This window comes from Tribolium madens, unplaced genomic scaffold (assembly GCF_015345945.1).
Source record: "Tribolium madens isolate multiple individuals breed KSU strain unplaced genomic scaffold, Tmad_KSU_1.1 Scaffold_3;HRSCAF=73;Tcas5.2_LG2, whole genome shotgun sequence".
NCBI classification, from domain to species: Eukaryota; Metazoa; Arthropoda; class Insecta; order Coleoptera; family Tenebrionidae; genus Tribolium; species Tribolium madens.
In genome coordinates, this window is record NW_025401006.1 from 8,531,310 (window position 1) to 8,675,488 (window position 144,179).

Sequence of the window (144,179 nt, forward strand, 5' to 3'; positions counted from 1 at the left end):
GTTTTTCTCCCCGAATGTAAAAGGCAGTTGAACAAGCCAACGAATCCGCAATAGATGTAATTGACAATTGATAAACCATCCACTAAACTAATTAATTAATTAATTGCATTTACAAGCACTCTGAGAGAATGTGATCAGTTTCTCATTATTGCACGAAAAGGCCACGTTCTCTTTCCATCAAATAGAATCCTTTGATTTATCTGCGCTATTAGCGAACGTTATAAATCTTTCAGCGAGTGTTTGCTTTGGTCTTTTGCGGATTGACGGATTTCCCGCCCGGATAGACCACCGCTACCAAGGGTTGCCTCCGTCGAGATAAGCAAACGCTGGTCGTTGAGGAATTTGCGGTACAAGACTTGCACTAGCCTGTGGCTTCGTCTTATACTTCGGACTTTAGGGCCTTTGAGACCGACAACTTGCCGGAATTTGTTACAAACCTTAGTCATAATTAGTTTACAACCCTTCCAGATCGACCGCCCTGTAATAACTAATTATCTTAACAAATTTGCTTGGGCCAATTAGTCTTCAAACTAGCAATTTTATGCTTCGCCTGTTCCCGGACAAACACATGTTCTAATGGCGATACACAAATTAAATAGATCTCTGGGCGATGACGCCACTTAGTGGTATTCACTCACAAATTATTGCTCTAAAACCGTATTTCTCAAAAAATCCATTTTTTATTTCGATCAATAAACTTCTATTTCGCCGAAGCTTAAGCATTTACTCTGTGCAAGTAAAGTGTTAATTACTAGCGATTTATCAGTGGCATCTTCTTGTTTCAGGTGTGCGGCAAGAGCAGGATATCTACGTGAGACTCATCGACTCCGTCACCAAACAAGTGAGTAAAAACTTTGCTTCCTCGGTGTTAAAACTTACTTTAACGTCTGCAACAACTGCACTCGCTTTCCGTCTGGTTGCAAAAAACAAGCGTTCGTCCTTCTTACCGTAAACACTTGCAGTGTTAAACGACAAAGCAGAGCGTAATGAAATTAAGGCTGAAAAGGTCGGACAAACGAGGTCTAAATGAAATTAGCAGCCAATGTGTTGTTCTACCACTTTGAACTGGCTAGAGGGTAAGATGAACCGGTGTATCAGCAAAACATTCCCAGTTTCGAATTCGCACGGCGTAATAATTAAATGAATTATGCAGGAAGAAACAAACTGGAGGAGGATCTTTCGTCACACTCCGATATGTCTCTCTCGTTGTAGATTCGACGAGCGCGAAATTAAATTTTACCTCAAACCATCTTGAAGTTAGATGATTGACTAAAATTAAATTTAAGAACTTAAACGCGTTAAGCTTTCCCCTTTTCACTCCATCAACTTGACTTGTGTAAAAATTGTTCTACGAGATTTTATTAGAAGATTTTTTTAAAACTTCAGTTTGACGTTAGATTGCTTTAGACGGAAATTTCTACAACAGTGAGGAGCTTCAGAAATTAGTTAATATGCCACAAGAAAGACGCCAATTTTAAGCCAATCACGTGGTACACGATGGGGCAACAATTAAAAGCGTTTTGTTAATTTATACAGAAAAGCGATTTCTTTGGTGCTTAAAGATTAATATTCAATGAAATAATTATTTTTACTTGCTGTACCGGTTTTATTAAAATATTTTTTTTATTTATTATTAAAGATAAACTTTGCAGTAGACCAAAGTATGCAGAGTAGAAAAAATTTTAATGTTTATTACCAAGAAGAAAGAAACTTCTTCAGAACAAGGGGAAAAAATGACTATGGCACGGTAACTCAGCATCTGAACGACACGAGAGGTAAAACCATAACTGCTTTTGCTAACCAGTTATGGTTAGTTTCAAATACTGAGTTACCGTGCCATAGCCCTTTTCTCCCTTTGTGTTGAAGATGTTTCCTACAAGAGCGGGCAAAATGTCGATCTTTCCTTATAAATTAATAGGTACATTTATTTTTTCTAAAATATTGTATTTATAAACGGTTCACTTTACAATCACAAAATATTGATAATCTATTTACTGGGAATTTTTTTTGAAACTTTCTACTAGAATATGAAAAAAAGTATGTACACCTAATTAAAAAACAAAATAAAAAACAGCAAGTAGTTTCTTTCTGTTTTGCTCGTTTGTGTTTGATTAGTGGCCTCCCTTTCACGAAAGCTCCTCTTTATGAATATGCATTGTGTAAGTTTTAAATCGTGTGGGTTGGGGGCGTTTCGACGCTAATCTCTTGTCGGTGATGATATCGGACAGGCGCGATCAGGTCCACGTGTCGGCCACGCGACTTCGAAGCCCCCATTGCGGATAACACAGGAAATACTGAACTCTCATTACTTCCTTATCGAAAGTCGTTTAGCCGATCTATAAACACATGAGCCGTCCACTTAACTTGCAAATCTTGAATTATCGTTCACATATGCAAAAACTTTTAATCTAACTAAGTAATTTTAAGGGGGTGAAAATGCAGATTGAATCTCTATCACTAACCACTCAGGTAAATGGTTCGTCTTATCCTCAACATGCCAAGTTTAACAACGACTCATTAGTTGATTGCTTGCACCCTCCTTGTAATTAAATTGAGGCAGAATAGAAAAAGTTCGGTGAGATTAAGTTGGGTGTGATTTAAAATGTTTTGAGTAGAATATGGGCCGTTCTAACCGTATTGTAGTTTGCGTATAAATATTAACGATAGTGTGGAATAGAGAGGAATTACCTACGTAAATTCTAGATTAATCCAGGCACCTGCTTCTACCTTGTCCTAAATTAGTCCTGCCGTAATAAATCCTTGATAATTGGCTACATTGCCACTACATAAACCATAAGCTTCAGATTTCTATTAGAATTTATAAATCTTATTTATTAGATTTGGCCAGGTTTTGTTCTCCGCGGCAACTTTAGCTTCGCTGCTGAAATATTTGCTATCAAATAAAGACAAAATACAAGATTCTGTTGATGTATAGCTATTTCAAATTTTTCAGTAGTCAAAAACCGAGTGAATGTTATTAGTAAGTCGGTCGTTAACGTCGGTTTTAAATTAATTGCCGTCAAAGTTTCAGAAATATGCACTTGTGGCATCGTTAAAATTACATTAAAACGCCAGGTTTGATATCGAAGTTATCCAGCGAGAGCAAACCGCGTGGTAATGGAGCCCTAGAGATGAAGCTCTTCCGATTGACGCGATCCATTACCGTAATTTTTAACATGGTTTATCAATTTCTACATTTCAATTCAATTTCCTGTCAACGTGTTTCGGTGAAGATTTCATAATCGTGAACAACCCGTCTATCTATCACAGTGTTAATAATTTAATATAAAATGGAAAAATATCCGGCAACGAAACTTCACCATATAAATTTTATGAGGCACTCTATTTGGACCGACACACACATACAAAAAATACTAATGCGTTATTAAAATGCATTTGTATGAACATCGATATATACTTTTGAATTTCGGTGTTAATCCAAATGCGTACAGGACAGCTCGCGATCTCCTATTAAAATTTTATCGCACATTACACGATTACCGACTGAACCGGCACTATGTTAATCTCGTTTATTATAAATTCAGGCGCATGTAAATTTTATTGTACGGATATCATGTACTACAACAGCGAATAAAATATTTTTATGGAGCGACGTTATTGTAATGGCGCGCTTATTTAATAACGACAATTTATTTTATCAAATTAACTGACTGATTACCACACCTACGCTCTTAATTACCTGCGCGCATTTATCAAAACTAAATTGTTTTTTACATACCGAAACACGCCAAAAATGCATTACGCTCAAAATTATTCAATTTCGAAACAGATCAATGCAATTAAATGTCAACGTCATTATTCAATTCAAAATAACATTAATTAGCCTTAAAGAACCATGAAACCTAATTTTACTAATTGACAACACTTAAAATATTTTATGGGGATTGAGAACAGCGTTTGAACTAAAAGACATTTTATGTAGAGATTCTTCCTCCTTTGTGTATTCTTCAATTACTTATTTTCCTTTGTTTGAGATCATTTGGGAGTTGTTTACTTTCCATGCCATGTGTGTCACTTAATCAGTTGCTAAAACGCATTTACAATCTCCGAAAGGCCATAAATAATACACTAAAAATAATGTAGATTTACTCAAAATTTACGAAAAAACGGACGTGGTGAAATTCAAGACGCATTTTTTACATTTCTTACTATAAATATGGACATTGTTTTGTGATGTATCAGTTTTAATTGCTTAGCTGGCGGTAGAAATAATTTTCAGTGTATCTATTATTGAATTAAATTTAAACAGACCTTATCAATGAATTACGAGTGTGGTTTATAATTGTAAGAGTTAAAGTCGCGTGTGGCACCCTTTTATATTGTATTCAGTAATTCCCCAGGGAGCATTGATATACTTTTATGAATATGCAAGTAAAACAATTAATTATAATATAAGAGATAACGTACATGTCCACATTTGCTCCTCCGATAAGAAAGGTAATTCCCTCGGGAATATTTAAACAAGTCTTTAGGGTCTTTGCGTAAAACTCTCCAGAGATATGCGACTCTTCAAGATAGTCCCGGGAGTATGAGACATATCATACTCATAGGAATTAAAATAATATTTATAAAGTTTCCACTGGTACTTTTCTTTTATGGGTCCGCATACGACGAGGACACTCTGAGAAACTTCTATATACACGAACCATTAAATAAAATTTATTTGATAAGTGATGCATGTACCACTAACAACAGGATTTAGAAAGAAAATCGTGTAAAAAGTATATATTTCTTATAATCAGTTCTCGTGTAAGTAATGTAACAAAGCCTATTTAATGTCATTTTTTCAAGATCAAATAGTCATTTAATGTTTAAGAAAAGAGTCAAAAACAGGTGTGTTATTTATGACGTGCTAACAATTAAAAAAAAATAATTTTTTGTGGCTAAGAAACCTGTGAGTTTGTTTTGGAAGAATTAGTGTTTCTTTATCCGGACACATGTTGCTCGATGTCCAGTAATCTTAGTTGAGCCTTGCACAAAGCAAAACCGAGGGTTGCGCGTTACATATTCAATTAAACAAAAATCTATCAACTGCTCTAACCTAAAGCACCTTAATCCTGGGCTGGGGAGGCAAAGCCTCGCGCAGATAGATGTGTGTTGCTATCACCCCGTCCTGCTGCAAGGGGCACGAAATAGCCGGATTACTCGGGTCTGGACGAGGGTAAGTCTGGTAATTATACTAGCTTCGAGGGTTATTCTATGCTCATTGATGACTAGCAATAGTACGTCACCGGTGTGGAGGGACTCGACTGCATAATCCGATCTTATCTCCTGTTGCCATTATAAAACAACTACCAAACTCACGCACAGGACCCTCATATGACTCTTATTATCCTATTTAAACCGGACAAACATTGCATGCAAAAAAATTATTTCACAAAACACTTTCATTTGCACAAATTTGAATTTAGTTACATGCGAGTTTTTTTTCACACCATGAAGTGTCATCGTATGGCACGCACCAATTTTAGGTGAAATTTGAAGGGTTAATTAGATTTTTTCAACCAAATGGAAAGCGAGATTTCCGACGGTCATAAAAGGTTTATGGCGACTTACCGATTGATAAACTGTGATTAGGTTTTATTGGATTAGGAGAGTAGTTGAATTTAATCTGTGTTTGTTTACAGGCCATAGTATACGAGGGACAAGACAAAAATCCCGAAATGTGTCGAGTGCTTTTGACACACGAAATAATGTGCAGGTGAGTGTTGTAGGAAAAGTCATATTTATCATCAAGCAATATTACGACCAAAAGTTATCATTTAAATAAATGATTCGTCATTCAAAAATTGGCAAAAATTGACAAAAAAAAATGAAAGCTTTATCAGTTTTACAGTGTTTTATTCATTTTCATACACATCTTGTCAAAAATATTTGTATTCAAGATAAAAAAAATAAACAGAAATTTACTTTCAATTTTTTTTAGTTTTAGCTCTTTTGAAATATACATACATAAAATGTATAAAGAATAAACAAACATAACATTAACTTTTTTTTAAATAAATTAGTAAGTTTGTAGGTATACATAATACATTTTTAGTTTTTATAACTACTGCACTTTTCTGTTTACTTCTCCTTTTGCAATAATAATAATGAATTACTTGATCTCAAACATATTGTACAAAAACTAACTAAATACGTTTATTTACATACACTAGAACTTAAAAGAATCGTTGTGTTACTGTCCAGCTTTATAATTACATATTAGTATTTCAAAGTTATCAATAATAATCAGAGCATGGATTAAAATAGGGAACAAAACTTAACAACAAACTACTAACTCACGTATTCAAGTATCGGTTAGAGGTTTTTGCTCCCTACTATAGTCAATTGCTACGTTTGAAACGGTTTAATGTTTCATCTGATTTTGTTGCAAAAAAATTGTTAAACACATTTTATTCACAATCATAAAGTAATAATCAAATTACCTTACATATGAAAAGTTTAAAAGTATAACATTACAACAATTGATATAAAATATGATAGTTCAGGTTGGAAAGTGATCACTTCTTTATTTATTTTCGGGTTGGGAAGTAGCCATTTCCCAGCTTATGGTTTTTTAAATTTTATGATGCATCTTCAGCAACTTCCCTGAGTTCAGAAGGAGTACATTCTATTTTACTATCACGATTAATATCGTGAAACAAGAAACAAACATGTGATGTTACTTTTAAGCATTTAACAAATATTATGTTATTTATTGTCTACTTAATAAAAACGTAAAATGTCAAAATTTGATAATTTTATTATTGGCTTTCTGTTTTTTTTTAAAGAATAATTGTAAATAAAATAATATACAAACTTTGGTGTTTGTTGCTTAAGGTGCTTCGCGCCTTGGTCATCAAATTTCGTCTTGTTAATGAAGCACCTCCCACCTCAATACATAATCTACTATTTTGTCTTTTATTTTTTGTATTATTTTATATTACAATTAAATCAAAAATTTGAACTGTGCAAATTGTTGAAAAAGGAAACTGTGATTCTAATCAAATTTTTCTTCTGTTTACGTTATTGTGTTAAATTGTCAGAGTAGTATACTCCTCAGGTAGATTATGCCAGATCACATACAGAATGTTTAAATAAAATAAAGTTGAAGATGTTGCAGCTGCATGTAGTGGGTGTATGAATATTGGATGCATTTGTATTTTTCTTTGTCAATATCTGAGGTGTCTCGAATATTGGAAGCTTTTGTATTGCGTGTTAGTATGTAAAATTCTGTTCTTCTGTAAAGAAGTTGACGTGGTTGGTTCGATGATGTAGTCACGAGAATCCCTAAATATCTTTCCCCTATAGTCTTGTATAATGCTGGCGGGTAGCGGGCGGGTGAGACGGGCCGATCCCTCGGGAGTCTGTCTTTTCCCTATTCCCTTGTCTTGCCATAACAAACATCGCTCTCATTCGCCAATCTCGGCACACACCATTGTGCATTTTCATCTTCCTTACATATTTGACGTTGAAGTCACATCAAAATATGTTAGCACTTCATCTGATGTAAACAATCTTCTTCAACAGTTTTACTGCAGATGACAAACGACTTTACCGAAATTTATATATTTAGAGAAATGTATCTCGAAACAAAACTTCCGCTCGAGCTTCCCGATTAATTCTCTCCGATTTTTTGTTTCAGTCGTTGCTGCGACAAGAAGAGTTGCGGGAACAGGAACGAAACACCTTCAGACCCTGTGATAATAGACAGGTAAGTTTTTTTTTATTGGCGTTGTTGTTGAAAGAGAAAAACTCGATCACGTCAAAAGTCCATCGCAATTTTCTCAGCCGGAATTGTACACTGCTGATAGGAAGGGGATAGCTACAAAATGGTGTCCCTAGGGAGACGAGATAGACAAGGGGAAGACGACATCTTGTGGGCAGACGGATATCGCGGTGTTGCAAATGGGCGAGTCAAGCTCCCTTAAGATCCTGCAATTCGTTGACTAGACCATAGCATGCGGTCATGCAATATTCCGGTCGACCAGGAACGACCTGTCACTTTCGTTATCACCAACAATTAGTCCAATTGCCTATTAACGAACATCTCCGCTAACGTACGGTCACTCTAATCGAATACGTTTTAAACTAACTACGTTTGCGGCATGTTTCATGATCGTAGAAGACATTGGCGGCGAGGTCTCAAAGGATTCTCTAAGCAATGCATTACAATACGTGAACGTCACACAACTGAACGTCATTTACGGAAAGACATTGCCGGAGAATTTGTTACTGTTTCCTAAACTTTAAACTATCGTTAACTTCCATAAAATCGGGAAAAAAATATTAAGTCTGTGATACCAAATTTAGCGCAAGTAAGCTCTTACAACATAATAAGACGTGCATGTTACCTTCAAATTTTATATGCAACAAAAGTGTATTACCATGAAAGTCTGATGTCTACAAATTTATAGGTCATGAATTTTGCATAATATAGTTCATAAACGATTCGACGTTATGTCATATAATATAAAGCAGATCAAATCAATCTACATTAGGTCTTATATAACGCCTAAAACACGAAAAAAATCAGAGCACAAAATTAAATTATAGTTTGTTTATTACCTCGTCAGTGGCTATACATAAAACTAAATTACCTAAATCAAAACCTTGATAGGCAATATTTTCTATTGATAAAAATATTGTCATGCCGATCTCAGGGCTGGATAACTAGACCCTTTAAGAAAATCAGTTGAAATAGGCCCAGCAAGCCCAATCTTTAATTCTGTTTTACTTCGTCGTGACAATGTATTGACACAAATATTCAAAAAATAAACATGAAAAGGCATGTTCAGCAAAATAAAATCTTCACTGAATACAGTATATGTCTCCGCATTGAGTTTACAAAAGAAAAAAAAATCTTTGATTTTACGCCAAAAGTGCAAAAGAAACACATTTTTTGCTTCACCTGAAACCAGCAAATCTGTAATTAAAATCATCTTCAATAATTGATATGTTTCTTTTATCAATTTAGACTGACGATGCCCGATTTTGCAAATAATATGTCTTAGCTTAGTAACGCTCAACCAAAATTTAAAAACAAAAACAAAAAGATTTCATATCATTTTTAAACAAAATGAATATATAGTAAAATATGTACCTATACAGGGTGCGCCAGAACTCGCGCCCCAGAGAAAATTTTCAAGTAAGGTAAGATACCAGGAACATGAAAAAAATGTTTAAAAAATTTTATCTGTCAAAAAATTTTGACATTTACTTTTTGACATTTGACATTTTTTTTATATCTATTTAATGATTCTGATGATCTTGTATATGTTTTTTTACAATTATTTAGTAAAGGGACAAAAATTTTGCCAATAAAAGCCACAAATAACATTGAACAAAGTTACAATTTAGGACACAGCTTCCTTGTTTCCTCTTTTAATAGCATATAGCAAAAAAACTTGGAAAATTATTTTTCCAACAGAAATAAATAGAGTCAAAGTGCAAACTTTAAACCCTCATAACTTCGAAATTTTTATAGATAAAATTTTTTTAACATTTTTTCCATGTTCCTGGTATCTTAACTTATATGGCATTTTTCTCTGGGGCGCGAGTTGTGGCGTGTATAGGTTGTCGTTTGAAAAAAAAGTATCTTACTTTTTTTAGAATAATTGTAACTAGTGCAGTCTTGACAAATATGTAATATAGCAAAAAATTTACATGTTTGTTTAATGTTAGTTAAAGTATTCTTGGACGCGACACTATTCTAAACACGCTGTAGGTATATTATCAACATTTTTAGGAAATGTAATTTTTCTCGAATTTTTGTCATCTCTTGTATAAGTCAACTTTTTCGGTTTTGTTTATCCATCGGCTTTTATTTCCCGTTTTGTGTCGTTTGAGGTTTTGGGGGTCGCCAACCTAAGACCACTTTCCAACCCAATGATTTCTGTCAATCTAACTAGCCGATTACGTCAGTCACCGAACGGGCTAATCGCAGCAGCAAAACAAGGCGAGCTTTGTCACCGGCCACAGATTAGACGAGAGAAAAAAGTTTGCACTGACTCCCACTGAGCAGGAACAAAATTGGCCCAACGGGATTGCGTTTGATGGTGACACCGCTCCATTGTCCCAAGCACTCGACTCCGGAATTAGCCTTCATTGTGTTACACGCATTAAATTGAATCAAAATTCAATATAAATACATACGTGGGGTGGATGAATTTCATACGAAATGAAATTTTCGCCAATTGCTTGACACAGTCTTGCGCATTGCACGACGAGAAATTAGAGACGAGATGGCTAGTCTCCATTACTGTGATGAGTTTGAATTAGACATTAGGAGCGAAGCGAGGGATGCATGCGAATACAAGTGACAGACGGGTGCACACATGTAACAAAACATATGCACGCGACCGAATTATGCCGCCACGTGCCCACCGCAGACCATTTTGCTTAACACAAATTGCCTCCGGTTATATGATATCGTGAGCGATCAATCCAGAAATTGCCATTATAAGATTTTAATTCGATTGGAACTGAATTGGAAACATAAAGTTGCAATCAGGAATTAAGAGATGCTCCAACCCACTTTCTTTCAAAAATCCTTGTACCTACCTAATAGGGTGGGTCAAAAAAACTCATTTTTTTTTATTTCGAAGTTGTAATAGCGCAGAAAAGTTGCGAATTATATATACAAAAAAAAAGAAATAAAAACATCAAAATCGGTTGACATCTTCCGGTCGCGATAGGCCCTAAAGTTTGACAAAATATGAAAAAAACCTATTGTTTTTTAATTTTTTTTAATTAGATGTTTTCGCAATGTAATAGTTTGTAACATCTTCAAATAGAGCTTAAAAACACTGTATTTTAATTTGGTTTAGATCAATTAATATCTGCCGGTCGCGCATAAGCCCCAAAAATTTGCCAAAATATTGAAGATTTCACATTTTTACGAGTTCTTTAATATACTTTTTTTTAACGTACTAGTTACAGTATTTTTATTCTTGGACATAAGAACATTGTGTTTTAGAAAACATCTAATTACAAATTTAAAAAAATAATAAGTTTTTTTTTTCATATTTTGTCAAACTTTAGGGCCTATGCGCGACCGGAAGACGTCAACCGATATTTTAATAATTTTTTTTTCTTTTTTTTGTCACTTACACGAGAGCTTTTTTTTTCGAAGTAAACTTGGCATTTTAATGAGAATTTTGTTTTCGTCCTACGGACTCGTACTTTTTTCAGAAGCAGTTTTTTTGTTACATTGCCTAAAGAAAACAAAACTCGAATTAAAAATGTCAAGTTTTCCTCGTAAAAAAAAGCTTGAGTGTAATTCGGTAAGACACTTTAATGAATACGTAAATCACTAAATTAACAATTAAGGTGTAAATTAGTTTACTTAAGTTAATGAAAAGTACTACTAGATTCAAACGCTTTGAAAAGTTAGGTTCCGTTTTGTCGCTGTAATAGTTACAGCAAACTTTTGTCGCTGTCATAGTGACCAAAACACCGCGGCTTATAGGATTTTTAGTGTATGAAAAAAATTGTCTATATAATACGCAACTTTTCCGCGCTATTACAACTTCGAAATAAAAAAAATGGGTTTTTTTGGCCCACCCTAGTACCTAATAAGTACATCAAAAACAAAAAATGACACAGTACTTTTAAAAATATTTATTCATTCGGGTTACAAAATATGTACCTATGTTTAGCACATAATTATATAAACTTTACTTGAATTTATTTTGTATTAAATAGCGTAATATCACAATTATATGTATATTATATTGTCGTATTTATTTTAGTGTAAAAATGGCGACAAATATTTATTTTGTTGACAGAGTTTATTATTTGCTTTCAAGTTCCAATAGGAAAAAAATTGGTGTAAATTTGGGATAGGCCTGTGCGATTATCCAATCATCTCGTCTCAATTGTAAATATCCGCTTATGTATCCGGAACGCAAGTATCTGATAAAACTGATTTCCGGTGAGTATCAGGATGCAAGTCTCGCCCAGACGCTTGAAAGCGAGTAATGGATCCGGGCAAGATGATGAATTCGATTGGAAGGCACATGGGGAAACTAACACGGGACAATTGTAACGCATCTTGCTCACAATAAGAGTGGTACCAAATAGGATCTGACAAAGTTTCCATCAAGATTTATTCTTCTTACTCAAAAAAATGAAACATGAGAATGTTTTTAAAACAGCCTATAGTGGTCGCTCAAACTGAATATATATTTCAAAAGTTGTCGACATGTCAACACAGTGATTTCACACTTGACTGTGTCCACATGTGCGGCAGTGTGAAGTGCATTCGGAAATGGCCATCTGAACGAGAGAAACGGCTACGAACGGCCGATTTACGTTCTCAAGTGGGTAACCATGACAACCGGACAAGGACCTTTAGAAATCCCAACAATATTTCCTGCAGGACGTTCTCGGATCTTTCCCTCGAAACGTGCCGGAAATACACGTATCATTCACGACACATGTACATATTACAAAAATTATTTCACTCCCTTTTATTTATATAAGCCCATTACCAAAATTTGCACTTGCTCATTCTGCACTTCGTCTAAAGAAAATATTCTACAATTCTATTAACACGGAAAGAACAAAATTTTTATTTTTTAAATAAACTTTTTTGACATCCTCAGATTTCATGTTTTTATTTTTCGATTTCAATGTTGGCTAAATGAAAGAAAAATTCTGAAGAAGGGGTGAAATCGCGATCTAAACACGCCTTTAGTTCGCTATTGGAAATATGTAGCAGGATCGATAGAGTCGCGGTCATCGCAGATATGATGGATGAGAATGCGCTTTGTTGAGAGAATGTTGATGTGAATGAGTTATTCAGCTCTTGATTGCACACAAATGTCACACCGTTGGCTTTCAGCCTGAATTATGTGGGTCCATTGTCATCGGCGATATGACACCGCACTTGTTATGACGAGTTTATATGCAGATATGCTGTCGAATGAAATTTGCAAATTATTACAAAAATTCCGACGTGCATTCGACCGTGTCCATTAATTCGAAAACTCGTCCAAATTGCACGCTTCCAAATAACTATTCAATTAATTAAAACGGTATTATCGTGCGACATTTTCAAAATACGGACAGTTCATCAAAAGTTTTTTTACACATCAAACGCGAACGAACTTTTAGTCAATTAGTGCATTTCCACTCTTTAACCAAAATAAAAAAAGAATATGGTTTAACAAACCAGCGCTATTGAATTTTATATTGTGCGGCGTTGTCCCCACTAAAACACTTTTTTCCACATGCATGCATGTTTTAAATGCTAAAAAAAAATTTAAAAAGTATTTTTAACTACCACCACATTTATAAAATTGGTATCGGTGTCAATGACAATAAAAAAACTGAACTAAATGTTACCTGACAAAGTTCTTTAAATGAATTCAAATTACAATCGTGCAACCAGTTTTTCAAAACAAATCTTAGTGAACCAAAGAAAGTAACATTTATGTGGTTTTTGCAAGTGCTTGAAAGCACTTGAGAACGTTGTTTTTTTTAAATATAATTCAAGATGTGAGATTATTGAAATCATTACGACGGCCTGGTGGTCATATTTTTTCTGAGAAAAGTGGTTGTTCAATGATTAATCCTTGTTATCGTGGAAGTATCGCCATGTTCCATAATTACTTTTCCATGTAATTAGTATCACTTTACATTATAGAACGTGTCTGGACACATGCAACATCGACCATCTGCACTTGAAAAACTATCCTCACGCAACAAACTACCAAATTTATTATTATTATTTACACAGTTAGATTCGTGCGACTGATGCATAAATTAGCACCAAATTAAAAATGGAACGAGTACATAGTAAACAAACATGACACGAAGCTGGCAGTATATATTCCAGTAATTATCCATATCGGCGTAATAAAACCATACCCGGGAGAAGAGACCGATTCCTGCGCCCTCTGCGTGTAAAGGACCAAGATAAGGACGCGGAATGAGTGTCTATTGTTTGTTTAAGAGGGCCGGAAATTTAGCGTCTATGAGCTTAAAGCACGCAATCTCCTTATTTTAATTCACACTGTTGAGACTGTGTACACAAATTTATTATAATAATCACACAAATCGAAGGGTCGAATGAGCTATAAAGGACCTAGTTTGAAATCCTTTGGGAAGGAGTGATTAGGACCCGAGAGTTGGCAACATGGATATTCCGGAAGAACCGGACTTACGTGCACGGCCACTTGGGACTTGCTTCTGTTTTGATGGAAGAGATTTTTGTGTTTATCTTGTCTTTGGATGGTCTTTTAGGACGTTAGTTAACGTATTTGTGAAAACATGTGTTGAATTTAATACGATCACGAGAATCAATTTGCAAATTACTCCGTTACAAATCGGCCGATCCCCTCGGATCTATTACGTCTCATTTCATCTCGTTCTTCTTGTAGTGCAATCAACTGGTCACAGGATTGAGGATTCGAGGAGAGGGTGCTAACGCGACCGCCTCCATCTGTTTGCTGCCCCAAACGACGAGTGTTTTACTTAGATTAGATTGATGTGTCAATGGACCATTAGACTTGATCAGCGTACATAATTCGCGTTAGGATCCAACGATTTCATTCAAATGAAAAATGCACTAATGTCATATTGATCCAAATAAACCATTTCACTGCCCGAATAAAATAAAGATATTACAAACACTTGCATCAGCTATAGATGTTTTATTTAGATTACATTACCAAGATACGAATCATACGTCGTAACTTTTCACTTTTTTATTGCCTCGTAACACCGAATGTCCCCTTATAAACTGATTAGATAGGGCATAATATCTTCTAAATTCATACGTCAACCCAAATTTCTTCAACTTACTAAAGTATTCATAAAATTCAAAATTGTTTAATGTTTATGCTGTACGTACTTAAATAATTACGAATCCGCTAAAATAAGTGCTTCCCAAAGTTGTTTTTTATTAAAATATAGAAGAATGAACTGAAAAGGTTGTCATTTCTCAAATTAAGATAATTCAGATTAAGTTGTCATCTACTCGCATTTCCAAATATCGATTATTAAAATTAAATGTTCTGTAAACTCACAGTCAGCTACAAGAAAAACAAGATTCTTGGAAATTAAAAAAGCGTTACTGACCAATATTTTTAGAATTCAACTAAATTTTCCCAAAAATATTTTTTTTCTTGCAACATTAAAATACACTCTACATGTTACAACTTTACGCGAAATTTAATGTTTTCTCCAACGTCGTGTGTGAGTCGTAAAGCCAAATAAAATATCATTCCATGTCTCGTTATTTGTGCCATGAGTCAAAATAGTCGAAATCTTTAATGAATAGGATGATAGCGTACCAAAATTGAGTGCTAAATATTTTGTGTGAATAAAAGCTTGGCCCGAAAGCCGCACCTGTTAAGGACTGGTTTAAGAGAGAACTCGTGTCGTGCTTTAACGATGGCAATAAATAAGCTCATTTGTATCAATAACTGAGTACAAATGAGTTTTCCTTGTCGAAATTCGTCTGTTTTAATATGACATAACGGTCCCCATCCGGCTAGAGAATTAAGCTCTAGCTTAGGAAATAGACATTTAATTCTGCGTAGTACATGCAGTTAGTTTGAGGGCAGGTCTTGCATTTAGATGCGTGTGTTGTGGGTGCGAATAGTGTTGAAGGGCCTTTGGCGGTCTGGAAAGCGCTGATTTTGCACTGTATAAGGTTGGCTAGGATGTCCCGAGGCTCACATCTGTTGCGACTCTCGACAATATTCCTTATTCGTCGAGTACGTTGTTAAAGTGACAATGACAATGACCGGCCGACCTTCTGCTGCCGTTTAGGGGAATCTTGTTAATGAGGGATAATTTAATCGGCTGATTACAAATCGGAGCACCGATTTTATTTATAAGACACGATTTGTAAAAAGCAAGAGATTTCCTTAGAAGAAGCGTGCTTTTATGGCACTTTAGCACCTTATATGTGTGTTACTGCTGATTTATATAAATCATACATCAGTTTCACATGGACAACCTATTATAAAATCAAATCGAGTCGATTGTAATTTTAAATGGAGGAGTAGAATGCAGTTCTCCTTCTTGGAAAATGGTGCTCCTGACTGATCGGTGTTGTGTTAAATTTAACCATAAGTGTCAAGTGGACATTAGCGCCTCTTAATATGGCATTAGGAACTGTGATTCAGGAGTGACGTGTGTGGCTGAAAGTTGAGTGCACCGTAAATCATGGAAATAATTTAAATAAATAATCTAAATGGCCAGAGTAACAATCTAGAGCTTGCTCCATCAAATAGTGATGATGTGTAAATGTTGCCAGATGGCCGTATTAATGTGAAGATAATATTTAATAGAGTACAGTGTTAACGCCGGTGTCAAATAACAAACAGTGATTTGCAGAGCCTGCACTGTTGATTACCGACTACAATTACAAACGACCATGATGCTGAACATAAATACTCTCAACTAATTGTGGTCTGTTATGAAGAGGTGGTCCTTTTTGCTCGTCGATTCTCTCGTCCATCAAATTTTAATGACATGTGTGGACAGCAAGCCGGAAACAGACTTCATGTCACACTCTGACCGCAATCACACTACTCTAACTCAGTCGACACCAACAACACACCCTAGGGTACCGTGACACTCGAATTACCGCTTTCTGTCAATCGACGATGGTTCTTTGATTGCTAAGCCGTTCTGAAATCAATTTAAATTTTTATTTTGATTACTCTACAATCAATAAGTTAAAACCTACTACTTAATTTAGTAATTCATTAGGTACTACCATGCTATAACCTACGTCGCATTTTCACCACATGTTGGTCAACAACACATGTCCCCATGTTTTTCATTATTCCTATTTGGTTTTTATTTTTTAAGAGTTCACTTTTGATAACAATTTTATTCTTACATGTTTGGAGCAGTGAGATTCTGTAAAAATTCTTTTTTTATTTTATTCTGAAAACAGTGAAAATATATCTTTGAGACCAATGTTGAGGCAGCGGTTTTCCAAGTTTTTTATACTGCAACTTGTCATTTTAAATGCACTTCTATAATTTTTTTTTTTCATATTTCTTCGACCAACACAATCGATTTAATTGAAAATCCGCAATCTGTGATTGCCAATGCGGTTGTTACTGCTGCACCAGTCAAGGCCCAAAAGCGCCCATTTCGATGGAGTCACTGACTACACAAACATTAATTTTCAGGGATGAACGCGTTCACAGGAACTGACAAGTTTCTTATCCCAGGCAATCTGTTTCATTCTTTTATTTCTGTCTTCGTAGTCGAACGGATCCGCAACTTTCTTCATGTGCTCGATTTTCCTGCCTCTTTCTCGTCTTATATCAACCTATTGGCATTGAGTAATGTTACAGAAGGCCGAGCTCCACAAGAAGCACGTAGTTGTATGACGGGCATAACATCCATCACACACATTATATCTCTAGACAAATACATCGATTAATGATCGGATTTTCAACAAATGGCCATCGAGGAAAACACGAGAAAGCCGGAGTCATTATCAATAATCGAAATTGTTATAGAATTCTCGGACAATAAATCAGACAACTTGAAGAATGCGGTAATCCAGTTTTTGAGCTTTAGCCGCAAAAAGTTTGTAGTATGTATTTAAAGCTCTCTTTATTTTGTCTCCAGTGACAGATTTATAAAGTGGTAGTCTAAAGCTGTGGCGATGTAGCAAAAGATACCAATCATTTTTCATTTCTTTGACGATCGTTTTTTACTTTATCGATTTTGCTAACGACAGTTTTGTTTTAAGCAAACGAAGTAGAAGGATCCCCTTTCCGTCTAACTTAATTTGTCTGATCGAATTTAGAGTAATATCAATTTGTTGTAGGCCATGATGGTCGGTTTGTTAGACACGCAATACCATACTAACTGCCGTCACGGACAGACAAATGCTTGCATTACGTACTTGTTGCTGTTGTTAACATAAGTAGCCAAAGTCAGGCGATCATCCTACAGGACATCACATATTTGAGTCCTATACGGCAAAGCGTTACCATCAGGCTCACATGTACAGCTGAGCTCTTCAAAAATTCAACAAGACATAATATCGCAGACTGCACAATAGTAAATCTAATTTATTTACATCGCTGCTTGAAGCAAGAATGTTTATAGCGATAATAATCCTTGTTGTAACTAAAAGGTTAAAGTGAATCCGAATTTACCTAAGAAATTTTCAAAGTTTTATAAGACAGTGCTTGAAAAATTTTCAAGTAAGGTAAGATACCAGGAACATGAAAAAATTGTTTAAAAAATTCTATCTGTCAAAAAAATTTTGACATTTATTTTTTGATATTTGACATTTTTTTTATATCTATTTAATGGTACTGATGATCTTGTATGTTTTTTTACAATTATTTAGTAAAAAGACAAAAATTTTGCCAATAAAAGCCACAAATAACATTGAAGAGAGTTACAATTTAGGATAGAGCTTCCTTGTTTCCTCTTTTAATAGCTTATAGCAAAAAAACTTGGAAAATTATTTTTACAACAAAAATAAATAGAAACTTTAAACCCTCATAACTTCGAAATTTTTATAGATAAAATTTTTTTAACACTTTTTCCATGTTCCTGATATCTTATCTTATATCGCATTTTTCTCTGGGGCGCGAATTCTGGCGCAGCCTGTATAACAATATCAATAATGTTATAATTTCTGTTGTTTTTTTTTAAATCTTATTATATACATTAAGTATGGAACCAAAAAATAATAATTAATATAAATTAAAGTTAAATAAAAAATGTGATTGTATTTTGAAAACAAAATTTTGTTTTGTATTTAAATTATGCGATTTTTTTGTCAAAATTGTAATTTATGTATTTTTTTTTGTAATTAAATAAAAAGGAGATAGTTGTAATCCTTAAATCATAACCTTCATGAGAAAAATTCTTTTATAGTGGGTTGCTATTTAAAAAAATTTTGTACAACTCAAAAGCAAAAAAAAATTGAACAATTGTGTACTTGATAAAACATCACATTTTTATAGTACAACAATTAGTTTTCATAAAAAATAAATAGTTTAAGAAAAAACATTTGGTTCCATACTTTTTATTCACCTGGTATATTTCATGCAGTTGTATAAATTAGACATTAAATTAAGTCCGAAATTTTTAAAAACAAATTTATTTTTTCGTTAAAACATAATTTTTCAAACAGACATATAAAAGTTGCTATAAGATAAAACCCAATACTGTTATTACTGCCTCAAAAACATCCTGACTCTAAAACAGAAAAACGAGAAACAAAAACAGAATATAAAAAATAATGAAAAAATTATTACAAGATTTGATATTATCGAAAAACAATAAACACAAATGTTTCATTGTGTATCAAATTATCTGTAACAGATTACATATAAACATGCATAGCTAACAAATGTAAATAAAATGAAACTGTTTGCTCTGTTTGAAAAACACTCTTCGAATTTAAATAAATTGCTAAATAAACATTGGGATTATAAATTGCCGAATTAATATTGTATAAATAATCAACTGTTAAAAACTTTTATTAATACAGTGTTGACAACAATAATCGTCCGTGTTTAACTAAACAAAACCTAATTTGCACTTGAGCCGCCACTGATATTTCCTGCTACATCCATTCGGTAAAAATCCATCTCAACCCGCGAATTTCATCCGACATGTCTCCTAAAACAAACAGTTGTTTCTGGTAATTTCAGCAAACAGAAAGGTAATTTGTTTTGATTAATTCTGAAAAATCTGCGGACCTTGTCCCAAATATCAGGCACGGTACATAAAGAGCGCCTAATTAAGTGGCTTGGCTGTAAATATGTAGGCAGACCGAGTAACAGAGAAGTTTTGCGGGTAGACAAACGCAAGGGGCTCGGCTAGAGTCGGCACGGTACGGTTGGCTCCCTGCGGTATTGACGACCAGCTCAGGGGAGAGAGAAGAGTCAATACCGACCCGAGGGAGCCCTTCCCTAGGGAACCTGGAGCAAGAGAGAGGGAAGAGAGACAAAACGAAAAACGTGCTCATGTAGACGAACACACAGAGTTTCTGTCCAAATTTTCTATAGATAGTGAGGCAGAAATATCGGGAAGCTACTCGATTCGAAGTCACCGCGAAATTAGCAAATGGGGGAAATACGGACGAGAAAAAAAGCACTTACTTTATTAACATGGCGCCACGACGGAAGATTTAATTCAATTTTGGGCCAGTTTAACAAAAATTCTTGCTTAATCGCGTTCTGAATAGCACGAGTTTTTGTGAAATGTGAAACGAGTTGCAACTTTAAATACAATTTATTATTTAGCAGCTCTTTCAAACGCAGAATCGACATTACTTATTAAGAAATCTTATACAAAAATATCGAAGCTGTAAATTCAATCCAAAATTATCTTAGACGAATCTAAAATAATTTAGAATATTTTTTGAGTAAATGCTTCTGGGATTGTGAAAGCCAAGCAGGTGAAATCGTTATTCATCCTTAAGAGTGCTTGAGTGACGTAAAATAATAAAGTTTACACAGTTGTAAATTTCATTCGTTGTGTATTCGTGATGACTCAAACTTTCACTCAATTTCATCTCGACACTTTTCGCATTATGAATCGCTTATAAATTAAGTTGCTAACGAGACTGGGAACTGTTAAAGCAAAGCGAACTCTTGCTTAACTCAAAGTACAAGCATAACAAACTTAACTCGAAACAACTTTAGAGACAGAATTGGTCGGTCGGTTGCGCAGCGGTTTCCGAACTTTTCTGCAAAAGTGCCAAGATAAAAAATTATCCGTTGAGCTCCAGCGAGAACCGTAAATAACACCATGAACATTGTGATGCTAGACTTTAAAATTATCAGGTAAATTTTAAAAGCATACAAACAGTAAGATAAGTGAGAGTAAACGGTAAAACACGAGAAAAGTCTCCCGGGAGGCAGGGTTCATATTCATGTCCTGCTATAATGATATTATACGTCGCGTAAATAACCTGAGGTTGTACTAAATAACGTAATAATATGACTAACGCGCTGGCTCGAGTGAGATTTATTAGACTTTGAAAACAGAGAGTTTAAAGGTGTTAGCGTTTCATACGGCAAGGAATTCATTTGAATAACTTCACACAACGAAAACACTCCAACAAGAATCCCCACTAACCAAACAACATCTACCAGTTAATTTAAAAAAAGATGAGACAAAAAGGTCTCATTTAAGGTTAAACGTAAATTTGAAGAGCGCCGCAGGGATCTGCTTTGTGACCCCTGCTTTACCACATTACGAAAATAAACTCGACATCCTCTTGCCTCAAGCGAACTTGACTATGCCAAATGAGGTCAAATAAAATAATAAAAAAAATCTACAACTGTCTCTACCCCAATATCTGCATAATAAAATTACAAATAATTTTAAGAAAACTTTTTATCATTGACTTTGCATAAATATTATTGTACACTGGCGAACAATAAAATCGCGTACACCATTGTTTTCCTGCATTAAGTGAACATTAACATGACATAAACCATATCAGTGTCAAATAGTATAAATACCAAAACTTACTCAAGGCAAAAAATCTTACTGTCTAAACTGGAGGAGGGCTGTAAGCATAAAAGTAGTAGCAAACTAATAGAATTTAAACAAAAGCTTAATTTTAAGAGTGAAAAAGAGATGGAAACAAAAAAAAGTATAATCTTTTTTCTAAAAAATACTTTGAAACTTCAAAAAATACTAATTTACACATTGAAAAAGTTAGAAAAAAAGTGTTCTTGATTTTAACAATGTACGCGATTATATTTTCCGCCACTGTACATACTTGTATATATAATCGGTAATAATCAATAAGTGCAATTAATTTTTTTAAGTTTTGTAAATCTTTCTTGTAAAATTTGTCAAAAACCTCTTTTGAAAAATCCTTCATTTACCTGGAAATATGTATTAACATTTTCTTTTGTAAAGAAGACAAAAACGTGTGAAACACGTCTATTTTCTAGTTCCACTAGCCATTAATCTTTTTTTTTTTAATTACATATTAGTACTTTTCTTATATTTTTCTATAGCAACATACACTGAACAGCATAATTATCGCATCACTTAAATTTTAAGATTTAAAATGGCTAAATGGTTATGAAAATAGTACTAAAATTGCTGGTATAGGATACTAGTATTATCAAGTAACTCAGTCGAATATAGATTTTTCAAAAACAATTGGCGTAGATTCATTGTTTACTGAATAAATGTCAAATTATCAAAATCACCTCTAATTTCCGGGAGACAACAATAAAAAATTGAGCTTCTTTCCAGGTTCGAGGAAGCAATACTAGGTATTAATGGTTTCCTCCGAATGTAAGAAAAGCTTATCTAAGTTAAAGAACTGATCCACGCAAAATTCGTTTTTTGTTTCTTTTGACAATCATTAAATTGTAGTTTAATTGTTGAAGTTTAAGTCGCAATTTTAGTTTAACTTAAACGTTAATTAGTTCATTAAGTAATTTTTGATGCATTTATTTTTGTGTATATTCTTCTTTAATTTCTATTTTGTTTTTGTATTCAATTGAATAAGGATATGAGACATGAAGTTGGTACATTTTTCTCGTCACTTTTTAATGATTTTTCTGGAATGTTAAGATACGCGTCCATCGTTTTAGTCCCTCCGGTGTAGTTATCTTTGGCGTCGCGACTTAGGGCCGACCTTCAACAAGACCATGCATTATGCAGATCGGCTGCTTCTCGGCTGTCATCAATTAATAAAACCCATATCACGAGATGTTAATATTTGATGGGGTTTCCATTACAGGCGGACCGTCTAAGACGGAAGCGCGTACTAAAGTCGCCGAAGCGAACAGCAAATTCCCGATCAAGCTCCAAGATGCGATTACACAGCTCACTAGCCCGACATGCCAGTCCTGTTTACGTGACTATGCACAATTGGCATAATTCTGCGGTCGAATATCGCACTGTGTAATCTGGTTACAAGAAGGCGAATGCGAAGGGTCCTTTATATCGTGTTAGTCTCCTTTCCTCGGGCTACTGCCGGTCTATTTATCTTGGCAAGTCCGCTGCTACCCCAGTATCCAGCATACATTAGTTAGCGCACAGTGGCAACATAAGGCACCCGACGAGCCCTAAGGCCATATGGGCCGTGGTAATAAGATAATACTCCGCTACCGTTCTGTGTCTCTATTACCAACACGGAGCGAATACTGCATGTCAAACTTGATTATGACAACGACACCCGCTCTGGACCCATTTAAAGCTCGTTCTTTTTAGAAAAGAAATCACAAAAAATCTATTTTTAAACAATTTTTTTTAACAAAATTAAGTTACAACCGTCTCTGTAAATTATAAAGATTTTATTGCAAAGAAAAAGACCCAGAGCGTTCCAGCTATAAGACCTTCTGTAGATAACTATTAACTAACCAAAAACAAACAAAAATATCACAAATAAGTGACACAACATATAATTTTTAATCATAGGTAAAGATAGGTTTTTTTATTATTGTGAAAGATAGAAAAAGCAATAAAAATCTCTTTCTGGTACGTGAATTTTTAAATAAACAATCTCTGTAGAAAAATGATTAGAAAAATAAATTCGTAAAAGATAATTTTGCAACATCTTAGTTGATCTAGTTTTTCAATTTGTCAAGTCCTAAGCTCGTCGTCGCGCCGTTGCACGTGCTGAAGCTTGCATTAGTCGTTTTTTTTCCGGTAATGTGCTGATCCGGTCCGATTCCGGAAACGCCCTCTTCTAATTCTCGCAGCCTCTTCAAGATAAATTACTCGCTTTAGCTGGCGATAACGATCGCACAGAATATAAAGAAGTGCCAGATATCTTCGTTACAAATTAACGTGGGTGGGGAAGTCCCTTTCCTTGGTTATTTATTAACTATCTTTTCACTCGTTCGTTTAATTCGTGAAAAACAATCGCAAACTTGTTCGAGCATATAATTAAGGTTTATCCACATTTGTGCGATGCGATTTAATGGTCCTGCGGGAAACTTTCGTACGCACAAAAGGAATTGTTCACTGACAATATTTGATCAGGCCTGAATGATGTATGTGACCGCGACTTATCCTCAATGGACTTGCCGGAACGAAGTGAGTCGTCAAAGTTGACTGAAAGAACACCGGAATCCTGCACGCACTCGAGCGTGAAAATACGTCGGGTCCACGTGTGCAACGCCACTGTTTGCATTCCACATTCCCAATCAGCGACCCGAAAAATTATGATAGTCGCAATAAAACAAATCTAACAATTAATTTTAATTTGTTATTAATTCCAAAAAAGTTTTTTTTCGAATGAAATGTCGGCGGAGCCTCTCATTAAGTCTTGCTATGTTCGTGACATCTTTATGAAAGAGAAGGCTCCGAAAGTAAATTGGCCCTGAAATGAGCTCGGCAAGTTCTCTCTGGAAACTATTTCGTAGCTAACATTGATACATAAGCCTTTCTTATTCATTTTGTAAATACATATACCCTCACTTCCTTTTGTGGAAGCGAAGTGTAAATAATGGAGGTCCTCCTTCCCATTGTCAGGCGAGAATTGGATTTTACAAAGCACACCCTCACTAAGATAAATAATTCTTGGCGTCCATGTTTCATTAAAAAAATTCACTTCGTTACGCGCAAATCAAAATTCGTTATTTTTTCAAATTAAAAGCGTCGCAAACCGACTGGCAATAACCCACGGATGGCATCGAAATAAAAACGCAATTGATACAGTTATCGGGTATTGGCAATCAATTCCCCTTTTCGGTCGCGCTTCAGTTAACGCATATGAAATGTCGAAAAACATTTTCCGGCTAATATGTTTATGACCGGTTCTAAATACGAGTGAATATTTGCGTTTGTTGTTTAATTGATTTTGAGATTTTTTCTTTTATTACTAATGTCTGATGTTTCTATTTTCAGATTCTTTCTCAAATTCTTCTTAAAGTGCAATCAAAACTGTCTGAAAAATGCCGGCAATCCCAGAGACATGAGACGGTTTCAAGTAAGTATACTTTTTTATTAGCCTGTTTCCGGTATTTGAATAATAATAAGCTAGCGTCGACTTAATAGAAAACGAACAAGTCTAGTTAAACAGAATAAAATTAAGGACGAGTTACCGTAAAAATAAATGTCTTCTGAGAGAACACCGTGTTGCTGTTAATGGAATCTCAGGGGCGTACCAATTAGCTACTTCGGCGGGATCACGGATTTGGCATTGCAGACGACTAAATTAAAACCGGCACAAAAAAGCGACGCGTTATTGAATATACCTAATTTATTTAAACTCGAATTACATCTTAGTAAACTGCAAATTTACTAATTTCGTATTAAAAAATTTGAAGTAACATTTTGATGCCTATATGGGAGTTTTTAAGTTAGGATTTGTTAGATAGTTCTTTTAAAATACAGTAATAGTAAGAGTAATCACAAATTATTATAATTAAGATCAGGGGCGGACTGGCAAATTTTTATATGGAGTGCTAAGTTGAAATGAGGGCCCAATATACAATACGACAAAAATATGTATAAAAACTATAAGTAGTTTAAGTTTTGTTTAAGTTTAAGTGATAAGTCACTTAATGTAGTAAATTTTTTTGAAGGAGTTTGTTTTCTCTATTGAGATTGTGACGTCAGTTGAAATCATGATGGTTTAATAAACGAAAATAAAGTTTTTAGATGAACGTCTTCAGAGGCTGCTTGTAATTTTAATTTTTGTTTTTCTTTTCGTTTCTGTGCACCAAATTTATACTAGATTTTTCCATTATTTATGCCCACTAATAATTAAAAAAAAATTAAAATTAAATTAAATTAAGTAAAAACGATATTTTATATCGGTTGATTACAAAATGTGTGCCATAATTTTAATTACGAATACCCCTCTACAATTGAGAATAGATAGTTCAGTATTTATTGACCCACCTCAAAAAAATTACAACTTTCCAAAAATCTTTATGAAAAAATTATTTTCTGCAAATATTTTTGTTTCCGTTTATCCGATTATTATTAAATTTTGCATGTTAAAGGACAAAAAGACACTCTTTGATTTGGTGTAAACGAAAGTCTTGTAGAAGCTATACATTTCCGGTAGCAATGGGTCCTCCCAGTTTTGGGATCATAACTTTTTTTCGGCTTATTAATTTCTGTTTTTGATGCAGCCCAACCATTTTTTTTTATAAAAAAGGTAGTTTCATGTCACCAAAATGTACCGTTCTAGAGTTATTTGAGTTTAAACTAAATTCTACACCGCGCTGCAAAATCAGAATTTATAAATTTTGAGCGTACCTTGGAAACAATCCACTACGAATGACATCGCTGTCAATATTTAATGTAAATTTCATTAAATCTAAAGGAACATTTGTTTATTTCTTGATGATTATAAAAGCTGTAATTTTTCTATTGCTGGATGAGTTGGATTAATAAATACTGTGCTATCTATGCTCATTTGTAGAGGAGTATTCGTGATTAAAATTATGACACAAATTCCTGAATCACTTGTATAAATCCACGCGGAATTTTTCTTACATGCGTGTAAGACCTTATAAACAAAATTGAGCTAAAAATCATTGAAATTATAGAAATTATAGTTTTATTTGTTATGATGGAAATTTTTTAATTCCTTTAAACTAAACACACTTAGCTTCTGTGAAAAACGCGTTAGCTCTATGCAATATCAAATTATAACCTTTTAGTGCATTGTGGAAAGTTTATTTGCAAATTTAAAATTATTGATATTATTTCAATGAGCTCTTGACATAATAAGTCTACCATAATTGGGGGCCCGTAAGACTCGAGGGCCCGGGGTGCTGTGGCACCCCGGCACCCCTGGCCAGTCCGCCCCTGATTAAGATTAATAATAAACAACATGGAGTTATTAAAACAACTCAATATTATTAATGCCCGTTGTACTCGTACATTAGAGTTTATAATAAATAAATTGAAATTCTTTTGGATTCTGTGTAGACAGATTAATAATATATTTTTGTGCTTAATGCTAAAAAAATGATCCTAAATAATGTTTGTTAATTTAAATTTTTTATCATAAAAAGCTTTTGCAAAAACAGTATTTCCTGTTTAAGAAATAATACCTCCTTTAATTTCTAAATAAACAATGTGTAACTTGTTGAAAAACATTTATTCTTACTTGATTTCTGATCTAACTGTAAGAACTCCACTGATGTAGTCTGTAGTAGAGTAACATTTCATTGATTTTACAAAAGCAACAATATTGAAATATATTTTATAAAATGACGAAGTCGGTATTTTCCTTATATAGTTTTACCATACCTATACATTATGTATCCCTACCTATTTCTGTACTATAATATGTGCATATTGCCACGTAGTTCTCTCATTCAAATAGTTCAGAATTCTAGAACTAAAACTTTATTTACAAAATTACTTACACAATATTTCATCCGTAATAAATTTTCTTCGTACTTTTTGCACCTGATTTGTTCAAAACGTAATTCCCTAATGAGTGATAAAAAATTACAGTTTATTAAATGTTTAAAGATTTCACGATTTATGTATTTATGATTCCAAACATGTTCAGATTTTTACAAGATTTAGTTTAGTTTATAGAGCAAGTTTAACATTTGAATAAAACACTTGCATTGATTCAATGCTCAAAAGTTTATTCAACAATTTTTTTCTTGATATGTATAAATTATGAGCAAGTAGCTTATCCGTGTAAAGAAAATAAAAATTCAAATAAGCAGTGACAAAAAATAAGCAAGACGTCATATGTATATTATATATTTTCTTTATTTTTATCATGTTTTAAATTAGACATATTGAATATGGCGCAGTTATTGATGAGAGATTTCTTGTAATCTGTCGCTGATTAAGAAGAGTGAGATCATTAATCAGTCGATAGAGAGATATCGAGTGCCGCGCGCCCTTTACACGGAGCAGTTCATGACGGGGTGTACCTGCAGGAGCAAAGCAGGAGCACGGCGTGAGCTAATAGCTGCCATTAATTTGATTACGTTTTCGTTGTAGACGCGCTTGTTTTTCCACGCATTTTAATCGTAATGATTAAAGGACTAGCACCCGTGGGAGGCCCGACAATTCACTTGACGGCTTCTTGTAGTAATCGTCGAGCAAGATATCCGCACGATCTCCGTAATTTAGCACATAACGAGCTAGTATTGTGTAAATTGATCGTTTGTATGTAGCGACCGCGTGCAACACGACTTTACGATATTCTGGCTCAGGACAGAGGAAGGAGTCGAAGGCCCAGGACGAAATTACACGGCTATAGAGAGCGGCACACTGCCATTTATTTCAATTTCCATACACGTTACAGCGAGCTGTGCGCGGGATTTACCGTGGGGCGCCTGAAATAGAAAAGATTTTTATTTTCTCTTGTGTCGGGAGCGGAGGAGTTGAACAACTAGAAGGAATACCGTGGCTTGCGAGCCTCATTTATTTCCCCTGATCTCATCGGCGACTCGGTTTCTCTTCCTGCATGCGTCCCCGCGCCTCTTTATATCCAATTTCGCCGGTAGCTGAAAACTACCTCGCCAAGTGCCCATTCATATTGAAGTTTCAGACGCGTTAAATATTGAATTTATGAAGCCATTATTCGCCGATAGACGCGCTTCTTACGAATATAAGACGGAAAACCGGACTGAATTGCTGACGAGGTCCGGCTCAACCTACCTCACAACACATACGAGGCGCCTCCAAAAGTCCACAGCTGAAAGCTCTACCCGCATTGGGAACTTTCAAACTAGAGTATTGAATTATTCAAAGCGTTCCACTACACTCAGAAATACTTCCAAAAAATGTTAGATATTTTTTTACTGGGTTAAATAGCTCTCCTCTTTTGTATAAGTACGAGTACATACTAACAAAAATTAAAAAACAGTTATTTATTCAATCCTCTATCTTAAAATTAAATTTTAACTACTTTTTTCTTCATGTTAAAATGAAATTTTATCGTCTAGAATCTAGACTCTAGATGATAAAAAATACATCCATTGTTGTATATCTGCGGTTGTTAGTTACTAACGATTTTTGACATTATTGAATTTTACTTTGACAAAATTAATGAGGATTGAATAAAATTTTATATTGTACACGACGATAAAATTTTTATTATCTTTTCGAGCATATTAATTGCTCGAAATAATTTAGTATTAAAACTAAATTGCTCTCAAAGATAAAATTCAATTTTATCGTTTTGTTAACTATTATTATACTTACAAGACGATAAAGAGATTGTTTATCTACGAGTAAAAAGGTTAAGTTCACGAGTGGACTTATTTCACAAGTAGATAAACAATCTTTAACGTCGTGTATAAAAAATTTTTTATAGCAGGACTTACAGTTTAAGAGAAAAAATAAAATTTCAAAAAAATACAATTTTTGCCATTTCTCAATACGAAAGGTCAGATTATTTTTAACAGACTTAAAGCAAGTCTAATTCGAAGAATAAAATGTTGTATTCAACTCGTTTGAGTGTAAATCAGACGCTTTATTCCACCTCATGGATGATAAAATTTGTAAATTTGAATGAATAAAATAAGTTAAAACATTTTATCTATCCTTGCTGATAAAGTGTTACTTTATCTAGCCTTACGGTTAAAATGTTACTTTATCTACTCAAAAAAGCTGATAAAAAAATAGTTTAACATCTGCTATAAAAAAAAATATATTTTTTGTGTTTCAGTGATCCAAGTTTTATTTGAGCCAAACTTTTAAAATAAATTCAGAAAATACTATAAAATAACAGTATTTTTTTATATAAACATAAAATAATCTAATGAGGCTTAACAATAGTAAATAAATTTTATAGACAAAAATTTAAGAATTTATTCAGTTCAACGACATTTTCTGTCATTAAGAGCAAACTAAAACGTGTAACTTAAATTGCAAATACACTTTACTCACACATTATGTTTTTTTTATTTTTTTTTCTTCTAATTTAATATACAGGTTGTAACTAAAAGATAGGAACAAGGAGTAACCTGAGATCCTCCAGATCAAAATAAAGCGATTTAACCAAACTTACATCTATACCAAGTTGCACCTTTTAAAAGTTAGAGGGCGCCAAAATTTAAAAATTATTTTGTTTTTTCTTTAATATTTTTTAATGGATTAATTCATAATTCATTTTATGCAATTCGCTGCAAGCGATTTGATATCAAAACCACATGTTTTAGTGCTATTTTATTATTCTATTGACTTAACCATTTTAAGCCATGTTTTTGTAATCCGAGAGGCGTAATTGTTTTTTTTTTTCGTAAGGTACATTATTTATAAACAATTTTTGTATCTTTTATAATTGTTGTATCCGCCGTGGTTTTGGAGTAAAAAATAATTTAAATAAATATATTAAAATTTGAAAGTTGCCCATTTGTTATTATTGTTTTTAAAATTGTATTAAATATTTTTTAGGTTTTAGTGTCTTTATGTATGTTCGTATTAGTTAACAATAATGTAATTAATTGTTAATTTAAACAAAAAATCAAAAAAATTTCATTGACTCTGTAACTCTTAAACGGTGGAACTTGCAAGTTACAAGTTGGGTTAAATCAGTTTATTTTGACCTGGGAAACCCCAGGTTACTCTTTGCCCCCATCTTTTCGTTTCTCCCTGTAGAACTTAAAAATAACCTAAGCAGAATATTTTTCTAAAAAATCATTAATTTTGTTTTTAATTTTTTATTGTTTTTATGTATACTTGCATAGATTTTGTTGCGAAATTGCAACAGGTCCGCTGACCTCATTTTGCAGTGAAATCAATTGCTCATTTTCTTGGTCCAGAAATGTTTAGTCTTTCGACTTAGTGTCCGGTCCAGGTACGTGGCGATGGTCGATGGCCGTATTTCAAGCAGCGTATCGAACGCCGCCTACTGGCCGCTCCGCCGTCATCATCCTGTGGTTCCCATGGGAACGCGTGTGTATCGCAGGGGTGCGGGGTCCCTTGGGAGAGCGCGAGCGTTCCCGAGGGAGGAGTCTGTCTTGCGATGCACTGTGCCGCCACCTTGGCCGCAAAATGGCTGCACCTGCATCGGCGGCGTCTCATCTTGTATTAATGATGTTCTCGATTACAGGTCGTCATAGCGACGCAGGTGTCCGTCGATGGACCTCTGCTCGCCATCTCCGACAACATGTTCGTACACAACAACTCCAAGCACGGCAGAAGGGCGAAAAGGCTCGATCCTACCGAAGGTGAGTCGGATTCTATCCTGTTTCTACTACGCTCGAGATGCGGCGGCGAACGCGGCTTTATTAATGACGTTAGCGAGGTAAAGCTCGGGAGCTTTTGCGTTACTAGAGGTGTAGCTACGCCGCAACGTAACCGTGTAACGGTGCTGATGTACGAGCTGGTGCAAAAAATCATCCAAATTAAACACTAAATAACTAATAAAATAAAATTTGTACCAATAATACGGTAATCAAATCTTTTTCAAATATTACGATTATTAGCCTTAATTTTTAAAAACCAGTAATTACCAATATTTAAGTTTTTTACTATTTCAAAATTAAAAGTAGGTAACTAAAATGAATTTTATTATCTACACAATCAAATACATAATGCATTTTTTATTCAGTTAAGAGAGTTCCTAATAGAGTATTGGAAATAAAAAGTTCTATCTTAAAATTGCAAAAAACTAAAATTTAAATAACCAATAATTGTTCTAAATGTAGGTAACTAAAATGAATTTTATTATCTATACAATCAAACAGGTTCACCATGCATTTCTTATTCAGTTAAGAGAGTTCCTAATAAATTACTGCAAATAAAAAGTTGTATCATAAAATTGCAAAAAATTAAATTTAAATAACCAATAATTGTTCAAAAACAAAAGCATCCATATGAAAAAAAAAACATAATTAACATAAGTACATATAGTCGATTAAATCGACTCTTAGGACTTAAAGATTGCCCAGGGGTGGTACCGAAAGCACCACCACTCATATAGTAGTTGAGATCATTTCTTATTAAAGCAGCATAACTGCTGTACAGGGCCGTAACCAGGATTTTATTTCAGGGGGGGTTTCTTGTTGATCCATGAAAATGAAATGAAAGAAGACGGATTAAAAAGCAAAAATCTCTAAGTACACGTTTTTATTTTAAATTGAAATAAGAGATCCTAATTAAACATAAAAAAATACAAATTAACTCACAAAAGTAACAAAAAATAAAATAAATTTTTAATACTTTTTATTGTTACAAATTTAAACAGGAGATAAATATTCATTTTTAAAACAAAAATTTTCTATGAACATATATCGAAAAATGCTACGCAAGGAGGTTTTTTTTCAATATTTCCGAAATCATTTTAGAAAAAAATTTCAAAATTTGCTACAGATGATAACTTTTATACACCTAAACAAGTACAAAAATAAAATGTTGAAATTTTTAATTAGGTGCTTCCTAAACTAGATGGGATTAGGGTAAAAATTTACTCTTTTGCCTGTGGTTTCTTGCCACTTTCAGCAACAAAATTTCATAGTTTTTCATAAAAAAAGGTCTTTTGTGTTTTTCCGATACAATTTACGGATTTTTAGTAAAAATCGGTTTAAAAATTTATGTTACAGACCATAAACAGCATAAAAAGTAAAAATTAAATTTGTTTTACCGTTTAGGACGCCCCTAATTAAAAATTTTGTTATTTGGCATTTGTTTGGGTAAAGGTACCAAACTTTGTAATTTTATATATTCTAAAATATTAGGAAAAACCCTTTAAAAAACGTACCTTTTCATAGCATTTATCTTAACACTTTTATCTTAAAATTAAATATTCTATTAACTATTTAAATTTGTACCTAACAATAAAAATGAAACACTGTATAATTAACACATGAAAAATTAATTCACAAAAATTTAAAATTAACTCATTAAAATAACAAAAAAACTAAATTTTTAACACTTATAACACTATATAACAAAGTGCTCAGCATTTCGGGAGGACCTTGAACCCCCTAAACCCCCCCCCCCCCTTGGGTACGGCCCTGCTGCTGTATGTCACGATTTCGCTACAGAATGAATAGAACTTCGTGTGCCGCTCAACAGCTCATTGCAAAGAGCATAGCATAAAGAGTATGAAGCAGAAATGACTCTAAATCGAGCTTATTATGCTTCTAGGTACAATCACAACATAATTTTAAATCTCTTTAAACTTAAAGTTTTTTCAACTACTTATTTGAATTTTTTTTAGAAAAATCAAAAAAAATTGGAGTAACGTAAAAAAGCTCTTTTGCTTTTTTATGCACATTTTTTACTATTTTTCTTTTTTATGCTTTGTTTCCTTATTTGCTCTTATGCATTAATAAGCTCTCTCTCTTATTTGCTGTTATGCTCTTCCTCTTATTATACTTAGGGAACAAATTAAGTGCACAGTATATTATTTAAACGTCAAGTATTTTTGATCAGTAAAAATAATAAATGTATAGTAAAAATAATAAGTGAACAGTAAACTAATAAATGCACAGTAAAAATAATAATAAATGCACAGTAAAGACAATGAATGAATGTCCATTAAAACAAAGCATTCAAACTGATTACCATTTGCGCACAGTGTCTATCCCTTGCTAAAATCATTCTTGCGCAGGGGCCCTTGCTAATACATATACCACCCTCCAATACAAAAATAAGTTTCAATAATAAATATCATTCTTGCGCAGGGGACATATATACATTGTTATCTAACGTAGACGCAAAATTCCTTAAATTTTATGTTATTCTACTAATTTTGATAAAAGTTACAGAACGTTTATTATTTTTACTGAGCAATTTAAAATTCTTTACTGAACAAATTACAATAAAATACTGAGTGTGCTTTATACTTGACATTTATTATTTTTACTGTGCAAAATATTACATTATTCTGATCATTTTTTTTATTTTTTACTGTGCAAAAATTAATTAAATACTGATTGATCATTTATATATTGATCAAAATTGAATTACTTACTGATCGCTTTATTACTACCCTTATACTTATTAGAACATGTGCACATCTTTAGATTTTGCGCTCTTATGCATCCACCATCTTCTGACATTTATTTAAATTCTGTTTGAATTTGAATAAGAGAAAATTTTCTGACTTTACCGAGGTTCGAACCCCGAAACTACCTGCCGGAAAGCGGGACCTTATGCCGCTACACCACCACGCCGCCGACAGTTTCTCACACTTTTGCACTCCTATGAGTGTTTTTAATTTTTCGATTTTCAGCACTCTTAATTTTCTATCTTATCGTACCTGCCCGAACTTTTTTATTTATAGGTACATTTTTTGAGTGTAAATTTTTATAAAAAAATCTCTATTTTGACAAACGCATATTGTTTTACAGTTTATAGCACCTTTATGGGTTGTATGGTATATGATTTATGGGTTTAAAAAGTGGACTCCAGGACTCTTTTTTTTCATTCTGACACATAAATTTAATTATTATTCAATTTAACAAAAACTTAATTGTTGCTATTACTAAACGAGAAAACTGTATCTAAGAATAAAATTAATTAACAATAAATTTAATTGGTTTTTTTTGTCACACACTTAGGTAAATAAAAGATATTTCAAATCGTTATTTAGTTACGAGAATTTCGAATGTCAAGTCGTGTGTATAGAAATGTACATTTCCATAATTATCGCCGGCGATTATCCGGCGTCACGCTCAGTAGAAGTGGTATGATGGAATGGTGACGCGCAGGTGAGATGTAAGCCACAAATCATCGCCGACGCTCATTGGTATGCGCCGTGACGGCGTCTAGATCCCGATCCTCCGGTATATACGGCAGTGTTCTGCAGCGCGCTTCACGGAAACATCTCGTTTGTATGCGGACCCGTCCCGGATCCAAAACTTTGTGAAATTGGCTCCCGATTCAGTTCACTGGAGGAAGGAAGCGGAAACGCCGTACATACAGCGCCTGCACTTTCTTACGAGTCCTTTAATCTTCTTTCTTATTCACTTTCTCCTTCTATCTTTATTACACGTTCGTTCTCGAGATTTGGGGGACGCGAGCTGATATCTCACCCTCGCGCGCGGTTCTATATTATCCGCTCGTCGCAGAACAAGCCATGCTTCACTTTGTTAATATCTCACTTTGTTCTACTTTATCCCTTTTATCTTAATCTTTTCCACGAAAAAGTTAACAAAGAATTTCGCCCATTACCCACGACAAATCTGATTTACAAGCATCAGCCAAAAAATGAAAATCACTACACATTTTCGGTTAAATCCGGTTCTATTTTTACTAACTGTGTGGGTAAATAATTTAGTCACCGAAAATATAGGAGAGATACATCATATGCAAAGGTCAATTTCCAGGCCTCTACCCACCGCTGCCCGTGGCCACCCCCTGCATAAAGGCCATAAGTCCGAGCGAGGGATGGACGTCAGGCGGATCGACTGTTATCATAGTCGGAGATAATTTCTTCGATGGTCTTCAAGTGGTTTTTGGAACGATGTTAGTTTGGAGCGAAGTGAGTTGACGTAAAACTGAAATGTTCTTTATACGCTGACACACTTTCCTACAGTTGATAACACCCCACGCTATTCGAGTTCAAACACCCCCAAGACATATTCCAGGAGTGGTCGAGGTCACATTATCATATAAATCAAAACAATTCTGTAAAGGAGCACCAGGCAGATTCGTCTATGTTTGTGAGTATATCATTTTATTCAAAATTCAGCTTCGCCAATACGTAAATTCGCTTTATAGCCTTAAACGAACCAACGATAGACTACGGATTTCAGAGGCTACAAAAGCTCATACCGAGGCATCCGGGAGATCCAGAAAAGTTACCAAAGGTACAAACATTTCACTACTATCCTCTGAACTGGTGAATAAATTGTGTTTTTGTTTAGGAAATTATTCTAAAAAGAGCAGCGGACTTAGCTGAAGCACTCTACACAATGCCAAGAAATAATCAATTGTCATTATCAGCGCCAAGGTCACCGACGATGGCAAATAACGGAATGACGTCCACTTTCAATACGTATACGGGGCAACTGGCTGTCAGCGTTCAGGACAACGGAAACGGTCAGTGGACAGAAGGTGCTTGTCCTTCCTTGCTTTTCATAGTGTAGAAGTTTTCGATTCTAACTCAAAAATAATCCAAATAATATCTTTTAAATTACATTTGCCACTGTACCTAAAAAATACATTTCTCTACAATCATGTGTGAAGTTGAACTTCACACATCGAAATTAATACTCCAACTTCAGTCTCTACAAAAAACGACATTATCTCTCTTTAAAAAAACAGTCGTTTCGCACACTTAAAATAAAAATTACTCTTTTCTACAATTAGTAAAGTTGAACTTCACACATCAAAATCAATACGCGAAGCTAACCATTTTTTGTAAAGGGCGCGAAATTCACAGCAGTGAATGAAGTGCTTATTTCACACACTGACGGCATTTCAGGCACTGCATTTCAAGCACTGACAGACATATGACAAATTTTGATGTACCTATATATTTAATAATAATTTTTTATTCGACGAGTTTGAGTGTAAATCAGACGCTTTATTTAACGGAGTGTATTTTTAAACCACGAGTGTTTATCATTCACGAGGTGTTATAAAGCGTCCGATTTATACGACCACGAGTTGAATACAACATTTTATTCTTCGAATTAGACTCAACCAGGCTTAAAATTGCTTTAAACTTCCTTACACCGGAGAAAAACCGTAAATTTTGACAGTGTCCAAGAATAAGAAAAATTAATTAAATATTGTAGAAAAAACGTTGCTTATATGTATTATGTGCGCAAAACTGTTTTTACCGCTCGAATGTCTTTTTGTCTTTTGACAAAAAAAGGGATATTCTCACCATGGAAAACAGTCGTTTTGCACACTTAATATAAAGATAATTATTTACCGCATTGAATGTTTTTCTACTTCAATACAATTTAGATTATAGGTTAAAGAAAATAATAAATATAAAAACACTTTTTTCTCACTTATTTAAAGCCAAAATCAATATGAGTTGATTTTTTATTTTCTTTTAGTTTTGCTGCTTCTAAATATTTAGAATTTACAGATAAAAATTAACATCACGTTTGTAGACCTTTCATAGTTCATTTTATTAGCAATGCTAAATTATTTAGTCGTAGTTACTTTTAGATAAAAGTATTTGATAAAACTTTTCTTAATCCAATGTTTGATTAAGTAATGAATTCGCAAAATTAAATTGTTTCTTTTTTTGTAAATTGGCACAACTGATGCGCTTAATTCTCGAATTTAAGAACACCTAAAAACGAAGGTAGTTTATTTGCAATTTCTAGAATACCGTTGTTGTGTTTTGTGTGCATGTGATCTATCTGTTGGCAAAGAGTAATTTTTGTACTGACGCCACGTTTTTATCGGTAGGGTTTTTCTTTTAGAGGAGTACGGGAGGGCGCAAAGTAGCAGCGTCTCGCCGCGTGGTGGAGGCTACTGTTCGAGCGCGTCAACCCCCCATTCGTCCAACGGAGGCTCTTATGGAGGCAACATGAACGGATACGGGGGCGCGACCCCCACAAGTAGCGCGCAACTGTCCAACATGCTGCCCAGTTCGCCTTCGGCCGGAATTTTCAATTCCACCCCAAGTGAGTTGAAAGAAAAATCAAAGAAAGCAATTTCGAACAGTTTTTTGTTGAATCACCATTCATTTACTTTATTTCGAATATTGTTATTTTAGTTGCAACCGAGGCGGGTCATTATCATTTTGGCGCACACAACAGTAAAGCGGCGGCAGCGTCGGATAAAGAGAAAAGCGCGTTTGCCCCTGTGATACGGGGGAGTGTGACTCCCCCAACTCACCCCCCGGCACCCGCGCTTTTCCACCACCAGCCCGTCACTGGCTGGCACCACTTGGCTGTGCAGTGTTAGTATATTATTTTATTATCGTTTCATTTTGCTTATTCTACACTAATTGCGTTACATTTGTTTTCATAAACGTTATGCTTTTAAAACTAAGTAGATTTTGTTCGTTTAAGTAGAGATCTAACAAACCTCTCTTGTATCCCGTTTAACTCGAATTTGTCCTTTTATTGTGTTTGCTTTTTTCGGTTTGTTGCTACTACTTCACTCACTACTCTGACATTTACAACTCTACCGTGAAAGTAAATTTTGTCCAAAAAAAATTTAAATAAAATATAACAATGGTAATGTTATTAATATAAAATAAAAATTGTGAGTACAACATAACGCCTCCCAAAAATCACCTGACTGTACCTTTAAGGACTCTTAATTCCATTTTTTTTGCAAAAGTGGGTACTTTTTAAAAATTTCGAAAAATCTTATTTTTGAAAAACGATCACATTTTTATAGTAGGTACTTACTTTAAACAGCACTTGATTATTGTTTTCGTAAATTAATTAGTTTATGCAAAAAATGCTTGGTTTCATATTTTTTATTCACCCGGAATATGAAATATTACTCTAAATAATAAAAAGATCCTAAAAGTCAACAAATACTTACAATTTTTAGCAACCTGGGCGAATAGTTATTCGAGCTTTACAACTTAACCATACAATGTGTACCTAAATGTTTAGAATTTTTTGTTTGTTTAAATCACTTTATTTTTTAAGATCACTGTTATTCTTGTACTAGTATTATACTCAATGAGAGTTATCTGTGGAGTAATGAATGAATAAAAATGTCGCAACTGTTTAATGTTCAAGTATATATTTAAATTAATGTTTATACACAGTGCGCCAGAACTCACGCCCCAGAGAAAAATATAAGGTATGATACCAGGAACATGGAAAAAATGTTAAAAAAATTTTATCTATAAAAATTTCAAAGTTATGAGGGTTTAAAGTTTGCACTTTGACTCTATTTATTTCTGTTGGAAAAATAATTTTCCAAGTTTTTTTGCTTTATTAAAAGAGGAAACAAGGAAGCTGTATCCTAAATTGTAAGTCTGTTTCATGTTATTTGTGGCTTTTATTGGCAAAATTTTTGTCCTTTTACTAAATAATTGTAAAAAAAACATATACAAGATCATCAGTATCATTAAATAGACATAAAAAATGTCAAATGTGAAAAATTAAATGTCAAAATTTTTTGCCAGATAGAATTTTTTAAACATTTTTTTTTCATGCTCCTGGTATCATATCTTACTTGAAAATTTTCTCTGGGGCGCGAGTTCTGGCGCACCCTGTATAATTTATATTTTGTTAGATTTTTTTTTTATATTCTTTGCTTGTAACATAATTATTGAATTATGAAAAAAAGATTTTCGTCGTTTCATGTTGTTGTTCAGAATTTGAAAATTATTTTTTTAATATAATAATTTAATACGGTGAGAAACGTTGAACATACCACGTGCTGTTAAGGGCCATAACGGCCACAAAAAGATTAAGGTCCTCTTTTATTAGATCTCGAACAACTCTCTCGGTCGTTATGACCTTAACAGTTCTGAATATCAGCTTTTCATAAAACACTTTTAAAAGCATTTTTATTTCATTTTGTGGTAAAGAAAACTTTTTCAAATAATCCTTTTCTTTGCTTTCTGAAGATTATATTCTTTTTAGTGGCTTAATTTGGTTTATTTTGCTGCAGGAATGGGTCTAGTCTCTTCACCTTTCGCATCTATGAACCCATTCGCTTTACCAACATGTAACTCCCAAAGTTACGGGTCACCTTTAGTAGGTACCACCAAGTAGCCAACGGTGGGCCAATCAAGCCCAATAAGTCAACACAGCACAACTCCCACACCTCAAGAAGACAACAGTGCAATGTATTCAGTGTAACGTGTACCAAAGACAAGTGACTATTAGACAATTTTATTACAAAATCATAAAATAAGTTACCGAAGAGAAGTAAAATTAGTGTTGTTGATTTTTTGATAGTCATATAAGCCTGAAAAAAATATTTATATGTACAGGTCTGGTTGATTTATATTTTCGTTGAACAGTCCTGTGTTTCCTACCAGCAGATACATACCTACTTAACTGTGATCACGTAAAAGCCAGTAAATACTTATGTGATAGTAACGACCATGTAAGTATTTATATCTATGGCCTAGAATATAGATATTTCTGCACTGTAATGACAAATTAATCTAAATTGCAAGTTTAGCATATCTCTACTGAATATACATATCGCTTCGAGCTGGGATTCTATAAAGAAACGAAAATGATTTGTAGTTTTGTAAAAAAAAATGTACATATAACTTCATTTTTCAAATGTACAAAGTTGTAAAGTAACAGATAGGTTACGTAACAACGAGTCAACGATTATATATTTTGTAAATTTATCATATCATAGTGCAAAGTTTTCGTGTAGCTGTACATAATATAGATTTAAAAGCAATTTTAGTGACGAATATACATTACATACGTGTCTTTGCAGTCCTCTTTTTCCGAAGTGAGACCATTCGAGTATACGATTGTGCAAAATTCTAACACTTCATTTAACTTTACTAAATTTATATTCGTCATACTCTTAGACTTTTTTACTTTATGTTTGGTTTTCCCAGCATTGGAAAAAATATCAATATCATTTAACTTGAAATAATTACTGTGTGTAAATATGTATACCAATTCATTGTTATTTTATTTGTACAGTAAAAGCGTTTTTTGGAAATCAATGTTTTCCTAGGACGATTTTGCTCCTTGTCTTATTTATTTCAACAACGAATAGAGTGCAAATATTTTCCTTTTGTTGTGTACAAACTTAATGTTTTCTTAAAGATTTCTTAAAAATATAGATGTAAAATAAATTTTTAAGATACTCTTACCCCTGTTGTTTTTTTTATCAACACAATCAAACTTTTTAGCGGTCCATATGGAGCTCGATAACATACAAATCGCACCCTTTGCTCAAGAGCCACTCGAAAGCTCACCCTATTGTTAACCAAAATGAAAGCACTCGCGATCGTGATAGATAAACATAGAAGCAAATCAGAAACTGAAAGACAACCATCAATATTTGCCGAGTTTCCCTGAAAAATCCTCCAAGATGCAAATGTGTTCGCTTGCATTAGCATTCATTGAAATCCAGTTAGCGAATTCGTGAAAATACAAAGCGATTGAGCGAAATTGAAACCGACACCAGTAGCACATAACAAGCGGAGGCAATGGCATTAGCCGGGGGCTAGCAGGGGTTGCATCCCTTCGCTTGACAGATGGTTGTCGAACATAAAAGGTCATATCGGTGACGTCACGTTATGTACGAATACCTAATTTGATGTCACACGGATGCGACCACATCGATTGTTAGACACTTCTTTACATCTTTGTGAAGGTGCATGGTGATAAATCAATTTAGCAAGTGAATCAGCAACAAATTATTACACGTAAAACAATACGTTTGTTTACGTGTCACGAGAAATTTTACATATCCAAAGGCGTTAATTGTTGTTAACAAATCGGAGAGATCATCTGTCGCGCGTTTTGTAACTTCAAATTACGATTTTAGCCAGAAAATGTGTTGAGGTTGAATAGCAATGTAATATTTATATTTATGACTCACTTATGCTTCTAAAAAAATTTTAAGACCAAAACAATACTGAAGTCCGTAAAGTAATCCAAAATAGTCTGTTAAAGAGTAATAAATGTGTGCGTTGCACAAATGTTAGTTACATAGTCAATATTTTAATTTTTTTAATAATTTAAAAGTTTATTAATTAAATTTGTCAATACCAAAAATCCAAAATATTTCTTAGTCGTAGATATACTATACAGGGTTATTCATAAATATGAAGCAATATTTGAACCTCAAAAATGACCTATAAAATCATGTTAATTTAAATAATAACTCATGTCCTGATAAGAATTTTACAGCCCTCAAACTGTGGGTATGGAAATTTATTTTTTTTGTAACAACTTTGGAACCATTTGACCAAATATTATAAAATTTGGAATAGTTACTTGCGAGAACGTACCCTTTAGGCTAGTAATTACGAAAACTTGACACATCGACTCAATTTTCGGTTTCAGGTGGTCACATTTTCTGTTTTTTTCGTTTTTGGGCTTCTTAACACTAATTTTTTATTGCTTAAATTTAAAGAGTAATCAATTTTGATTAAAAAACGCAAAACCTTTTATATCAACAAAATGGACCGGTTTAAAGATATTTTAAGTTAAAGTGAGGACTGCACAACGCTGAAAATAAAAAATATGAATTTTGAATAAGTGGTATCCACGGCAACCAATAACCAACGTTACCTAAATTCCTGCCAGGCATCTGTTAACTTTGACGATAAATTTTTGTGAATTTTTTATGAATTATATGCTACGAGATCCATTTGGATTTATTCTAAGTTATGTTTGGAGTCTGAACTAAACTCTTTTATTAAATATTTTTGATTAATCGTCTAATAATCGTCCACTATCAAGTTGACAGATGCCTGACAGCAAAATATGTGCAAAATATTGTTGCCGTGGATGTCACTCATTCAAAATTTATACTTTTTGCTTTCAGAGTTGTGTAGTTCTCACTTTAAATTAAAATATCTTTAAAACGGTCCATTTTAGAGGTATTAAAGGTTATACGTTTTTTATTCAAAATTGATTGCTCTATTGCTTTGACCAAAAAACATTAATGTTAAGAGGCCAAAAAAATGAAAAAACAGAAAATATGACCTGCAAATGCTGGAACCGGAAATTGAATAGATGTATCCGGTTTTCGTAATTTCTAGTTTAGAAGGTATGTTCTCGCAAGTAACCATTCCAAATTTTATAATATTGGGTTATTACAAAAAAAAACAAATTTCCATACCCACAGTCCGAGGGCTGTAAAATTCTTATCAGTAGAGATAAGACACGAGTTATTATTATTTTATTATTTTAAATTAACATCATTTTATAGCTCAATTTTGAGGTTCAAATATTGCTTCATATTTATGAATAACCCTCTATGTGTTCTACTCACATATGATAGCTACTCGTATTATTAAAGGGATAGTCAGCAATATATTAGAATTTTTTTTTAATTTCTCTAAAATATGTTATTCAATTTCTATTCATATTTTAAAATGTGTCGTAGATAAAACGTACAATTCCTTAGCTTCTCTTTAAAAATTGTAGAAGACGAGTGTCAATTTCGACATATTTAAAAAGACTGAAAGATTCTAAAAATCAGTGGTTAAAATTCATGTATTTATTTATTTATTAATTTTTTTTATCCACACCATAAAATTCATCTTGGTAGGCTTGAAGCAATACAGATAATGTTTTTTTAATATATAAAATGGTTGCTTCCTTATTGCGTGCAAGATGATTATGATATTTCATTAAATTATATGTCTCTTTCTACGCTTGAAACTAGAAGAAGAAATCAGGCTTTATGTTTTGTTTTGTTTTGTTTATAAACTTTTGTTTATAACTTGATCAACGATACTTAAAACTAAATTTAGGTAAGTAATTGATTTTCACGTACCTCAATATAACAGCAGATCAAACCAGTTATTCAAAATTTAGTTCGCACATAATAATTATCTATTTAATTCTCCCATAAATGATCTTCTGAGAATTTGTAATATATACAGTGTCAAGTTGATTTTTTTTAATTTTAAATCCTTAGATAGCTTCAAGCGTTTTCTGAATGTTTCCTTGAGTTAGTCGTTTTAGTTTTCTTTAATTATGTTTATGTGTTACTTGTTTTGTATTTTATTATTGTTTAATGTAGAGAACATTGGCGTCAAACAAAGTTATTATTATTATTTCTGTTACGTGTGGTATACATATACATATGAATTGATTGATAATCATGCTAGTCAAATAAATTTAAATTTAGACAAAAGCTATTTAGCCAATAAGCCATAGCCGAAAATTTTTTCATTTTTTTATTTAGGTAAGATATCTTTTATAATACCCCACATTAAAATAGCACACAAGGCCTGGTTAGAACAATATTTAGACAAACGTAATTTTCATTTTGCTGATTAGTTAATTACCAACAATATTGTAGATACATGCAAACTGTTCCGTAAATAAAAATTAAAATATATATAAGTCAATCTTTTATTATATAAATCTGCTTATTTGTTTTATAGTACTAGCACACTTTTTATATAAACGACATACCTACATGAATAATCATTTAATATTGATATTAACAATTATATCATTTTTTACAACCACTAAATATTTTGAAATTTAATTCCAACCAAATTTGTTTTGTTAATTTAAAATAATTAAATGCTTTACAAGTTCTGCAAACAGTAGTTAGCACATACACAAATCATGTTTACTTAAGTAAAAAATTACTCAACAAGTTTAAAGCAATGATAAGCAAAATATGTAGCCCCAATTTTGAAATAAGTTGTAGAAAAAAAATTAAAGTCACGTGTCCAAACTCGTAAAAGCGTTGTTAATAACAAACTCGGTAAATCGAATTTGTCCGTTTTAAACCCAGATTAAGGCATTACAATGGGAAGATCTGGGTGCAAACCGGTCGTCGACAGATAGTTCCCTCCAATAATCCAGAATGGCACGTGTCTAATTGACAACGACACGAGTATACACGAGAGCGTATTGTCATCCTATGTCAATCTAATATTGCTATTAGATTACGTACCAGGATCATCACACGTACTTGAAACCGATTGTACTCTTTAATCTAACCCTAACACAGGACGCAACTATCCATGAATTTTAAAAAGGCATTATTATCGACTCTCCCACCAGAGCGAAAATCCAACTATCCACACGGAAATATTTAATAATTGGTTTTAATTGGATTTCGAGATGCAAAATCTTTCCCCATGCCCAATAATAATTTGATCAACGATAACGCAATGTAAAGTACCGAAATATGTATACTTGTTTATTTGTTGATGAATTTGAAGAAACGATAAACGGCTGATAACGTTTGAGGTGTGACTTGAAGTAATTATTATGCAATACCCGCAATAAAAAGGGAAAAGACCACTTTGAAAGCTCCACAGTATTTAGATTAAGTGCTTTGATAACAGGCGAACGGTGCTAATCCGATTCCGATGTGAACAGTCGTGGCAGAAATCTGATCTTTTTGATCACTGAGAGATTTTATTGCAGATTATGTGATTAGCAAGAATAAAGAAACAAATCACAATTTCACTCCTAAATAAAGGTAGGATTTTTTGAATTATTGAAATAATGAGTAACCCCAAATGTAATACCGTAGTTATATTATAAATGCAGGCAAATCTGGTTCGGTTTGTACTAATTTAGCCGTTCCCCGTTTTGAATAAATAAAAAATATGTGTGCAAAGTGCAGTTTTTCCAGAGATTAATATCCCGAACAAATAGAATAATCCAGCAATGCCATTAAACGAAAAAAAATTGGTCAAATATAGGGCAAATTTGCCTCCCATGAGCACTCACACCCCACTGATACCCTTGGGGCTACATGAACAGCAACCCCAAATCGAAATATTTTATCAGTGCATGATTTTACGTATCTTGGGACATTTTTTGATACCGGTTATAGGCCATATCCATATTTTTTTAAAGAAATTAAAATAATTTGAAAATAAATTTTATCTATTAAAAGTAAGACAGGTGCCTGGAGTGAAACTCTGTAATGAAATTTGTCCCAGTTGACTGCTTAACCGAGTCAGGAGATGACATATCAATCATTTATTATTATCTTTATCGGTTATAAAACGCCATTTTGCCCACAGGAAAAAAATTAATCTAGAGCCGATTAAATAAAAATCGATTATGAGGGTGAAAAAACAAAGTAAAAATAATTTCGTTGTTATTTTTGTGAAAAATATGCCAGAGCTAATGAAACCAACTAGAAAGTACGATTTCCATTGTGTTTTGCATAAAAATGAACCTTTCGTAGCATTATGAAATATAAATTACTTTTTGCACTGTAATTGGTTTATCAGTAATTGGAGAACCCCTGTATTGTAGGGGCGCGATAATACTATTGGAATTGTAAATCACATTGTCATTTCATTTCACCGAACGTCATTGCCAGTCGAAAGAATTTCATGTTCAATTATTACTATCTGAATACATGATATGGTCAGTTCGATTGCTTTTCACGTAGTTTTTTCTTGTCAAATCTGGTGAAATGCTAAAAATCCAATTTTAGAACTTTTATTTTAAGGCTTACAAAGTGGCATTTTCTGTTAACTTGTGTGACATATTGGCAAATATCTAATGAACTCGTTTTTACTTTATATCAACTATGCATCTAATAATGCACGTGATCTATCACGCTATACATCATTTTAAACAATTCAGAGGATACTTCAACGCCTATATGCGATATTAGTTGTAACATTAATTATTTACTACATCAAGAGAAAATTTTTATCATAAAATTCATAAAAAAATGTATCATTTAACACATGAAACATAAACAAACAATATCTGTTGAATGCCTTCAAAATATTATGTATGTATTATGCATACATAGCATATCTACAATGTTCATACAGTTATTTTTTTTAATTTAAACAATCTAAAAACACCCTGTAATGACTGTTTTTAAAATTGAATCTAAAGCTATTGACATAGTATGTTTACAAATTAAAAAAAAACTCACTGGATGTGCACCTAACAAATTTGATAATTTCTAATTAAATTAGTCAATTAAGACTTAATAATTGATTTTTAATTTGATTTTAGTTAATACGTTTTAGTAATCGAACAGCGAAATTATTAATAACAAAAATATTAGATTCAAAATAAAAATAAATAAAACAAAAATTAAATCAAACAATAAAATACGCAAAATATATTTATTCAAATATACAGTGTCTCACGTAAGACTTTTGGGTCTAATTTCTCTGTTACGTCTTTATTTAAATTTTGACCTAATTTTTGAATTTTTTTGATCAAAGTACAACCTTAAAAACCCGATGCTAATAGTGGTACTTTCGAGCATCTCTTGTTGTTAATCTAATAAATGCAGTTCCTAAATTACGTTTTAACTTTTAACACAATTTTATTCTTTTTTTCTTAAAAGCATAACTTTTTTCAAAGACAGATTTTTGCTTATAGCATTTTTTGTTGGCGATTAACAATTTGATATAAATTTTAAGTAATTTAGCACTTATAAAAAGCATGTTTCATAAATTTTAAAGGCTAGAGTTGTTAATTTGTACCTACTAATTATTCTACATACTAAATTTCGTTAGAATCCGGAGATATTAGATCCAAAAGTTTTAAGTGGAATCCTCTGTATAATACATAAGTCATTATTAATCGTTTTCTAGTTTATTACACTATTTAATTCTATAGTTTATAGTTACCAGTTGTTTTTTTATTTTATAAATTAAAAAAAAAATTAGTTTTACTTTTGTTTTAATACCGTCAAAACATGTCTTAAACTATGTATTGTGTAAACAAAAGATAATTTAAGATCTGTGTATTTACTTCTTATTAGCCAACTGTTGTCATGTAATAATTATTTATAAGAATGTTTTAAGAAAGATTAAATTTTGCAAAAAACAATATATTTGAACTTATCATTAGGTAGTATTCACAAAAGATATTATTAATATTTATAACAAAATAGCCAAGTTTTTGATGATAAAATTTATCGTAGGTACACTGAAACTGTTTGAGTCAGTTCTGTATTTCGTTATTTTTATTTTTTATTTGACAACAGCCACTTGATTTCCTCTTACGAAAAAGGTGCAAATTTTCAGCAATAGCTCATGAGTGTGACATAATGTTTAAAAATGGAACTGCAATTTGACCTGCAGATAAAAAAATGACAGATATAGAGATGATCTAATTCAATCAATATATCAAACCAATATCTATTGAATGGGAGTGAAGACAGTTACAATTTCGTAGACTCAGTATTCAGTTTCGTGTTAAAACATTGGACGCGGTGTTAATTGTTTCATTATATAACTGTTAAGATCGAGAATTAACCAAACTAAACATCATCATTCTTGTACTCAAATATTATTGACAAGAAAACTTATGAACGAAGGCTCGACAATTGTTTGGATAAACAGCATCCCCGTTTAAAGCTTTTCGCCAAAAAAGTAATCCACAGTTCGCGGAGTTTTGTTACGACAGGAGCTCTCAGTATGTATTACGAGTGTGTTTTAAGAAGTATCTGCAGTGACCGTGGAAATAAAATTATTTGTGTTCGAAATTGCAGTGGCTGTTTTAATCCAGTTTTGGTAATTTGACCAGTGATTGGAATAAGAGGATTATGCTGCTCACATTCTACGTGCAAATTCACAGGTAAGCATTCTAATAATATTATATTTATTACTCAAAGCAAACATCAACTTGAAATGTTTAAAAATAATTCACACAATAATAGATATAACTGTTTATTTACAACATAATTTATATTAATTTTTCGTCAAAAATATTTGTTGTTATTTAATTATGGTGTCATCTGTAATCTTATTTTGCTATTGTCCTTAATTTGATTTGTATCAGCAAGGTTGCGAAGACACCACTCGAATTATCTATCAATAAGTGCTTACCTCATCGAAGTTAAAACAATTGAAAATCGTACGATATTAACTATTCGTTAATGAGATTTTTATTTAATGATACTAAATTGATTGCTAAAATATGTTTATGAAAAATGCACAAATTAGCTTTGTCATTGCAACAAGTTGTTCAGTTTTAATTTATATGCAAAGAAGCCTATACAGGTTATTTCTGAACTCGCGCTCCAGAAAAAAATGACATGGAAGGTAAGATACAAGAAACATGAAAAAATATTAAAAAAATTCTATCTATAATTTTTTTTTTAATTACAAAGGTTTAAATTTTGCACTTTGACCCTGTTTATTTCTGTTAAAAAAAATATTTTCATGTTTTTTTACTGCAGGCTATTAGAAGAGGAAACAAGAAAGCTGTATCCTAAATTGTAATTATGTTTAACGTTATTTGTGACTTTTATTGGCAAAATTTTTGTACTTTTACATAATAATTATAAAAAAAACATATACTAGATCATCAGTAGATAACTTTAAATAGACATAAAAAATATCAAATGCCAAAATTGTTTGATAGATAGAATTTTTGAAACATTTTTCCATATTCTTGGTATCTTATCTTACTTGGAATTTTTCTCTGAGGCGTGAGTTCTGAAACCTACTTTCATTTGATAAAAAGTTATGAGACAAAAATCATTTGGCTCCTTTTTGCGCCAGGAAATTTTTTCATAATTAAAAAAACGCACTTTTTTATAATAGGTGATCAACAAAAGACATAGTAGTAGATAAAATCTACACAGTGTGTTCCTGTTTACAAGAGGAATTTTTTTTATTTTTGATTTTTCGCCAAAACTTCAATAAAAAAAACATTTTTTGAGCAAATCTGTAATTAAAACTTCATTATTCTAACTCAGTAGAAAAAAAAGTTCATTTTTCTCTTAATTTTAGACTTGTACCAAATTTTTCTCTGCTTTTTAACTTCCATCACATTGGCGGTTTAATTTTTTTGACTATGATGTCACTTTGACAAATATGTTTAAGCATGTTAAATGACAAAAATGGTTCTGAAAAACATAATTTTAATAAATGGCAACTCAAAGAAACAGCTTTAAGATAAGAAACAAAGTCATTTTTAAGAAGAACTATCATTATTCAATCATTAATAAATTAATTGTCAAAGTGACATATAGTTACCAAATAAATAAAATCGCCAATGTGATAGGACTTAAAAAGCAGAGAAAAATAACATTTCTTTTCACTGAATCAGAATAATGAAGTTTTAATTACAGATTTGGTCGTTTCAGGAGAAGCAAAAAATGTTTGTTTTTGCAGTTTTGGCGTACAATGAAAGATAAAAAAAAATCCTTTTGTAAACTCAATCCGGGGACATACTGTATATAGGGCAGGTAAAACTATCTTGTTCTTGATTGTTTAAACATTTTTATTACAGTAAAAACAAAATCAAACTAATGTCTGCACTATTCTTGTGATTGAATGAGTGAAATTCTGTTATACCTACGTAGGTACCACAAGAAATAATACCTATACTGAAAATGTTTTTGTTTTTACAACAATAACGTATATTATCATTTGACTATTTATGATGTATTTCTAAACTTCAGACTTTACTAACATTTAAAAATATTTTTTTATTATAAAATAATAATCAGTGTGTACAAAGTCTTGTATGAGCTGTAAGTGTATTTTTTATAATAACATCTATTTTTTAATTATTGTTTATTTTATAATGAAATTTTCATAAATGTTCTAACTAAATTAAAAACTATTTTATAGAAAATTTAATGTATAATTTTGGTGCCATCTAGTAGCCAATAGCAAATCTTTTAAGATTGTACTTAGTTTAAATGTTGATTTCAATAAAACAGAAAAACATTTTTAATACTTATGTAATGCAAATAGGACGATTTACGCACCAATTAAAATAGTGTTTTATGTGGATTTTATGAAATGTAGTTTGTAGGTTTTAAAAGTTTTACACATCGTAGATTTCTAGTGACTGCATCTCCTTATTGATGAGGTGAGAGTCTGCGCTAGATACTCGATGTTTGACTACTGCAAAACAGATGGCGCCGTACTACAAATCATACTAAAATTTAAACACTTGTGCCTCTAGCAGACTTTACAGTTTTTAACGATAACCGGAGTTGAAAATTAAGATAAGATAAAATTTCTATTTAATTAAGAAATTGTTTCAGTGATAAGTTGATAAAACCTCGTGCCATTTAAGTTATTTTTTATGGCCGATGTCATCTTTCTCTTAATAAACAGTCTGTTGCGGCAATATCTAAAGTCTTTATCGTCTTTTTTATTTTTGATTATTTTTGAAAATTCACGGCACGTACACCAAGTTCTGGCCAATTAATAATGGGGTTCATCTATGAAATGAGATCAGGAATTATTATGATGAAGGCATTAATTTAAGCAGAGATTGGCCGTCTTGTACTTAATTAAAATTCTTCGGTATATTCCTTTTCCGGTTATCTCTTAACCGAGCTATTTAATATTTTTCGTTATGTTCAAGACGAGCGGCGGTTTTAAGGAGAACGAGTGCCCTGCAATTACTGCCGCCGTCTTAAACGTCTTCTAACTTATACCCACCCATCTCAGCCTACTTGTCTAATCTGATGAAATTATGCACAGCTTAATGAAATTAATAAGTTTTGTGTATTGCAATCTTTTCAAAACCGCCGCGCCGCCGTACCCTTTGATTTACTCACTTTGTGAAAAAAGATTAGTAAAAATCGAGGCAACTATAAAAATACTTAATAATTCATCTAATCTACTAATCAGATAAATGTAAATAATAAATTTTGCTATAATCTATCTACGTAGCCTAAAAATTAACGTCCTCTAAAAGAGCAAACAAAATACAAGCATGAAGTAAATAAATAATAAAAGATTTCTCTTTCTCTACACTTCTTATTTTTATTTAGGTTCGTACACATATTATTGCAATTTAATATTGTTTACGTCAGTGTTGAGAAATGACTCAGCTTTGATACACTTTATTGGACTGAATATCAAAATCCTTTTATTACACAATCGCTTCCATCGATATATCTTATCAAATATTAATTTTCTAAGAATAAAGCAAATTTACTTTAACTTGAGATTAATAAACTCATCTTTACAAGTATGTTATAGTTTATTTGCTTATTGATATCAAACAATATAGCTTTTTATTGTTCTTAAGTACAAATATCTTGAAATTCCTTAGGTTTTAGACAGGTTGACTTGTATGCATAGCAAGTAGAACACACAAACAAACAATAAACCTTCCATCTTCCAGTTAATTGGAGTCATACTGAACAAAACAAGGTGTTATTAACACTTGCAACTTCATCATCAAGTGGTAAAACACTAAATATCAGAAATAAATTATCTTTATTGTATTATTTATAATAAATATTACCTATAGACAGGTTTATTAATAAACAATTTTTTAATTTGAATAGCAATTTCGTAAAATTTATTGCCAATATTTTATGGATTTTTTATTTTGTTTGTTGTGTTTGTTATACGAGATATAAGATACTAATTAATTTGTTAAATTTATTTTCTCGGTATTATGTTCTTGAGCATTAGTATTTTATGACTCTATTAACATCAATCCAAAGTTTGAACATGTTTTTCTGACGTGGAGTCAGAATTTATACAGATACTTTTACGAAAAAAAAGTGTATATTATTTGATATTTCTGACAAGTTGTAATTAAATTTGAAATTTCTCCTCTCATTAGATACGACATTATATTTCCGTAGGCAATTTCCTAGCCCTTAAGAAAATCTGATAACTTTTATAACGGTCATTTTTCTATGGTTATAAATAATAACCTCATCAACTACGAAAGTTGTTTTGATCATATCATCCGTAAAAATAATTTCGTCTGCAGTTTATGTCTCTTATGCAATATTTGCTCTCAAAACTGCTGTTTCAACTTTGTAAAAAATTTTGGGGTATTCCCAACGACAAACACGCTGAGTCCCGTTGAGCAAACTTCCTGAACGTGAAGAACCGGATATTTCGTGTTTTATTACGTTTTGTGTTCTAAATTTGGTGAGGTTTTTGTACACAAACAAACGATAAAAATTACTGAAATAAATCAAGCGTGAATAGCATCGTTTTTAAAACAGAATAAACGTTTATTTAATAAAAAAAAATATTAAAAGTAATCGCTGGCTCTTCATTACTAAATGCAACAACCTTGACATTAAAAAAATGTCTTAATTGTAGTGGTAGGGTGAATACTTAAAACAAATCAATGCATCTGTTTGATTGGCTGAGAAAACAGCAAATGGATGTTGTCACACACCATGCATAATTAATAAACATACTCGTAATATCATCGAATGTAGGGCAAATGGGTATTTATATTATTATTACTGCAGCTTTTAATATTAGATATCTCCACTGCGTCAATAAAACAGAGATGGTTTTCAACACATTACAAAGTAAAAGTACAGTCGGGTGCAAAATGTTTTGGTTGTCAATGTCAGTTTTTAACAAACTATTATTGTATAATTTGGAATTCGTTAACAGAAAGCCAATCGACGATTAAACGATTTTTAATTTTTTTAGACACAAAATCAATCGAAGTATCAATTGCAAAATTTCTAATATAAAAGAATAATATTTTAGTGACATTGACGACCAAAATAAATATCTTGCACGCGACTGTATTTTTTTTTAATGTATACTATTTTTCCTATTAATGTGGATCAAGTAGGTTGTAGTAGTCTAAATGAATCTTTAATTTAAAGACAGATTCACACGAATCAAACCGATTCAGAACAAATCTAATCATCAATAATAACAAAAATCTTTATGTTTCTTACCCTATGTTAATTACGTTGTTAATTTTAATTATTTTTTGCTACCAGTGGCACACATTTCTTTGAAAAAATTATGTTTAGAGAAGATTGAGTCTAAGATTGTTTGAATTTTTGCATGGTTGCCACCTTAAAATGATGACTACTTTGATCCACATTAATATAAAAACGAGTACATTACCAATTTTCTTATAGTGACCTAAAACTTTCTTCAAAGAATATGAAAATGCACCTTAGAAACAACAATCCTGCAGTAGGTAGATTATTATTCATATACTTATACTGTAAACTATAAAAAAATTTTAAAAATAATTGAAATAGCTTTTTTATGTCCTCTGTTACTTTTTCCGGTAGTTATATTTCATAAACTTCGCTCGAGTTTCCACTTTTTTCAATTAAATTAGTAAACTTTTAAATTTTTGAAGTAAAAAGCTGCACTAGACAAACCCACATTCTAACACAAATATTTGAAACAACTTTTCTTTAATTTCTATTCCGGGTAATCGATTAACAGTAGCATTTTGAGATAAATTTTTCGATACATAATTATTGAGTGAGTGTTAATTTTAACTGGTTCAAAATCTCTCGCCTTAAGATATTGAAACTTCTAATTAGATATATTAATAATTCAGACACCGATGTTTTTATGTAACTCTTATCTCTAAAATTATGCACTTCAGTGGTTTCAAAATAGGTGTTGATAATTATGCATATTACTTAGTGCCTCGATATAATTTATTTTTATTAGAAATAAATGGTTTGTTTGCGGCACGTTGAAACACTGACAGGAAACTTAATTTAAAAAGTGATTGCGAAAGATAATTTAAAAGAAGATCCACACCAGTTCGAAAGTTCCACTCGTTTTATCAAATGAATTATGAAAATTAGGAAAATCTGAACGACGATTTAGCATAAAATTAAATTTTGTCAATACGTATTTACATTCTAAATTACATTAAATAATACATTACTGTGCTCCTACCCCATAATACAAACATTACAAAATTAGATAATTGTTACATCGGTTTGGATTTATAATAACACATCATTAGTCCAACAGATGTATTATTCCCGCACCAGTTTGCCTATTTAAGCAGTGGCCAAGACACATACATCACTTTGTACTAACTAACCAGCATGTCGCAGCTTAATCTCAAAGAAGCTTTCAAGCAAAATATCGTCCTATTAAAAGCCATGGGATTGTGGTTTTTTGAAAACGAAAGTTTTTACAAATTATTCAAGTATTTCGTCCAAGGCTCTTTAGTGTTTGATAGCACTTCTCTGATAATCTATGTTGCTCTCAACATTCGAATTAAAAATGTTACAGACACGATTTACAGCCTACCGGGGTCCCTAGAAGTGGTTTTGCAAGCGATATTATTTAGAAAAAATTTCCATCTTATTAGAAAGAGTTTGCAAAATTTGAAGCAAAAGGAGTTTCAACCTAAGAATGATACTCAAGAGAAAATACTCAAAGATTCTATTGCCTTATCGAGACACGTGTTTTACTCATTTTTTGGACTAGTTATTGTCATGATTGGAATGTGGATGATACTTCCTTTAACAAAACAAGGAAAATACTTACCAACGAAATATTGGATTCCTTTTGATTACCGATTACCAGTTGTGTACGAATTGCTTTATCTTTTCGAATGCAGTTGTATTATCTTTCATGCTTTCTCCAATGTGGCTTTAGACACGTTTTTTTCAATTGCAATGATTCAGATTGGGGCTCAGTGTGATGTGCTTTGTGACACTATCAGAAATATGGATGAACTGACAGAAACTAATCTAGAAGATAATTACGAAAAAAATAATGCAATGAACAAAAAATTAATTGACTGCATCCACCATTATCGACTCATTGAAGAGTAACAAATTATGTCAAAAATCGTGAAAAATAAACACAACTAACTATTACAGATTTGCCAAATCAATTGCCACTTCTTTCAAAGAAATTTTAATGGTGCAGTTTGTGTGCTCTAGTTTAATGTTATGTGTATCAATGTACGAATTATCATTAGTAAGCCGAAACTAATTTGCTTTTTAATTAATTTTAATTTAAAATTATCTCACCAGTCGGAACCGATGAGTGGCCACTTTTTCCAAGTCTTTCTCTTTCAGATCTCAGCTACTAATGAGATTTTTTTGTATTGTTGGTTTGGGAATGAAGTTATCATAAAGGCATAACTACACAATTTTTTTTTAAATACACATTTTGTATTTGTAGAGTGAAAGATTATTTTATGCCGTGTTTGAATCAAAATGGTACGATATGTCTGCTAAACTTAAAAAGAATTTAATGATCTTTGCTTATCAAGTCCAAAAACCTATTTCTCTATTAGTTTGGAATATTTTTCCCGTCGATTTAAAAACATTTGGTGGAGTAAGTTGTTTATGTTTTTGAACACATCGGTAAAGATGTTTATCTTTCTTGTTGAGAACTTGAGATCAACATAAATTAGAAATTTGTAAATAAATGGTAAACAAATATGTGTTAATTTTCCAATTTTAGCTTCTTCAAAAATGTTGGAGTTTCTTCGTGGCAATGAAAAATATTCAGGAAATTCAAGAATAAATAGATTTAAATTATTAAATGAATACCGCAAAAAATACCTAAAGTAATATCCAAAAAAATGCCTTAAATATTATTTTTCATATAAAAGTTTCAGTGTTTTTATAGCTATTATTAAGACAACAAGAGTTTTTAACAACAACGTGTTTCAAAATGACTTTCATCCATCCAGTCGTCTATAGAATTTCTTTACATGTAAATTTGCATTTATTTTTTTTAATTTAATTTAATTTAATTTAAATTAATTTTGTTAATTAATTTTTGCACAGTAAAGAATAAAAAACAATAAGTATAATATAATATAACATAATATTTTGCAACGTAAAAATAATAAATGTCAAGTAAATAAAGTATGCACAGTATTTTAATGTATTTGTACAATAAAAAAATCCAAATTGCACAGTAAAAATAATAACCGTTAAGTAACTTTAATCAGAACTAGTAAAATAACATACAATTTAAGTCTTCAGTCTTGGTTAGATTAGTAGTATTAGATTAGTAGTATGGCCGGCCCCTGGGCAAGAATGTTATTTATTATTGGAACTTATTACTGAATATTTATTAAAATTTATAATTGAAGGGTGGTATATGATGTATTGGCAAAGGCCCCTGCGCAAAAATGATTTTAGCAAGTGCTGGAAACTGTGCGCAAATAGTAATCAGTCTAATTAGCGTACCTACGACAAACTTTGTACTGTTGTGCTCTTGATAGCACGATTTTGTTTTTGAACACTTTGCAACACTCCGGTTTTGCTCGGAAACATTTTGTTTGAAAATTAAATGTGTGAATATTAAATGAATTAGTTTTACTGAACATTCATTCATTGTCATTATTATTTTTACTGAGCATTTATTATTTCTACTGTGCTTTAATTTTTTCTCCTGTGCATTTATTAGTTTACTTTGCACTTATTATTTTTTCTGTGCATTCGTTATTTTTACTAATCAAAAATACTTGACATTTAAATAATACACTGTGCATTAATATTTGCTCCCTTGGTTAATTTAGACGTCGGAGAAGCAGAGATGAACCTGTCACGTGGTCTGCGTCTGCGCACAAGCCCAATTATTGCAAACGCGTTCTACTTCAGTAAATATGGTAATTTTGCTATTACCTGTTTAAATAAATTTATTTCCTGATTTTTGCTTTTTACATTTTTATGTTTCGTCCACTGCTTGTTATAAATATGTTTTTCTTAAGACAACTCTTACAGTGTTTTTTGTTATTTTCGTAATTACTTACGAAACTACGATAAATATCGTAGTAAACTACAATAAATAACTGAAAATAAATGACCTTACTTTTGACAACAATTGAGTTGAAAATACGATAACACAGTAACGTACTAACTGAATTTTTGCGGGTTTATTACTATTGGGAACAAAATTCTTTGATCATCAATGTCACTTGAGTGACATAAAGTTGTAAAGAGAGCATTAGGATAGTTAACTTTATTTTTACCACTGTCAATTGTCAAAATTTAAAATTGTTAAAACGTTCTTCGCCACTTGTTGACAACATATGTATGCAGGGCAGTTCCGTTTTGACTATTACATTAAACGGGAGAATATTTAATTTTAAGGCAAAAGTTTCCACTAAACATGTATATCGAAAAATGATACGCAAGTAAGCTACACTCTCTCAAAGGGGTTTTAAATAGGTTTTTTCCAATATTTCTGAAACGATTTAAAAAAACTTGTACAGATGATAAATTTAAAGATAAACTGTTAAAATTTTTAATCAGAGGCTTCCTAAACTGGTTGGGTTTAGGGTAAAAAGTACCCTAACTATTTTCTCTGTAGTTTCTTACCACTTTCAGTAACGAAATTTTAAATTTCATAGTTTTTCATAAAAAGGTCCTATGCGTTTTTCCGATACAACTTACTGATTTTGAGTAAAATCGGTTTTACAATTTATGTTACTGACCATAAATAGCATAAAAATTAAAAATTAAATTCTTTTTACCACTTAGGACGCCTCTGATTAAAAATTTTCACATCTCATCTTAGAATTCGTTTAGGTGTATAATAGTTATCAGCAGTACCAAGTTTTGTAATTTTATCTATTCTGAAATTTGGAAAAAACCTTTTAAAAAACGTACCCCTTTTAAGAGATGTAGCTCCCTTACATAGCATTTTTTGAAATATGTTTATAGAAAACTTTTGTCTTAAAATTAAATATTCTATTATCTATTTAAATTTGTAACAATAAAAATAAAACACCCTGTACAGGGTTGATCACGAGAGGGTTATTTCTGATTTTTTTTTGCCGCAACCAACCAATATCACTAACTGCTAAAGTAAATATGTTATTACTTTTAAATTAGAAATCAAAGTATGTTGGATAGATTTTCCAGAAATGTCAGATTGACAGATAATTTATAGGAGAAAATCAGCCGCCAACAGATGGTACTAACCATCACTATGTTTTAATCAAAATTAACAAGTTAAGTTAATGTCATCGATTAATGTAATAGCTATTTGTGTAATGAGATAGGAAATGTATTATTTTTCCGTATTAGGCATGAAATTTTAGATTGAGGCGTTAGCCATTTTCGAAATATTTCGTGTTTTTTGAAACCTTATGAATTTGCATCTTTTTCGGTATCTCTACCATTTTTAAATATTTTGGTTTCATAATATTAAGTATTTGTTAACTAAAAAAAACATACAGGGTGCATGATGCTCCAATGTGCTGCTTGTCATTTTCTCTACGCCACTGGTATGTTCACAATTGCGCAGCTAAGCTCCGCCCACAGGTCCCTCTCGTTCTCCGACAACTCTATAAGAGCAATGACAAACCTTACTTCGTTTAAACATAAACTCAACTACAACCAGTAACTACATAAAATCAAAAAGCTATGTCAGAAAAAATAAACTTGATAAAAGTTTTCGACGACGTTAAATTTTTGTTAAAATATTTGGGATGTTGGAATTCTCCTGATGAAAATACGTTTTATAGAATATACAAATACTTTGTTATAATATCATGTTTTCTATTTTCCATAACAAGTGACATTTATGGATTGAAATACGCATTTATTGATACAGATAAAGCTTATGAAGCGTTACCACTTGCAGTTGGTGCAACGGAAGCAGTTGTGAAAAGTTATTTATTTCGCAAAAATTTCCAAAAATTTACTGAATCGTGGAATCAATTACAACAACCAGAATTTCAACCAAGGAACGAAGAACAAAAAACTCTTTTAAAAAATTACAATGCAACGATCAAGTTACTTTTCAAAGTATATGTTGTCGGAGTGTATTTTTGTTGTGTAAATGCAATTCTTATATCATCGTGGATGAGACATAAAGATTTACCTACGGATCACTGGTTTCCTTTTGATTACCACAAGCCCTTTTTGTACCAATGTATTTATCTTCATACAGCAATTACTGTTTATCTTTGTTCTTACGTAAATTGTGCTTTGGACTCTTGCTTCTTTTTTTCTTTGATGCAGATTATAGCACAGTGTGATGTACTTGCTAACACTCTTAGAAATATTCATGATTTAGACAAATTAAAAGCAGCTCACAGAATTTCAGAAGGTAAAGGTAAAGACGAAGTTATGAACGAAATATTAATCGAATGTATGAAACATTACTTACTCATTAGAAGGTAAGAAAAGCAACTTACTAGAGATTTAAAAAAAATATTGTATTATTTTAGGTACACTAATTTAATTACAGATTGCTTCGGTGGAATTATAACCTTTCAGTTAATACCCTCGGTTGGAATGATTTGTTTTTGTATGTATAACATATTTATAGTAAGAAATATTTAATTTTTATTTTATTAATTATAAATATATTTACACAGCTAGACCAATCAAGTTCGCTATTTTTTCAATTCGTTCTTGTTGGAGCTGGTTCCATAGTTCAAATTTTCTTTTATTGCCTTTTTGGTAATCTGGTTACGGTTACAGTGAATCTCTCAACAAACCTGTAATTATTGTATATCATAAAAAGCATTGTTTTAGAGTGAAAAACTATTTTATGCCACTTTTGAATCGCAATGGTATGCGTCGTCACGTAACTTAAAAAAAAATTTGATCACGTTGATGATGACGTTTCAAGAACCAATAACTTTCTGGGCTTGGAATATTTTTGCAATAAACTACGAGACCTTTAAATCGGTGAGTTTATTAATTCTGATTTAATTAAAGTATTAATCACATTTATCATAGATTATGCGAATGTCTTGGAGCATCTGTGTTGCTCTTAAAAGTACACAGGATATTTGAATTTATATTATCCAAAGAACTCTGTCGTAAATAACAGGTACTTACAAGTTCTTTGGATAAGTTCTATCAGGCAAATAGATTTCAGAAGAGAATTTCGAAAATACTGAGCGTAAAATATATTGTTCTATTTTAATAACTATAACGATAATTTTTAATGATTACTTTTTAATTCTTAAATGCAAAAATTGGACACATATGAGAAAGCTTTTAGTCTTAGTTTATGTAGGCAGGTACATTTAGTAGTCTGTATTTCACTAAAGCTTTTAGAATATCAATCAATAATCAATACTTGACAAAAATCACATTTGCACTTAGAATATGAAGTAAATACAAGTATGTATTTTGCTATTTTTTGTTTCCGAGAAATAGGAATAATTTTTATAATGTAAAATCTAACTTTATTTGCTGAAACATGTATGTTACCTATATACCATACTAATGGAGTTCATTGTTTTTTTGTAATTCCTGCATTTTGTTTATCTTTCACTTTGAAATTGCACTGATAAATAAGCTCAGAGTTTTTTTATTATGTTTTTATTTTATTTATGTACTGAACTCAATGCCACTGTCCAAATTTTATACATTTCATTTTCTGCATCTAACAAATATAAGGTATTAACATAAATTACAGGATTTAAAACAAATTAATAAAAATAACGAAAGAATCAAATTTAATTCATTTTTAAAATCTTCATGACACGCTCATCCGCAGAGAACAGTGTTTTTATAGAGTATTCCTGTAATATTTTACTATTTATACAATTACGTCTAAAGACATCAATTCGTCACCAATAAATTGACACTACAATTAAACGACATTAATGTTAAACTGATAATGACGTAATAACTACAGCCTATTACTAGAGACTCTTGAAAAGGGAGGCGGAAAACAATTTACACGCAATCTTTCACGTCTTGATTTTGCCAGTGGTTTGAATGATTTGTACTAACTGGATTGGTTCAAACCGAGTCACGTGGTTGTGTTCAGATAATGAGGTACTGGGTATTTATAGACGCGGCGCAAAGAAGCTATCATTTTATAAAAAGATACTATATAAATTGTACTAGACCATTTGTGAGAATCACATTAACCAGTGAAAAAAAAATCTGCAAAATCTTTAATTTTGCAATCTGATACTAACCATATTCACAACACTAGTGTCGGAATGGTTGAAATGCTACTGGGCAAACGAGCTTCTCATTAAATAAAATAATTTATTATTAATAAGAAATTTCAATTCAAAATTCAAGTGTTTAACTTATTTGTTCCAAGAAGAATCCATAATGGTAAATGATATAACACAAAGAAGTTCTTTCTGTACCTATCTCACTGACTAGTAGTTGTGAAACATGGTGGTGGTGAATTAATTTATTTGAACCTTTCGATAATGTCAACCGTCTACTCAAAATTTTGGATTTTGGCATTTTCCAACCGAAAGCGTAATTTATAAAATTTAGAAAAACTTTGTCGTAACTACTTTAACAAACTGTATTTCTGAATTGCAAATTTAAAAATTTTGAAATCGCAGTTAGTTCAGTGAAAAGAGTTTTGAAAAGTTTAATATTGCGCAAAAAATTCTAAAAAACCACCGAATTATGGCAACTAACAGCAGCAAAAATTTCAACCAAGAAACAAAACACAAAGAACTCTTTTACATTGATATAACAAAATTTCACTTCAAATTATATTTTTTGTAGTGTATATTGGTTGTATAACCCAAATATTTATATCTTCTTTGTTAAGACACAAATAAGATTTTTCTACGGAACACTGGATTCAATTTGATTATCACAAACCGTATTTGTTCGAGTACAATATATTTTTACTCATATAGTAGTTGGTCTATTTCGTTGTTTTTTTTTTCATTGTAAATTTTTTCTTATCTTTGCTGCATATTACAGCTCAGTGTAATACACTCACCTGTACTCGACTTACACAAACTAAATGCAACTATCAAAATTTCAGAACAGAAAAATAAGAATGAAGTAATGAATGAAATTCTAATCGAATATAAAACATAACCTCCTTATTAAAACGTAAAAAAATAACAATTCCTTCTCTTTTCTAAATATATTTTTTTAGATTCACCCAACTAATTACAGATGGTTTCAAAGAAATTATAACTTTACAGTTCCTACCGTCAATTGCAATAATTTGTATCTCAACATACGTATCCCTGGTAAGGACAATACATTTTTATTTTCAATACATTAATGATACATTATTATAGCTGCAACTATCAGACACACAATTTTGGTTTTCTATATTTACTGAACTCGTTGCCACTGTCCAAATTTTCTTTTACTGTGTTCTTTTTTGGTTATCATGTGATTAAAATAATTTAATAATAATTATTAATTATTAATGATTTTTAACTAACTGTTCCTAGATTATACAAACATCATGGAGCATGGTGTTGCTTTTAAAAGCAAATAAGATTAATATTTTACTTATTAATATTAAATACTACGTCAAATTAGGGTAAATAGGGTATACGTAGAGAATCTAAATGAAAACGTAGTCAAAGTGAATTGTAAACATGAACATAAGTCCAAACAGTTGCATAAATACCTGTAAAATTTATCAGTACAGCTGCAATTTTTTTTTTTCTTCTAGAATAAATGAAATTTCAACTTTGACAACATTCTTGTGAACATCATTACAATTCACAATGTTTTCCCAACACTCTGTAGTAGTCATGTAATTTTAACAATCTATGCACGACATTCGTTCATTCGTTATTCAAACTCACAACATATTTTCCGTTTTACTTATTATTTACTTCAATTTTTAAATTTTAATGCTGTGATTAAAACTGTAAATTTTAGAGAACAACCACTAGAGTAATAAACTTTAATATTAAAATGGAATTTCTAAATTGTACCTAAATAACTTTTCTTACACCACTTGTTGTACTTTTAACTATAAATAACACAATAAATATTAGATCACACTGAACATTTTTCAGAGTTACACGTGAATATCGTTTATTTCAACTTTGTGGAAACAATTTTGTTGTATAGGTACTTTAAATTTTATCTTTGGTAAAAATCTAAATTGTGGCTATCAGTAATTGTATCACTCTTACTTCAGAATAAATAATGCCTAATTATTAATTTGGAGCTCTGTTCTCTACCGACTTTTTAATTTCTTCAACAAATAACCTGTATATAAATTTTCATTTCAACTGGTAGCATCTAATAGGCTAAAGTAACAAATCGAAACTAATCATTGGAAGTGTTCTCGTACCAAAAATCCTCATCACTAGAATTTAATTAAATATTTTTAAATGGGTCGAAATTCCATGTCCTTTTATAGGTTTTTAAGCCTTGTCTTGGAAAATGCCATTGCACTCTAGTTTTCGATCCACATCCCGACCAGCTCATCCATCATGGGTGTACAACCATTGCATGGTATGCTCTGTCGATCCATCAGTACCAACATTAGCCTACAACGCGACCAATTAGTCACAGGGTTATCGACAGAGTCAAGTGGTCACGAAATCGGCGGAATTTGAAATAATTTCATAACTGATGTTACAATAAGAAAAATTTTAGATGCATTGTTTTAATGCAGCGGCAAGTTAACAAGTTGCAGTTATGACAGAGATAAGAAAGCACGTGTCGAGTGGGTGAACTTTCGCTCGTGGGAACCCGGCTCGGGAACTGAACCAATTAGGAACCCTCCCAAATTTTAAATGTGATGCTACACGAGATACAACCGGAGTTTCTACGCTGAGTCCGGGAGTTGTACCTTGTGTTTATTCATTTGTAATTTTGTAATTAGAAGTTGTGTTATTGCGAGACTACCCACGCCCGCTTTTGTGTTTTATGGTAGTTCCTTGAACATTGTGTTTAAATAAAATGTTTTTATGTTTACACGATATCGACGAAAAAATGTTTATACATGGTTTTTGTAATATTATAGGACTTGATATCCAATACACCATATATAATATTTATTGTCCATTTGTTTTAAAGTGCACTGAATACATGTTAGCTTGTTTGTAACTGTACCTACGCGAATACGTTCCTTCGTGATTTAATGACTTGTTATGTAGTACGATAAACAAAATGTCTTTTTCCAATGGATTTGCCTCATCAAGATAAGAAAAACATGTGTTTCCAAATTTTCAAAAAAATATCATCTCCAATATTTCTCCATTTTTTTGTAGATCCTTTTTGATGTTACGCCATTGGGATTTAACAAGGCGTTGATAATACTACGTGCCTCTGTCATTAGATCACTGAAGGTGTCTGCAATTACGATGAAGGGTTACCGCGGACCTACTTACCGATCTCTTATGATGACACGGTTATTACTGTAATCTTGTGCTATTAGTCATGAGTGCTTGTTAAATGCTCTGGGTGGTCTCTGATTATGGTATTTCTTTCAGACACTTTTTCCAATGAATTCTACCTTTATCTTAGGCACCTTACATTTTATAGACCACATAATCGCTTGATCGACGCAAATCGTGCAATTGCCAATAATAAAAGAACAAACAAATGGCAACAAGTAGTAATAGAATAGCTAATAGGAAACACAAAGAACGTAGAAGCCAACCACTCAAAAAATAAATAAAAAGTCTCATATTTGTAAGATAAAATCTTGTGCAACTATAGGAAACATTTCTAAAGGTTGATCATGATTGATGGTATTCTGCTAAGACAGAAAAAATCTACAAATTATTTTATAATGCAACCAATGTTTATTTTTTGTTGGGACGTGCAGTAATATTTTAATAATAATAATTTTTATTTGAAAACTACTTTTAAAGTTGAAAGTTGAAAAAAAAATAGTGCATGATATTGTAACATTTAAAAGAAGTAATGATAAAATATAAATAAAAAACTCTTAGCCATTCAGATCTACATATAAAAATATAGTTTTGTCCTCTTAATAACGCGTTAAAAAAACTACAGTAAATGAATCCGTGATTAGCAATATATTGTTAGATAAAGATTGATTTTAGTATCAAATGTTTTAAAAGAAACAAAAACAGAAAATACCTAACAGACTAGTCCATTTAATAAGATGCTTAAACAAATTAAACCTTTAACATAAATTTTATTCCTGTTGTTAGGCAGGAAAACAGTATGAGGATATAAAACTTATACTTGACTTCCTTGCTTACTATAGTGAGCATAAAGCACTATGACAAGAAAAAATTACAACCTTTACAAAAGAAATTTGAGCCTACCGCACTAAATGTTTTTTTTTGTTTACCTATAACTATTTCTTGATTTTGTCTTCATAGTTGCAACACAATAATCTTCATCATTCAATTAACACATTTTGTTACGTAATATTACGAATATTAAAAAATCAACACGAAAAAATTTTACCGTAAAAGCTAATTATCTTAATTATTCACAAACATAAAACCGTTAAATAAACCTGGCGCCAAAATTTAAGCACATATCTATAATGTTGGAGGTTCTCTGCCTCCGCTAATGAAAATAAGTGAAAAAAACTTGAAATTAACGTTGACAATGACATCCGGAATGTTAATGTTTTTACAAGAAATGAACAAGATGATTTTTATGTACACAAAATTTTACAAGGATTCACGATACATACCTATCCTTTAATGATTTGATCATTGAGAAATCGATTCGAAAATTCGAGGAACGCCACTGTATAGTATCGTGGTGTGGGTTCGACCTCCAGATATAAATAACAGTAATAAATGGTGCAACATTCCTATATACGAGCGCATCAGAGGGTAGTTATCGAGTGTTAAGTATATCTATTCCCTTCCGCATTAACTCGTTGATTTATCTCGACCAAGACGTCGGCGAAAGCCTAGATCACATTTAGAAAAACAAAAAAATAGACTTCAAACAATTCGATTTGTAACTAGTGGAGCGTGACCAAGTGGTTCCTTGTCTTCATGGATGGGATATCTGTCGCTGTTAATATCCTGATTTGAGCTTGCTTGCGAGATATACGACGTACTAAAATAGGATTTCAACGCCAGATTGTTTTACATCTACGAGACGTATAAGTCTTTGTCAACGGATTATACTCACCGTATGGCCAAATTTACGACTGTCGCATGGCCAAAAACTTTTTCAACCAAATCACTTTATTGAGCCTTTTTGCACAAATAAACCAAGGATTTTGAGAACTGTGACAAGATTAAATATTTACACTAGTTCGGATTACATTATTGCAACAAGCGACTATTAAAAATTACTTTATATTCAATTATGCAAAATTTTACGATATTTGTTTTTCCAAAGTCAAGTGTGAAAAGATAGTACAGCCTGATGTATCTTTGGAACCTCCCTAAGTTTTAGAATCTACTTAAAAGCTTCCGTAAAGCTGTAGTTTACTTGTCAACTCAATCAAGACTTTTGTTGATTTAAATATGAGAAAAATACTTTTTGCTAGTAAGCGGCCCGACAAAAAATTAAATTTTAAAGAAGTCCAGCAGACCGTACGTGTTTACACAGACCACTTAACTGACTTGAAGTGTCTATTTGTTTTAACGAACTGCTCCTAATGGCCGCGTCTAGTATTTTCCATTGTGATCGCAGCGATCCACTCTGAATTTATCGATTCAAATTTTATTCAATTTTTCTTTCCGGAATCTAATAAAATTAATTAAGCATGCTGCGGTGTCACGATTTAGACACACATATCGTGATAACTCAATATGAATATTGATGGCGCAAATTGGACATTTACATTTAGCGGTTTTCGGCAGCGTTTAGAAAGTTGATTGATGCAATATAACAAACAAATGGATCTTTCGGCGTCGTATGTGTGTAATTTAACACTTCCTACGACAAAACCCACCTGAGAAATTGCCCGGAACGGTGGCAGACTTATCAGATAAACAAACCAAGAATTACCATTTTGGAATAAGAACGCTGAAACTGGAGCTGTGTTGTTCGCTTAAATGGATTATAGTTGCGAGAATATTGCCTCGCATAAATCCCAACTCCTTAAAAATTTAATTTCACAAAATGAAGAGCAAGCGAACTTCCGACAAGCTAAACAGAAAATTGCTTTCTCGAGTACTCTCGGTTGGCATGGAAGTGAGCCAAGATTAGATTTCGTTTAACAAATTTGCCTTATTGCGGAAGAATTTTCTAACAATTGGCGCAGACTTTTATTTGAAATTATTTACTGTTTTGGTTTCTTCTATGCTCACATTATGGTTCACTTGATATCATCTTATTCGTTATTTCGTAAAAATGATGCAAGCAAGAAATAGTTGGAAGATGTTATCGAAGAGTAGATTAGTTTTATTTGCGAATTATGGGAGCATACGAGTGGCTTTTTCGTAGTCTCTCTTTGTCAAAACAAAAAGACAAGAGTTGTTTTTAATTGAATAGCAAAGTTATCATAGAATGAGATCGGAATGTTTGTATCACCATACGTACGTCGTGGCGTTAGGCGGCTCAAAGATGATGCCTCTAACATCCACACAAGTTGCGAGGAGGGCATGTTGACACTCAAGTGGCGCCGCCACGGACGTGGGAACTTACTTTACAACCCGACAACTATCTTCCTATGTTTATAGCTGAAAGGGATATTTATATCTCGTAAAACATAGGTGAAAACATTAAAGTTCCTTTCGGCTAATATGTACTTTGCTGCCACAATTAAAACAAAGAAACAAATTAATAAGATACGAGGAATGAATTCCGAATAAATCATTAGCATTACTGTAGTGTTTATTCAAGGTTCAAATACATATCGTCACTTCGATCTAAATAAAATAATTTGTAGTGAATGTTATGATTTATTAACTGTCGACGTGATTAATTATAATCCTGACATAATTAAATTTTAATCCATGAATAGAATAAATTTGTTTAATTAGATGCTAGTTAATTATCGCGCAAATTATTATTGGCGTGGACAACCCGAGGAACAACCTTCATAACACCATCAAAAGAGCTAATTCAGGTAAAGAACACTAACATATTTCAAATTCTTCCCTTCTTTTTATTGCAGAAGAAATAATTAATTATGTGATACGAATGCGGTGCCACACCGGCTGGCCTTTCAGGACATAATAACTAATGATTCCGGAAGCTATTCATCTGAGAACGACATAAAGTTTACAGTTTTTCGAAAGATTTTAAGCACGCCACTGCTTCCGTATTCTTTTTTCCGGGTATAAGAATAGTGAGACTGCTGTAAAAATTAAACTGATAACGTCTACGAACAAACAAAAAACCTCATCTTTCACACAATACGTAATATAACACAAATGACACACATACTACAATATTTATGCGTTTAACAAGGTGTGTCATTGGTTGATAAGAAACTTGAATGACATAAAATAATCCAGCGAAATGCAAAATAATAAGAGAGTCAAAGTTTTTTATTATATTTTCTTTTAATCGCCGTATAAATACGACGCCTGAAACTCGCGAGCTTTCAAAAGCTCGACGGGTATTTAATAAATGATGGCGCCACTGGATTCTGTACAAACAACTTGTAATATATACTTATGTGACGATGTAAGCACATACTTTTTTCTTTCTTTAATTATTATTATTTGCTAACATTGAATGGGTACTGGTAGATACTTCTCCATGGTTAATTACCAAAGTATTTTTTACTCAACTTTAGTATTCATGACGCGAATGTTCGGCGACTTCACACAATAATAATTTTACGTACCAAACACGTACCTATCACTGTTTCTAATTAGCAAATATCTAATTATTGCCAATGTATTGCCGTTTTATGACGCAAACCATGAAATAAATCTGTTGACGTAATTGCTGTAAATTAAAATAATTTTTGTGTTAAATTGAGACATCGACACTCTTATACAAATGAATTATTACGTTACTGTATGTCTTTATTTTATGCAGTTGTGTCGTTGTATGGCTTTTACGTTATAGCATAATACATATAATGATATTTCTTGCAAACCCGTAGGTGTAATGACCAACAAATTTAACATACCTAGTAGGTAATTTATTTTGTGCGTTTTAAAATAGAAATAATATTTAAGTCGACTTAAGGATTTAAAAAAATAACTATACCGGCATGATTTAGACAAGGTTTCAAAAAAGCAGTTTTCATTACAAGGTTATTCACGGGAGGGTTATTTCTGAATTTTTTTTTGCCGCAACCAACAATACCAATAGTCGGTTGGTAAACGATAACAAACCATGTCGCATCGTTTCAGAGATGTTTTTTTGCGTTAATGTGAAAGACAAGACTAACAATAGCTATCGTGGATTTAGTTATAATTATTTTCAAAATTTGGAATCAAGAAATTGTTGCAATATGTATAATGGGTTGCGGCAAAAACAAATTAAGAAATAACCCTCACGTGACTAACCCTGTATAAAAATCAGTTTTTGACAAACTTTCTAAATGCGTCCTTGTCTGGAAATAAAATTTACAAACAGTCATAGGAATTCATCACTGTTTATCTGTTTTATTTAATTGTCTAAGCTTTATGTAAATAAATTCAAAAATATGTATGCTATAGTTCTACTAAGTAATCTGTAGGTAGAAAAAATGCATTTTCATCACATGGTTTCAATTTTTCTTACTTACGTTCATGGGCGACGACTTTTTATATTTTCAGTGGGTGCATAAAAAAAAATTGATATTACTTGTAAGTTGTAAGACTCGAGAACAATTATTACGCGAAAAAACGATTCTCTTCTTCCCTATGCTTGCTGAATTTATTGTATTTTAATATTAGGAAAATTAAAAAAAAATATAATGTTTGTAGAGTTCAAAAGAAAAAAATCAATAATAAAAATATGCAATAAATAGTGTAAAGAAAATAGTACATGTTCAAAGTTGCCAAATGTTTCAAGTTGTTGAGTTTTGAAAAATAATACACTACAGTTAAATTTAAAATAAAAAATCGAAAACAATTTAAAATAATGACTCTTGAAAACTTGCATGAATGTTCCTAAGTCTAGAGGTGCATACAGCTAACTTTTCATTAATGCAATTAATTTAAGATGAACAATATTAGAATATGCGAAAGCTACATAAATAATCTCAAAAATTATTCAGTATTAATTTTTGAGTTTTTACATTTTCAAAGACCAAAAATTTTTTTTTCAATTTTTTCGAATCATTATTTCAAGTTTAACATGCGAAATTGTGGAAAATGTTGAAAAAAAATGCTTTTTCATTTTAATGAAGATTACACAATGTTCAGAAACAATTAATTCTTTGCCTTTAATTCTTTTGTAAAACTTTGATCAATCGGTCCGAGTTCAGAGCTATTGGGCGTAGCTATAAAAAAACCTATTGCCAGATTTAGTCTCCCTATGAATATTCGTGAATACGCGGTAGATTTACAACAAAAAAGTTATTTTTTTCTAAAAATCGTGAAAACATCTTGTAGAAAATTTATTCCAGTTTTTGAAACTGTCCTTACATTGTCTGTGTGGTCATTGGTTGCTGAGCTATCGATCAACAAAGACAAAACGATCCTTTTTCATTAAAAAACTGAGCGATAAATCGACGTAAAAAAAACATAAAAAATCACATTAAAGCTGAATGAACAAGCCCTCGCGCTCATGTATTCATTTAATTAATAAAAATTTCCCCAAGTCCGTGGACCAAAAAAAAGATTAAAAAAATGTTTTTTTGGGCTATTTCTTAGGATTACAATAACCGCAGCTCAGAAATTTTTTTGTCTAAAGATTTCAAGACTAGAAACTTGAAGCTTTGAAATGGATTTTTTAAATCTAAATACGACCATTTTTCATTGAGACACACTATTTCAAATTCTTTGGAATAGTAAAAGGTTTATGTAAAATGTTTTGTAGTTTTGAAGTTTTTGGGATAATATGAAATCTTTTTTCAATGAGTTTTTCACTAAAGAGCTTAATTTTGAATTTATTTGAGAAATGAAAAAACAAAATAGAATAACATAACCGCTGAATTTGATCCAATTTTTCTCGAAAAAATAAAAAAATGTAAATTTAAGACATCTTTGACATACAACGCTACTAAAAAAAAGATTAGAATAAATACGAAATTCCAAATATGTTATATTAAAAGTTATTACTACAGAACTGGCGCCCCAGAGAAAAATGTCAAGTGCCAGCGGCAATAGGTCGCTAAAAAGTGCAGCCGAAGAAGTAATTTTTGCTTGCATAAGAAAGTTATTAGACTCTTAAATCCACCAATCCCAGAAGGGCACCTGAGAGAGTGGTGGAAAAATTATATTCGTTGCAAGGTTACAAAAATAATAGCAACTTGCTCAGAACTTTCAAAAAAATAATTGGTCTACTGTAATTTTGACATTTATTAATGTCATGTGGGTTACTGGTTAATACTGGAAACTAGCAGATTATGTCACCCACATGACAGAAAATTACAGTAGACCAGCTATTTATTGAAATTCCTGGACAAATTTGATATTTTTCTCTGGGGCGCGAGTTCTGGCGCAGCCTGTATACTAATTACCAGAATTGTACAGTAAATTTAATCACATTTGCAGTAGAGCGCAGCAATGCAATTGTTGCTTACTTTTTTCTTTGTTGGCACACTAAACTTATCCTGTAAAGTTTTTAGATAATCCAATTTCCTATCAATAATACCATTATTTTTTTACGTTATAAGTTATAAGAGTGTAAATGAATATCAAACAAAAATGTTCTTTAACCACTTACTTTTTTCCGATTGAAATAAGATATAAAGTGAATGAATCAAATGATCAACATCAATGATCTAGAAAAATATCTCTTAAAATATATTTTCTTTTTAACTTAAAGGATATCATCCATCAATCTCGAAACAACATGAATCGATAATATACCGCCAAACACTGATTATAGGACTATCGGAAATATTTTTCTTAATTGTTTAAATAACATCTTAAAGGTCCAAAAATAAACATACTCGTAGCTTCCATCTCTTGAATTCCAGAATTTTTAAGTTAAGTAACTGCCATTTCAAGTCCAATCAGATAGATAAAATTAATAGTGCGCAAATGCTCAAGTACCGGACTTTGAATGTCTTTAGATGTCTATCACAATGTCTATAAAAGTGTCCGAAATCGTGAATTCAAAACACTAAATATTTCATATATGTGTCAAATAAAATTAATTTATGACTAAAAAAATTGACGTCAAGGTGGAATTTGGAGTCCAATTAAAAATTTGTGTTGACGAACCTCTACGTTACATCTCTATCGAATATCATTGCCTCGAGCACGACCCCCCACAGTCGGCATCAATCTTTTGTTATTTCATTCCCCTGTTCTTCCACGCTTCCAGCCCAATGATATCTAAACGCTTCAATTATGGATAAAATGGCAATAATCGTTTGAAAAAAAAAAAAAATTCGAAAGGTCTCGAAACTTTCTCTTTTTCCATGTAGATTCTAACAGGTTGAACAAAGACGTCAATTTCGTTGCGTAATTGGGACCACAGAAAGAAACCGCTTGATGTCAGACCAATTAACTTTTACCCTCAGCAGACAGTCTTTAACGATTTATGACTTTTTATAGGGTGGTTTTCTACAATTACCCTCTTTAGGAAACGTTTATGTTTTTAATGATGTGGCTCATACCCCACGTTATAATTTGACAAGACGAAACGAGAGTGACGACCATCTCGAAGATTTATCGACGTATTTTTCTTGTCTAAAGCTACCATTATTAAATATTTTTATAGAGTTGTAAAAACCTGAACGCTTCGTCTACGCCTTCGCGCGTACGAATGTAGCACAAATTAAGTAAATTTACAAGATAAATTTTAAGTTTATTACTTAGTAATTTATAGCAGGTAGCTCACAATTATACGGAGGGAGTAGATTCTTAAAACAACAAATAAATAATGAGAAAAATACAAAAACCGGTAGGATAATTACTACGGTAAGTTCGTTAAGTTCCGTTAAGTATGTATACACCCGCTTTCACAGAAATGTAAGCAAACATTTGTACTGCATATTCCTGCATTGTGAACTGAGTCTTAGACTTTTTCGACGTCTTGTATTTAATCAAAGATTTTCTCTTCAAGATTTGAAAACCGAAAGAGACAACGTGACGACCGTGACTAAACAAGGGAAATTTTCAACTTTGATACAGCGTAAATCCTACATTTTACTACAAAACAACCGTAAATACTATTGTAATCCTTAACAAACAACACCTAAATCAACCACAGTATACGCATCTCCGTCACGAAATTTTTATTTACACCTCGTGTGTGACATTGTAAATGAGATACACTTAAATTTTTATAGGCCATTAAAACTGTAGACCAGCATATTTAATAAACACTGCACCCAAACGGTGGAGTCCAAATCGTTCAGTGTCTAAGAACTAATAAATCGTAACTAACCTTGATATAAATATAGAAAAAAAAAATTTAATCAAAATACAGGTTGTTTCACATAACTTTACGAAGCTTGCGCCTAATGTACGCACCCAAATATACAAAGGTCACAGAACACTGGATACAAAAAAATACACATTTAATTATTTAATTTTTGGAAACCCATGACAGTAGTTGTCAAACTAACCACTGTTTCATTAATAGTCATAAACTGCAGTTTTTCAGAAACAATTATAATTTGTTCTATCAAGAGACGGCATGAATATGATTGTAGTTTATCTATCTTAATCACTAACTAACTAAACATGTTGTAATTTTTGAAAGGGTGAACAAACTAGAGAAGATTATCCAATTTTTCAAAATTTGTAATCGAGTTCGTATCGGAATATGTATTATTGATTGCATCTTACAGGCGCAGGCCTCGTAAAATTACGTGAAACAACCTGTATATATGTACTCTAATTATCCCAATTGTCATATAATTTATCCCTTGACTAGTAGAGGTACAGTCGTGTGCAATATATTTTGAATGTCAATGTCATTCATCAAACTTTTTGTAATTTATCCTTTGTGATTGATTGTTTTTGTCTCAAAAAGTCAAAAATAATTTAAACGTCGAGAAGCTTTCTGTTACAGGTGAAATTAGGGCACGAATTCAAACTATACAAAAATAATTTTTTCAATAAAATGACATTGACGACCATAATATAGTGCACGCGACTGTATAGCCTGACAGAGATAAAAATGCAAATTCTATAACATAAAATAAATCTGCTGTAAATCTCACTGTATTTTTTTCACTTTTTGTAATAATACTTCGAAAAATATTAATGTTACCATTAATAAAAAATATTTTATAGGTAACGTATTTTGTATCATTTTATAATATATGTACTTTTTTTACCACCAATTGTCAAAACTAAGTTTTGTAGGTAGCAAAGTACACTTTTAATTAATGAATGTGGGGAACGCTTCCATATGAGATTTTGTATTAATAGGTTTCCAATAACAAGATACTTTAAGTGAAATTTAAAAAATAAGCTAAAAGCTATATATTCATGCCCCTTTAAATTTCAACGATTGTTTGCTATGAATGAATGATATAGGAACTGCTTTTACACTTAAATCTTTTTGAGATGTTTTTATTTATTTTAAATTACTCCACTTCGACTTAATTATTAATTTTTTATATTAGTTACATTTAAAAAAAGAACTTTTTTTAAATTTCTGCAAGGCTTGTTGACAAAAGCAGTCAATATAAGTTGCCCATATAAAATCCGTAAAACTCTTATGTTACTTATGTAACATTCGCAAACTTGGATTTTAGCAAGTCGTTATAGTAAACAAACAAAAAACTTGGAATTCGCAAACAAATTTTTACAAGCGACACCCAAACACTCACCAAAAGATGACTTATTTCTGTTTGTTTTACATAATAATTAATGAACATGAGGTCACGAAGAGACTGTGTTACTGAGTGAACAAGAAGTCCGCCAACTCATAATAATAAATGCTTCATTGTCAACAACTACCGATGACCACGTCATTTCATTGTATGCAGCTTTAAGCTACAATGATTTATGTTTATATCTGTCTATTCACTATCACACAGCTATATCTTTTTAAAAGTCATTAGCTGCCAACTCCTCGTGGAGCTTTTTTGTCAACCTTATTTTGGCCAGCTCTTCTAAATTATTAAACTGTCTTTCACATAAAATAATTGTTAACAAATAACATTGATTGACATGTCTAAAACTGCATTAGTGCGATAATAATAAAAATAAGCACTTAGCATCGTGATAAACGAGATTGATGCATGTCACAGTTGGTAATAAATAATCACAATCACTACAAATCTGGATCAAAATCACAATGACTCCAGGATTATATTAAACAAACTAGTAATAAAAATCTCGATTTGTATCTACAATAATTATATTATGTAAGAAATTTCTTCACATAAAACGTAATTAATACTTCTAGGGTGAATAGTTGAATGTTGTTCAGTAATTTACCTTACCTTCACCATCACGAAAATGATTTAAAGCCTAAACGTGCTTACGAGATATGCCCCCCAGAGGTCCGTTTTGTTTAAAATGTCCAACCCAACTCGAAAATCCATTACATAATCTATCGCACTTGTAAAAACATCATAAAATATGGAATATATGCTGGCCTAAAAAGTGTGTAGCATCAAATTTTGAAAAATGACCTCTTACCAACAACTTTCACGTTGGCTATCGATTATTTAATATTTTTATAGATCCTCTGAAACAGTAAAAAACGAAATTTAAGAACTATCTCAAATTAAACTTGTATATTATAACATGCATAAAAGCCATTTGTTTAAGTTTAAGATAATAAAACGTTATAACAGCTTTATTACAAACATGTTACCCCCGAAGAAGCCGTGCAATAAAACGGTTTATGGTGCCACACAAAAAATAGTTCTTTTTTAATTTGGAGATATATTAAATCACTGACCTGTATGTTGGAAATTCGGTATGATAGGTACTGATAGCGATGTAATTAATTTGTACTTTGGTATGATATCCCCTGAGGTGCACCTCACAAACAAACACAGATTATTCCTGTTGTTATTTTGATAAAATCTGACTCGTACATTCTTTAAATTATGATTTATTTTAATCCTTTAATGTTTGAGCCCGACTTTATATTTATCAAACCCTAAAGAAAAAGACCGCAGGTCTTAAAACTTGATATTAAAATTTTATTTTATTTTCATGTAACCCCACTACGCCACTGTTACTGTTTCAACACGAGAGCTAGTTTTAACAATCTCGTGTTAATTAAATTGTCAACAGAAATAAAGCTAACAGTTTTCTGAATAGTCTCTTGAAGTTGAAGTGGGAACATGTTAATTACATTTAATTACTTGGACAAAACAATAAACATGAAATTTCCGTGATAAGTCCGGTAGAAAAGTGAAGGTTTTAATGCCCGAACAATGCTTTGTGGCAGTGAAAGGTGGCCAATTGGCCCAAAAGGTGATTGAGGGTTGCTCTAATTCTTCACGGCTCAATTGAAACGAAGAGAAGCAGTAGGCTAACACCCGTTCAGAATTAAGAACAAACAATACAAAAGAATTGCCCTCTTCCCTTGCCAAGTTAATCTGTGGATCATGCATCTGCCGGGGATTTGAATACCAGCGACCATAATAATTTATCGGTTGGGTCCACACGTGCCCTCAGCGGGCTCTAATGGAAGCAATTCGATAAACACCGACATCCTTTTCAAAAAATATCTTCAAATGGTCCGTGATAAAGGCAAAAGCCACCTAAACTGGCCACGGGTGTTAACCATTGGTTACGAGGAAGCGAAGCTACAAAGGCGAAAGTTTCATGGTCGGCCGAGCGAATGATTCGAAATGTAATTTTATGCATTTGCTGGTTGCAGAGTTTTATTCATAAACTTTTTCGAGCTGCTATCATGACCAAGACAAAAAGATGCAAAACTTTTGAAACAAAACTCCCGAATATTATTATTGATTTAAAGCTTGGCATAAAAATGTTATTTTCTTCCACTTTTATGAGAAACTTACCTGCAGTCGGCATGGTGAATTTGTTGGTTTGAAGAAATAAAACTCTGTCGCTATTTTAAATTATGTATTTGTTGTAAATGCGTAATAATTATGTATGATTTGGAATGTAATATTAAGGACACTGCCTCTACATGGCACAGATCTTATAACAATATGAGGCTGACATAATAGCAAATAACAACGAATAACACATAATATATAAAAATTTCTATATTATATATCATTTTATCAAAGCCTCATTCATTATTTGGTATTTTGCGATAGATTGCCCAACGGACCATTAAAACATGGGATAGCGCAATTCAGGCACCGATTAAATGAGATAAAAACGTTTAGTAAAATATGGGTGCCTCGACACTTATTCAAAAAAATAAATAATAATGTACAAAAGTTATATAAGATGAATTAAATAAGACCCCATAGGGGTTAAAATAAGACTGTACACTCACATTCATAGTCAAAAACTCGATTAATAATTTACATACAAACTTTACAAAGACACGTTGAAATTAATACACGAAGCAAAAATAAAAAATAAATTACAATACCTATACAACTTATGTGTGAAACCGGGTTTTTCATATAGTATTTATGAATATGGGTGTACAATAAGTTTGTACATCGCATACAATACATTTATACAAAGCGAACGTCCGTTGGTAGTAGAGTAGAGTAAAATCGGCAAAATCGGCAAAATCGGCGATTTAGACGGAAGCTTTGTACAATTTCACATACTTCATAGATACTATAAAATACTGACACACTGTACTGAATTATCGACGCAGTCATTGGCTCTTATTCCATTCATATTTACACACGTCCACTATTTCAGGAGTTATACTATGGCCTCTGATTTTCACGCGTTTCATTTTCCTGCAAAAGTCCGACAAGAAAGAACTATCACACTCATCCTTCGGTAGAAAGTCGGCACTTGAAAGTTTATTACAACACATCTCGCATGATAATTTATCTGAAATCGAAGTTGTCCCATTTATTTGTGACCTGTGGTGGTCCTTTTTTGACCTCTGATCACAACAACGATGACACTTTGCAAATCCACCTTTTCTGTTAAATCGTATCACTCTTTCCTTATTTTTGTGGATTGTCAAATAGTATACGTTTGCTTTTGGATGCAAAGGCGAAACTTGCTCTTGAAATTTGCAGGAATCTAATGATGGTGGATTCCTCTGTAATTATGCTCAATTAAAAACTCTATTTTTAATCAATTCACAAACTTACCTTAGCAATAAGGTTCTTGTAGTTGCGGTTCCAACAAATAAATTTTCCGCTCTTTATATGATACAACAAAATGGAATGTTCTACTGTCACCTTGTATAAATATTCTAAAAATTGTATAATTACAACTTTCTTTTAGATCAGAGTTTTAAACATACCAAGATCACTCGGATAATCCTCTGTTTCCTTCGCCACAACTTTGTTTGCCTCTATTCGAAGATACCCTTTCGTGAATTGTGAAAAAATCTTAGTTTTTCTCACACCAACATTACATAGGTTTGGTGCGGAGAAGACTGGCTGACATAAAATCTGTAATACAAAACATATCTCAGGAAGGTTTTAATAATTTCAATAATTCTTTTAAGCCTATTACTTAGTTTTAAGCAGGAAGCACGTTAGGCGACAACATTCAGCTTAATTTCAAGACATAAATTTTATTTTATTATCAATTGTTTGCATGTATTGACGTTACAATAGAATCTTTTTCAAAACAGTGTTTCTGCTAAGTGGCTATAAAAGTTTCAGAAATTCCAAAGCTTCGTAAAATAATGATAACTTAATAATTATAATAGTTTAAAATCTGTAATAAAAAACAAAATACATTTCTAAAATATATATTTTTTGATTTTCAGACAGTGTCTCCGAGTTGTGACAAAACCATAGGTGAGTACTTGCATTATTATATTATTATCCTAAAGAAATCAGAAAAAAAATACAATAACTCAAACAAAAGCAAAACTTTAGGTATTTATAAGCATACATAATTAACCATAAATTAACTTAATTAGTAACCACGACAAATAGATATCAGTTTTAATTAGTAATTGATGTTAATAATTAATTAACTATCAGCTTAAATTGAGGTTGACTACAATTATTACTTAATCTTGTTGAGTTAACATTTTTATTTTTCACCATTGCCGTTGAATTTAAAGTGAAGAGTACTTACCATAACGCAAAGAAGTACCAATATCAAATATTGCGGTTTATGATGTTTCCTGAAATAAAAGAAAAAAATTAGAATTGAGTCAAAACAAAATAAGTTTGAAATATAACATGACAACAAACATTTTCCATTCACGACACAAACGCAATAATTGTGATGTAATAGTCCGGTACAAACACAATACAATTATTATTTTATAGCGCATAAAGATGAAGAATTTCAGTAATGCAGTTCTGAATAAAACGAAATGAAGAAAAGACGTCATACAAACAATAAATAAGTACAAAAATCAAAATGTTATTGTTTCGGTCAATTACTTATTGAAGTTACTATTAGTTAGTAAATAATTGGCACCTATGTGTTTTATAAACGAAAAATAATTTACCAAAGTCTTTTCAGTTTTGCGGATTGTTCCATGCCCCAAACTTGGAGCGTTTTCAGACTAGAGCACGTGCCACCACTGAAACGCTACTAGTTTATTCATACTTTAAATATGAAGTGGAACAATGTGGCATGTATGACGACGCCAATATGAAAAAAAGTGTGACTGGCGTCCCGACATTTAGCGCCGGATTTCATTATTAAATCGACCAAACGCGAGTCCTAATTGCACACTTGTTACAAGTAGTGATTCCGACATTGTGGTCGTCTAGTCTGATCGCGCAAAAAATATTGAAGTTTAGAGATGCTGCTGTGGCAATGTACGAGATACAACATTGCATAAGCTAACCTTAACGTCAGATAGAATAAACGGTTTTTCTTTGATAAGATATCTGACAAGGCACAAGCGTGTGCTTGGGTTGGTCACAAAAAATCCATTACTTTTAGAAATATTTTTTTATTAATTGTAATACAGAAACTCACATACTGCAGAATTGCACACCAAATGATGACATGATTAAAACTAGCATAAAAATGTGAAAAAATTTCGTCAATGTGTTATAAATCTCCTTTAAAGTTAGTCATATTCGCAAATGTTTTACAAATTCCCAAAATCCCCTTATTTGTTAAACTTAGATCATCACAAGTATAATCGCATTAAATCTCACGGAACACATGGTAAAACACGAGTCCCATTTAAAGGCCAGTTTATCCACTTATTTATGTATCGAAGATGAAAATTTGCATAGGCGCCACTAATGAAAAATCTGTTTTCATGTGAAGACATGTATGTCTATGATTGTCAATCACGAAACAAGGAGCGATAATGTGGCGCCCCCGCCACTATACTAGGTCTGGACGGGTTAATAGCTTGCTCACGTTATCAATCATCAGCAATGACAGCACGTCTTAAAACAACTCTTCCTGCTTGTACAACTCAAGTGTCAACAGTGTCAACACTGGAATCACACTCACTTTTTGGACCGGAAAATAAAGCTCCAAAAAGAGCTCAAAAGCTCTCCACGAGACACGTTTCAGAACAGTCAGGCTGAGATTTATTCAGTGCATCATGACAATTTCAGTAGGTTCAAAATATCAGTAATAATAATCTGTGAAACTCAATTTCATAAATTGTATTACTTTTCTTGCATCAGACTTTGACGCAAAAAAACCTTTTAAAAATTGAAGTAAACAAGTTTGCAATTAAATAACTGCTTTATATTCCATTTACCAGTTGCTTTTTATTTTGTAGAGCTAAATATCATGCAAAGCTTTATCAAACCATACTTTAAAAAACTTTCTTTTCTGACATTATATAATTTTTTATTTATCAACTAAAGCACTGAATCCTGTTGAGATACTATTATCACTGTTTTCCTAAACCGCCTTTAAATTTTACGTTGTGTTTGACCACTAGTAACACTTTGGGTCATTTAACCAACCATATGAATCATTGAAGTTAGTCAGACCTTTAAAAACAATTTTACTTCCGTAAGTTAAATTATACCATTCCTATCGGTCATTGCGGTTGTTGAAACGAAATCTGTCCGCGAAATAGTATTTTCCATTGAAATTCAATCTTATTGTATTAATTTCATTCGCATAAACAAAAAAGTAGGTGATCATAATATTATTTGTTGTTTACTCGCTGTCACCTTTTGGTTTTTATGGTCAAATCTGCTGCAAAGTAAGGAAATACCTCCATAAAAAATACCAGTTGGAAACAAGTTTTATAATTTTATTGATGAAATAATTGAAATGTAATTTGCTGATTACAGTTGAGTTAATAAAAATGATGAATAGGTCCAGTTCAGCTAATAGATTTTGAAAACCGCAAGTCTGGTTGCCTCAGGTCACCGTTCGTGGAGTCGTTCTAAGTAAATCGTCTCTGCTAACAAAAGTTAATTGTTTTAGAGCTAAACAAATCGTAGTGCAATGATGCAAACCGTCTCTATTTAAACGAAAATGGTAGTAATTAGCACCTGCCATAAAGATCGTTAACATTTTGACCGTTCAATCCGTGCACATCTTCATTAAGAACTGAAAAACATTAAAAACTAGTTAACACCACTACGTTTCCCATAAAAAATCATCGTGTGTGGTGGTGAGTTGAAGCTCGTAACTTGTAATTTCACATGTGCAATTTAACAAAACGTGTCGCAATTTCACCTTTAATCGCTTTTAAATAACAACTCTCGCATCGAGAATAGAGTTATCAATAATTTGGAGAGTGCTGAAAAAAGTAAAGGCTTGATGGGTGCAAAGACGTCAGAATATTCATGTAGTGCCGATAAGATCGACTAATTAATAACATCAAATTTAGACATTATAGGTTGCGCTATAGTGTCTTGCGTGTCTCAGCCAGAATATTACTTAATAATATGCAAATACAGGCGGTTTTTTCTGAATTCAAAATAAAATGTTGCTGTAATAAATAAATATCGTAAATGTGTTGAAAATCGAGAATGTGTACACAGCATGACGGTTTTTAGTTAGTAAGAGTCGTTCGACATAAAGCACCACTTAATAAAATAATCTTCGCATATAACCTGAGGCCCGACAATCATCCTCACTTTTTAATGTGCTCTACACGCGATAATACCTACATGAAAATTATGTAACACGCAAATGCACCTTGGCGCCGCTACTGAAACCTTTAAGACGGATTTATTGTAGCAGAGACAACCTGTTTACCTAACCCCGATTCTGAAAGTAGAGCTTTACTTCAGGAAAGCTTGAAAAAAGTGAAAATTTGCAGAGCAGTGTTTACATTCATTTCAATACCTCCCGTGAGAGATTGGTAAATATGTAGTTTTACTTTGTTTAGAGAATTTTCGCCAGATGTAGTGCCTCTCAACAATAGAAAGCTAATTGAAAAAACTGAAAGTAATTTCTGCATTGTTTTTGAGCTTCCTCGAGTGACATTTATCCGAAGGTAGTTCGGCTCTTATCTGGAAAGTCATAAATTATTTAATGAATAGGCGCAAACTGTCTAATAACACAGTAGAATGGCGAAATGTGGAAGAGCTAGGCGTCAATGGTCAATCAGATTGGGTGGTCATCGCCGGCTGCTAATGTGCCTTGACTCTATTCAGCAGGCAGCTGACGCTAGCAAAACGTCCACTAATCCTTTTAACACCACAAACGGTCCTTTCAATGGCACCCTATTATCATCCATTGACCACGTAAGAGGATTGTTGCGATATCTCCGAATGCCAGCTTCACTGTTAGCTCGTCAAATATTTAGAGGAATTTTTCATATTGCACAACAAGGGGATAAATAACTTCACGAACGCTCTGATAAGGTGTTTCTCAATGTACCAGTGAATCTTATTACACGTGTCGTTTGCTGCAATTAGACGTGGATTTGGTTGATGTTATCGAACACCTAGCACATGTTCTCACGCAGAAGTAATGGTAATGCGTTCTTGTAATATACGTAAAAGACGTCGAGAACGACTCAATATGGAAATTTGGGAAAGTCTTACTTAGCTACACCCATGTAGAACTGGTAGGTCAATTACAAGATAGTGGTAAATGCGGCTTCACCCTTATATATTTTTTCCAAATTGTAAATTGAGGGCCGGTTAATTGGACCTCATAATCGTATCAGATGTCGCTTATCTCCAACATGGGCCGGTTAATTCACTCACTTTGAGACACTTTAAACGGTAAATGGAATGCTCGGTTGGAAAAATAAAAACAAAAATTTCAAATTTATTACTCTACAGTCAAATTAAAATCCATTTTAACAGTAGCAGAAAGATCGCTCGAGGAGGAACTACTACTCCCACATCTCCCATATCCCTATAGCAACATACCAGTCCACGGCTACATTTTATGTCAACACCGCATGACAAGATTCAGTGCAAAATTATTTAAATTAAATTGCTTAGATTAGAATAGCAAAGCGACAAAAGGTTGCTTAAAATTAATTCAGCTATTAATTATTTTTACGACTATTCTTCTTTAAAACTAATTTCTATTCGGCGAAAAAAATTTCTACGAAAGTTGACGCAAAATTTAAAACTTGACCCACATATTAACACAAAAACATATATCATAATTTTAATAATTTTGTCATAGTCTGACGGAAATGTTAAATGTGGAGGTTTATTTGATAGTTTACACTTCGTGGCAATGTAACATTTTCGCTGTAAATAAATCAAACAAAATAATATTGCATTTGGTGTGAATTGGTCTTAATTCGAAAGATTTTATCAGGTGTCTAGCCATGTCCCACTTACATTTTAATCGGAAGAGTAGCGAATTAGAAAAGCATTTTTGCCGGATGAGATTACCAAAAAAGTGTGATTAATTCGAAAGCGACTTTAATAGCGGTAGTAATTCGCTCATCTGCATTGAAATGCATCGCAACACGAAGAACCACCGGCCGCATAAATATTTATAGCATGACACTGTTTTAATTCCATAATATTTCAAACACGCGATTTGATTAGTCCCGTAAATCGTACTAATGAGCGTCTGACAGCTCCAAAAAGCTGTAAAAAGCGTGTAATTGAGATAAGCGGCTCTCCTCACTTAACACTGAAAATGACATTAAAACAATTTTACTCGCATGATTCATACCAGATGGACGATTTTGGAGATTGTGGTCGCATCTCTACGATTCTAGGTATTTTACACACTGGCGCCAGACACGACCATGAGGTTACCGGCAAAAAAATTATGTCCTATTCAGATTTACCAAGTGGGACGAATCCTTTGGACACGTTTAAAATGATGATTTATTTTTGTTTCGATTTTGCAAGTTTACAGACACGAATCACTACTGCCTACACTCAAGTAAATTGGATGCGAGCTTTGAATGTTATTTATTCTTATCTCAATGAAATGCTTACAGTCCAGATCTGTATCTTTTATCTATGCAAATTGAACGTTCAAAGCGGAATTACTACTCAACTTAAAAGGAGTATAATCCTTCAATATCATCATTACAAGAGCTACCTTCAATTTGTCCGGAAACGGCGACAACTGCCGACATAAATTACCACTCTGGATTAATTACAACAGAATCCTGCCTCTATTTATTAAAAAAAAAAGTCTGTTGTCGGCCAATTATCCTGTGATTAAATCTTAGACTCAGAAGTCTGGCCCACATGAATCATTGCAAATACGATGTCATCTTGTGTTAAATGATATTTGATTGAACAATAGGATGTGGGTTTGAGGTCTGCCAGGTCTGCCACGCTTTAAACAACCAGGAGCGGTCATGTTTGTACTTGAACATCTGATTTATTCATATTTGTTTATGAAAACTACAAATAAAATCTTGTTTTTACTCGACTTTACATTCCTTCACAGAGATTTCACATATTTTCCATGTTGCCTCCTTAAACGCTGTGGGGCGCAATGGCAGTTTTTTTAGTGTTGCAGGTCAAGGAGAGTAACCTCTAACTTGTAGTTGGAAGGAGGAAAATCACCCTACTTTGCAAAGAAGTAATAAATGAGAGTAATAAATCTGAGTGATATGTTATGATTATTACGCACATCATTAATATCAATTAACATAAATAGATTAGTGGCGATTTATCATTGAATTAATCGAATATGGAGTTTTCAAATTTATACACGATGGAATAAAAATGACGTCAGGAATAGTGGTGCTGTTCGAAATTAATAAAACACAGCGTGATCGTTAACGATTATCTTAACAAACAACAAATTCGATATGGCATGTTTATTCGTTATAAAAAATAAATTATATCGTCCCAGTCTTAACAAATTGATACGTCAATGGTCGAATCCGAGGCGATTTTTCTTTGATTTGTGATCCAGAATCACGTAATGGTTTAGCCAGGAGCTTTCGGCCATCACTTAAAAAGCCGTCAGCTTTACTCTTCATTTGAATACATTATAAAGCATTTTCAGTAGTTAATACGATAACGACAGTAATTTATGGTCACCACTTAGTTATACTCACTTTATCACTAAAGATAGTTGTACAAATGCGCGACAAATTACAACTAACTGAATTGAGACATACACACAATAATTAAATATTCTATCGTCAACGCTTCACACGCAATGGCTTTCAGAAATTTAGGCCAAAGATAATTTACGACACTGAAAGCTCAAGAAAAATAGCCCGACATTAAAATCTAGTACACCTATCTAGAAAATTACGAGATAATAATCGAAACTTTAATCAAGATTAAAAACTTATAGCATAACACACACTTTCATTCTACAATGACTGAAAATAGAAAAAATAAAAACTTTAAGAATTTAAAATTAAAATGTTCATATCAAAGATTTTCACAGTATTAAGTCTTTATTCTTAAAAAAAAAATTCAGTGTTTGTTTTGACCACTACCAATATTATGATAATTTGCACAATTTAATATATTTATTAAAATTCACTTTAGTGCCAATAAAAACGTTATTTTTTCGAAAAATCAGTAATGGATTGATGCTTAAAAAAGCAAAAAGCCTGTGTATAAAAACAACATTATCAACATTGTAAATCCTGGCTAAATTCGATTTCAGACGAATTGGATGCATAATCGTCCGATAACATCTCTCGGTTCGACTTCCATTGGTGCAAGGGTGTATCCTTAATTAAGTATTTAAATGAATGCGCGAGTTAAGTGAATAAGAGAAAGATTCTCGTTATACACCTGGAAGACAAATGGTGCAATGGGCGTAATACGCAAATTAACTTGTTCATTACTGACCTCGAAGAAGAAAAAGCGAAATGAATATTAAAGATTAAGTTAGTGTATTAGAAATTTTATTAAAAGGAGTTCCTAGTTATTGTTGTTTACATGCCTTTTGCATTTTTAATTGCAAACATTCGTTATTTTTGCTGAATTTTTTCAAATAGTGTAAGATAACGTAATCCCTATTTCGGGCTTATGATAATACCAATTAGAAACTGTTTAATTTTTGCTGAAATAATTATTATTTTTAGAAATTACCTGTTGCGTGTTTGGTCTACATCTAAGAGATAATTTATAGCATTTTTAAAGTACGGAATTAAGCATTAAATCAGTGATTATTTTAATTGCGTCATACATTTAGATACATTTTTTCACCGGTTGGTTTGCCAAGGTCGTGACTTTACCAAATATGCTAACAATTTTAATTTTGGACATTTTTGCATCAGAGGTATTTCTTTTCTATCGTTGTGTCTTAATTGTGTCTTTTTAAATCATTTAAATCTACCATAAACAGAATTATTAAGTAATGTATCCTATAAATTTCTCGATCCATAAAATATATCAAAGGACAATAAAACTAGAAATTTTAGGCAGCTCTGTTGAATGAAGCTTTTAACTTTTATATTTTATTTAGAGAGTACGTCATAAATTTTATTAATATACACCTTGGAACGGTCTCAAATGAGCCAAACACGAAAAAATTAATAAACACAACTGAATTTTACTGTCCTTGTCGCGGATAAGAATCATTATTTGTCGCTTGGTTAGTGTTGGTAATTTACAGAGAAACGAGGAACTCGCTGTTATTTTTCGTATCAATTATTATTATTGACATATTAAGTTGCTTTCAGGGTCACATACAGGCCGTCCGGTTATCTTCCCAACTTTCGAAATTTGGGACAGCGTAATAATTTTCCTCGTAAACGTCAAAATTAATAGAAAAGCACAATTCTTTGAAGTCGCCGACTTGACCAAAAAGTCTTTTTTGCGAGGCACGTATTGAATTTTGATCAGAACATTAATTGTTTTATTAGTTGATTCTGGTGTGAGCGTGACCGGATTTTATTAGATTTCTCACGAAGAATCATGTTAACAATGCGATTTTTCCCGTGATTGGCCGTTAAGAAGCAGCCATGTTTGGACAATGAAAAATTGCAATTGTTATTAATAAAATGCGTGTCGGGGCCGGTATTTCTCTCCGCGATGGAAACAATGAGAGTTTCAGTTTTATGTGTTGCAGACTGGAGTATAATTGCATGTGTAAGTCGTAGGAATCTGATTGTTTATCGACACATTCTTCATAAAGCAAGCGTTACCAGGCGACGGTTAGTGTTCAGGTCGACAACACCATCATCCACGCACTCCCGTTTTACTACTGCTGCTGGTGGAAATTAGTTGCGACAAGGGTCGACAGGCTTTAATAAATAAAATTATTCTCTAGCCACCCTGAGTGGCGCTCATCAACAAAACCGACATTATTTTCGGACATAAAGATGCCAAAAACTTAAAAACTATGGTAATTCCATTAGGCTCAGGTCTGGCGTGCGTGGGGTATCGATTATGCAGTTCCCACGACGATAAATTATTTTTATTTGTTTATGGCAAGATCTTTTATTCCAAAAATGCTACATACCAAACGGTACACAACACGTAAATTAACAGTAGGTGGATTAAAAAATTAAGTACTTCCTGAGGCGTGAAAGCAATATTTCAAGCTCAAATTGTCCTCAAAATTCTCTCCAATACTTTTCACAACAATTTTTAAAACCGAAGCATATAATGAAAATACAGAGTGGTTATAAATGGTTTTCATCTAGCCAGCTTTGGAATTTTTTTGCATGTAACTTTATTTATGCCGCTCTACTTTTTTGAAAGTTCTACTTCTGTCATTAGTGTCACTTATTAATTAATAATAAATTGTTGTTAATTAAACTTTTATTGTTTCAACTAATTTCCAATAATAATTAATAATAATGTATATTTTGGAAGAAAACAAGTTTATAATTGAAGTCTATTTTCGAAGTGGACGCTTACTAAACGGCGATTTTTTAATTTTGAGTTAAAACAAGTAGGTACCCCTATTTTCGTAAAGCGGCATTTTTATTTTACATGGAAAATTCACAGCTGGCTAGATGAAAATCATTTATAACCACTTTGTATCATTTAAAACTAATTTCGTAAGTTAGTACAAAAAAAAATAGTTTTCGAAAATAAGGCAATTTAACGGTTTGGGTCAAAAATAAAAAAAAACGTTGAAATGAGTTTTTTATTGACGATTTCCAAGAAATTTGAAAAGAGTGAAAAAATTAATGATCAACCTCCAAAAATTTGTGAAACTCATTCTAAAAATATAGTTTTTAGAAATTCGTGCCTACTTCAACACTGTTTACAAAAAATGCATATGTACTGAAAAGATTGCTTTAACGGCCATTTCAGCACCCTAACGAGTACTCTTTAATAGCGTTGTCATAAAGTTACAGATGTAATAACAGAAATTATTTTATTACATATGTAATAGCTATTGTACATACTTATGTAGTACCCGGATACCTCCACATTTGGTTCTCTAATTGTTAATTTGAGATTTCAGGTAAAAATACAGTTCAGGTGTAAATACGGTCTTGATGAAATAGACAGATTTATTTATTTTGCAATTTTTAGTTACATTTTACATTACATTTTAAATTTTAATAATAACTTCAAATTCAAAATTTATATCCATTAAAAAAATATTTCACAAACATTTCTTATTAATCAAAAATAATCGTTTAGTAGTCACCAAAAACGTAATCTTTAAAAAAATGTGCAGAATAAGACATTATTCGGTAAAATTTAACCCTATAAATCCTTATAAAATGACGATTAAATAAATATTAAAAACAATGTCTAATATTGTTGTTCCGGAATTTAAAGAGATAGATAAATGTACATACGTACATTAGGAAATTACAAAAGTAATTTTACAAATAGAAACTGATAACGCTTGATACAATATAAAATTGCAGACAATAAATTTCGCGTGTGAAAATTCCTATCTATTTCAAAATCCTCTTGAAACGTATAAAATTAAACAATTTCATAGAATTTTGATAAAAATCAAACTAAATACAAATAAATTGAAAAATATGTAATCTACAAAATAAAAATACTAACAATGGAAGCAAATTAATTAATTTATTCAGATAAAAGCACTAAAATATAAATCCAATTTAGAGGTATGCAAAATCAAAACGAAAATGTATTCTGTGAGTCATTTATTTAAGGTGATGTACATTCTTGCGATAAACATTTTTAAAAACATCATGTGTTCCAAATTGCTAATTAAAAACAAACAGTCTGTCAATTTATTGATAAAAGCGAAATAAAATAACAATGATAAGCGCTGCTCCAGCGTGAATATTTCATTGATGATCTTTGAAATCCGATCGATCAACATGAAAAAATTTCACGCTCAATTTAGCCAAGTTAAAAGTCAGATAACAATAATAGTCGCCCGAAATAAAAATCGTGCACCTATTGTGGATTAATCCCGATGTGAAAATAGATACGTCAGTGGTGATTGATGGTCGAGGTACGAATTTTCCGGTAAATAGCGCGTACTCACTTATACACATTAGGGTGCATCCAGTAGGTCAGAGGCGAGTGGTGCCGCGTTGAGCATCACCCAAACACATCCTAAAATCACTTTAAGTCCTGAACTTCGACAACTTAGTCGCCGCACTGCACTTAGTCCAGGATTAACCAACCGAAAGCTTCGAGCGCACAAGTCACTGAGAGAGCACAAGACGGGCGTCGGGACGTCGAAAGGCCACTGCGGCGTCGGATTTGAGTTTGGCGCACATGGAGACCACGGATAAGCGACTATTCGCTTGGCTTTAACAATCACTGCTTACCGCTTAGACTCTGATAACACAATGGGTCGCGAGTACCATTCCTCCCCACTCACTATCCGTCCTACTCTACTACCCCATCTCTCAGAGCGGTTGCGCAAAAGTCTCCAAATTATCTTTTCTAAGTTGATTTCAAAGATGAGATAGCTGCATTTACGATTAAAAAACAATTGGGATGAGGTCTATAACCTTATCTTTCACACCGGAGAAATTCCCCAATAGAAATATTTTTGTTTACTTTAGGTTTTTTGACGCAAAACGGGTTCAGTTCACTGTGGCCAATGTTCACTCGGTTGGTCTTCGAGTTGGAATAATTTGAGATTAAGCTAATCTCTGCCGCGATAGTACGCACTAAACGTTTAAACTGCTATCGCTTTATTTTTAGCGCTCATTAGGAAATTCACATGAGCAAATATTTTTTCCCGCTCAATTTGAGCCGTTCTAATCAACCATTCTGGTCGTACTTCTCTGATCTTGTAATTATTATCTTGATAGGCTTTGCATTTTAATGACCTCTCATAAAATAATCTTAAATACATTGAGATTCAGCTTATTCTCGATACTTAGTGGTTCTTAAAATCAAAGTTACGACAAAGTTAAATTTGTCGCTTATTACACTGATCGCTATCGCAAAACCATCATCAATAAATTCTGATTCTGAGATGTTATCAAGAGCAAAAATTTGAACAAATTACACTGGCGGCTACATTGTCTTATCTAAAAAGACATTTTAGAAAATTGAACACAAAATTCGTAAACATTAAACTAAAGAAAATTCATTGATACTTTTGTGGTTGTTCGATTGATAATTTTTTTAATATGAGCCAAACTTGTTGAGACTTTAAATAAAATTATTACAAAAATTGTCAATGGCGTCTATATAAATCGTTTTTCCATCCAGTTATAGTAAGTTATGAACATTTGACTCATTTTTAAATTTACGATTTTCAAAAAGATAGACTCTAAAATAATAAAGATACAAATAAAATGGACGGTATTGCACTTAAACGTCAAGTATTTTTTTCAATAAAAATAGTGAATTTCAGTAAAAGTATTATACAGAGTGCGCCAGAACTCGCGCCCCAGAGAAAAATGCCATGTAAGATGAGATATCAGAAACATGGCCAACATGTTAAAAAAAAGTCTATCTATAAAAATTTCGAAGTTACGAGAGTTTATATTTTGCACTTTGATTCTATTTATTTCTTCTACATGGTGGAAAAATAAATTTTTAAGTTTTTTTGCTATAGGCTATTAGAAGAAAAAACAAGGAATTTGTATCCTAAATTGTAACTCTGTTTAATGTTATTTGGGGCTTTTATTGGCAAAATTTTTGTACTTTTACTAAATAATTATAAAAAACATATAGAAGATCATCAGTATCATTAAATAGACATAAAAAAGTCAAATGTCAAAAAATATGTGTCAAAATGTTTTTACAAATAGAATTTTGTAGCCATTTTTTCCATGTTCCTGGTATCTTATCTTACTCGAAATTTTTCTCTGGGGCGCGTGATCCGACACACTTTAATACACTTTAATAATAGATGAAAAATAATAAAAGCATAGTAAAATAATAATTGCACCTTAAAAATAATGAAATACTAATAAAACTATCATCCACACATAACATAAACAATGACCATTAACAAAATTAAAAATAGGGCGATAATAATAAATGTAAGGAGAAAATAATATGTTTCATAAAAAATATACGCTAAATACACATTATACGCAAAACGTTGTGTTATAATAATGCTTTTCATAAACTTTTTTTGCCAAGACCCAAAATTTCCAATTTTAGAAACACATACCTACCTGTTTTAGATTAAATTAAATTTAGTTTAAAAATTTCTCCATATTCAAGATGATATAAAGTAATAGTAATTCTAAAATGATTAACGTGTTTATTGAATTTATAATACATTTCTTCTTTCCGGCCGCAGTTATTGTCTTTTCCTGGGATCGATAAAAATAAAATTGCATTAAGTCAGTCCATTTGTCCACAGATTGATTACATTGTCTTTATCAATTCTGAAAACCTCGCTACAAAACCAATTTCTCTTCCTTTTGATTCTTTTAACAACTCCTATAATAGTCAAACCGAAAATTAGCTGCAGAGTGAGGATTTATGGCGTGTATTTTTCATGTTGTATCATGAATTCACAATAAGGTCCCGACTTTGATGCGATCGGTGTCTGTCACCGAACCCATAAATCCGTAAAACTTTTAGAGACTTCTGTTTCAGTAATTTTATGATATTAATTTTTTTAAATAACACTAAATAATGAGAAAATAGATCGTTTCCAATAATAGCACATGTATAAGTAGAGAGAATTTACTTGTCATATTGATAATAATTGATGATGCTGAATACTGATAACAATCAAAAAGAAATAACAAAATAAAGGTATTTGTTTAATAACGCTTGTCGTACCTATGTGCAAATTCTAAATTCAAGTAAATTAAGTTTTGGTATGTTGATTTTTGTACAGATATGTTTTGTTATCAATTTACACTTAAAATCAATTAATGATTTTGCTTTTTTCTAATATTCCTGTTAAGGGTTTTAGTAGGTATGTATGTGAAAAATGCGATTACTTCGATGATAATACAAATCGGAAGAGATTTGAAATCAACTGCTTGACTCAGAAACTAAAAATAATTATTTGAACTTGGACATTTTTTCGCAAAATTCGCAAATTCCAGGTATTTTAACATTAGACATTAAATAATAAAATCTAAATTTGGAATCGTATCAGCAAACGTTTTAGTGATGATCAACCAATCAAGATATTAAACGGAAGTTGCATTCTCGGAAATTTTCAAAACTGCATGCAAAACAAATCACAGCCTAACCAAGTCTCAACACTTCCTCGTTAAACTCCATGAGTCGTCGATTTCTTTTTCATTATTCCGGGAACAACGCCTGTCTGCATTTTTAACACTACAGTGCGCCATTTTCGCCATAAAATTCAATGTTTTACGAACAAGAAGGACGTAGTAATCGCGACGCAAACTGAAGAACATAAGATCCGACAGCTGTCACTCGGCGGGTTGCCCGTTGTCTGCTCGAAGAACATCTTCTTCAAGGTGGTCTGTCACTTGACGTCGACCCAGGTTCGCCAAGATTTATAGAGCTTTGTCAAAAAATCAAATTTTATCGGTGCATAATCGCAGAGTTGTCTGTTGCAGATCATAGGCTAGTAAAAGTATTCAGTGTTATCGTCAAAAGGTAAAAATAAAAAAAAATGCTTTATCTTGAGTTCGTCAGCCTCGTCCTAAAGTAAATAAAGTTAAGAAATAATAATTGTTATATAATCGCAGCACACGTATTTTTTAATGTGGCTAACACCAACTTGTGACATTGTGATGGGCCGTTATTTTTATTATTTTGTTTCATGAATATTATTTATTCACGATAATTATTATCGGTGTACCTGTATACTGTACGAGTACACTATTGTGAGGTTTATTATCTGAAAAATTTGTCAATTTCCGATTCGTGGAAACTTAGTCATTTAGTCACTACTGACGGCGCCATCAGTCCACTCCCAATTAAATTCCTGTATATAAATTTGACTTCTTGTTCTGTTTGCAATTATTTATACATATTTTTTATAAATGACTAAATTTCCCAATTTTTACATAGTCTTAAAAATATAATATTTTATTAAATAATTTAGGATAATTTAAGGAAATTCAAAGAAATCTTAAATAAGTAGTTTTACTTATAATAAATAACATTTAAAATCTCCAAGCAAAAGCACTCACCAAAACCAAGAATTACAAAAATCCATGTTTTTAATGGTTTTTTCGGTGCACTTTTCACGAAACCTCTGGCAACAGATTCTGACATAGATGTAAGATATCAGTGAAAAATATTTTATCGATTTGGATTGCATAAAAATTTGTAAAATATTTTCTCATAACTGCTCTTCGATAAGAAAAAAAGAATAATCCGTGCTATTATTACATCTACTAAATTTAATAAAAACGTTATGTTTACGATTACATAGATTTAGATATTTTAGATGATACGATTAATAATTATTATTATTGTTATTATTACTTATAAGCCTGTAAACATTTGGCTAGGAATATTTCCTTCGGCATGGTAGACTTGAGTATCGTATTTAGAAACCATTTATTGTTTTGTGTGTGGCCAGAATTAGCAACTCCTCCTTCCGCAAATGTTATTGCATAAACCAATCAACGAAGAAAGACAATGCAATGAATCGCATTAATTAAGGAGTGTTGATTTTATGGCTACCATACGAGTCGTTGCGAAGGAGAATTCCATCACTAGCACTAAAATAGTGCGTTAAAATTTGACTTTTTTCCGATGATCCGATAAAAATAAAAAGCTTGAAGCCGAACATTGGAATTTTGTGGTCAAGCAGGTGTAAATGTATGGAAATTGATGAACATAATGACAGACTTCGAGACTATCGGATACCTACAAAGATGGTTAGGATTTCATTTAACTATAATTTTGGGTAAGAAATAAGCCGATTCGAAATTGCCAAATTTATGTCGCTTTTTATCAAAATGACTTCTGATTATAATAATTTTGCTTCTATTGAATATTTAGAAAAAACACTTGCATAAATGAAACAAATTGAATTTAATAGCCCCTGGTTCACATCCCGCAGCTTAGTCAATTAAAAACACTTCGTTTCCTTAGCTGATCTTATCACATCTCATACTTGTTAACAATAATTAAATCACTAACAGGAATAGCAACTCTTAGGAAAGAGACTAAATGAAAGGTACAAAAAATTCTTCGTCCATTTATCTTCCATGGAAAGTTCAGAAAGCTGTTTCCTAACAAAATAAAATAATTTCGGAAAAAAGTACCGAAACAGAGAGATTTTCTAGGATTTATTTATAATTAATGGCACAAGTTAAAAGATTAGATAGGTACTTAAGATTGCGCAATTTGTCTATTAAATCTCTGATGACAATAATCACATTCACGAATTTAATACATGACACGTGTACCCTCATAAATCATGAATTTGAAATAGCATTTGTGATTAAGTATTCAAACAATGTATTATTCAAAACTTGATCGGAATTAAATTAACAATTAATAAATCAAAAACTAAGCTTAAAAATAATCCTAACAAATATCAAAGAGAAAAGTCGACTTAAAAAAGTAATCTTAGTGCAGTTGACTAAAGTTCATTTTTTTATATCAATCAGAAGATAAAAAGATAAAATCTAAGAAAAACCTAAAAATATTCAATAACTGCGTTAGTTTATCTCAGTTAAATTTTAACACTTAATAACAGTAAATGAAAATCTTCTAAAATAAAAGACTTGCTTTTTAGTAATACATATTTATAAAATTAAAATACATCTAATACTTATTGTGTTTTTCTAAATCAAAAAATTTAGCTCTGTCGTTTCTTTCTTGTTTATCATGAAAATCATGACATGTAATTTCATTTAATGACAGTAAAAACCATAAATGGGAAACTCTCGATGAGAAAATACATTGTCAACAGCAACAGATAAGTATCCAATAAAAGCTCTAATAATAATAACAATGGAGTATAACACTTTTTACTAGAAAACTATCTTTCATCAAAACGAACTTTTCCAGCAAATTTGTTGTTTAATCTCCTTCACTGAATTCTAACAAAACCCAAATCACAAAAAAAGCAAAGTTATAATTTTTAACCAATACCTACCAAATAAACAATTTTTTGATTTAATCCTGGTTATTTTATTACAGTTTACAGTTACAAAAATAGAATTGCACGTTTTTTTTTTTAGTGATTTACTCAGTTTTCATTCATTATTAAGTAGCAGTGATCAATAACTTTGGATTAGGTGGGAGGACTAAAATAGACTGATAATAATAATTCTTGTCCAATAAACTTCAGAGAAAAAAATGTTTCCCTTTATTGTTCTTCACTTGAAATTGTCCCACTTTCGTTTTCTTTTACGTTACTTTGTAGTAGTACAAACCAGTTTTTAGTTATTATTTCCCAAATAACATGTTTCAATCATGATGAATAAGCGCTAATTTTAATTTATTTTGATACTTTGCGAGATTGATAAAATGTAAAAATATGTTTTGTACGGAAAATTAAATTTTGACTAAACAAGAAACAGAATTGTGATATGTAAAAATATGTACAATGAACCTTGAAGGAATTTCGCTGACGAAGGTGCGTGAATCCCAAGTGGAATTCCAGCGACTCAGAATTACCTAAATGATAAAATTCGCAACACATATTATTACATCTAAATTGCATAATTTGCTAATAGTCTCGTTATCTGTCAATAAAACAATAAACTAAAAAAAGCAATATTGCTTAAATGTGTGTTTTTTTGTAAGCTTTAAAAGAGTGCAAATGAGGAAGATGTCTGCCAGGCGCCATGATCTTCTGTTTGCATTAGCTAGCAATTACGCTCTCTCGAAAACTTATTCACCATGAAAGTTCAACAAGAGCCGCCCTCTTAACACGGATAATTCATTATCTAAACTGAACCGCGTGTTGGTTTGTTGCACGTTGTTATACGACACGTAGACACGACAAAAAAGGACACACTATGTGAGCGTATGTTCATTTTTACAGCGTTCATAATTATTACGCCGAATGCACGCTCATGAGGTTGTCTCATTCGATAAATGATTTGTAAACATACTACGTACAATTAGAAATTCATAGAACACTCGTCTTCGAAAAGATCGTCTTCACTCTTTCTCGAGAAAAATATTTTGATCCTTGATTTGCAAGTCACTGCATTTTTTTCTATATCATATTTTATACTCCAACCTCAAGTCTAAACACGATATAAAAGAGCTTATAATGTTTTCCTTAAATATTTATTTGTTGTTATTCGGAGAATATTTGACAGTTCTCATGTGGTCGTGAAATTTGTAGCAATTATGACACCTAGACGATAACCAACTGAATCAATAATAATTTCTTTGTTTATTGTGGGAAATTACCAATATTGAAATGAGATCCGCTAAATATATTAGCAAAACTAGAGATTCTCAACGACATACGTCTCAATAACGATTTTTTTACTTTTGGTTTCAACTAAATGACGCACTTTCGTTAAAAATCATCCTGAATCAGAAATTAAATTTAAAAACCAAACAATAACTCAATGTTACAAACATCGTATCACATGGTTCCGTCATTGAACCACTTTTTTACATGTTGAGCAAAATTTACTCTTTTAAATTATTTGTAAACAAAACAGCTTCAAATACCTAAGTATATTTAAATATTTGATTATTGTTCATATCCAGCTAACAGGTCCGCTTTCCCTCAGAATTGGTCCTAAAGATTTCTGATTCCAGTCGTTATGAGTTAAATATTCAGTCATAAAACGAATTTTACGTAACCAAAAAACAAATTTCGCTACATTCTAATATTTACTTCATCAAATTATTTTTATTCTTAATCGTTAAAAGTGTCTACAAAAATATTTTACGATAGTGAAGCAGCGAAATTCCTTCGCAGGTGAAAGTTGTTTATTTAAATAATTTAATTATTGCCTTCCCAATGTACGCGAATCTGCTATAATGCAATTTAAATTCCTTAAGAAATTTATTGGCGTAATTTACTTTTCGAGTTGCCAGTTCCGGAACTCAGGTATTTCCATACAGTTCCATAAAAATCAGTGAAACTTTGTAAACACTAAACAACAATAAATTTAAGAAAATTTTGCGTACGTGTTAAAACAAAAGTTTTAAATAAGTGAATCATCCGTGTTATAGTTTCTAGTAAATCTTAAAAAAACCCAGTTATATTGTTTTTATTATAATGAGATTTTGCAAGGTAGTTAGAATTCGGAATGAGTAGCCGCGATGTCGATCGAATTTTAACAGCTCCTTTTTACGAGCTGTTCAGGATGGCGGCCAACATTGTACTTGATCAAAAGAACTGATGCCGAACCTACGGTGTATAACTCACCTGACCTGAGGTCAGGCGTAGGTGGCCACACTGACGTTTCGTGAAACACTGCCCGATTTCTCGTACATCTGATCACAATAATTGACCAAAATTCCCCAAATGCCGCATTAATGAAGTGCTTCGACATCTTATACAGCTAGATTGCAAAATCCTTAATAGATATATCTCTTTTTTATGCTATAACATTGAAATAGCTAAACTATAAAAACGATTTCTCCAATTTCCTGAAATTTAATACGAAATCAACTCAACGAAAAGATGCTCAGCGAAAAAGGTTGACGTTAATAAATACTTTTTATTGGTTGTGCTGAAAGAAAATATTTGGCGAAAATTTGAAGTTGTTTTGTCAAAAATTGAGAAAAAAGTGGCTTAAATTGTAATTAATAGCTTTTTGTAGGTACAAAACATTTTGATCTAATAGCAGAATGTTTAGTACAAAGAGTGACAGCCCTGAATATAACGGGTGTGTTTTTTTTTTAATTTGGTGTCAAAGCTATCCATGAAAGTTCGATTGTGAACGAACCATCCTATTGAAAATTATTATTCTGACATTTGACAGCTCGTCGGGCATATTAAAAATTGTGGTCCGTTCACAACACACTCATATCACCGCCAACTATATGACGCCAAAAAATAAACACTCTTTAGTATACAATTTATTTCCATATTTAATTTAGAATTCTTAAGTGTTTTTGCTTTTGAAGTCAATAATATTTAATAATTAATACCCATATAATTATAATACGTCATCAATTTTCTTTGTGTTAGGAAAAAACTGTAAAGTAATAGACCTTTTTAGAGAACCACACACTGTCGTGAAGTCTTGAAAATTAGAAGAAGTAAGAGATCATTGATTCATTGTTCCTCGTAGATATGCGTACAAATAGAAAGAACCGTATTGCATGAACACCTTTTTATTACAAATAGGAATGTAATCCAGAAGACGTCGAAAAATAATTTCGGATTGAGTGGCAGAATTTAATTACATATTTCTTAAACGAGTGTCTGTGAGAAACGCCATTTATCATGTAACTAAACATGACGTGAGGGTGTCAAAAGGCGCTCACTATCTTCAGTCGGCAAAGTCGTGTTCTTAGCTTCAGAAATGCACATAATCGAGCCGACACGGCTATGATGTTAAACCCTTAAACAAATACTAATCTTGCGACGATAAACCTGGGAAGAGCGGTCACTCACATCCACCACAACGAACCAAAGCAGGTTTTAACGTCAAATGGAATTAAAAAGTCGAGAAAAAAACGTTGAACCCTTAAGAGTGTTTTCAATTTCAATCACAAGTTCACAAAGCACTGAGCTTTGCTAGTAGAGAACTTGTAATTAATGTAGTAAAGAAATGTATAGTTTCAAGAAATTACATCTAGATAAAAGAGCATGAAGGCCGGTAAGTTTAATTAAGGTAATAAATCTAATTTATTGGTTATATTATATGAAATGCCTCGGCATTCATGAGTTTCAATTTTATTTCTTGAGGCATAGCGAATGCATTTCAATCGACCTTTTACACGGCAAATGTTAGATGGTCCACTGTTTAACTTGATTGATATTGTGTTAGTACGTGATATGATTTCATATACACTCATACAGGCAGATTTAAAAAGCTTTAATTATAGGTTCGTGAGGTAGGACGGCCCTGAGAAAAAGCCTCACCAAGGAAATGCCGCTCCATGGCCAGACATCGATATACCAGGAGTCATTAATAAAATTAATCATCTGCTTAATATGCACGAAAATCCTTCACGACAGTAACTTTCTGCTATTCGTTCCAGCTACCTATTTACCTGAACTGTTTAAAAAAAAGATTAATTTTTTACATATTTGCTGGGAGAGTTGTGATATATTAAAATTCTATCAAAGTTCAGCACTTCCGAGATTGGGGTTGAGAGCGCGTTGCATGCCCCTCCTGTGGCAAATGCAGCAGAATAGCTTGTGTAAATCGTGCTTCCAATAACAGGGTCATAAAGAAAATTCAGCCAACGAAAAATTGATCCTTCTTTCGTGTAGAAAAATAAGTATGACGAGAAGTATAGAAAGAAACAAGTTGAAAGTGAGCAAAAATAACAAAAGTCGTGTAACCGAAATTGCGAGCTCGTCGCCGTGGCGCCTCCTGCGAACTTTATTGAAGTATGGGCCGGTGTTTGCGACTTTCAGGTGACCGGCATCTTGTGGTCATTGACTTTGCTGAAAGAAGCGCCATGTCTAGACTAGGAAACAAATGCTTTTATTACATAACTTTAAAAAGTCATTATTTTCAATAGTATTGTTATGAATGCAGCGCGCCACAAACAACTCCTTCCGCTGACTTATCGGAACCGATTTTTCAGGTATATAGGAAGTTTCATGATAGATGGTTTCGCGAACGAAAATAACACGCCAAAACGTAAACACAGCGACATTTTTGACGATGTAAGATGTAATTCATTCATTCGGGCAATTTTTTTCTCAAAATTCGTGCTTTTGTTTGATGATAACGTTTGAGAATGAACGTAGTGGCCAAAGACTCAGGAATGTCGACGACAAACAGTGATGGTGGCTAAGTACACAACACCGGCTGTCCACTGTACTGCTCCTAAACCGCTAAAAGTGTTTGTCTAAGCATTCATATTAGAAGGTTACTGCTACAGGACGTTTTCTCAGAAAAAACTTCTGTAGCCGTAAATATGTTTGTATACATACACGGACACACGCATACATATACAAATTTGTGTACTATCCTTGCATTGACGTGTTGATTTGTACCTGTTACTTTTAAAACAAAATATTTATTTTCATCATTCTAGCATATTTAACTCTGATTTTTTTGTTCCAGGTTCCGGGCAAAGAATCTACATCAAATAATACTAGGAACTTCCGTTGTGACAACCCAATTTCGAGATAAAAGTGCAGTTACATAAGTGCGTGACTTAATCCATGAAAATTTTTGACTAAATCGTGATTGATAGCAAAACACTTGGTCTTGTGATCTGATAATTCTCTCGCTACTTAGAGCAGCTTTACACCTCCGCTCTTTACTCTTACATTTCGTGTAGTTTTTCCCGGATTAAAAAACTAAAATCAATATTAGAGACTATTAAAAAGTCAAGGGCAATACGTCAAGGCGAAATCTGGCGCCTAAATACAACAAGGATTACGTAAATAAAGAGAGTTCATGGCATTCATGTGGGGTCCGGGCTCCGGGTTGTAGGTTCACCAGTTTTAACTTATTTTTAAGATATCTACAGAAAATAACAAGTTGAAAAAAATAAATAGAATAAAAATACTAGAAACATTTGTTATGCAATTAAAAATGCTATAAAACAGGAAAGAATAAACAAAATCGTCATATAAAATTTCGACATGGAATGTCAATATGAAATTACTTATGAACAATATTGTGGTTATCTTAATTGAAAACAACTTCTCCTCTATGACAAAAATGTCTCCGACAGTTGAACAATATTAATTGTCATTGTATTGATTAAGTTATTGTTGAATAAACCTTTTATTTTAGTAAACCTCGAACTAATTTTTTTACGAAGTAGTACGTACTTGACATTTTTTATACTAAAATTTTGAGATTCTTTATCATGTAACTACTGTTTGTAAGTAAAAGTATACAATGTAGTTTAAGTAGGTATGTAAATAAAAGTACAATAGCATTCCTTTCAAATTACTATATTTTCTAAACCTTATTTTTGTTCTTGCCACAAATTCCGTCATTATCTAAAGTAAATTGTATCAAAAGTAAGGAAATGCGTGCGGAGACCACACATTTCATACCACATTTGACGTTTATAAAACTTTCTCATAGACCTCTACAATTATTATTGAACCAAGACAAAAGTTACTATTCTTAAAAATGTCTGTACAAAAAAAAACACTTTAGTCTTTTTCTATCAGCTACTGTTCCTTTAGTTACAGAAAAAAATTTGTCAAAAAAATTTTTAATATTAAAAAAAACAACATATTTAAAATTCGACATTCACTAAAGCAATGCATACAACCTCCTACATCAGAACATTTTTTGTAAAATATGGAAAAATTTGAAACTCGGTTGGTAGTCGTGCAGTAAAAGAAGTTGTCAACAATAAGTTTAGTTGCATGTCTTTAGCTCGGTATTTTATTAGCCCTTATTTTACAAACTAGAAAGGTGTACAAAAAGTTTTATTGCTTGAGAAGAAAGTACCTGTAAGACCGTCATGTAGCCGATCGACATAAAATTGTATTTTGAAAACACCCGCTTACCTCTTCATTGATTATTCATGTTCCCAAGTCGTTCAAGAGAAACAGTTCGACTTTATTAAGAGAATTCCCTTGCGGTTGATAAACTAAAGCCCCTTGATTACGATTATTTGGGCCGCTTTGTGCGATTTCGCGGCTGAATGGGCGGTCCGTGCTCAAGATTTCGTGCAAAATGTATATTATTACAGATATTGCAAATACCTGAGATGGCAATCACCATTTCGACTCGTTCTTGAGCTGTTGACGCCTACCTTTTGGGTTTTTCGGAAGCCCTCTATATTTTATTTCAATAGGCTGTCACTTATTCAAATTAACACGAATGCTCGAATTAAGGCGAATTAAGCGAGAACCGGTGGGAAGAAGTCGACGAGAGATCTTTAATTGGACGAGATAAAACAAAAATTACGACAAACATAATAATTATTTTAATTAAAATTGGAGGTGATGGCGAGGCATACCATTGGGCGGTAAAACACGGCGGCTTGCGCCTTTAAGAGTGGTTTGCAATTTGCATTCCAACGTATGGATTATGCTAAAAGAAACCTGTCGAGTTGCACCAGAAGCTGGACCCGCCTCACATGACTGACTGATATTTCGTACAATTTATTGCCGACATGGTCACTGCGCGCCAGTGGATTGGCGAGCTCGATATTACATACAGAAACGGCTTTTTAATATGCAGAAATGTCAGCGTAATTCTCGACGACGATAAAATTCGACTTTAATGCTGTTAACTGTTAACAGATAAACGACAAGTGTAATCCCTAGATGTAAGTAAACCATGCATGACAAAAAGCGATTTACCACACGGAGGGACTTTACACCACCTGGAATTATCTCAAATATCACCTTATCCAAATGTCGTAAATGTCAGCGTTTCCTCATTTACTGCACCGAGCAATATAATAAATCAAAGCTAAACTCTTGATGAAAAGCTGATAATCTTCATGGATTTCCCTAAACAACTCACTGGTATATCGCCACACAGACTACAAGAATGTAAAAATGTTAAAACTTTTGAACTAATTTCCATAAAAGTAAAGTGTCAGACTTCTTAAGAAATATTTCATTCATTTATTTCAGTTTTGACATCTCTCGATAAATTGTTTCACATAACTTTGTTTCTTTCAAAAAGGGGAATACGAATAAAAGAATTCTGAAAGATATAATTTTTCAAATGTGTTTGTCGTATGCAACATCAGATATAACACTTTGGTTCCTGTGTGACTGTGATCGTCTTTCAAACCACAATAATTTATTCATCCAAGGTAAAGTAGAGCACCAAATTTGGTGGCGAACTGACGTTGCCAAAAATGACTGAATTTACTATTAAACGTAGCTATTATAAAAATATTGATCACAGGCGTCTTAATAAAATGTATTATTCTTTTAAAAAAATTATAAAAAGTAGGTACTCATATAAAAGATAGAGAATGATGAACAAATTATTAATTTGTTAACGAATCATGAAAATAATTTTTAACAATCCTCGTTTCAAAATCACTAAAGCAAAATTTGCTTTCATCGCTACTATCGCTGGTGATGAAAAGTTGATTACCGATTACATACATCTAAATGATTTTCCCTACTTGGCTTGGTCTTCATTTGCGTTCACCCGATTGCAAACTTTTGTAAAATGACAGCTAAGAAAATTTTGAACAAAAAAATGCACGCCCATGTATTTCATTATCTTAACCAAGTGTCTTTTCTGTCACTGTCAGTTCACCACCAGATATGGCTCTCACAAAACTTAAAAAAAATAATCACAAGAACTAACTTTTTATATTCTTTGACTGCTAAATGTTTTATAAAATCAATCATAAATGTCTCTAATAGAAAAGACGTTATAGCAAATCACAGTATTTTTTGTACTTGTAGTATTTTCCATTATATTTTTTCCGCAAATTTTGCAAATTTTTCCAATTCATAAAAATGGTGAAAAACCATGTCAAATACGCTTTCTTGGTTAATTTACAACCAAAAATTTGATCACAGTCAAAACATTTGAAAAAGGATTTTTTTAAATACATCTTTAACTAAGTAATACTTTTGTAATTTAAAGTTTATCTCTCATTGTAAATTCATAACTGAAGAGATATTGACAAGATCACGGTTAAAACACCAATAATAATTACAAATAAAAAGAAAAAAAAGAAATAACTACTTATTTTCAACATGTAATACTTACTGTACAGTTATTGCTATTACGACTTTTGTGTGAATTGTTTCTTAAAATAAAAACGCGTACATAAAATGGTCGGAAATTAAATTTCAAAGTGTATTAAAAAAATAAACAAATGTAACCATCAAGTACCTATACAGAAGGCGTGTAACTTAAGAACTAACATGAAAATGGTTGTACGAATTTAATTTGTTATTGTTTCACATTCCAAAACAAACAAACTAGAGATTTAGTAACACAAAGGACAAACACACATGTAATAAAAAAATCTATTAAGTGCTTATACTGACAAATTTTAGGAAGGAAGTCATAAAGACATTAAAAACAAAAAAATAAATAAATAAAAATCCGAGTTATTGCATGATTTATTCTTGTAATTTTCTGATATCTAACATCCTTATGCTAACTAACCACTTGTTCATTCCTGACTGATTTATATATAGATGCATGAAAATCTCTGAAAAACAAGATTATTGTCATCATTTTTATTAATAAAGTCTTATTCTGAGTGATGCATTAGGCATGTAATGAATTAAAAATGATAATGTGAGTGTAAATGTCTGTAAAATATTATTTTTGAATTTAAATTCGAAGTAGGTAAACATTGGTTTATTGATTTAAAGAGCAAAAAGTGTCAATGAATATTCTTGTGAATCAAATAAATTATTCGTATTAGTGAATGGTCGTAGTGTCGGGAAGCCCCAGTGGTAAAATTTCAAGTCTCAGTGTTAGTTCCGGAATGTGAACAGGTACACTACCTGTTAGCAGGACGGTGCGATTGACGTCAATTTGTATTTAATTTTGCTTGAGAAAACAGCACAATGGCAGTTATTTGGGGTTGTTCCTCACCCGGACCTAGTAGAGCACCGTAATTGGCTTTTACAACCGAAAAATCTACCTGTAAAACTGGAGGTGTTGTTTGATTTTTACACCTGGAGACAGTACAGGGATTTCTTAGAAAGCTCATTGTCGGCTGCATTGACTTGTAACACTGGAATAAGACGTATTACCGATTCTCTCCTTTGCAAGGTCTGTACGGCTTTATTTTAGCCTTCACCAACTCTCTCGCGCCGTGTTTGCCGAGGCGGTGTCGATAAATAAATAAAGATAGAACCGTTTATTGTTATATGAGGTGCAAAAGTCGCTTTTATTACCAACGCCCATTCATAAAAGCTCGACAAAAATTGCTTTTCCATTTTACACCGACTCGATCGGTGCTATCGGGGACGAGCACTTTGATATTTCATAAGTGGCACTTGTTCATCGACAAGCTTGCTGACAGTCGATAACAAGTACAACTGTCATACACACCACTGCATAGACATAAACCGTATCTCAAGCGAGGATTTAATTTACATCAAATAAACAACTTCACTTGCTTCATTGTTATGGATAAATTTCCAACAGTCATCTTGGTAAATACTTGGCCCTATGAACGCGACTTTCCAAATTAGCCATCAAACAATAACCATGTATGCACAGGCGCACCTATTATATCATTTAACATTTATTGAACTAAGACAATCAACATAAATATTAAACAAAGTTTTCGGACAACTGCAAGATATAAATCAAATTGCTATTGTTATTAATTAAGCTTACTTAAATCAAATTCCACTCCTCCAAAAACTTTATACTTTACGGATATTATCGCATCTTGTAACACAATAGACTATCCATTATTCAGTGACAACAGTCGCACCAAATCAAAGTTGCTACCTAATAAGTAGCACTGAACAAGCCCAAACTAATTCTTTCATAGTTTTGATAATAAAATGTAAGAAAGAAAACTTTTTTCAAACTACATTTCATGTAACTTTTTGCAAGAAGGCTGTTAGCCTCTATATAAAAACCAGTCTATGTTACGTCAAATTACAAGAAAGAGAAGAGACATCCTTTATTTAATAAATATTGTTTTTCCATCAATATTTAATTTTCAACTCTGCAAAGAATCTAGACAAAAGATTTTTACTGTAACCAATCAGTGGCGGTGATTGACAAATTGTGGCCAAGACGACAGCCTCAATAAACATCCATGACACAACTGAATGTTAATGGTCATGGTCGATGATAAATGTCTATAGTACCTTACAGGTATCGCTGTGATCCCATGACCAATTTCATAGAAAGTAAATTAGACAGTTAAATTGATATTTTCCATTCCTCCCAAATGGTTCTAATAAAATAATAAATCCAGCACGAAATAAAAAAAACAGATTTAATTTGAATAGAAAACAACAGAAACTAAGGCCACTATCACATTATTTATAATCTTTGATGAGTGTTTATATAATTATTCTTCGGTAATTAATACCTCAGGCTGTAATACCTGCAATGAAATTTGGGTTAAGTGAACGATAAGATTCTAACTCAAGTCCCTTTTACTTATCCAAAACTAGAAGTTGTGTAAGATGTTGTAATTATTTCCGTGTTGTTGCCAGTCAAAATATTATTTCATATCAATGTAAATTGAAGTAGATAATATTATACAAAGCGTAAACTTCGTTCCCATTACTTGCAACTTAAAATTTCCTCTTGATCGATGAAACGCCTGCCGAGTGCTATTTTAGTTTCAATAGAAAACTTAAAACAATGAAATTCCTTTCTTACTGGCCTTTTATTCTTCGATAACAAACAGTTTTGACCATATAAATAAATTATAAAGTCCACCCTGCTTCTATTAACGGTAATCACCCCCTGATGATGGAGTGATCGTATAAAACATGTTGCTTTAATGAAGATTTCATATTCTAAATTACCCCTTCTCTATTTCGTAATACAAACCACAGAGACATTACAGATAATTATCGATGTTTAGATGTTTTTAATGTTGGTATAAAATCGTATATTCGGAAATTGAATTGTACACAACCAGCGGTATGACTGCCCATTCATATGTTAATAACTACGGCACTAAAACTAAGATGACATCACAACATTATGTGATATTATACAATAAAACCTGCAGTGTGATCCGTTGTGACTCGACGTTTTTTATGTTGGACATTTCTCTTGGCGAGAAATTTTGATTAAGTAAGAATTGCAAGCGAGTTGTAGAGAAATGATTTTATTCTGTTTAATATTAATGACGTTTGATAATGATCAATATTGTGAGTGGTTGCCCTCATTGATTCTCGGGACGTTCATAGATCACATAAATTCGATAAAAATTGCTGTGCATGCAAGCTTCCAATTACCTATAGAACCATCCCTTAATTACATATACAGGTGATCTGTAATTAGCGCTCTAGGCCAGGTTCGTACTCATAAATAAATCCCCTAAATCAACCTGTTTGTGATTTATTATCACGAATGAAGAATAAAATTTCGTACAATTTACTGACCACGATGCAGTCTAAAAATCTTCAAATGTCATAAACTACCGCAATACAATCGATACCAAAGCTCCCAAATGTCACAGGTGTTTCAAAACTCTAAACTAATAGAATACAGTGGTGTCAGGATTTTAGTCCTTCGACTTATTTAAAAAAAAGCCACATGGTTGCACCATATTTCACAAAAAGTTTTCGCGTTTTTAAGACGTATTTGGTGTGGTTTCCAGTTTTGGCCATCGAGCTGAAGATCGTGTCTTGAAATTTCAGTCGCGGCCATCAATTTGCATGAGCTTACAAAACAGACTTAATGATGTTTCGACTCCCGTTGCGAATGTTTGTAACACGATATGTGTGTTAAATAAACGACATGATAAGGGATTTCTATAACTTACCTGGCCGTCTCGTACATGTGTCTATGAGGGCCGCATTGGTCCGAGCCGCGAACGCGTGGTCGAACTTGTCAAATGCAGCAGCGTCAGCCTATCTGGGTCGATAAGCGCCGGCACACTGACTGACCCGACGACGTCGCCGTCGCGATGCCTTCGATCTCACCCCCACTACGCCTTCGTCCTCACAAACTTCACAAACTAACTTTTAAACCATCATCATTTCCGCATCCACTGCCTGGAATATGGAGCACTGGCAGAGAGCACCCTCGACCACGGTGCATGACTTTTTCGGCCAGTGCAACAATTTCTTCATTTTCTCTCTTAATTCAGAATTAAAAACACCAAATCCAAGTATTTGTTGCATTTGACACACTTGACTAAGTCAGTAAATAACTTGTAGCTTCTCTACACTATTTAAAAAAAATCCAAATTATAGAGTACGTAAAGTAAGCCTCTGGATACACTTAATTATTGAAAATATTGTTTCTACTTTCAAAAGTTATCTTATTCTCCCCAATTTCTGATGTAATTATAAATTGCGAAATAGGTTAAACCTAAGCAAATTTGTTCTAATTAATAATAATAATAATAAATATTTCAAAAAAGTTAAAACTTTTTAACGTAATAAGAGAGTTTTTATAAAAAATTAAAACTATTTTTCTTTTCTTTGTTATACAAACTCATCCATTATAAACATGTGTCTTAATAAAAGAACAGTTTCAAACTATTTTTTCTACATAAAAAAAGTAGTTTTGAGTTGCTACACTATATTGAAATCGAGTTCCCTCTCCTGTGTAAAAGCTCCCCTAAAGCTATATTCCCGATTTTTATAACGTTTTATGAAACGCAACATGCCAAATCCAAGTAATTGATGCATTTGATTCACTTGACTAAGTAACTTGTAGCTTTTCTACACTATTTAAAAAAATGCAAAATTATAGAGTACGTATAGTAAGCCTCTGAATACACTTAATTATTAAAAATATTGCTTCTACTTTCAAAAGTTATCTTAATAAATATTTCAAAAAAGTTAAAACTTTTTAAGGTATGGGAGTTTTTATAAAAAATTAAAACCAATTTTCTTTTCTTTGTTATACAAACTCATTCATTATAAACATGTGTCTTAATAAAAGAACAGTTTCAAACTATTTTTTTCTACGTCAAAAAAAGTAGTTTTGAGTTGCTACACTAGGTATATTGAAATCGAGTTCTCCTGTATAAAAGCTCCCTTAAAGTGATATTCCCGATTTTAATAACGTTTTATGAAACGCAACATTTTATAAAGGGTGCGCCACAACTCGCGTTCCAGAGAAAAATGCCATATAAGGTAAGATACCAGGAACATGGGTTTAAAGTTTGCACTTTGACTCTATTTATTTCTGTTGGAAAAATAATTTTTCAAGTTTTTTTTGCTATAGGCTATTAAAAGAGGAAACAAGGAAGCTGTATCTTAAATTGTAACTCTGTTCAATGTTATTTGTGGCTTTTATTGGCAAAATTTTTGTCCCTTTACTAAATAATTGTAAAAAAACATATACAAGATCATCAGTATCCTTAAATAGATATAAAAAAATGTCAAATGTCAAAATTTTTTGAGAGATTTTTTTCATATTCCTGGTATCTTACCTTACTTGAAAATTTTCTTTGGGGCGCGAGTTCTGGCGCACCCTGTTAAGAGATTATGTTAACGCATGAAAAGAATTTTCAAAAATGATATTCCTAACAATCCTTGTCGCCCATGTATTTTTTTATCTTAACCAAGTGGGCGCACTCCAAATGTCTTTGATTGAAGACAAGGATTGTTAGGAATATCATTTTTGAAAATTCTTTTCATGCGTTAACAATTTAATAATTTGTTCATCATTCTTCATCTGATGTATGAGTAATTACTTATTATAATTTTTTAAAGAATAACAGTGGTTTTGAAATATTATTTCATACTACGCCTATGAACAATATTTTTTTAATCAGTAAACATATGTTTAGCGTTAAAATTCAGTCATTTTTGACAACGTCAGTTCGCCACCAGTTTTGGAACAAGCTCTAGTAAAATATGTAGTAGCAGTATAATACATAATCATCTGTCAAAAATATTAGTGTTCTAAAAATTTGGATTATGATGTCAATGTTTTTGAAGCATTATTTTTAAACTTCCTCATTCTAATAAATATACATAGCAAGCATATGAGATCTAGAGCTATTGCAGCAGTTAGAGCTAGAACAATACATGGTATAAGCGAGTCTCTGGTGTCAACAATGGAAATAGGCAAACTTATGTCTCCATGTATGTTGTGTAAAGATAATTAACTTTATCAATAGTAAGACGTGAATACTGTTCCGTAATTGCACTGATTTCAACGTGCTTTAAGCTATTTACTAGCATTCTTTATAGCTGAATCATTTTATACATTCCAGAGATGTCTCACAACAAACCTTTAGTTCTTTCATCAGATCTTTTATTTTAAAAATAAATCGGTCATTCCTTATCACTCCCGATTAAACAAGTGTCCATCTTTATGAATATAAATGAAGACATTCTGCGACGATTAGTAAATATAAAACGTCGATGGGTGCAAAGTGCAAATAGTGCAGGTAATTATATAACACAGCCCGTGTCAAGGTCGTTTTAGTTAGCAAGTCTGTCGGTGCTTTTTACACCTCTCTCGCTGAGATTTGGTTTGGATGCATTCCAATAGTCTCGAAACATCACCTCACTTGTTAACATGACACTTGGGTCAAAGAAACTATTGCGACATCGTAGAACGATCACATACCTGAAGATGAACAGCAACATTCATCAACTACTATCAATTAATCTTCCAAAAATTATTAATGTCACAAAAAAACTGGTTCAAACTTAACCGCTTTACGTTCGAGGAATCACTTCTTTTTTGATCTTGCAATTTCGACGCGAGATTTAACAGATATGATAAAAAATGTAAATGAATTGTCAGCATCTCGAAGAAAGATCGATAACTTTTCGACCAATTTACGCTTAGTATTAGCACATCGGAGTGTAAGCAGGTGGTTAATTGAATGTTGGCGCCGAATATAATACAGGGGATAAGAAAAATTGATGATTCGAGTGGCGCGTAAAGTGTGGTGCAGGTGGGCGCGGTGTAAGGCCCTAACAATACCCACCTCCTGCGCATGTTGGGCAGTTCTGACTTACCTTTGAAACAAAACTTCTCAGCCCTACCCGTGCTCAAGATAATGAATAAAGATTAACAATACCTATTGTTAAGATGTTGCTTTAGTTAATTATTAATGTAGGAAAATAATTCATTTGGGTTATCTTGACTTCCCAAGACACGAGCTTTAATGACAAGTTTTTAAATTTTATGATGGAATTACGAGTCTTGCTTTGGTCAGGGTTAAAAGTGCCGCGACCACAACGGGAGTACCCATTGATGAAATACGATAATTTTCACAGTCGTTGCAAACCACGTAAATAACTTCACGGCAGTAAATCGTTCCATTTTTCCACTACTGATGATCCCTAATTCGAGGAGAAAATACAGCAATTAAAATTAATTATCTTGTCTAGGTCTACAAATGTTTCAACGGTTGTCACTCCTCATTTTCAATTACAGCTTTATATTTTTATAAGGGTTCTGGAAGCTTTTTACGTGTTTTGGATCAAAAGATTTGTAGGGGAGATACAAAGCGCCTATAAATCTGAAAGCAGGCTTGAGCATTTTCGTTTAACAAGGTGATAGGTATCTTCTCCTTGGCGTTATAATTTGGCACCATCAAAGCTAAATAGGGCACCAAAGTAAAAAGAATGGCCGACATAGTTGATGTTGACCGCGGCGCCTCTATACTGTCACATCGTCGACTAATAGTTAGTCACGCAGAACAATAGCACCTTTACTAATCTGAACGTTTTGTCGTCGAAGAAACGCTATTCGAAAGAATAGAGTTATGAGGGTCGTTTCATATACAACAGAAATCGATTAGACGTAGCCAAGACGACAAATCTCGAGAAATCATTAATAATTGTTCATTTCTCGACAACATCGTTTATTGTTTAAACAATTTTAGTGGGGGTTCTGGGAACGACCGTGATAGTCGGCAGTAAATGCAGGCAGTTTACGAGCCAAGATAAGAATCCAGAGGCGCCGGGGCCCAACATTGGTAGGTTGTTCGAAATCACTGTTCCACCAGATATCTCAACATCTGAAACCGATAAATCGTCCCAGTTTTCTCAGAGATTAACTTAATGTATTCCCGTAAAAGACGCTTTTTTAGTTCTTAATTAGTAGGTATTTACCGTTACGGAAGCTGGATACCAGCCCTTATCGTGCCGAAATTCCTTCTGCTCAACCCCTACCCTTGGCAACACCAAGACAAAATCTTTGCTAAAATTTGATGTTCCGTTCTAACTTTGACTACTAATAATATAAAACAACAAGACGGAAATAAATATTTATTCAAAATTAATTCTTATAAAAAAATAATCTCGAAATAAAAATTGTCTTCGCTAGCGCCGCTGTGATGCTTGCCTAAAATTTCTCCTATAGGACCTATCGTTGCTCTCATAGAACCTATCGCTTCTCTCATAGAACCTATTGCTTCTCTCGTAAAACCTATCGCTTCTCCCATAAGATCTATCGTTTTTATATCCGGTGCAATAATAATTATTATTCCGGTTATAACAGGGTGCCAAACGAGGTTCGGTTCGCCAGTTAGACACCGATTGTGCTGATGATAACGACGACGAGCTGTAAGGCTCATTTTGCCATATTCTTGGTTGACATAAAATATCTGACACATAATTGTTTCTTTCGATCTGATGTCCTCTAGCTGCTTGAAATTCTGTATAAAAAAGGTAAAAATGAACAATTTTCACAGAATTTTAGGTACAACACGTAGACAAATCATTTAAAAAGTGAGTTATGATTATGAATGCAAAATTAATAATTTCTCACGTTAGCAGCATAAATGAATGTTATTAATAAATGTTGTTATTAATTATGTCGGCAGCTCAGCAAGAGCGCATTTAAACTATTAATAATGTGAGAGAAATTGCGTTATCGCTTGTCCGTAATCTGTATCAAATTTTTAATAATACATTTTACAACATAAACACAAAATCTACTTACTGTTTATCGCCTCCTGGGGATCAATTTTCATTCGTAACACCATGTATTTACAGATTAAATAGCCCGTTCGGTTCAACCCATGAGTACAATGAACTCCGATGAGTGCATCTGCAAACAAACTCAATAAACTGGCCAATAGTCAAATAAATATTACGACATTGTCAATACAAGTCTTAGTTATCGTCATTCCATCCCAAAAAAAAAAGTTACAGTTGTCTACCCCACCCCACAATCCATTTTCCTCCTATCTACCAATGCAAACTTCACACGTTCAATTAACATCCTCGAATTATATAATAAGTGTGATGTATACAAATTAAGTTTGACATGCTGGGCCCCCCAAAGAGGTCCTTCAAAAAGTTGCCGACAAACGATCGCTTCGATATCGAACCTGATCATTGATAGCACAGAGGGGTGCCCTGTTTAACTGTCAGTTACTGGTGCATTTATTACCGTTTACTGTTGTACTTTACCGTTAGATCTACATCATTGCTGTTTGACTGATCAAAATCGAAATTTATATGTGATTGATTACATCTAAGACACAATGTAATAAATAATACATCTGGTAAACAAAAGATTCTAGTGAGAAAATTTAAGCCATTCATTTGTGTTTAAAACAAAACAAAAATTCCATAGCTACAAATATTCTTCCATTAAAAAAATAGGAGAAATTTAGGTATCATAGTTAATCATAGTGATAACAAAATATTTCCAGCATATTGTGTAATAAATGAGTTTATAATTTATTGTACTGATTACAAATCTTCTAAATTTTGGAAAAATAATCCAGTTTGTTCCAATATTGTTTATAGAGTCCGACAAAGAAAACTTCTGTCACACTAAAGTTGATAGAGACATTAGCAAAACAAGGTTATCTAATAATCCACCTAAATCAGTAAAATATACATCACATTCCTACGTTCAGTGGAATTTCCCACAAGTTTTAGTAGGTATAAACAATGACACAAGTTGATTAAAAAATGAATTATGTACTTTTTTAGTTAACCTAGAAAACTAAAAATAAATAATTTTAAATTAGGACAATCGAGATAATCACTTTCGAAGGTCAATATTTTTTATAATTTCATTTGATTTTCAAATTTTGATAGACTGTTTCTATTGAGTTTGAAACTAATTTTTAGGGAAGGTTTTCATAAGTAATTCACGCCTAATTCAATGACCTAAATAGAGATTATTATTCATAAGCTACGTGAACTCTAAACAATACTACCATTATATTACACCATACCATTTCGAGTAAACAAAAAAGATGTATCCTGTTTTCACCCAAAAATTTAAAAATTACTGATACAATTCGATAAATATAATCCGCAAGCAAATATTTCGACATAAAGATTCTTATTAGTGGAATGTTTTATGGTCTATACAATTTCCAATCTGATATGAAAAGTGGCACACATGCGAGGAATCGATTTCAAATAGATCATAACTCAAAAAAATAAACAACGAATTCAATGAATAATTATTGTGGAGCCATATAGACGTATTATAACCTCCTCATCCATCTTTCTTAGACTTGGCACTCCCAATTATAATATGTTTGTCGAACTTCTTTAGATTTGAAAGAGGGTGAATAACGTTTTGCTTACAATGACAGTCAAGTGAAATAATTACAAAATTGCTGCTATCTCGTGTGCTGGACGTGTGCAAAAAGACTTGAGAATCTCATAGCAGTTTCAGTTTTAATAGTGTAATAAATCCTGTATTGATATAAGTACGTCATAGACATTATTATTCATTGTGTGAAGATGTAATCTGAATGCTATACGTAGACTGAAAAACAGAATTGAAAGTCCGACACTCTTCCATGTGAAAGAAGTACTCGTACTCGAGATACGATTAACGTCAGCTGGTGTAATGCCAGAAGATAATCCGTAAAGATTGCATTCATATAATGAGCAATTAAATGATGGATCGTTGCCCTTTTCATAATCAGTCCGTTGAAGACTCTAGGGGATTAAAACATCCATCGGTGTACGTGCATAAGAATGCGTTATGCACACACAATGTACCGAACGCTAAAGAAACACTAAACTTGATAAAGCTCTTAGATAATTAGAGAGTAGAAAGATAAGTAAGTGTCCAGTCCGCCTACGTGAATTCTTACCATCGACTCCAAATGAAACGTAGTTAAAATTTGAAAAATGTATAGACAGCGTTTCGGTTGCCGCTCGATGAACAGCTACCTTGGAAGCTTTTTATGTATCCAGAAGTGACTACCAGCAAACAGACAATGAATTAAAATTCTTAGAAACTCATACACTTGTGGTGATTATTTATGTTGCGCCTCGCTATGCCTTGAAATATTGAAAATGATCTTATCTACTCGATCGTAGCAGCGAGCAGACGGCCAAAACCTCAATAACACCGATGATGGACATCAAGCGAACATTCGTGCACAGAAAACTCACCAAAACACATCAGTCTTCCCCAATTGACATACAAAAGCACAATTTACTAAATGTTATAATTCCATATAATTTTAGCTGAACTAAATAACCGCCGAGAAAGCACATTAAGCTCAAGTTCGGCGCTTACCACAACCAAAGCTATTAATAAGATATAATGAGCCATTAAATAAATTCACTCGCGGATAATTGAACGTACACAGAGAATTATATTTTGACAAAATTAGTTTCACCTTACAGATAAATATGAAATATTATAATTACAAAGAGCCCTACGGTCATCGTAAGTAATAAAGCTGAAGAAACAACAATTGAAAAGAGACGTTGTAAAGCAGCAGATATCCATAAGTCACTTTTGACAGAAATAAATAAACAAAAACGAGCCAATTATCCAATTTTTCTTAATTTATTTACATATTGCAAGTTCAATTGTTTAATTTCTAAGTTGAATCATAATCATAAAGCGGTCGAAATAATTTCCCCTCCAAATTTTGGAATGTGTTAAAAAAAACAATAACAATTAACAAAATTATTCTAAGATTGAACTTTCCCGAATACGTATTATTTTTTAGTGAAGAATCACGTTATCAAAGAAAGTTATCAAAAAATTCTTGTTTTTTTTTGTATTTTCATAAATTATTTTGAGTAGAATCGATCTTTTCGGAAATTATTAATAGCAAATCTTCAATCATTTTGTTCAATAAAATACCATACCTCTATCGTGTTCCAACATTCTACACAGCTGGTCTACGGCATCGAAAAACCTGAAATAAAACAGAGAAACACGATCAGCATGGTTCCTACGATCTTACGGCGTTTGTGGACAAACAAAAACCCTTCCGCAGCATTATCCGTCACGACGGGGTATTAAAACGTTCGCGCCTCTCCCTATTTTACATCATAATGGGGTAGTAAATTTACTATATTTCGCAAATTATCGAAGAAATGACACTAAGATATTCAAATTGGTTCTGAAAGCGGCTTGATGAACTGTCATTAAGAAAGACATCGCTTTTGATTCAAAGAAGAAAAAAATATTTTGCTGCACGCATCATTCCCAATCATAAAAAAACGAGACAATAAAATTCATCAGAGTTCAAAAGCGTTTAGCTAAATTTCATAATGACTAAGCAAGATAAATGGTGGCTATATAAAATTAGATCTTCTCTGACGTCTCTATTAAAAAGCAATTCTGTATTAAACCTATTAGTAGCTGACGTCGGCACTGCCCCATAAACAGCCCACACTAAACCACCCCATTAGTTTTATCGTCACGGCTATTTAGCAGTCTAATAAATGATTAATTTACGAATTGCTCACAATAGTACGAAAATTTTGAATTAAATCACGTATAGATGTAAAATTCTTCAGGTAACAAACTTCAACAATACTTCGCATAACGTAATCGATTTAAAAATATTAATTTTCTACGAATTAATAAGTAGTGCCTACGTAAGTCAGGAACACTTGAAAAATGTCAACAGACGCAGTTTGTGGGCAGATAGGTATAGCTTATCGCGCATTATTTTCCATAGAATTTCCATCACTTGAGAAACTCTTAAACAAATCATTTCATTCAAAAAGGTATCATTAGCCCTCAAATCACCTTAATAAAAAGTTCCGTTATAATTAAATTAACAAACTATCACCATTTTTCCACTTCACACATGTAATATTTCCTGTCAGACACCATTTTGCTCGGTGCTAATGAGTTTCATAATTCCTCCGAGTGAAATTCATTCCCTTTGTGGCTGGCTTGAACCGCAAAAGGTCCATTAATTTGAAACCGGCGCGTTTTAGCTAATGTCCGAAATAAACGATTCCAATGAATCAATCTAAAGCGATACATCATTTTTGAATCGAAAAATAAAAAACGGCGTCGATGAAAACGGCCAAGACCCTTGCCGGAATTCAATTAAAAGAAAGTTTTTAAAGAAATTCGGGTCCTGATATCGTGGCGTGGTATCGCCAGCCGTCTAACAAATTACTTCATAATGAACGAATAGGCATTATACCTTTTCCAGGTGTCATAACCGTCAAGATTCATTAGGTATCTTGTGGAAAATACTAATTATGAGCCAAGTGCTAGCCAACATGCAACCAGCATGTAAACATTGTAATTCCATGCAAACGCTAGACTGCATACAGGGCAATATATTCAAATGGATTACGCGACTTGCGTAAGTTCGTAACACTGCACAAAAAGGCACTACAAAAGAGATGCGACTACATAAAAAGACGATAAAAACGTCTACTTCGGTATGCGGTTAATTTATTTTAAAGAAAGCGTGATTTCTCCATAAGGTAATAATAAATTCTGTTGGTAAATAAATAATGGAACAGGGAGAGTTGATAGAACATTGAAACGAGGGTGTGTTTCGGGTACATTGTGTTCAATGACCATATGTTAATGGGTTGTTAGAGAGAATGAGGTGCTGCAAGGTGGTAATGATAGCATTATGTAAATGGGTACATCAAAAGCTAGACGTCTATGAATGGCTAAGTAAATGCCTTTTAAGTTCTAAATTACGTGATAACCGAATCTAAAAATATGTTTATACTGATTGTCATTTAAATTGTACACGAATTTTATCAGTTTTATGATATTTATAAACTACAAAGTAAAACCATATGAAATTTTTGATTGACGTACAGTTTCAATTTTTAAATAAGCCTATTTCGTTTAGATAACAATCACAGATTGTTGATTAATTTTACGCATTTAAATTTCAATAGACAGCTGTCGCAAAATTTGATAATTCAATTGTAATTTATCACATGTGGTACCCATAAGTCATTAAGATGATTTTTGCTCTAGATTTGAATTCGGAGAGACATTTCAATTAGAACAGCTTTCTCGTATCAAAAACCTTCATCGCCGGTTTCATCAAGTTCTACTTATAATAAAATGAGCTTTTATTAATCCCTTGTCATAAATATCACATTATTGATAACTTGATAAGTATGAAGCATTTGTTTGAAAGAAATTATTTATTAATTCCAAACAAGTTTTCAGCGTCCCCCACTTAATGACATCAAAAGCTTTTCTTAATTCATCCGGTTATTCCAATGAGATCATAATATTTACTAAAATCATTTAACTGTCTTGTAAACAATTAATTATAGTTGTAATTTGATACCAAATTTATCACCTATTGCATACAAACTTATTTTTAATGGAATTATTCATAGTGAATTTAGCAGTACTTCATTCAAATTCTTATATTCTATCATCCCAAGTGCTGGGATAAAACGGTGATAGCATTCATATAAATCGCGGTAAGATCGCTTATACGGCGATTCTAACTTCCCGTACTTGGAGACGATAATAAAATTCCGAATAGAACCGTGTTGTCTGGGTCTACGACATTGTTTGTCGGAAGTGACTCTGAACCACCTATCTATCACCGGTTAAAACTTTGTGGTCCGTAAATGTAGGAATATGCAAAGGGAGAGACAAGAAATACACTTACTCCTCACGAATTTCCTTAGGCGGAAGCTTGCGACCCATCACACTGATTTTCCTATACAAAATGCCTTTGCCCGTAAACTCCTGAAAAAAACACATTATTAACGTCAACAAAAAATTAATTAAATCTGAATTAAATAATAAGATAGACAGAACTCAAACTTTAATCTCATTCTGTGACAACTCGATTCACTAACTGTCGTGTAACAAAAGCAAGCATAGTGTATACAAAAGTCCAGTTAAAGAAAAAAGAAAGTGAGTCGCGTTCGATTTCGTTAATTGCTTATGAATATGCATATACGAGAGATTACAAATAAAAATATCACTCGAATACAGGCTATAAACCAATTAGTTCTATCTCGATATGTCTGGAACAGATGAAAGCCGATTTTGTAAGGAGAGCACTGATAGTTCGGTGAGGGGATAATAACCTGATCTGGGAGGAATTATTCATTAAGGAGACAAGAAACTAAGAACAATTGAAAGACGCTGTCAACTGGACCATTGTGTTTTGGAAAATTCTTGAACTAAAATACAGGTTGGGCAAAAGTAAAAAAAAGGGTTTAACAATGTTAGAGACCTTTTAAATCGTATTTATGAATTAATTTACTGGCTAACTACAGGGTAATAATAAACAAATAGCACTTTCACAGGTAAAATATAAAAACTAGAAGTCAATAGACTACATCAAAAGAGATAAAAATTAGTAAAAGAATGGCCAAAGGTATGCATGCCCTACACATTGGTAAGATGTTTATGTATTTATTAGAAAATTAGGTAATTTATATTTAATCACGCAGATAAGACTGTACAAATGAAAATTTTTAAAGAGCACTCTTTAGTGGTGTCATTAGAGTGAAGTTGAGTGACAATTTAGATTACATAACATTAAAACAGTCGGATTGGTACCAATTATCCTGTGAGATAAATATTATGGAAAAACTATTCTTCTAAGAAAATTACCTCAGCGTTGTAGTAACGGTTCGTGTTGGTCAAATCGATCACGGCTTTTAGCTTTGGAATGTTTTCCACCAGTATTCCGGGGGTAAACCTGTAAGGAAATTGTAGCGATTAGTGAATTTATTTGCCGGTTCTGGTACAAAAAAACAGACGCTTATCTTTCCATTAGTTTGTATAATCCGCAAGCATGCATATAAATAACCTAATCAAAGTATGCTTTCACTAACTACCGCGATGCTTTATGGCTTGGACTTGAAAACTGGATGCGAATATTTGCTGTCATTTACCTTTTTAATTTAGCAAGTCGTGTCGCTGGATTAAAAGCAATTACATCGATGTCAATATTCGACTTTTAAATAAACATAAATTAATTTATATATAAGATAAAGCTCGCAGAACGAGAATTAATCTCGTCTCGGATTTTTGTTAAAGCTGTAATCGTTTAGCGTAATTAATGTCCAGCGATTACGCTATGTTATACATTGTCGTTAGAAACCTACGATTTATTATTTGTCATCTTATAACATGAAGAGTCGTTTTAATTACAACCAGCAGGTGCTCATGCAAACATTCCATGATTTATCCTTTTTTTAAGTATACCCCCTGTGAAAATTCAAATCGCCACTAATTGGTCCCGGAATCGACATCAATCATCCCTTCTTTAATTCAAAGTCGGTTGTAATTATTTTTTACAATGCTGGTTAACGTTCTAATAATGAGCCGCTGATGAGAAGACAAATAGCTTGTTAGCAGTTCCGCTACAGCTAATTTATCAATTTGAACGGGGGCTGTGCCGACTGCCGACACACGCCCGCGCTGGTGTTTACATTTCTGTTCAAACGGCTGTAATAATCTCAAAACAATAACAACAACAGCATTCCCACAGGTGCCAAAAACTGACACAAACTAAACCATGGCTTATTCTTAGTGTTTTGATTTAGAATCCCTTTTTACACAAAAAATATGAACGATTAGAAAAATTAATACAATATACGAGTACATTTTGTAGGGGTATATTTTTTGCACTTTGTTGTTGTTGTTTACAGGGATTGGAGTGGATCATTTATTACCTAGGAAATAAATACACTTCCGGGGCTAAAATTGAAATCTGTTTACAGGGATTAAATACAAATTTGTCACATTGACACGAACAAATTTGGAAATATTTTACATAAAAAATAAATGCTTTAGAAGTGCAAAAAATAGCGTATATACCTCGGGACTAAAGTGCCTAAATCCCTTGGGTGGTTGTTGCCCTCGGGCTTCGCCCTCGAGGCACCAAACTCCACTCGCGGCATTAAATAGTGCACTTTAGTGTCTCTATAATAATACACAGGATGTTGTTCCTTGAAAGGGAGTAATTAGGTAGTCCTCCAGAGTACTGAAAAAATGTTTAAAAAATTCTAACTGTCAAAAAATTTTGACATATGATTTTTTATCATGTCTATTTAATGACACTTATGATATTGTATATGTTTTTTTACAAGTACTTTTTAGTAAAATTACGAAAATTTTGCCAATAAAAGCCGCAAATAACAGTAAACAGAGTTACAATTTAGGATAGAGCTTCCTTGTATCCTCTTCTAATAGCCTGTGGCAAAAAAAATATTTTTCCAACAGTAGGTAATAAATAGAGTCGAACGACAAAATTTAAACTCTCATAACTTCGGAATTTTTAGTGATTTTTAGTGATTTTTTTTAACATTTTTCTTGTTGTCTAGGGCACCGCCCGATGACACAGTGTGCTCGATTTTTTGAACAGCCTCTATAATATACTATATAAAATACTATTAACCCAGCGAAAATTACAAAAAAGTTTTACAATCTTTTTGACACTAAAGAATAGTTTTGAAAGTACATAGAACAATATAATTTCAATATTTTAGTAGAAACTTACCACTGGCTTTCAGGCTGCCTACTACATAGCTCCTAGAACAAAAAAAACATAAAAAAGTACTTAATAAAAAAGTCAGAAAAAACTTCAATCCAATTCTATCGTATTTTGGCTCTTATTAGATAACGTGCATAAGTATTTGAGAAAACTCCTGGTAAATGTTTTCCCCATGTCGGCGAGGAGAATTTAAGAGTATGGCAAAAAAGCAATTAAAAGAGGTCGAACATTAGCCAAAACTCGTTGCATCATAATTAAATACAATGTAAAACAGAATAGTTATAGCGTTCATATACGAAAATTGATGTATTAACTTGGTCTCATTTAATTTAGTATCGGCTAAATAATGGCGGACCACCCAGAACAGTAATGTAAGGCAACCGTCGAATGAATTGTTTCTCACTCGCAAAACTTATTAAGATTGGCATGTCGTCCGTTTTCGGTTAAAATTGTACCACATTCCACAATCTAGCACCCGATAACCGATCAAATCATCAAAACTCCAATATTTTGAAATGTATCCTTGCAAAACACACCCATATGGTAACTTTTCTGGCAGCATTTTAACGTATGAATCATCATCCATGGGATTGTAAAATTAATTTATGAGTCTGCCAAAAGTTAACGAGTTTAAATTAATATTACTATTCTTTTTCATTTAGGGCAGACATTGTTGGGATGTATGGAACAGCGGCGGAGGACGCTGCTGCTGTTATAATAATGTAAGTGGGAGTACATCAGGACAGGGTGTGTAAACACTGCTCTTCAGACTGTTTAGTAAACAGCAGCAAGGTACAGATGAGACCACACCGCCGTTTTTAAACATAGGTTTCATATTACTGACTGATGGTTGATGATGAAACGGCAACTTCGGAACATGTAAACAACAATTAAACGAAACAAGAATAGTGTTATGGGAGTATGAGAACCCCGATTGAATTAGGTCAAATGTGACAAGATTATATTTTTGAACATCACATTTTTTATATACGTGAGCGTTGGAATGTTTTCCACCTAACCAATTAAATTTAAATAATGATATTATTGTTATTATCCTTTTAAATAGTTTGATATCGATTCGCAATCTGATGGAATAATAGACGCTGATAATGACAAAAACATGCTTTTTGTAATAAGAGTTGAAAATAACTTGTTTACACCAAACCTTTAAACATGAGTTACTCAATAATTCTCTTGGCAATAACATTTATATCTTAACAGAAATGTCATTCGGAAATCAAAAATCAGGATTCCAAAGTACTGACAATAGCTAATAAATATGTCTGAGAATAACTCAAATTATACACCTCGAGGTTATTTCTGTAAATTTCAACCATGTGGTAAGAAGATTTTGTAATTAGTTAGTTTTAGGAACAGAATTTTTTAACAAGCTTCAATGCCAGAAGACATACGACCCCCCTTGATAAGATTTTTATCTCGTAGCTGGTACGATATGTTTGCCCTTATTTCCATCGTTTGTAAAGTGATTAAATCCGCTTTTTACTACAGAGCGGCGCACCGAGTATGTCATTTTATTTTTTACATCGGCAATAAATATTATTTAATGTTGTTGCAATATGTGAGAGTTGTGGCGCTGAACTGCTGAGCCGTATTTGGAAAGACGAGTCTCTGGGAAGATGGGTCCAGCAACCCACACTAGCAGCTACAGGCCAAAGGACAACAGAACTGCAATCGTATTATCGAGTTAAAGGCGAGCGTTAATTTTATTAATAATTTCATTACTTAACCCATATTACACGCTTAATTAAAGACCAATCGTAAACGGTCGTGTTTATTGACCAGAAAATGGCACTATGACCGAAAGTTAAACGTGGTTTATTATCTTAAAGAGAAACTTTTTGAATAATTACGAGCACTCCACTTAAATATTGCTCGCTCCTTTTTATGTTGCCCACCAGTGAAATGATTTATTTCCCACGGAGTTCCTGAAACTGATTCCAGTTCGCAAGACGTCGAATCCTGACAAGCTTTTAGCTTCTGCCGTACGATACATTACTTTAAATAATTTAACCAGCACTTAACACAACGCCGGCTTTACCGCGGACTTAATTCAATTTGTTGGGAAAATCGATAGCTCCATTATCTTCCCAAAGTAGACAAATCTTTCCTTTTGAATACACTTCAAACAACTACGTCCCACGTCTTACGTCAATCGAAAAATTCTGTTTCATTAGATAATGAACTCGCCTCGTAAAAATTTGAAGTATGTAATTTGATGTCGATTCTATTTATTTCTATTTTATTGTTATTAGCAATTTTGTGTTTATAAATATAGAGTTAAACATGCCTAGTAAAACTAAATCGTGGCAAAAAGTACATTTTTAAATGATGTTGTTGGATTATTTATTTTTCAGACTTTTTTTATAGATAAAACTAAAACAACCAGAGAAAGCAAAAAAAAAAATTTGTCTCGATTCCTTAAAATGTTGAAATCTTGTTGCAGTATATAGGGTGTGTCAGAAAAAAATGTCAAGCAAGATAAGATACCACAAATATTTAAAAAAAAATTATCTGTCAAAATTTTAAATAAAATAATTAATTTTCTTTTTATTTAGTCCAAAAATTCTGCCAATAATAGCCACAAATAACATTAAAGAGAGTTACAATTTAGGATACAGATTCCTTGTTTCTTCTTCCAATAGCCTATAGAAAAAAAAACTTGAAAACTTCCAACAGAAATAAATAGCGTCAAAGTGCGAAAATTTAGTTCTGGGGCACCCTGTATATTAATTTTTGCTAATTCTTGTATATTATTACTTTACTAGTCAGCACACAATATATACGGGTCAATAAAAAATATAGAACCAATCGTTTCTTTTTTTATTTTTGCCCTTAAAAAAACATGTGCGATAAAAATTGTGATCACGTTTTGAAAATAAAATTTTGTTTTGTTTTTAAGTTATCTAAATACCTTGACATTTTAACTTTTTTTAATATTCCTTATAAAGAAGACAGAATCCCTAAAAGTTTTGTGTCCTACAGAAATATGTAGATAATTAAATTTAATCTGACAGAAGATAAAAAAATTAAAATTTTACGGAAAAATATCAGTGTGGAAATGAAAAAACAAATCTAATTTATTAACTGGCAATGAAATAACTTACTTTTTGTTAAAAACAAAAGAAAAACGTAGAAATTGTTACTTTTTGAATATATTTTTAAAAACAGTACCTACAAAATCTGTGAAATATTTGTTTTTTAAATATACCTTTAAAAACAGGACAAGATCCCTAAAAAAAAGTGTGGTGTTCTGCAGGGGACTTACGTAGTAACCATTATTTATTTTCCAAATTTTTGTTATTAGTTAATTTAATTAATTTTCTTTCGTTTCTAAAAAACTGGTAAAATCACCTTTTCTTTTTTCACAATAATAAAAAAAATAAAACAAAAAGTGATACAAAACCGCAAAATAACGTAAAGTCTGTTTTTTTTTTAAATGGAAATTACCAAGTCAAAATTTTGGTGAAAAAATTGGTAGCACTCCATAGCCACAAATTTTGTTTGCTCTTTGTTTTTGTCCCTAGAAATTTTGTTAAAAAATTATGGTTATGCGTTCAAATTGAGATGTTGTCAAAATTTTGACTTTTAAGAATCTTATGTGCCTGTTTGCTCTTTGAAAGCGCTATAATTGAATACCTGAGGACAGGCATCATTACCTAAGGTCTAAAGACAGAATTCAGTGCTAATAATTTTGACAGAAACACACCGCAAGTAAGTACAATGTTGTGGACAAAAATGAGATTCTTGCTACAAAAACTTTGAAAAAAAAAGGATGTATACACAGAAAAAGTTATTTAGCAAAAGATACAAGTGGGTATTATGATGATTGGCAATAAATTTTATGTAATTTATTGAAATGAGCTCAAAGTTGATTCTTCTTCAGGTTTAGTTTCAAAATTTTTACTTTTTCAACTCGTTCGTCAAAAACGATGCACAAGACACTAATTTAATGGCGTTCTTTCCGAGGTTCTTTCTCATTCATGTTCATTTTGTATTCTTGTCAATTTTTTGCTAAAAATTAAGAATGTTTAGCAAACCTGCATTACAAATTGCGTCTACATTTTAACGGGTCCTTTTTCTAACTTCCTGCTTTGTGCTATTCGTTTCCAAATTTCGAAAAACTGTTAGTGTACCGAATTTGTTTCTTTTTTGTTGTTTGTGTTTCATCTCTAAATTTTCTTAGACGATTTTTTGTGTTGACGTTTAATGACATTGTTTTCAAATTAATTCAAAAAACCGGAACTGCCAACTTCCTTTATTAAAATTACCATGAATGAATTTACTAGTGATGTCAACGTTAAGACTGTTTGGCATTTCCATTTAAAAAAAAAAAACAGACTTTAGGGTCCTAAAGTTTTGGGAATTTTTTTAGATGGTTTTTATTTATATCTACCAAGTAATGCCTAAACAGGTTGTTTCTGGAAATAAAATATGACAATTATCTTGTTTATGTTAAGGCAGTTTAGTTGTTTCAATCGGGTTTTCAAAAATGTCTTATAAGTTAGATATTCGTTAAGGCATTTACAATCTATCTAGTTGGGCGAATGCCTAAACGTGAAATTGTTGCACTTTACAGAGAACAAAATATTTCTGTAACAACAATTTATCGGACCATAAAAAAATGTGTAGAGTGTATACCTCGTGTTAATGTGTCCAAAAGTCCTCGACCCAAAATTTTGGGGTAACAAAGAATAATTGAAGCTATTAAAAAAAAGTTGGAGTTTCACAACGAAAATTCGCTGTTTCAAAGACCATTCGTATTCAAAGATATCGTTCCAAACTCAATGAAGTTATAAATACACATCATGCCAATGATGATGTAATGTTTTGGTCTGATTTGCCTTCATGCCACAATGGTAGAGAAGCTACAAAATGGCTTAACGAAAACAATATAAATTTTGTACCTAAAATAGACAATCCTCCGAATGTACCTCAGACTCGATTAAAGAGTTTTGGACAATATTGAACTTGAAAAGTGTGCAACAAGAGATAGGAGGTAAAAAATGAGAAATAATTGCGACGTCGAATTTGTTTAAAGCTTAGAGAAATCGATTCTGCTCTTGTCCAGAGAAGAATGGAGCAAATCAGCAGAAAATTGAGAGCCATTGAAGATAATGGCGAACTACCAGTAATTTAATTATGGATTATTTATTGTTTTTTTATATTATCAATTGTTATTACATTTGGTTTAAAAACAAACAAGTTTTGAAAAAGTTATAAACATCTAAAAAAAATCCAAAAACTTTAGGACCAAACGTTAAAACTTTAAAGAATAAGTAGTGTTGCCCCAATTTTTGGTCGATGTTTATAACACAAAAATATTAATATATTCCTACAGATAGATGGTATTAAATCAATTTTATAATGACATAAATTTCATCAGATTTTAGTACACATAACCGATTTGAAAAAACATATGGCATGACGCTCGTATGTGGTCTAGAAGCAATAAAAATCATGAATGTAAATAACTGTTTGACAATTGATATCCAAATTTGACCAACTCCAACTGTTAATTGCTGAAAAACACATAAATATCCTTGCGGTACCTACCATTTCGCTTGTGAAGGTTTGTCGTTTCATAGACTAACAGCAACCGAGAAATAGAGAATCCAGAGTAATTTTTCTTGTCACCTGAACGATATAAAACAAGTCCCACTGCAGCTGTCAATTTGAAAATTTATCGCTTGCAATTATTTAGGTATGGGCAAAAACTACCCCCATTCACTTTAGTAAATTAGTCTCGTGTTCTTGTGAAAAATATCTGGGTAATTATTTTTATCCACAGTTTGAAAATAGGCGTGTTCATAAAATTTCTTGACACGCCTTATAAATAACGAGAAGCTGTTTATAGGTACATTATTGACGCTAAGCCGATTAGATTTTTATGTTTGTTTCACGGTAATTATCTTTACCTCTCGGAACAAAAAACAAACACAAGACAAGCTTGCAAAGGTTGCATTTTCATTTCACTTGGCGAAGACTTCCCACAGGGCCAAGAATGTAAATCAAGAACGCACCCCATGCTACGACCCAGAATGGTTTTGAATTTTATTTTATTTACCGAACGATTTTCAGCGGCGCGGCGCTTTTGTTTTATTAAACAGCCGCTTTAAAACATTATAAATATTCATTACCTCTGAAACGATACTAAGCACCATAACTCTTCCTCCCGTTAATCATAATTTTTGCTGAAACCGTTAATTAATTATTACTTTTTACCATATTCCCTTTCACTAAACCGACTGTGATTTAATGAAACGCAAATTATAATTTACTATTGTTAATGTAGTAATACATTTTTTCCAGATTTTGGATATGGGTAGAAAAGTCAAGGGACACGACCACACACACCTCAGGTAAAATTTCTCTACAATTATTTATAACAGAAAAATAATAATAAGTCACTTATACATTGCAAGTGTCATTGTAGACTTCCGGTTGAAAAAAAAAACATTTGGGTCTGAACCACTTCGATCTCAATTTTCAGGTAGGTGTAGACATAACGGTGTGAAGTCCCTATTGTCTGGTATTTTCAATTAGAAATTTAAATAATACCTGCAGTTAATTAAAAATCAATTAAAGCGCCACCCTCGAAAGAAATAAATTAAATTCTTCATCAAAGCCTAAAATTCGAACTTATTACCGGTAAAACGTAGATTTACGACAGAGAAGATGCACCAGGCGGTAAGGTATGGTAAATCGGACAGCTGAAGAAGTTATTGCATCCCTCCAGTACGAAACAACGTTGTCTACCTTTGCGTCGGTTGTCTTTTGAAAGCCCTACGAAAAGAATAGATGACGTTCGAATACCCGCTGTGCCACAAAGACCCAACAAATTTTCGGCAGAATTTTAGTCGCGTTCCTCCACCCTGCTGGGATGGAATGCCCGTTGAAGCGTTTCAAATATCCCACCTCCCTCGAATCCGTGAACTATAATTACAAATCTAACCGAAACTCATCATGATTTTGCCAAGTAACAATGCCATGTAACTGTTAAATCAAATATACAGTGTGTGTTTCATAGTTTTTAATTATTTCCAAAATACAGAAACAAAAACAGTTGTATATCTGACCAATTTAACTTTTTCAGAAGACTGAAAAAATATTTTGATTGAGGTGAGTGTGAGAATCGCTTGGCTTGAAGAAATGGGACCACCAGGAGTTTCACTGTGCGAAGAACCGTTGGCACATCTCACGTTGGTCGGGCATCCATCACGCGACAAGTGGATCTGGCGATGATTACTAAAGACCACACGGCGTGATTCGTCCAAGACACACATCCATCAAGTATATCGTCAATGATGGTCCAGCATCAGACCACTCCCTGTTCACAATAATGATGCTGTCAGTCGCAGTACGCAAGTGGAAAATGAAGATGTCGCAATGTCATGGAACGGTAGCACAGCGAATTCCATCTCGAACACGATTGCTATCTCCGGAGAAAACACGAGCACAGACTAGACAAACGTGAGAGATGTTACACGGATAAAGAAATTATTAACAGCCCAGAGATTTGATACACTTGCTTGTTCTTTATCTTCTTAAGCATGTGTGTCAGATACGAGCTCAGGGCAACTGCTCGGAACTCTTAAAACAAAAGATAGATGAGATATGTAGAGTACTTCTGTTAAATTCCTAGCTCGAAAGATATTGAAACGTTCCGCCTGGATAATGAAATGAAAATTTACGACCACGGCTAATAGGTTACACCAAATAAATAGATTTGAAAATGTTGCTCTTGCTTGGATCAGCATTGCACCGCCATCGTTAAAATTTCTACATCCGTAATTCCTCTCCATTCACTATCGTCACAAATTCAAGTGAAATACTTTATGAATAAGGTATGCATCAAAGCAAGAGATGTTTAAGCAAATTCACAGTTAAAAGCACCCCATGGATCTATATTTCGGAACTTGTGCACCCCCGATCAGTGGGGATTTATAGTATGGTAATATATGTTAATTTAATGTGCGGTAACTTGTTACAATCCAAACAGGACATTTAGATCACGACCATTTAAGTTTTATTTATTTTATGATATAATTCATCGTTTCTATTATGCACCTAAAATGACAGATTTATTCAACGGAAGTTGGTAAGAACTAGAAACATAAATCTTCTCCATGTCACTAGAAAGAAAGCAAAAATCCCGATCCTATATTGTAAACGTCTGTCTAATAAATTAATATTTTGATAATATCAGTTAATAAATGAAAATAGCTTTATTTCTAAAATTAATAAAAATAAATTTACAAAATAATCGTTTGCATATCTTTCCCACATTTATTCCCTTAAAAACTCAATAAACTGTTAAATATACAGGCTGCGCCAGAACTCGCGCCCCAGAGAAAAAATTCAAGTAAGATAAGATACCAGGAACATGAAAAAATTGTTTAAAATATTCTATCTGTCAAAATATTTTGACATATTTTTTGACATTTGACATTTTTTCATGTCTATTTAATGATATTGATGATCTTGTATATGTTTTTTTTTAGAATTATTTAGTAAAGGTACAAAAATTTTGTCAATAAAAGCCACAAATAACATTGAACAGAGTTACAATTTGGGAAACTGGTTCCTTGTTTCCTCTTCTAATAGACTGTAGCAAAAAAACTTAGAAAATAATTTTTCCAACAGAAACAAATAGTCAAAGTGCAAAATTTAAACTCTCATAACTTCTAAATTTTTATAGATAATTTTTTTTAACATTTTTTCCATGTTCCTGGTATCTTACCTTACATGGCATTTTTCTCTGGGGTGCGAATTCTGGCGCACCCTGTCAAATTAACATTAAAAGAGAATTAAGTCTTATTACGTTGCACAAATAAAAAAGACACCTTTGAGAAAAATAGATTAGGTCATAAATGTTGATTCAGATAACTATTGCCTAGGTTATTTAGAAACATGAAAAAAGTTAAAAAAAGTAGATATTATTTCACTCTTTTATATTAATTTTCAAAAGTAGTAGCAACAATCCTCAAAGACAACAAAATATATGCATAACAAGCAAAAATAAAAACAGAGATTCTACCAATTTTCCTAGAAAAATATAATGTCTCTCGACACGAAATTTCTATTTGCCTTTATGAAAAATATCACTAATTTGGCGTATTTGTCAAATTTTTAATGTTACAATTTGCGCATATAAAATTACTGATGTATATCTTGAATTAGCCAAGCTCTACCATCAAGTTCGCAATGATTAATTTTGTTTGTTTATTTTCTTTTAATTAGCTCTACACATACAAAATTTTAATAAGACACTATATTCTATCACTTGCGATGTATGAGGGTAGCTATAATTATTATCAGTAAGAAAACGTCGTGTATGTAGCTTGTCAGTATACCTTTATTTGCATAAGCGTGAACAGAGTCTTTATGTGGCTACTTGATGATCCATCAGTTGCTTTGAATCTCCTTGATCATTTACAACGACTAGGTCTCGAGTATTGAGAACTAATTATAGGTCAGATTCGTAGCGTTCCAGTTGTTGGTTACAGAAAGTTCGATATTGAGCTGTAGAGGGAAAAGGAACTACACGTTAGGGTAAGGAGGAGCAAAAATAAGCTGCGAAGTGAAAATCTATAAATTCACGTCGGTTGACATTTTGATAAAATACTTATTTACGATAATAATGTAATGTGATATCCCAAGTCTGCACATGGATATTGGATATGAATTTATTCGTTGCCACGAGACGTTTTTACACCTCGACTTGCATCTATTTAAATAATTATACGCTATTTGTCAAGACCATAATACATTCTAATATTTACAACCTACTCGAAAAACCAGTTGTAATTATTTACTATTTGGCGTAGTGTATAATGGATTGTTGGCAAGTCTGCTTGCATGCGCCAACGACAGGAGTAAAATCGGCGGTCTTTCTTCCCTCGATGCATCTCGATTAGAGTATAATAACTCGTTAAAACCGGATCAGGTTTCTTGTGATGTCGTCGGGTAATTGGTAATGTCTTTACTCCCCATACCAAGTGTCCGAGTGAAATGTGGTTCGGCTCCGGCGTATTGTTTTTAAATTATGAATATTGAAGAGGTGCATTGAATGGTTATAAGTCGGTGTATGTGGGGGATCCGCCAGCTCTAGTGAACCATTATAAAGGATCGCCCATAAAAGAGACAGCTAATTAAAGAGTGGAATGTCGGAATGATGGAGTTCTCCGCGAGCTGCTCACAAGCCACAACACTGTCCACCAACTGCTCGATATTCACTCTATCTCACCACCAAAAAAATCAACGACTGACAACGCTTTAAATAAAATATAGACTCGACAGTATGAGAAACGTAGTGTTGGAACAACTGGTCTTATTCCCTGCCCTATTAAGTGTAATAAGAAATTCAATACATACAGACTGAGAAAAATTAATTTAAATTTTGTGTTATAAAATGTACAACGTATCTGCTGACCAGAAAGTAGAAAGACCTCGGTTATTCGAATCCGTATCGTGGTCATGTTTATAATATGTACAGGGTGTTTGTGGATTGCGAGCAAATATTTTAACCACTAAGAGAATTTGTTATGAATAGTCGAATTGAAGACCAAACAAATTTCGTATCCAAATTTTATTTTTGCAATTTCCCCCCTATGATTTTCACGAGCCGTTCAGTGTGTCTGTCCTTGTTAGTTGGAAGTAAAAATATCAATGAAAATAAATTGCATTGAATGTTGACCGTGAAAGTTTTTATACAGAAAAAAGGAAACTTTTTGTCCAAAAAAATTATCACTTATTTACACGTGTCAATTTAGTTAGTCGTTAATGCGCTTTCGAGTGGATTGTGCACATCGATTTGAAATCAAATTGTCAATCAAGTCATTATGGCCAACTACTCAAACGCCAAATTAACTAGTGTACGGACATCGCACTTCCAAGACCGATTTTCACTAAATGTTTGGGCAGAGATCATTGAAGATCACCAAACTGGACCCCACATACTACCTCAACGTTTAACATGTGCCGTTTATCTGGATTTTTTGGAAAATGTGTTGTCCGATCTGGTGGAGGACGTGCCCTTGGCAACACATGCGGTATTTACAAGTGGAGCTCCATCAGATTATGCCAAAGTCGTCACCAATGGATTGAACAATCATTTTCCCTAGAGATGGATTGATCGCCAATGACCACCGCGGTCACCAGAATTAAATACGTGAGTTTTTTTGGGGGTTCAAATGAAACAATTAGTGAATTAGCTCAAATTTATACCTTCGAAAGGCTGTGGTTGCGAACGCAAGCTTCCCTAGCCCGAAGAGAACAATAAGTGTGCATTGCCAACGAATGACCACATTTCAAGCAATTTTTTATAATAGCAAGTATTGACCCACTAACATTGACACTGATGTACCTTAATTTAGCGATATATTTTTTTTGTCTTTACGCTGTTTGCGTTCCAAAGTTTTTTCTTATGAATGATTGTAAACATCGTATTAAGACATAGGCGGGGACGGGTTTTCAGCTCAATTTATTTTTAATTTTAACTCAGAAATGACGTGCTTTCGACAAAAGTTGGAATAACGAAAGATGTTTCTTTTGACGAATCCTATTGGTGGTTAAAATATTAGCTCGTAATCCTCAAACACTCTGTATAATAATAAAAAAAATATAAAAAAGGTAAGAAAAAAAATATATAATAAAACACATAGACATAAAAGTGGTAATTTTAAACGCCAGATTACAGAAACGAATTTAGGAAAATGTAAGACTTAAAATGATGAAAACGTAAGATCGTCGATGAAAATTGAAAGTTCAAGAAAAAACTTAGAAAAGCCAAAACCCCAATGTAACACAATGTAAAAATATTATTAAATTTAGGATGAACGTTAGTTAAAAATTAGTTCAAAAGTGAGATGAAGACACACAATAACATAAATAATAGGGTAAAGGTGCCTAATGTCGACCATGTCCAGTAGTCGACCAATAAGATTTAAATTTAAAGAAAAAGCTAAAATATTTAAATACGCAGTGTAAGATATTCTCCTTTCCATTCCTCAACATGTTTTCCCGTTAGATTAAACTTTTAGTGGCGTATGGTGGTTCTTCAACTCCAAGTCGCCCAAAAATAGCAATAATAGTGTTAAATGAACCAGTTAAAGAAAGTTGTGTGATAAAAATTCTATGTATTTTTAAAATGATCATTTTATCACGAAACTTTCAACATTTATTGAAATTCTGCTTTTGGCGTTTACGACAGTGACATGAAATTGTAAAATTTTAAGAAACATTAGGAAAATACTTTCTGTTATACTTTTTTAACTACTCTATTGAAGTTATTACAATTGTTATCTTCTGAAATGTTTTTAAAAAATAATAATTTTAATTGTTGAGCTTGAGAGCTTTCTTGAAAGTTCTACCGTATTTCCTGATTTATTAAGTTTATCGGTTTAAACCCAACAAAGTCGCTGTTTCAATTAAAACCCGTCTTCTAATTCGATTTAGCAGTGTTCACATTTAAATGTGACAAGTTGCGTGTCATACGTCTGCTTAAAAACAGTTCGTCGACGAGGCGCCAGAAAGCGTGTGAGACGAGAAGGCGATAGACCTAAAGTTCGCCCACGAAAGCCGGCGCCGCCAGCACGCGAATAAGACTTCTTCAGAATCGACAATTTACAACATTGTGTAAACTTTTTCTCAGATACGGTTTGAGTCTAGACAAATCAATTTGTATAGATTCAATCATAACTATTAACTACACTTTTTCAATGAGAATTTCCTGAAAAAAACCCAACACTTGTCTTGAGCCTCAGCACCACTTTCACCTTACATGGACGCTAGTAATTAGACATCTGTTTTGTAATTGAATAACTTTGTTAGTATTAAGGTATCTACGAGTATTATTTGATTCCGTATGGTTGAAAGCTATTCAAAGACCTCAAACGACCAATAAAACAATAATAATTATTACAGGAGAGAATTTCTTTTTAACGTTATTGTGTTTCTACAAACGAGATTTTTATTAAATTACGATGCATCGACACGGAAAATAGTCAAGCATGCCGATCGAAGAACGTGGATATCAGTAATCTCAAGATTAAACGGCATCAAAACATTTTAATTATAACATCTTGTTTATTCCGACCTGATTATCATATTACATCAGATAGTGGTTTAAAAATTCATTATTTAAATTTCAATGGTTATTTACCGTAAATAATACAGTAAATTAGATCCACCGAGAGGCCACCCTTTTATTTAAACCAGTTATTTGGACAATGCTACAGCGATACCTCACACTCTAATTAACCAACAAACCCCACGCAAGAAAAAAATTTAAATCAAATGAAATATATTTTGTAAATTATTTTATATTGTACATTGTGTAAAACAGTTTTACAATATTTTTTTGGATTTGTTACAAATCATGTTGTCTTGATAATCACCTTAAATCACTCCCTAGAACACCATTTCTCATCATGTGTCCACCCTTTGAGCTATAATTGACACACAATTTAAATATAACAGCCTGGTAATTATTTCTAGTAATTTATATTCGCAAAACCCGCCCATTCTAATGCGGCTACTTATCCCCACAAAGCATAAACTTGCTCACAAGCACCTCCACCATAATTTATTTGTGCAAAAATGATGTAGGTAGTAATTAATGAAATTAGTCAACAATTACTGTTTTGTTTAGACAAAATTAAATAATTTATAGAGTAGGTAAAAAAATGTCACGTCCTGGCTTTAATGCATCGATTAAGTTACCAAATCGGGCATGTAAGAGGGTGTTTTAAAAACTATGAGAACCTCATAAATAAGGATCATGGGAGTCGCTGACACAATAAATTCAATAACTTTCAGTTTACGCGTCCGTAATCTTAAGTAATGGTAATCCGCTTATAAAATGACTTCTTTAAGAGCGTATCTAATTTGGAAATACAACAAATAAAATAAATTTTCAATGTTTGATGTGTAATAAAATCAATAAATAAAAACTAATCGTAAAATTGAAAAAACGAAGCCGATGTTTGTTTTCCTGTTCGATTTTTCACCTGGCGCCAAATAGATCTCCGATTTCCGATTAAGTTCTTACTATTACAAGGCTATTAATATTAGTACTAAATAACAAATAAATTATTACTAGGTTATCTAGATTGCAAAAATAAAAATTTCAAAAGTAATTGTCGCAAAACATCGGCGTCATCCATACTGTAATTAGATCATCTTACGTGGGATTGAAAATTTCTAAGAAATTATGACATTACCTGATATTTAGCACACCTCGTAATTACTTTGATGGTACCTACCCATTACCAAAGCCGATAAAATTCAATATTTCCATGTAAATTACTAACAGAATAAAATTCCTGTGTAATGTGACAACCGATTTCGTCAAATAGTTAAAATATCTGACAAAATACGTTAAGTTTAATTTTTAATAAAATGATCGCAAGCATAAGAACGTTTCGAAGAATAAAATTTTCCACATTTGAATTAATTAATTTTCATATAAAGATACTCACCATTTTTAATGGGACTTTGAATGGTAGAAAACGAGTACCAGGAACACGACGTCCCACAGGTAAATATTTCTCCCATCTGGAACAAACTTAAATTATTCGTGTATGCTCTTCTATAACTATCAATCTCAAGACAAGACCTCCTACCATTTAGAATGATTAAACAATATTTTCTTTTAAACACCTACAAACTATGTAAATTCCTAACATATGTAGCTTAATTCTAGTCATTACTTCTTGATTCTAAGACAGAATTAAAAATTTATTGTGTTTACCACTCAGTCAGATTTTCGTTATAAACTAAGCAGATTGTTAGAATTCTTTAAAGATCCTTATCGTTTTAAGCATAATAAAAGAGCCTATCATACTTAAATGTCGAAAGCTGAAATTTTGTAATAATTTTATATAATTAAACCCAAAATTTGTGCACATGGAACTTTGTCATTATGGTGTGAATTTATAACCTTCACTTCTTCCCACATATTAACTACTTTCATTGTTTTTTACACAGTTAAAAAATACATTAAAAGAGCTGTTGAAAAATATGAGTCTGAGAGCTTTTAAAAATGAAACAAAAACATTCATGGGCCATCTACACGCCGGTAGCTAAACTACTGCGATAACCAAGCAACAGAACACTTTATGAAATTTCTAACCTCAAAAACTTTAAAAATATTTTTTTTTTCAATGCATTAACATATTAATCAGCAAAAATGATGGCTTTTGGACCATTTTTAACTATTTTTGATATAAAATTTTGTTTGACAAAAACTAAAAATAGATTTTTTTTCACAAATAAATCTCACCTGTCAGGTATGGCTTTCATGTTTGCTTATTACTTCACAAATAATGTAAAACTAAAATTTGGAATAGCTGCTGACGTCACTTTGATTACCGTTTTGAGACTTTTTCATAAAAAAAAATCTAAATTTCACTTCACTTTGACAAGCAAAAACGAAACCATATGTTTGCAGTGTTGACGTTGTTACCACACTAGGTTGCCAACTTTAGAAAAGTTTCTTTAACTTGCATTATAACAAAAATACAATCCTTCTTATAAATATGTATTTAATTATCAATAAAAATAAAAGAATTAACTTGGTTTACAGTCCATATCGCCAAAATTTTTTGGTTGGATCTTGTTTACTTCTTCAAGAACCTTTTTCTCAAATTCTAACAATTCTTTGGGTTTTTTGTACTGAAAAATACAAACTAAGCATTGCGATATACATGATGATTTAATCAACATACTGTAATAATCAATGTGTTATATTTGTGAGCAATCTGAATTGCCTCTTGTTGTGGTACTATACACAGTCTATCTAACTCAGGAACTCTTAAAATTTTGAAATATTTCTTATTTGTGGTCCTAACAACCAGACACTTTTTATCAATATCAGTAGTGACTGAATAGGTTTCAATAGGATATGGTAAATTCCTAATACGCCACTCAAGGTTTATTCTTGTATTTCGTCTGGACACAAAAGGCTAAAACATAGGTATTTCCTCATTCTTAATCATTTTTATCAAGTATCAAAATAGTCAAGTACCTGACTAGAGTTTTCTCGAATCAGTAAGTTTTGTTCTTTATTCAGATTCACTTCTGGGTCTCCCAATTCTATGTCCCATTCGCCTTCGCCACCCATTTCACCCTTAACTTTCCAGGCCCTCCGAGTTACCACATTCGTGTCCATGTTATACTCCTCAACCATTTCTTTACCACTACCAAAATCGTAGTGCACTTTCTTCAAGTTATTTTGTACCATGCAAGATTTTTTCGCATTTTTAAGTTGAGTCAACCAATCCATCATTGACCAAACAGCAACTTTGCCTTAAGTGGTTTCCATTGTTACTAGGTTATGTTTACTGGTAACGCAGGAGACAAGAGGGAGTGTAATTTCGAAACTGTAGCGGCAAGTTTGAAATGGAATATGGGTTTTTAAATGAAACACTGATAATTATAAATAGCATTTATTATTATTTAAACATTAAACAAAAATCGACAGAGTTACAAACTTAACCGATAGAAATAAATTAACGTAAACTGTAACTATGAAAATACAAAACAGAAATCGAAGCATGGCAATATTTACAACTACAAGTATAAAAACCATCACGAAACTTTGGATAAATCATCTGCATTCCATGAAAAAATATATTTATGGCCATCACAGGCTTAAACCAACTCTCGAACAAACTAGACCAATATTTTGTGATACTGTCAATCATCATATCAAATGTATTTTACTTGGCTCACACGCAAATAATTATACCCTAAAACACAGCCCTTTTATCAAAATAAACCTATTTTCTAACCCTTACATGTAAATTCTGTCACTTTATAAAACCTATGGATTAATGTAAATACCTGATTACATTGAGCTCACTTTTGCATTATATTTACATCATTATAAAGAAAGCTTATCACAAACTGAACACATTATCATCTAATCACAATTCTCAACGATTCATTGGTGTGCTTACAAGATTTACAAAAATATAGTAGTCGTTCCAAAATGATTTCAAAAATAGTTGTATTCTCTTTACATAGAATTGTTTGAAAAGCACAGAAATACGCAGGTCGCTAACTGTTTACTAAGAAACACCTTTAATCTACCCTAAAAACTAATGATCTAATAGAGTTTATAAATAAAAATAACTGCCGATTCACTTCACTGTCAATTTGGTTTAGTTTACTTCAATAATTGCCAAGTAAAATACCAACTTCTTTCATATTAAGCGCAATACAGTAATCGTTACTTTCGAAATTTTTATAATCTACATGCAACATCTTATTAAAGTTGTACAATTATCAACATTTATGATAATATAATTTTACATGCAAACAATTAAAACATTTTATAACATGCAACTTTTGCAAACAACAAAAAAACCGGTAACAAAAGTGATGTCTGAAACAAATGAAAATAACAAGAATTTAGAATTATATTCCAATTGTCCGTAAAACAACTTTAATATTTATTTTAGTAAGTATTTAAATGTAATAATAGAAAACAATATAATCTAGTAGGAACTATAACAAAACACTGCATCTTGTCTCATCGACCTACCAACATAAAATGTAAAAAATGTACCTACATGTAATTATAAAACAATAATTTGTAATCAAATTAAATTACATAAATATGATTATTAATTAAAAATATATTTTTTGCTTAAATCTAAAATGCGATATAGAGATTCAATTACAGATTTGGTTATACTTAAATATTATCTTCTAATCCTGTCACAGGCTGTCCTTTGTTTATCTTTTCTAGAATCTTATTAACGTAGTCTGTGGTAAATCCTGCAACTTTCAATCCTAAAACACGAGAATTAATTATAACATTAGTAACAAACTAAATCGTACTTGTTGCAGCTTTAAAAATATTTTCAATCCTCGCCGACAATTCATCCTGTTTTTCAGGTGACTGTTGTTGTAGCTTAGCCATCATCAAATCCTTACACTGCGAAATTCCATGTAGAATGTTCCCTACATAACAATATAATTACTAATATTATAATTGTGACATTCTGAGACTTACTATGTTCATGTTCAAGTCCGTTTAATTTTATTTTATTCGCTTCATGCTGCGCCTTTTTCTTCAAACGGCAAGCTCTGGACGCCAATTTATTTTTCTCTTTTCTTGACCTCGGTCTCACATTAAATGGTAATTCGCTAACGGGCGTCATATCGTTAATAGTCCGTCCTAACTTATCCAGTTCTTTCCCAATATTAAAAAGTTTTCGCGCGTTCGGCGTTAGATCGTTGCCATCTCCTTTACGCGCTTTTCCGCTATGTTTTATACCTCTAACAGAACAATCAGGGCTAAAAACTGGATCAGTTACTTCGTTAAGGACGTGTGGATCTTCCATTTTACATTTCATTACCAGACGTTGCCCTTTGGGGCCTTTTGCTTGAACGTTGTATTGCCAGAAATACCTTTCTTTCTTGCTGTTTGAGTGTTTAGGCACATGTTCGTCGTCATCGGAATCTACAAGCAATAAAAATAACTCGACTTAGTTTATTGTTATTGCTGCAATTATATAAAAAGAAAAATTTAATGGAAAATAGCCAAAATAATATAAATAGGGCAACAACATATCCGGGTTTTGAGGTACGACTAACCCGTTTTTTATAGGCCTTGACCACTCTTCATCAATACACCCACTAAAAATTTATAAGGAAATTAATAAATAACAACAATGAATTAATTAATAACGACCCAAATGGAATTCGGTTCTGAATTTTCATTGTTAAAAGAAATAATTAGGTACTTCTATTAATAGAAGACACAATTTTGCATTTTAAGTCTAAGAATGATTTCAATTCAGTTTGTTGATAATTATGAATAAGTCTATTGTTTGTGACATTCCTTTCAACAACAGACGGTTTATTTAAGCTTATTTTTCCTAACACCATCACAAAGAATTATGTTAAATGTAAACTCAAAATTATTAGATTTCGTAATATGTTATGATCAGTTCTCTTCTGCATGATCTTAAGTCTGCATGCAACTAATAACAATTATAAAAAAACAGATAATTCTATCTAATCGCATTCATTGTTGATCTATTTTAAGATAAACCTATTTACATGTATAAATTTAAGTATAGTTATAACAATATTTGATTTAAAATTTTGCTAAGACAAATGAGGTTTTCTAAGAAACAAATTTCATGGTTTTGTTAAAACTGTTTCAATAAAAATGCACTTACTACTTATTACATGTGATAGGAATGAGAAAAAATGTTTTCCATCTTACAGCTTAAACCTTATTATAATGTTATTTGGTAAAAACAAATAAATAAAAATACATTTTTCAATTTCGTTTAATTTTTTTAATGAGTGAAATTCGTCTGTTTATTAATGTTGCAACAACATTTTCAAAGGTTCCTAGTTTGAATTTTTTATCTTTTTAAAGAAATATAAATGTCTATCAATAGTCTTATTTGTCATCGTCTTGATGATGTTAACTTGGTTGACGAAACAAGTGTAAACATTAACAAAAAAGTTTAACCACTATCTTAAGTCAGTTTATTATTAATATTATTGCTAAGACAGTTGCCTCGTTGCTAAAGTGCAACTAGAGTGAAAAGTGAAGTTTTTGTGTGAAAAGTGACAGTTCTCTGCAAAAAAACAAATTGTATTGTGTGTTGCATAGTTTTGACATTTCAAATATTGACTGACAGTGCGACAGTGATTGATTTATTATAATAATAAAATAATCCATAAAGGTTGTATAAAAAACATTGTGTTCGACTTGTGAAAAAAACTTTCTTCATGCTCGTGTTAAAGCAACTTAAACACTGGCATGAAAAATTCGCTTTTCAGCACCAATTTCAACACAAAATAACTAACTATAGCCCATCTAGACATATCTAAAGTTTTCTACTTATTTCACTTTGGTCCCAACAATTTTTAACAAATATTACAATAAGTGTCAAAGATAACTTTCTGAAATATGACAAAAAATGATAGTTTTTCTTTCATTTCCTAATATTTTACATATTTTATAGACCACAACCAAGCAGTATCAGAAATAAAAAATGTATTTTTTCTGACCGTGTATAAATGATGCCAAAAAAAGTTACGCCGTAGAGTTGATTGTTTTTGTTTTGAAGATGAAAAATTTTATACAATAGTTTACTATTTCTAGCCTCTAGTTCAAAGTAAAATTAACTTATTTGTGCATCTGAGGTGATATTAGTTTTGTCTTGTAAAAGAATAATTGTCATCTAGTTTTTTCAAATCGGTATTTATTTTTTTCAATATTAAAAATAAGGTGTGTTCAGAATACTCATTTATTTTTACTTGTAATGTTGAAGAAAAAATTAAAATAATTCTGTTTGAACAGTTTGTTTTGAACTTTCGAATATAATAGTCACCACTTTCCAATTAACTTGTCGAAGTAATGGTCTTTTTATCATTCAATAACCTTATTTGCAATAAAATGATGAGATGCCGACTAACAAACCTTTGAAATTTTCATTCAAGAAAACACTACAAGAACCTTGTACTTTGTTCTAAATTTAAGATCCAGAATATTCCTTACTTATGTAAGCGTATAATCAGCAAAATATTTAGACAAGTATGCCAAGTGTGACTACCACTTGTCCAAATTGTTTAATTCCAACAACTTGAAATAAATTTACCTATTTCCGACGAGACATCCTCATAATGATGATCCCCATCGCTCTCCTCATCCGTATCAAACTCATCATGGGAGAAATCCTGCGGATCCGGACTCAAAATTCCTCCCGTGGAAATCGAGGAAGTCGATCCGGCTTCCGCCAACGACCCCGTCGACAGCAAATGCTTCCTCGGCTCCCTCCTTTGCCAAATATCGGCAAATCCCACATGGGTCGGAGCCGAAGACGACAACCTCGACGTGTGGCTCCTCGGCATTCTCACATTGGGCGACGACGACGGCGTGTTTTTTTGAACTCCAGGAGCCACCCCTCGATCTGGCGAAATGTAATTCTCTCTCTTCATTAACAACTCGTGTAAAGTACTGTGTTTCTGCGAGCCGACATGAAGGGGCGACGACTGCAATTGGGGCGAATTCGAACTCTGACTCACGGGGCTGAATGCTGAAACGGGTGTCTTCGAGGTGTACATATCGAAGTTGTTCGATGTGATTGGTAGATCAAGGTCTCTGTAGAGAAACATACTGGGTTGGGGGCACGACGAGGAAGCTGTGACGATTGGACTGTTGTTGTTGAGGTGGTTTGAATTTTGGACAAATGCCGTTGACATTTTTTGGGACATATTCAGGTACGAAGTTTCCTCCGGCAGAAGTAAATCGTCGAAATTTAGATCACCTAGGAGAGTGTCGTCGTTTGCGTTTAGTTCGGCGAGAGTAGGCCCTTGAATAAGGTCGGCTTTGTCCACTTGGAATATATCGTCGTCGTCCATGTGGATCAAAGCTTCTGTTTTTATCGATTCATCGTTGATTATCAGGCGATTGCTCCACACTGATGTAGTTTCAAAACCGTCAGGGGTTTGTACATTTCCTAACGTACTATCTGGGTAAAGTGGCGATTGAGAATTATCTAAATCGATTCCAAAATCTCTGTAATCGGATATTTCCATTATTCGGCGTGATGGAATAGGGACACTAGCTGAAGTGTTCATTATTGACGGTTCTTCACGTAAGGGTTCTTCTTTGATTGTTATTCCAGGATCGACAAAATAATTCCTCGTAAAATCACTCATGACTAGTAGTGACCTGTAAAAAGAGGATTTGTTTGTAATGCCGGGTCCCACATGTTCTAAATGAATAATAAACCAAAAGTAGGTCAAAATTAAAACAGTTTCATTAAGAAAACTAATATTTAATCAAATACTTGTCTTTTTATAAGAAGTAGAAATATCGTCAAGGAAAAATTAATGTGGCAATTAGGTTAAATAAACCAATATTGTGTCTATTGGGTTTCAATTGAGCTGTTCATATGAATCATTTCCTAATGAAACGTTTAATAAAAAATGCATCGAAGCTCGTGAACAATGTGTTATTAAAAAATTAATAAAGAGCAAATCACAAATGAAAATTAAAATTTAAACAGACGTAAACCATTAAATCTTACGGAAAATTATAAAAAAATAACTCAAAAATTTAAAGGAGTAATAAAAAATAAATCTATCCTCCTTATAATTAAATAAAAAATTTATCTTAATGCTACATGATAATATTGACAATTAGCCACTTTACAAAAGCATCTTTTAAAGCCAAATTTTGATTATTTTTTCTGAAATCGAGAGTATAGTGAATAAAATAGTTCGTAAAGTAATCCAGAATACTTTATAAAGTACTTTTCCGGACTCA

The 144,179-nt window shown here is 32.4% G+C and overlaps 7 protein-coding genes and 2 long non-coding RNA genes across 15 annotated transcripts in view; 5 read left to right on the plus strand and 4 right to left on the minus strand.

The window, feature by feature from the left end:
• The window catches only part of LOC123007216 (transcription factor collier), a 53,512-nt gene extending 12,995 nt beyond the window's left edge, over window positions 1-40,517 (plus strand). Inside the window, exons 4-15 of one of the 5 annotated variants that reach the window (XM_044402373.1) lie at window positions 786-841; window positions 5,649-5,722; window positions 7,649-7,717; window positions 24,844-24,925; window positions 30,986-31,103; window positions 35,199-35,365; window positions 35,420-35,546; window positions 35,605-35,693; window positions 35,751-35,940; window positions 37,272-37,475; window positions 37,568-37,753; window positions 39,436-40,517. In XM_044402373.1, coding sequence (XP_044258308.1) covers window positions 786-841; window positions 5,649-5,722; window positions 7,649-7,717; window positions 24,844-24,925; window positions 30,986-31,103; window positions 35,199-35,365; window positions 35,420-35,546; window positions 35,605-35,693; window positions 35,751-35,940; window positions 37,272-37,475; window positions 37,568-37,753; window positions 39,436-39,437 — 1,364 coding nt within the window. In that variant the 3' untranslated portion in view covers window positions 39,438-40,517. Of the gene's footprint in view, window positions 1-785; window positions 842-5,648; window positions 5,723-7,648; window positions 7,718-24,843; window positions 24,926-30,985; window positions 31,104-35,198; window positions 35,366-35,419; window positions 35,547-35,604; window positions 35,694-35,750; window positions 35,941-37,257; window positions 37,476-37,567; window positions 37,754-39,435 lie in introns of those variants that run through there. The other 4 variants (XM_044402372.1, XM_044402374.1, XM_044402375.1 and 1 more) reach the window with 4 other exon arrangements.
• Window positions 40,518-47,634: 7,117 nt separating this feature from the next.
• On the plus strand, window positions 47,635-101,504 carry LOC123007262. The gene is made up of 3 exons (XR_006412859.1): window positions 47,635-48,023; window positions 78,637-78,667; window positions 100,678-101,504. It is a non-coding gene; the product is annotated as an uncharacterized LOC123007262 (long non-coding RNA).
• LOC123007259 (odorant receptor 4-like) lies at window positions 54,223-55,663 on the plus strand. The gene is made up of 5 exons (XM_044402448.1): window positions 54,223-54,956; window positions 55,009-55,108; window positions 55,165-55,269; window positions 55,316-55,471; window positions 55,601-55,663. The coding sequence occupies exons 1-5, from the start codon at window positions 54,223-54,225 to the stop codon at window positions 55,661-55,663; spliced, it is 1,158 nt and encodes a 385-aa protein (XP_044258383.1).
• On the plus strand, window positions 58,421-62,845 carry LOC123007258 (odorant receptor Or1-like). The gene is made up of 6 exons (XM_044402447.1): window positions 58,421-59,279; window positions 59,331-59,430; window positions 59,481-59,585; window positions 59,641-59,796; window positions 59,848-59,941; window positions 61,988-62,845. Exons 1-5 carry the CDS (start codon window positions 58,522-58,524, stop codon window positions 59,902-59,904), a joined length of 1,176 nt encoding a protein of 391 aa, XP_044258382.1. The 5' UTR covers window positions 58,421-58,521; the 3' UTR covers window positions 59,905-59,941; window positions 61,988-62,845.
• Window positions 76,820-108,095, minus strand: LOC123007261. Of its 2 annotated transcripts, none has more exons than XM_044402452.1 (5): window positions 107,999-108,095; window positions 78,954-79,002; window positions 78,163-78,313; window positions 78,008-78,111; window positions 76,820-77,955 (listed from the first exon to the last, which is right to left on the minus strand). In XM_044402452.1, exons 1-5 carry the CDS (start codon window positions 108,013-108,015, stop codon window positions 77,554-77,556), a joined length of 723 nt encoding a protein of 240 aa, XP_044258387.1. In that variant the 5' UTR covers window positions 108,016-108,095; the 3' UTR covers window positions 76,820-77,553. The 2 variants fall into 2 exon arrangements, with proteins under 2 accessions (XP_044258387.1, XP_044258386.1); XM_044402451.1 differs by lacking the exon at window positions 107,999-108,095 and adding an exon at window positions 89,619-90,143.
• Window positions 108,096-112,411: 4,316 nt separating this feature from the next.
• LOC123007260 (RNA/RNP complex-1-interacting phosphatase) lies at window positions 112,412-137,332 on the minus strand. The gene is made up of 8 exons (XM_044402449.1): window positions 137,157-137,332; window positions 136,354-136,429; window positions 121,859-121,890; window positions 119,965-120,052; window positions 119,006-119,085; window positions 116,247-116,296; window positions 113,101-113,208; window positions 112,412-112,813 (listed from the first exon to the last, which is right to left on the minus strand). Exons 1-8 carry the CDS (start codon window positions 137,174-137,176, stop codon window positions 112,479-112,481), a joined length of 789 nt encoding a protein of 262 aa, XP_044258384.1. The 5' UTR covers window positions 137,177-137,332; the 3' UTR covers window positions 112,412-112,478.
• Window positions 127,336-128,822, plus strand: LOC123007263. The gene is made up of 4 exons (XR_006412860.1): window positions 127,336-127,574; window positions 128,183-128,232; window positions 128,307-128,363; window positions 128,417-128,822. It is a non-coding gene; the product is annotated as an uncharacterized LOC123007263 (long non-coding RNA).
• Window positions 137,333-137,407: 75 nt separating the features above from the next.
• Window positions 137,408-138,212, minus strand: LOC123007832 (protein DPCD). The gene is made up of 3 exons (XM_044403301.1): window positions 137,901-138,212; window positions 137,602-137,838; window positions 137,408-137,548 (listed from the first exon to the last, which is right to left on the minus strand). The coding sequence occupies exons 1-3, from the start codon at window positions 138,159-138,161 to the stop codon at window positions 137,444-137,446; spliced, it is 603 nt and encodes a 200-aa protein (XP_044259236.1). The 5' UTR covers window positions 138,162-138,212; the 3' UTR covers window positions 137,408-137,443.
• Window positions 138,213-138,305: 93 nt separating this feature from the next.
• LOC123007831 (protein CREBRF homolog) overlaps window positions 138,306-144,179 on the minus strand; it is an 8,568-nt gene continuing 2,694 nt past the window's right edge. Inside the window, exons 2-6 of one of the 2 annotated variants that reach the window (XM_044403299.1) lie at window positions 142,507-143,582; window positions 140,232-140,345; window positions 139,896-140,186; window positions 139,721-139,843; window positions 138,306-139,672 (exon numbers count right to left, since the gene is read on the minus strand). In XM_044403299.1, coding sequence (XP_044259234.1) covers window positions 139,575-139,672; window positions 139,721-139,843; window positions 139,896-140,186; window positions 140,232-140,345; window positions 142,507-143,569 — 1,689 coding nt within the window. In that variant the 5' untranslated portion in view covers window positions 143,570-143,582 and the 3' untranslated portion in view covers window positions 138,306-139,574. Of the gene's footprint in view, window positions 139,673-139,720; window positions 139,844-139,895; window positions 140,346-142,506; window positions 143,583-144,179 lie in introns of both variants that reach the window. The other variant, XM_044403298.1, reaches the window with a different exon arrangement.

What these genes read in the sequence shown, in the direction of transcription:
- LOC123007259 (XM_044402448.1), top strand. Translation starts at nt 54,223, where the DNA reads ATGTCGCAGCTTAATCTCAAAGAAGCTTTCAAGCAAAATATCGTCCTA. An exon ending in CAATGTACGAATTATCATTA is followed by an intron (nt 55,109 to 55,164) that starts GTAAGCCGAAAC and finishes TTATCTCACCAG; the next exon opens with TCGGAACCGATGAGTGGCCA. An exon ending in ATTTAAAAACATTTGGTGGA is followed by an intron (nt 55,472 to 55,600) that starts GTAAGTTGTTTA and finishes TTCCAATTTTAG; the next exon opens with CTTCTTCAAAAATGTTGGAG.
- LOC123007258 (XM_044402447.1), top strand. Translation starts at nt 58,522, where the DNA reads ATGTCAGAAAAAATAAACTTGATAAAAGTTTTCGACGACGTTAAATTT. An exon ending in GTATGTATAACATATTTATA is followed by an intron (nt 59,431 to 59,480) that starts GTAAGAAATATT and finishes ATATTTACACAG; the next exon opens with CTAGACCAATCAAGTTCGCT. An exon ending in GTAATCTGGTTACGGTTACA is followed by an intron (nt 59,586 to 59,640) that starts GTGAATCTCTCA and finishes GCATTGTTTTAG; the next exon opens with AGTGAAAAACTATTTTATGC.
- LOC123007261 (XM_044402451.1), bottom strand. Translation starts at nt 89,638, where the DNA reads ATGCACCCTAATGTGTATAA. An exon ending in ATGCACCCTAATGTGTATAA is followed by an intron (nt 79,003 to 89,618) that starts GTGAGTACGCGC and finishes CTTTTATTTCAG; the next exon opens with GAAACATCATAAACCGCAAT. An exon ending in TGGTACTTCTTTGCGTTATG is followed by an intron (nt 78,314 to 78,953) that starts GTAAGTACTCTT and finishes TTTGTATTACAG; the next exon opens with ATTTTATGTCAGCCAGTCTT.
- LOC123007260 (XM_044402449.1), bottom strand. Translation starts at nt 137,176, where the DNA reads ATGAAAGCCATACCTGACAG. An exon ending in TCAAAGTCCCATTAAAAATG is followed by an intron (nt 121,891 to 136,353) that starts GTGAGTATCTTT and finishes TTTTTGTTCTAG; the next exon opens with GAGCTATGTAGTAGGCAGCC. An exon ending in TCCCCAGGAGGCGATAAACA is followed by an intron (nt 112,814 to 113,100) that starts GTAAGTAGATTT and finishes TTTTTTATACAG; the next exon opens with AATTTCAAGCAGCTAGAGGA.
- LOC123007832 (XM_044403301.1), bottom strand. Translation starts at nt 138,161, where the DNA reads ATGATGGATTGGTTGACTCAACTTAAAAATGCGAAAAAATCTTGCATG. An exon ending in TTCGAGAAAACTCTAGTCAG is followed by an intron (nt 137,839 to 137,900) that starts GTACTTGACTAT and finishes CCTATGTTTTAG; the next exon opens with CCTTTTGTGTCCAGACGAAA. An exon ending in ATAACACATTGATTATTACA is followed by an intron (nt 137,549 to 137,601) that starts GTATGTTGATTA and finishes TGTATTTTTCAG; the next exon opens with TACAAAAAACCCAAAGAATT.